The 122,003-nt window shown below is 39.2% G+C and overlaps 2 protein-coding genes and 1 pseudogene across 10 annotated transcripts; 2 read left to right on the forward strand and 1 right to left on the reverse strand.

Moving 5' to 3' along the window:
* Positions 1-859: 859 nt before the first annotated feature.
* Positions 860-16,552, forward strand: SERBP1 (SERPINE1 mRNA binding protein 1). 4 transcript variants are annotated; one of them, XM_025871804.2, is made up of 8 exons: positions 860-1,286; positions 4,951-5,101; positions 5,772-5,912; positions 6,025-6,114; positions 6,691-6,810; positions 9,446-9,623; positions 12,827-13,000; positions 14,334-16,552. In XM_025871804.2, the coding sequence occupies exons 1-8, from the start codon at positions 974-976 to the stop codon at positions 14,388-14,390; spliced, it is 1,224 nt and encodes a 407-aa protein (XP_025727589.1). In that variant the 5' UTR covers positions 860-973; the 3' UTR covers positions 14,391-16,552. The 4 variants fall into 4 exon arrangements, with proteins under 4 accessions (XP_025727589.1, XP_025727591.1, XP_025727590.1 ...); XM_025871806.2 differs by having other exon boundaries at positions 6,736-6,810; XM_025871805.2 differs by having other exon boundaries at positions 6,043-6,114.
* Positions 16,553-26,106: 9,554 nt separating this feature from the next.
* IL12RB2 (interleukin 12 receptor subunit beta 2) lies at positions 26,107-102,308 on the reverse strand. 6 transcript variants are annotated; one of them, XM_025871797.2, is made up of 16 exons: positions 102,197-102,216; positions 90,424-90,535; positions 88,612-88,899; positions 81,903-82,017; positions 80,791-80,975; positions 79,433-79,575; positions 77,976-78,126; positions 67,405-67,484; positions 55,571-55,790; positions 47,733-47,933; positions 43,365-43,463; positions 43,116-43,274; positions 37,642-37,779; positions 34,735-34,825; positions 32,025-32,124; positions 26,107-27,025 (listed from the first exon to the last, which is right to left on the reverse strand). In XM_025871797.2, the coding sequence occupies exons 2-16, from the start codon at positions 90,497-90,499 to the stop codon at positions 26,483-26,485; spliced, it is 2,589 nt and encodes an 862-aa protein (XP_025727582.1). In that variant the 5' UTR covers positions 90,500-90,535; positions 102,197-102,216; the 3' UTR covers positions 26,107-26,482. The 6 variants fall into 6 exon arrangements, with proteins under 6 accessions (XP_025727582.1, XP_025727583.1, XP_025727580.1 ...); XM_025871798.2 differs by lacking the exon at positions 102,197-102,216 and adding an exon at positions 92,403-92,605 and having other exon boundaries at positions 90,424-90,524; XM_025871795.2 differs by lacking the exon at positions 102,197-102,216 and adding an exon at positions 92,403-92,605.
* Positions 41,295-41,800, forward strand: LOC112823956 (transcription initiation factor IIA subunit 2 pseudogene; annotated as a pseudogene).
* Positions 102,309-122,003: the final 19,695 nt, after the last annotated feature.

The raw sequence follows: 122,003 nt of genomic DNA on the forward strand, positions 1-122,003 counted from the left end.
TAATATCAATGCTTTTAGTAACGGCAATTAATTTGCTGACATATTTTCCTCCCCTCACTGCATCTGTCAGCACCCTGCACACTCGGATGCTTTAAAATGTTATTTCTTGAGCACATTTTACTAACACCTAATCCTTAGCTTGCCGGACACTAATGGACAATTGGATTGACTTCCCTAAAGCACCCATCGCAACACCCAGGAAAGGCGCGCAACACTCCCCTGCGATAGTTCAACCTGTCTTTTCGATTAATTCTGCTAACCGAGCTAGTGTCCCCGCGAGAGAAAGCGTATTCCTTCTCACATTAAACAGAAGAGTCTCGATTCATTATTGGCGGTGCAAGAGGGCGACTCCAGCACCTGGGCAGCTAGGGACTTGGAACAGATCGGGACCTGCCTTCGGGAGGCCAGTGGGGTACCTCAGCAACGCTCCAGCCCTGGAAGTTTGCGAGTCCCCACTTGTAAAATCTAGTCACCTTGACCTTCCCGGTGAGGTGGGGAAAGTTAGTCCAGGAATGGAGGCGGGGTGAGTAAAACTGAAGACAGAGAACTTTCGCGAGCGAAATACGCCGTCACGTTTTCCTGTTTTCGGCGTAGCTGAAGACCCAGAGACTTTGAGGGTGGCAAGAGCAGGTGGCAGGACTCCGCCCACCACCGCGCTTCCCCGCCCTCAGCTCGCACGCTCCACTCCCTCCGTGAGGTCCCGCCTCTTAGGCGCGCGCGAAGAGTTGTCACGCCGTGCATTCTGGGAATTGTAGTCTTGGCTCCAGGAGACGCCTCAAGAGAAGCGACTTTGGCCTACATACCCCATAGTGCCGTGCGGCGCTGGCCGCTCCCGGATGTGTGCCTGGCGCCGGAAGAGAAGACGACCCCCCTCTCTCGGCCCGGCCATCTTGTGGGAAGAGCTGAAGCAGGCGCTCTTGGCTCGGCGCGGCCCGCTGCAATCCGTGGAGGAACGCGCCGGCGAGCCACCATCATGCCTGGGCACTTACAGGAAGGCTTCGGCTGCGTGGTCACCAACCGATTCGACCAGTTATTTGACGACGAATCGGACCCCTTTGAGGTGTTGAAGGCAGCAGAGAACAAGAAAAAAGAAGCCGGCGGGGGCGGCGTTGGGGGCCCTGGGGCCAAGAGCGCAGCTCAGGCCGCAGCCCAGACCAACTCCACCGCGGCAGGCAAACAGCTGCGTAAAGAGTCCCAGAAAGACCGCAAGAACCCGCTGCCCCCCAGCGTTGGCGTGGCTGACAAGAAAGAGGAGACGCAGCCGCCCGTGGCGCTTAAGAAAGAAGGTAAAGCTGTGGTAGAAGGTGGGGGAGACCCGGGATGGAGGGAAGGAGCGAGGGTACTTAAGGCTACCACTTGCCTCTGGACTTCCGAGGGTCCGCGGGAGAGTTTGCCTCCGATTTCCTCACGTTTTCACCCCCACGACAAAAGCCAGGTCCCGCGAAGGTGCTGGGAACGTGGTAGCCCCAAGTTGAAACCACCTGCAAGGATCCTGGAGCCACCCCCTTCCCGCCTCAGTTCCTGAGCGGGGGAGCGTGCTCCAGAGATAAGCTGCTCTTCGAGCGTGTTCGCAATCCTGGGAGGCTGTTGCCTTCCCGCCGGATTCCTTGGCGGGCAAGCGCATGGACCGAGGTTCGGGCAGGCTGGCCACTTACTGAAGCTTTTGTAGTTACGGAGTAACAGCTTCTTCCTGCTCAGAGCTCTCCCTCGGCGTGCTGCTTTGAGGTGCGGTTGGCTTCTCTCCTGCCATCTTGTCCCACGATGGCGCGGAGTACCCCCACTGAAAAGCTGGGGGTCGGAGTTTGCACCTGAGGTAGTTCGAGGTTCTGTGGAGTGAGCTACTGTTTCAGGTGCCACATGTGCCTTATTGTCCCTCCTCATTCCTTCAAATATTTAAAGACTAACTTGCTAGAGTGAATTAAGCTTTTGAGAAGCTTACACTGTAGTAAGCAGAAGCGGGAATTCTGAACGAAGACTAGTTATTGCGGGAAATCCTGAGGCTCGTCCTCTCCCGACAACCCCCCCGCCCTGCACTCAGTATTTCATGTGGTGGCCCGGCCTGGGCCTCGTGGTGAATTGAGTGCAGAGGCTGTCACAACTTTTGCCACAGCAGAGCTCTTTTGAGTGTAGCTTTTTCTCCACATGTGCGTGAAGCATGGTCGGGATTCATTGGCGGGTAATAGTTGCTTCCAGGGGTCACTGTAAACTTCACAGGATTGTTTTGAGGCTGATTTTTTGCATTTTCTTACTACTGTTTTGTCTTTTGTGGTGGACGAAAAAGCAGAACAGTTGAGGATAAAAAGTGTACGTGATCAGTAGCAAGTAGGTGTAGGATCCTAAGACTGGATCTTTAAAGTTGCCTTTTTATGTTGAAAGTTGAATTTAGCCTTTACTGCCACGTGCTCCTGAAAGAAGTTGTTTCTCATTAGTTTTCATTGAATTCCGTAGCATTCAACTAATTTTAAAAATCACAGCAATGGTGCTAGGTTTTGGTTTAGGATTTTTTTTTTTTTAAATAAAGAACTTCTGTGATGCTTGGAATGAAGAACCTATGTGGTGAATAAAACAAAAGAGTTCTTGTATTAAAATTACAGGTTGGGGAGAAGCTCAAGGTAGGAGTGTTGGAAAGCCCTGTATACATCGTTTAGACCAAATATCTGTTCAGTCATCTTAAATTTTAAAGCAACCTGTAGCACAGTTGAATAATTATTTAATTTCTGCGTTAAGGAACACAGGCCTGTGTTGTTTATGATTTTTGCTCAGTTTTACCTCCTTGATCTCACTAAATCAAAAAAGTGCATGAAAAAATTGAATCTAATGTATAAATCTGAAGTGTATCAGGTAATTGTGTTTCACCCATTTTTAATGCTCAAAGCATGAAGCCTGGTTTAAACCCCTCAGTTGTTTTGATCATAAAGCCCATATTTGAGGAGGTAAGCTTTTAACTTGGAACCTAGTATTTTAAGTTGCACAGGTGGGGAATTATTTCATAAATTTATAACCAGGACAGAGTTCAACGTTCAGTACTCTTTACTTGGGAGAACTTCCATATTAGCTATCACCATCTTTTTTAGATCAATACATATAGCACTCTTAACCTTAAATTGCATAAAACATAAGCTTATAAATATGGAAAAATGTTGAATGAGAAGGATTTCGTTTTCAGATTCTACTACCTGTCAGTCGGCATTCTGGGCATTGGAGACATATAGACCTGGAAAAAGTCTCCCTACCTCTTGTAGTGGGAAGAATTGCTACCTGATTATGTGTTCTTTGCCTTTGGATATAGGTGCTGGCAAATACTAGACATACCTTAGATATATGTATTTAATATTATAGGAGTTTTGTAGCTTGTCTTTTGTCCATTTGAAGAATTTGAGAACTGACACCACAGAACTTCACTAAGAGTGTAGACCAAGGTGTTTTTTTAATTTTTTTATTCAAAGCCTGGAATCTACTGAAAATCAAGTGAGTTTGCAAGTGCAGGTAACTAGATTAAGAGAAGCTTGAATTTTTAAATGTCAGTCATTGGGTAAATTTATTTAGTAAATTTTTTAGGCTCTGTAAGCATAATGAATATTGGGTGGGGAAGGAAGCCATTGTTCACATTTGGGTGTGTTTGGCTTGGATATCATTATTATAAAGAGTGGTTCCATAGCTCCACCCCAGTATGCTATACCTGTGACAACATTTGTTTTAAGATGCCTTAAGATCTAACATTTGTGGTCTGTCCAGAGAGTTTATGTGGCATGGACCTTAAAATTTCATTTATGAGTTTGATATTTACCATTTGACTTTAGTTACAAGAAAATGAATGTGGGGCGCATCTTGGTGGTGGGTCACTTTCTTAGAATCATTGAATCAATTTAAGATTTTGTTATAAAACCAACTCCTCAGCCTTTTTTTTTTTTTTTTTTTTTTTAACTTTGTCAGAAATTATGGTTTGGGAGTTGGAGCATACCTGAAATTTTCCAGTCATGAATTTATCTACTTATCCTTAAGGCCAGTAATGCATACTGGTTGCCTTTGTGGGCCTCAGACACTAGCAGGAAAAAAGTAATACAGGGGGAAATCAGTAAATGCTTCAGCCATTACTTAGTGCCACAAGTTTCTATTTCTTGAATACTGTTTTTAAAGGGGTGTGTGTGTGTGTGTGTGTGTGTGTGGTTTTTAAAGATTCTTTGGAAACAAAGATACGTGTTAAGGCAAAAAAAAAAAAACTATCCATTTATAATACGACTATTTCCTAGTGGTTGCATAGCAGTATGTTTTTTTTTTTTACTGTGTGTGTGTGGATATGGATGGATGCATATGTGACTACATATACAAAAACTAATTGAGGAAAACTACTTTTTTCTGGTTGTTTGAAACTATGGAGATGTAATCCTCAATGCTCTTTCCCTTTCAGTTTTGTGATTTATAAAACTATCACTCTTTTTACTCTGCTGTAGTTTTATTCTCTCCAGATCATGTAAAATGGTGTGGTCTTCACTGTTTTTTTGAGGGCCCTTATCTGGTGAGTGTGTTGATTTGCTTGGATATTATTAATGAATGGCTACTGGTGTTAATCTTTTTGGTATCTTTAAAGCCAAAATGTAGCATGCCTAAAATTTCTGAAAAGTTAGAATTTTAAATTAAGAGACTGTGGCATTTTGAAAAGAGGAATGATGGCTACCCAGATGACTTTCAAGTCAGTTACAGAGATTCCTTGGGGGAGGCATAATTTGGCAAACTAAATAGAAGTTTGAAACATTTATTGGTCTTTAAATAGGAATTTCTCAGGTACTTTGTTACACTTTATAGAGATGCCCAGTTTTTGCCTTCTTCAGCAAGTGCTAGTTACTAGATTGAAAGAATAGCAACTTTTTTTTTTTTTGGTCTTTCAGTGGTCTGCCAATTTTTTTGTGTTGCAAAAAATAATTTGCTTATGCAGGTTATTTATCATTTCAGGAATAAGACGTGTTGGAAGAAGACCTGATCAACAGCTGCAGGGTGAAGGGAAAATAATTGACAGGAGACCAGAAAGGCGACCACCTCGTGAACGACGATTTGAAAAGCCACTTGAAGAAAAGGGTGAAGGAGGAGAATTTTCAGTTGATAGGCAAGATTTTTTTTTAATCTCTTAATGTTTTGTTAGTTTAAGAGTCATATCTTAATACAAGGCTATAAGTTGGGCATAATTTGCCAGGTAGCAGTGTGGCTGGTTACATTTATCAGAGAAATATGAGTGTATTCATTGTTCTACTATGAACATTTTGGTAACAATTTTTAGTGTTCAGTCTTGGATTTCTGGTAATGAAACACTTCAGTTGAATCGATGGTCAGTTTCTTTTCCTTGGCATCCCTAGATGTTAGCAGGAAAGTTCTGTTGGGTAATTGTTTATAGCAAAACAGATTACTCATTATGCATGTTACATGCCTTTATTCACTCGTTATGCATGTTAGATATGTTTAATTTAGAAGTGTATTGGTAAGGTGTAGTGGTTTTACTGGATTATAATATGAATAATCATGAAAAAGTATAGGCACTAGTAGTAAAGTTTTAGAGAAAGCAAAAATAATTTTCTTGTTTTGGGGGGAGCTTCCTAGTTCTGATTTCTTTTATGTGTTTAGAAGTAGACTGTTTTTGAATTTTCTAAAACGTGTGTTTAATTAGCCATTGAATTATAGCCAGTAAATATGTTTTTACATTTGAGCCTTTGGATGCATTCCTCCCCCCCTTTTTTTCCCTGGAAACCTTGGAAGTATATGATATTTTTTATCTGTTGTAGACCGATTATTGACCGGCCTATCCGAGGCCGTGGTGGTCTTGGAAGAGGTCGAGGAGGCCGTGGACGTGGAATGGGCCGAGGAGATGGATTTGATTCTCGTGGCAAACGTGAATTTGATAGGCATAGTGGAAGTGATAGATCGTAAGTCTTATATAGGTTTTTATTATATTTTTACATGTGAATCTACTTCTTTAATAAAACAAAATTTGAATTTCTAGAATTAAAGAGTATTATGTTAACTCAGTTTTGTTAGTTCTTTTTCACATTACAGTGGCCTGAAGCATGAGGACAAACGTGGAGGTAGCGGATCTCACAACTGGGGAACTGTCAAAGATGAATTAACGTTGGTATTCTGATTTTTAAAAATAAATAATATTTAAATAAGATTTTATGCTTTATTAGAGTTTTATCCATAACTATTAAATTTTACTTGTCCCTAGGACAAGAACAGATGCTCTCATCTCAGAGCTACTTCCTTACAATATCTTGTTGGATATGTTTGAGTACAGCATGTCACATGACCAATTTTTCTATATTTAAATAAATGTGATGTTTTTCTTTTCATATGGCTATGTAACTTTTCCTGAAACCCTACATTTAAGTTACTTGGGGATTCTGATTTTCTGTCTTTAATAGTTCCTATTGTAGCTCTTGACCCTTGTGGTCATTACAAAAATTTGATAGGCTGGTGAAGCTTTGTCTTAAAGCAAGCTACTCTGTCCTGCTACTTTTGGAATAAAGTACTTGAAATATAACTTGGATCAGTATGCATTTTTGAATTATTTTCTCTTGGACGTCTACTAGGAAGTAAATTTAGTAAGAAAAGACTCTTAGAATGTGAAGATTTTAAAATTGTATAAAAAATCCTTAAGCTACATGTAAATGGACCTAGATGATTTTCTTTTTCTTTTTTCCTTAGAGAGTCCCCAAAATACATTCAGAAACAAATATCTTATAATTGCAGTGACTTGGATCAATCAAATGTGACTGAGGAAACACCTGAAGGTGAAGAACATCCAGTTGCAGACACTGAAAATAAGTAAGTGGTTTTATGTACAGTGGTGATGCCACACACAGCATTGGAAGCAATCTGGGTTTCTACCGAGAAAATAACATATAGGTTTAATGCTATTATTTGATGGTTTTTAATAGGCTTATAACCCAATTCCTCAAATAGTATCTATTTAGAAGAGTGTTTTACACATTCGTATATTAGGCTATAATGGTTTAAAAAATGGAAATGGTTATTTTTATTTGAAATTATCATTGTCATCTTTGAAAAGATAAGGAAAATACATTATTTTGCTAATACCTGTTTACCTTAAGAACAAAAATTAACTATTTAACTTGAGAATGGAGAATAGGAATAAGATGTCCTGCATTTTACTTAGCTATATCTTATTTGGTAGAGAAGTTGTAATGAATAATCCTGGTGATGATAGCTGTCCAGAGACACTGAATAGGTGGGAACTGGAAGCTAAAGTTGGGCGTTTCTACAAATTTGACCAAATGGTTGTCAGAAGAGAGAGAATTTAGAACACACAGTTCAAAGTACTTTGGACTCTTACTATATAAATTTTGTTTTGAGACAGTTAAAACTAGAAAATGTGACCATTTTAAAATTAATTTCTCTGAATTTTTCTTTTTCCATTAACATAGAATTGGAACATAGCCTTATTGGCTTATTTTAAAATGTATGAGGAGAGCAAGGGCCAGAATATGTTATTAATTCACTGGCTTTCTTAATCCTTTTCATTTTCAGAGTTTTTAAGTATAAGATTTGGTTTTGAAGTTTTCATTCAAGGATGGAGGAATTATAAATAGACAAGTTAACGCTGGTAGAAATAATTTAATGCCTTCCTTTAGTTTCCATCAACCCAAGCAGAATTTACATGCTGGCCATTTCTTACAGTATTGTGGTTTAAAGTATTAAATTACCAATTATTTAGGGTTTGTAATTCTTAATCAGAGCTTATTTAAATCAGGGAGGGGATGCTTTTCTGCTTTTTCTCCAAGAATTGCTCCTATAGTGAACCACTGTTGGTAATAACATATTCCATAGGTTTGTTGGAAGAAGGAATAACAATTGATTCACTATTAGATAAAAATACATGGTATTAAGTGATATGTTGAACTTGGGGTAATATGAAGTTAGAATTTTGAGTGCTAAACAATGAAATTATGATGGGCAACTGAAATGAACCTTAGAGTAACAGAAGTATTTCACAGTGCCCAACACAACTGTTCCTTTAATAAAAGAGCCTATATTTAAATCACCTTAAGAGTGATTTGGAAAGATTATAACTGTTTATCAGAAGAAATGATGTATTGACAACATATTGCAAACAAATCCTCCTCTCAGGACCCAGGAATGAAATTGGGGATATTTGGGCTAAAGAAGATCAAGATGATGACATCAGAGCAGCCTCTAGTCTTACTCCAGAGTAGGGGGAATCTGAATATAGCATTAAATCTTGCATGTGGAAATATAAATTTAAGAAGCACAGGCTGAACTTTGATTAACTCCCTTAATACATATTCCCAGAACTTTTATTTTGTTTCATTTGATTCTTAAAACAACCTTTGAAGGTAGGTGTTGTGGTTTCATGACGTGGTAAAGGTATGCCAAGTTCTATTCTTGGCTATGTCATGACTTGGGAATAACTAGGACCTTTTTTTGACCCTCCGTTTTCTCATTTGTAAAGTGACAGAGTTGGACTCGATATTGATAGCCAAGATCTCACTAATTAAATGTAAACTTGGTATTGGCAGTTTTAAGATAGGATTTGTCAAACAGTGAGGAGTAGCATGGAGCGGAGATATTTGAGCTCTGAGGCTAACTGAATCACCTGCTATCTTTGGAAGGAAGCAGGTCTCCCAAAATAGCAAACAACTTGTTTGGTGACAATTGCAAGTTGAGATTAGACCAAAATAATGGATTCTTGGGCCCATGCTTTGTTTTTATAAAAAGGGAAAAGGATTGTATATAAGTTACATCCTGAGAATTGTATTTGGAAATAACTAATTTCATATTAAGTATTGAAACTGTGTTTTGTGGAGGGTTCCAATACTAGTGGAACCGCAGTTTCCTGTCCATATACAGGCTGGTTTGAAAATTTGGAGTATATAGGATTTTGGATTTGTGGGAACTTTGCTTTTAAAATTGTTTCGCCATCGAGTGTTGATAAAAGGAACAGTTCTTTCATATTCTAGAATATGAATTTTGGTTGTTCACAGGCATCCTAGATGACTGCCTTTATTTTTGTTACAAGTCCTATATTGTGGGAAATTATGGAAATTAAGTGCTTTAGGAGAAGCTAGGTTAAATATTTTAATCACATAAGGGTATGGTTTTAAAGCAGTATAGCTTTAAGAAATGTGTATTTTGGGTAAAGACAGTTCAAGGTTGTTATTACTAATAGTTGATTTCATAGTTTATGAAGTTGAATTGTATATTTCTCAGTTATCCATGCTTTGACTAATTGAATAAGCACTGAATTCCTAGCCTCCACCAAGTTATGTATTAGCCATTGGGTGACAGAAGACTGGGATCCTCTTGTCCTTGGATAATCTCTTAAAGATTATCAATAAGCCAATATTAACTTCTTCCTTATAATCATAAGTTATGATTTTATCAACCCCTTACCAGCTATAAAACAAATATATTTTCACAGGGAGAACGAAGTTGAAGAAGTAAAGGAAGAGGGTCCAAAAGAAATGACTTTGGATGAGTGGAAAGCTATTCAAAATAAGGACCGGGCAAAAGTAGAATTTAATATCCGAAAACCAAATGAAGGTGCTGATGGGCAGTGGAAGAAGGGATTTGTTCTTCATAAGTCAAAGAGTGAAGAGGTAAAATTAAGTTTTGTGGTGTTTGAAAATGTTCAAATGTGTATTGAATTATATTTATACTTCCTGTTTTAAAATATCACATGGATAATGTTTATAGAAAATGAAAGCTTTACTTACATAGGATTATTTGGGGTAGATAAACTGTTCAGAAAGGAAAATAAACTGCATTACCATGTATTTCAAGAAAGGTAGTCCGTCAGTCCATCCACGGTATATTTAATGTGGTGGTTTTGTTGTTTTTTCTGGAAAGCAGTCAGTTGTGTGTAATACATTACTAGTATTTAAGGTAGGTCTTTTCAAAGTTGTAGTATTTTTTTAAAAATCTTGCCTATGAATCATTTGAAAGATTTGCATTTTCATGTGGTTTAAGCTAAGAGTGGCTTCATCAGTATTCAGTTTTTCAAACTCTGCCTTTGTCATTTGTAAAGATCAAGACTCTTCAATAAATGATGCTATCCTTTCTGAGGACTGATGTCTTACAAGAACCAGCGAATTAATTTACTAATGAAAATATTTGAAAAAGACACGTTGGTGGTTTTTGATTTGGTAACAGTCCCTGGGGCAGGTCGTTAGAGGAATGGCTCACTGCTACATCATTTAGGGCTTGTGCAAGTATGAGATTTTAGTCATAAAGTTAAATTGAAATGTTATTAAGTCAACCTGTAATAAAAAGATTCAATGAGCTATTGCATGTTAATTTTCTTAAATAGCTGTGACACAAACTTGGGACATTTTGAAATAAAATCAAGTTGAAGAGACTTAAATATTATTCTAGGTTTATAGATGGTTTTTTTAAACATTGACTCCATAAAATAATATAAATGGGGACATTGCTTTAAGTGCCAGGTCCTGTAGGAAAAAAATATTTTGCTTCATTTGAATGCTTTTGCTTATTTTTTTGGTAATTCTTTCACATAAAGTTGTGTTGTGTATCTGGGTTAAACAAAGTATTCCTGATTAAAGAAACCATGAAAGTTCATCTTGGGGAGATGGTTAATTTATACTAATGATTAAACTGCTTAGGTTAATACAAAAAAGATGTATTTAGGCACTTTTGACACAATTATCTGTAACTTTTTTGGGGTCTTGACAGAACTGTTTTCTCCAGAACAAGACACATTCACAAGATACTGATATATTTTACATAATTCATTAATTGCCTTGAAGTCTCTATGCATTTTGTAGACATCAGGTTAGGTATCATAGTCTTACAATGAGCTTTTCAGAAATAATTATTATATAATAAGATATATGATTAGAAATTTTTGAAAATTAAAGTGTGAAATTGGTTATGAATAATTTTGAAACCAGGATATTTTTGTTACCAAGCCACTTTTATTTGTTTGGATTCATGTTGCCTTTGTGATGTGTTCACCTGTTTAGATCTGACCTTATTGGCATATATGGTTTTGTCTTTGAATATGTATAGGTCTTCAAGTTTGTTGTATATTTAAGTGCTTTCTCTTTACGTATCCTAATCCTCAAAACAAATAAGTAGTAGTTAGGGAAAATAAAAAACTTTAGAAATGGAAAACTGAATTAAGGTGTTAATTGACAGAGCTGAAGCCAGAGCTCTTATTTCCTGATTATCATTTCACTGCTCTAGGAAAAAAGAAAAAAAAACTTTGCAGATTTATTTGCTGCCTTTAAAGGAATGTTCCCTGAACATCCAGACTTCCTCTATGTTACTGTAGTAAAGCCTTTGAGGTGTTTCAGTAGCATATCAATTAGGTTTTTTTTCTTCTGTGCTCTAGAAACTTAGAAAACGCTTCTAATTAATGAATTGGTATTGTTGCCTTGCAATAGCAAACATTTAAAAATTAAACAATTAGTATATATAATTGATTTTAATTTGCTGGTGGTTTTGTGGATTTACATTTAAACATTAATTTAAAACTGCTGTTTTAAGAAGAACCTTCTGCTGCCTTTAAATTAGGTTGGCCTAGCACTGAGGAATGACAATTAATTTGGATATTAGATGATTAAAGGGTGAAAACGTAAGTACATAAGTACAAAATTTATTGGTACTTTCAGGGATAGTTACTAACAGATGTAGCGTTACAAGATTTAGAAAGAACAAAATCTTTATTCCTTTGGAAAAGGATTATACCGGTATTTAGAAAAACTAAAACATAAAGTAGTGTAAGAAAAGTTATCAACTAGAAGATTTTAAAACTTACTCATCACAAACATACAGGAAGAAATTAGGAATTAAGCAGTGTAAAACTGGGTTTTGTTTTGTTCAGAGTGGGGTGGTGTACGTTATATATAAATACAAAGGAGGATCTGGATTTCACAAACATGTTAACTTTAAGGTTACCAGTCTATAATTAAGGCTTGGATTTATTTGTGCTTGGCTTTTCAAGGTTCTCTGATGTAAAGTTTTGTTTCACTTGAATCTGTAGTTCTCCAATTTATAGGGAAGAACACAGAATAGTTGCATATGAACAGAAAAGCATTCTGAGAAGTTAATATGTGATTTTTTTTCTTTTTCTTTATTTTTTAAAGATTTATTTATTTGACAGAGACACAGCAAGAGAGGGAACACAAGCAGGGAGAGTGGGAGAGGGAGAAGCAGGCTTCCCGTGGAGCAGGGAGCCCGAGTGGGGCTTGATACCAGGACCCTAGGGTTTGTGACCTGAGCGGAAGGCAGACGCTTAACAATTGAGCTATCCAGGCGCCCCTATACAGATTTATTTTCCCAAGTAATACTTGGAAGAGTACAGAGCCAGGGTTTTCTTTATAACTTAAAAAGTGATTCATTATTTATCACCAGTAGAGACCTCACATGCCACCTATCCAAAAGTCTTCATGAGGGGTTCATATTGGAATCTAATCTGAAGGACATATTTAAAATGTACTTACCAGACTTAACTCCCAAAGATTATGATTTGGTAGATTTCAAATGGGGCCCAGCCACTTGAGTTGTTTGATTATATACCTTTAATTAAGACTTGCCAGTATCAACTGTAGCTTATAAAGTTAAAAGTGAAAGGGGTTCTTCCTCTAAGATCACTATAGCTGATCCCCAAGCCTTACATATTAACTGTAGTGGCATTGGCAGTTTTTATTATTTGTTGATAACATTTGTTCACATGAAGTGCAGATTAGATTTTTGGTCTTTTTAAGAGAAAGTTCAATATTTAGAAATTTGCAGTGTTGCTTTCCTATTAATCACTCCATGCCTGCTCTTAAATTTTTAGGCTCATGCTGAAGATTCGGTTATGGACCATCATTTCCGGAAGCCAGCAAATGATATAACGTCTCAGCTGGAGATCAATTTTGGAGACCTTGGCCGCCCAGGACGTGGTGGCAGGGGAGGACGAGGTGGCCGTGGGCGTGGTGGACGTCCAAACCGTGGCAGCAGAACTGACAAGGTAATTTTAAGAATTTTTACTTTTTCAAGTAATTTGAGGACCTCTTTTCAAGTAATCAGCCCTAGCAGTGATTTACAGTCCTTTGAGGGTAGGATTAGAAGGGGAAAAAAGTAGGTATACTTTCAAGAACTTGAATTACATTTTAGGCTGTATTTTTGTTTTAAAGCACTTAACTGAATAGCGCTGCTAGTAAAGTTGTATTATCACTGTTTATTGAGTACTTACTAGGTGCTGGTCATAGTGCTGTGCTAAGTATTTTATGTACTATTACATTTAATTCTTGTTACTACATTGACATCCCCATTTTATAGAGGAGGAAATTTAGGTACAGGGAACCAAGTTAACTCTTGGCTTTGGCTGAGGTCTAGTTCCTTTGCTTAGACTCTTTGCTACTTTTGTAGTTCTCAGTATAGCATTTGTGTCCATAATTGTGTGCTACTAACTGGATGATGATTGGCACTTTTTTCCTTGATTTTTTTTTTCTTTTTTACTACAGTGTGAGAGCTGAGTTCATTTTTGTCCTGCTTTTATAATTTAATGCTTTGTACAATGTGTATGACACAAAACCAGTTCTTAAATATTTTTATAGAAGCCCTGGTAATTGATAAATTTGCACTATGATCTTTTTGATGCCCAAGTATATGCTGTTAATGACTAGATATTATTTAAGTATTAGCAGTAACCTTTGGGTTAGGTTAGTTCATTGTCTCTTGTGGTCTGGGTAGGAAACAATGATGTCCTTCTGAATTCTCAACACCTGATACACAAATTGGGGTCCTACCTGCTTGATTGAGTCTGTCAATGTTTGATTATAGTGGTAGCTTAATACAGATTTTTATAGTTGCTGATGATAATGGGGTGATGATTTCTTTTTCTTCCTCCGAACATCAGGTTTTTTAAAAGGTCAATGTTGTGTATATGGATCTTTCAATATGTTTTTGTTGTTATTCTTTAAGTGTAAATAGCAGTTGGGTCCCTTTCTAGCACTGATGAATGAATCACGTAATAGGTTTCTTAGCTGGCTGAATTTCAAATTGATGCCATTTTTATTTAGCAAGTGAGGAGAATAATAGTAAAAAAGAATCCACATACATATCCCATGTGGATCTATTTATGTGATTTATTAGAAAACTAAACTCATGATGTTATTAAGGAGTAGGTCTTGATAGACTCTCAGGACAAGGCTCATTGCAAATAATTATAGTCCTGTTCTGATCCATAACAGTAAAGCTTTGACACGTTTTTACTTAGTATTTTAGAGTTATGTGTGTAAATGTAGACACTGGCAGTCCAAGATTTGAGAATTGTTAATTTTGATTTGTTTCTTTTTCAGTCAAGTGCTTCTGCTCCTGATGTAGATGACCCTGAGGCATTCCCAGCTCTGGCTTAACTGGATGCCCTAAGACAACCCTGGTTCCTTTGTGGACCCTCCCATCTGAGGTTTTGCATGCTTAAGGATCCCAAACGACTTAAGAATTTAAAAAAAAAAAAAAAAAGACTGTCATTCATACCATTCACACCTAAAGACTGAATTTTATCTGTTTTGAAAATGAACTTCTCTCGCTACACAGAAGTAACAATATGGTAGTCAGTTTTGTATTTAGAAATGTATTGGTAGCAGGGATGTTTTCATAATTTTCAGAGATTATGCATTCTTCATGAATACTTTTGTATTGCTGCTTGCAAATATGCATTTCCAAACTTGAAATATAGGTGTGAACAGTGTGTACCAGTTTAAAGCTTTCACTTCATTTGTGTTTTTTAATTAAGGATTTAGATGTTCTCCCAATTACAAACTGGTTTTAAATATTGGACATGATATCAGTTTTAATACCTGCTTTGCATTTTCACACATGGTCAACTGGGTCATGTAAACTTTGATTTGTCAAATTTTATGCTGTGTGGAATACTAATACTACTTTATGTATTTTAACTTAGTTTTAATATTTTCATTTCTGGGGAAAACCTTTTTTCACTTCTCATGATAGCTGTTATATATGCTAAATCTTTATATACAGAAATATCAGTACTTGAACAAATTCAAAGCACATTGGTTTATTAACCCTTGCTCCTGCATGGTTCATTAGGTTCAAATTTATAATTGACTCACAATTTCAAGTATATTTACTTTTAAAATGTGTGACTTTCCCATTTTAAAAACCAGACCAGACACCTTATTGGTGGAAGTTTAAGCTACTTATTGTTGATACACATCATATCAAGTGAAGTAGTTTTATGGGTGTTGGGTTTTTTTCCCCTCCAAAGGGTGGGTGGAACAAATTGATTTGGCTACTGCGGAATATTTAAACTGTTGTGTAAAATAAGCGCCTGGCCACTCAGTATGATTTGTGTGTATGGAAGGTCCCAAATCAAAATTGATCTTCCATAATCAACAACCCTTTAATCCTTCCTTTTTCTAAAGAAACCAAAGGGCACTGGTTTGTATGGTAAGATGGGGGAGTATGTTAATTTTTGGAATTTGGAAAGCAGACAGCTTTACTTTATAAGGTTGGAACAGCAGCACCGTCCATGAAATATAAACCAAAAATCTTATGTTTCTGAATTTCCTATATTGCTGTTAATTTTGATCGATGACTGTTCCACAGAAAGTGATAAGTATCTTTTACCTCTTCCTCCATTAGAAAATTAGGTTAATGGATTCCTTGAATGGGAGCATCACCACTTACTAAAACATACATGGAGAGAATTATCAACACACAGATTTTCTAGGATCTTTTTTTTTTTTAAATCTTATGCCACATTTATTAGTAAATAGGAAAGGAATTTTCATGTATAGTTTCAAAGATCTTTTTTCACTCAGTATTTTCTACCTGTGTATGGTAATGTCCAGTTTTGAAATATTGAAGATCTTAAATCATAAAATGTCTTCTATTTAGCTGATTCATTCTCCCATATACTTCTGAAAGAGAAATTGTACAGTACAAGAGTTATTCATTTGGGTTAGATTTATTAATCTAGTTACCTGCTAGTTTGACATCTTAGGAATGAGGTAATTGGTTTTTAATGATGGATAAACTTTTGTGCTGGTGTTTTGGATCTTATGATGCTGAGCATGTTCTGCACTGGTGCTAATGTCTAATATAATTTTATATTTACAAACATACCTGCTACCCAGAGGCAAGTATTAATTTAGTCCATATGGACTATTGACCCCTCTTGAGATTGCAACATACACACTCCGAAATCATTGTGGTTAGACTTTCAAGTATCTTAACTTGTTTCCAAACATGTAACATGTTTATATAAACCTTGGTTTTTAGCAACATAGAGAAAACACCTCCTATTAAAAACACTTCACAAGTTCTTAGTGTCAGCTGTTGCTGGCATTCTGTCACTAGAGAATACAGCAATATCTGGTATGTTGCAAGCTTTCAAGATAGCCTGAACTTTAAAAAGTTGGTCCATTAGTTGTATCTGATGGATGTAAATTTGCCTCCTAGTTCACTTTTGTGTCAAGAGCTAAAACTGTGAACCTAACTTTCTCTTACTGGTGGGTAATAACTGAAAATAAAGATTTTATTTTCATGCTCACTTCTTAAAAGTAATGAAAACAATCAAATAGGAGCCCATTTATCGTTATGTGTTTTCTGACCTGTGTGTGCACCCCCAAGATAATGTTCGTATTTCATTTTTCCCCCTTAGATTTAGATTTTATGTGGGGTTTTTGTTAAATCAGGACATTGGATCACATTTGGAAGGGATGAAACCTACTACAATTAGAAAGTTGAATTTTTAACTTACAAAATGAATTTCAAGGACTGACATGGCAGTTGGCATTTCTCTTAGCAAATCACATTTTGAGCCTGAAGGTTAATCATACTGAATGCCACTCTTTTTTAAACCAATGATATAATACTAAAAAAAATCCCTTAATACAGATCTCTAAATAATGGTGGTGGCTGATTTAATGCTTTAGTGAACATTTATCTTGATGCTTTTACAAGGGAATAATGCCAGAGTTGATGGCATTTTCAGCTTGCATTGAAATAATTGGAATCTAGTTTCTTTTTTAGTTAAATAGTTTTTGGAGATCTGTGTGGAATTAGGAAAGATTTTAAAATGTGGAGTAGGTATATATTTAGTTAATTTACTCAGTTTTATTTTAAACATGGAAGCAAGACACATCATTTCCAGGGTTGTAAATATATTTGGGGCTTATTTCTAGATACGGGTTTGGAGGCAGAATATTAAGTACTCATTCTGCTTTTATTCTGCTTTTATTACTTTTCTAAATGCTAGAGGTCATTGCAGTGAAATAGAAAAATTTTATTGTGCCATTAGGGAGTTGCATACAAAGTCTAAATATGTACTGGATATTTAAAACACATCTTTAAGAGCACTAGTACTGTGTGGAAGGAACCAAGTATTAAAAGGTTAAAACAAGTGTGAAGCTGCTGGAACCTGAATGATACAGACTTCAAGGTAAGATTATATCAGGTATATTAATGGCCATCTGTCCCAAATTTGAAGTAACTGGTATGTAAATTTTGGGCTGTCCAGGTACATTTAAGTTGTACTTGCTAAAGAAAGTAAATTAGTACTTAGATTTTAACCTATACGTTTGTAATTTTGAAGTTAACCTGTTTAGCAAGTCTAACGCTGCCACATCTCCAAATTAACTGGAGAAAGCCCAGAGTGTGATTAGTGGTACACTTTACAGAATATTTAGTGACAAGTTGTAAAATGATCTCTCAACAGATTTTCAGACCTAGTTATTAGTGAACTAGTTTATTGATGTGATCTGCAAAATTGTCAAAGTTTTAGCATTAAGATTATATTGACTGGCAGCTTTTAGAAATTTGGGTGGTTTCTTTGCTCAGCCTAGGTTTACCTTGGATGTGTTCTCATTGAAAAATCCCACTTGATTTTTAGGTTAGATAAATAGAGATGTAGGAGGACTAAAGCTTGTTTCAGGCTGAGAGGAATTCACTAAACCAAAGAATCTAAAAAATTTAAAGGATGAGAGGCTTAATTTCAGAAAATGATTAGGATGTAGAGATACATCTTGAAGCCATCAAGATTTTGGCCTCAGGAAGATAGCATTGGAAATGAGTATTGTTTAAGTTCCATATCCAAGCTAGGAGTCCCCAAGCTTCAGCCTTTGGCCTGCTTTTGTACACTAAATGAACTAAGAATACTTCTACATTTTTAAAGGGTTAAAAGCTATTTGTGTAGCCCACAAATCTTAAAAATCTGTCCCTTTGTAGAAAGTATTTCCTGACTCCTGATCTATCATTCCCAGGTCAACATATAATGAGTTCTTTTAAGTGAAGGTTTAGTTCTAGGTACAAATTAAATCATCCTACCCCATGGGAAGTTGTGAAGTTAGAGGTGTATTAAAGCAAGTTACCTCTTCTATAATCAAAATAAGGGCAAGATACCTGGTAGCCTCTAGTAAAGATGGTCATGTTTTAAAAAAGATGATATAACTTGTAACAAGTATCTCCTGAAAACTGGGAGATTATAAATTTGCTGTAAGAGTAAGTAAGCCTAATGCCATGATTAACAGTTTAATGTTTTATGTTCGGTGCTAGTTTTTGTCAGTGCTAAACTCCTAATTGGTTTTTCCCATGAGGTGAGAGTTGGGAACATTTTGTATAGGTGAGAAAACAAACGTCTTTTAATTAACTCCATAGGTTGAGTTTGAGTGTGAATCACTGGCTTCTTGACTGCATTTCTCAGAGCTTACTCAGGAAAATACTCATTTGGGCAGAATTTAGATTTTGTGCCATTGATTACCTCATAAATATGAGTCGATTGTGCATTTCTAAATGGAAAGAAAAGATGAAAAATGACCTATACAGGTCAGGAAATTACCAAATTATGTTTTTGTTTGAGGTGTCAATTATGTAGGTACTTGAATGTTTTAAATTAGTTAACATTGTCCCTTTTGCTGCCTATTTGGCAGGGTGTAATAGTTCCTAGTGTGCTTGTATGTATGCTAAGCTTTGTGCTTGGAAGACCTATAAAAGATAACTGGTGATAACTAGTATCTGATAATTCTGATGGATTTCTTAAGCTTACTTTGGATGACTGATACAGGTGATGAGAGAGTTGCTCTTACCTGATCCTGGCTTTATTTCTTAAATAGCTGCATAAAGTATCACTGGTATGGAAATGTGGAGAGCAAAGGGCTAGTTAATATTCAGGGTTTTGATATTTGGTGAACTGAGTACTGAAAATGGACAGTATTGATTACCCTATATTACCTTCAATTGCAGTTGTAGCTGATCATTTATCTCTTAAAGATTTTAGGACTTAGAGCTGTCTTAATTTGAAGAAATGGCCCTGGTTTTCATCCGCCTAGCATGAAGATTCTTTAAAAAGTGGTCCACCTGAACATGGTTCTTGACATTTGACTGCATAGAGTTTTGTTACCTTGAGCCTAAAATTTATTAGCTGATGGATAATGTCAAAAACTTTGTTTTGGGAACTTGTTGAATTCTTTAACACCTTGGGCGTAATAATCCATAGTGAAATGTTGCTTTGTTTGGCAGCCACACTCAAAGAGTGCTCAGACTGCCAGAGGTAGTTGTGTAAAACAGAGCAAAGAAGATGGTAGTTGTCACCACCCCCCGCCAACTTAAAGTTTCATGGCTGAAAATGTTTAGGCTTTCATTGGTGAATTGAACTAAACAGATACTTTGCTGTCTAGAGAAAGAGTTTGTCTTTTACCTAGAAATTCTGAGTTTCCAGTGAGGCTTCCACACTTTTTTTTTCCAGTAAAGGAAAAACTTTTCCAAATGACAGATAATTTTGTTTCAGCATGATTTTATGTAGTTACCAAGGTTTTTACCTAAGTACTAAAGAGAGAGCTGAAGAGTGCATGAGAAGAATGGATTGGATAAAGGTACTTTTAAGACCTGTTACTGGTCACTAGGAAGGAAATCAGCATAATTTAGCAGATATATTTTATTCATAATGGTATCCCTTGAAGATTGAGTGGCATTTAGTCACTGTATTAACAAAACCCGTAAATCGAAGTTTTTAACAATTAGACACCCCTCCCCCCACACACACATAGACACTTCCTGGGTCATGGTAGAACTCTGGAAGTCATGTTGACTGAAGTAGAGAAGGGCTTTGGATGCTGTGTAATGCTAAGTGAATTAATCTGAGAAGACGTTCCCTTCAGGAGAAAATGGGCAAGATTTATCAAGAGAAAATTGCCAGTATATTGAAGAAATAAGCACCTCCAGTTAAAAGGAGGGCATGGATGTTCCCCTTTTTTTCAGGATCATCAGTGTTGCTACTTAAGAGTTACTAGACTTTAAAAATAACTGCAGATTTTTAGAGGAAAGAAATCTGAATTGATTTGAAGATTGCATCTGTAGCTGGAGAAATGACTTACTGACTTAATTATCCTTGCAAGTTATTTTAGTCTGTTGCAAGCAGGTCCAAAGGTGTTTTGTAAAAACTGTCTTTGCAGCTGCTTTGAAATCTACCCTGCATAGACCAGGAGGGGTAAACTAAAGGGGGTGTATAGGAATGCAAAGTAATCTAGTCATAATGAAGTTGTAGTACAAGTAGGAGAAAACCTTTTTAAAAGTATTTTATGCAGTGTTGTGGAAAGATGGCAAGTGATCTTTTTACTCTCTGTGATGGAATAATGGAAGATTTCTGTTACTAAATGAAATCTTGCGACACCGTATTTTCAACCTTGAGAGTTTTTGTTTGGGAAGGATTGGGCATTGGGGTCTCCAGGCTCCTTGGCTTAGGTGGCACAAGAAGTGTGCCCTCAGCCTAACATAGGCCACATTGTTTGCTATCATTGCTACTTGAGCAGGTGAATTGAGATTTTCTTTTCATAAAGAACAAGTGTCTTATGTTACTGGTTTTCATCTGATTTTGCAAGAATGTTTTTGCAGTTTTTTGAACTAGTAAAAGTATTCTGCTATGGGGCGTTCAGGTCTTTTCAGTGACAATTCAGGGCTTTTGAGAACAGTTTATTCTCTGAGGAACTCCCTAAGTTATTAAGAGTATTTCTTTGGGGTCCTATTATTAACTTATAGGTAGTCAAATGTCTGAAATTGTGACAAGGAAGGGAATTTTGAACCTCACCTCACATTCTTTTGCCTAGGGCAAGGCCAGGGTCTCTTATGGAAGAATTATTTAAATTTGTGGAAATTAAAAAAAGGCATGAATTGACTTTTAAAGGGAACCCATGACAGCACATAAATAAGTTTGTATGTTTCTTAGAAATGTGATTGAAATCTCAGCAGATCCAATTAAGACTAGTTTTGCTGCTATAAATAAATGGCCACTAGCAAAATGTGGAACCAATTACCACAGAATGGAGGAAGGGTATTTATGTTTCAATAATTCATATTCACAACAAAATTAAGTCAAATGCAACCCCAAGAAAGCCTTCATATATGGAAAAAGAAATAGGTAAGTTGGGTGAGGTAATAGCTGTTTTTTAATTAAAGAGAAAACACATTGCTCTGGCTGTTTTTCTATTTAAAAGGTATAATGTACTTAAAGCTTTAAATATTCAATTTATCAATTCCTTAAAATAATGGACTTTACTGGGAGTGTTACTTTCTGTGGCCTACCTGTTCCTTCTATTATAGGATTTTAGATTAGCTGGGTAGATAAATTTCCAAATTCAGGAGTGCCAGATTTTTTCTGGTCATTAAAGCTTTACCGTGGTTTTAGGTAGATTTCTCAAGAACCAATAATCTAGAACTTCAAAAGTACAGAAAAACCATTTTTTGGTTCCCTAGTAAAAATAGGCATCAAAGATTTTTATGGAATTAAAAGTCAACTACAGGCAGAACTCCAGTTGATGTAAATTAGTAGAGCAGTCTTGCATAGGAAGGAATTAGAGTAAAGTTGATGCTCTGAAACAAGACTGCCCAGTATTATGTACTAGTTATGTGACTTAGTTTGTATCTGTTTCCCCAACTCTATAGTCAGCACTGCATTACACCCTTCAAAACTGCATGTACTAAGGACTGTATTATGTGTTATTGATCATTATTCCTGTTAAAATGGGGGATTTGGGAAAAATTAGCTTGTGATATAAACTTTGTATTTCCAAGATCCATCGTTTGAGTTATTACCCTAAAATTTCCAACCCCCACCCTCACCAAGTGTGTCATCTACTTTGCCTTTTTTACTTTTCTGCTATACCCCCTCTGACAGGAGTACTATTGGTCAGTGAAAGTGCCAGACACGGTGGAGGATGAAAGCGGCATGGGCTTAAAGAAAGTGCTCAGCTCAGTAGGGTCTGTCTCTAGATCCACTGTTTCAAGTCTTCGAAAGAAATTGGTAATACTTCATATTTTATTGACTTTATCCAATTATAAAAGTAATGAGTATTCGGTGAAAAGGATGCAAAAAAGTAATTTAAAAACCTATGGCTGGAGATAACACTAGCATTTTGGTGTATATTCTTCCAGGGTTGGTTTTTGTTTTTGTTTTTGCATTGATTTTATAAAAGATGATTCTCTTCAGCCTTTTGTAACTGACCATTTCCATGTCAAATATGTTATACTTTTATAAAGACTATAGTATGCTTTTCAGCAATTCTAAAATCCATTCCAATTTCAGGCATGTTAAAATGGTGGGGGGGATGTCCATCATAGAAATTGATGGAATATTATAGTTTAGGAGTTTTTCCTACTCAGAACATAAAGTAATGGTGCGTCCTAAAACTGGTGGAATCAGATTCCATGAAATTGAGTGTTTCATTATGTGGATTATGCTATAACCACGTCCTTACTGAAGGGCATTTAGGCCCCCTCTCCATTTTAATCTATGCTGTGATCAGTCCTTTATCCAACGGAATTACTTATTCAAATTTTACTGAATATCATTGTCCAACTGCCTCCAGAAAGGAGCCTGCTAATATTCCTGGTTGTGAGCACCAGTTTCTCTGATTAATACTGGCTAATTTTTCCCTTGATTTTGCTAATTTGATAAGTGAAAAATGGTATTTAACTTTCATTTCTTTGATTACAGGTGATTGTTTCTTTCATGTTTCTTGGGCAGTTACATGTGTTGTGAGTTGGTCCAGTCCATTTTCTTTAGTGTTGGCTTTTATCATACTGATCTCTTAAGAGCACCTAAGTTTGTTATTTTGGGCATATATTGCAAATATTTTTATCTAACTTAGTGTATGTGTTTTGCAAAGTTAATTATTAGAGATTCTCATTTAGGCTGTGATGTAAAGATCTGACTCCTTTCCGTTGACAGCCAATTGATTGTGTATCTTTTATTAGTGGAAAGGAGATCTTTCTGATCTCTAGTTACGTTAGAGAAGTGACTTCAGAGTTCACTTACCAGCCTTTCATAGGGTGGATAATATGAACGTCCAGGAGTCCTTCAGATTGGGAAGAGAAAAATGGGGTTTTTTTGGAGGGTTTGAGCTGCGATATTGGAACAGATCACAACTGTATCAGATGAAGGAAAAAGAGGCTAATGGAGAAAAACCAAGAATCAAACATAAGGGATTGACTAGAATAGAATGTGCCTAGCTTGGCATGTCTTTCACTGGCCTGAGGGCCTTGGTGAGTTGCAGCTGTGGGCTATTAATGGAAGCTGAGAAATTAGGACAGAATGGAAGGGAAAAGTCAGTAAAGGGAAAGAACCAGATAACACTAGTTAGACTTTATTGCCAAATAAGACAGGGGCCCAGGAAATAGAATCTCCGGCTTCTGAGAAAGAGGGCCCTTTCAAGAGGCAATTTAAGATATTAGTGGTGGAGATTCCCATGAATCCACTAAGAGTGAATTTGAACTCCATTTGTAGTATCTAGGTCTCAGAGAATAAGGAATTTCATGTGTTTCAATAGAGCAGAGATTTCTGGGTTGACTTTGGGATGTACAGAAGGAGTGAGGATTAAAATCATAGCTAAGTATCCTGAGTAATAAAAACTGGGCATATGAATATTCATGAGCCTCACCTAGTCCTGGTTAGAGGAGGCAACCTGATGTATTTTGACTGCATCCTGCAGGATGAGGGGACTGTGCAAACTACTTGGCAAGGGCAGAAGGTTACCCGTCCTCTGTTCTCCATGAAAAGAGAATCTTTTATCTGGCATAGTGGAGTAGCTAATTCCCAAAGAGGTCTTTAAAATACGAGCTACTGCTACATGTATTATATAGCAATGTTGTTAGTGACAGTAGGTTAGAATGTTGGGAATGAAAAACAAATAGTTGTCCCAATAAAGAGGAAGCAGGCACAGCTAGACTGGCTTCTGGAACAGAAGGAACAAGTGAAAGCCGTGGCAGGTGATGGTTCTTACTTTCTATTGATAGCCTGCTATGAACCAGGCATGGTGCTGGAGAAGCAGATTACCATCATTCCTGCCTTCATGTTATTTACAGTCCAGTAGAGGAAATAAGTGGTATGGGCATCATGCTTAGGGAAGCATTGAGAGGGTGAGACCTCTGTGGTCTTAGAAGGAGCCTTTAGAGGTCAAGGAAGTCTCTCAATTTTTTTTTTTTTTTTACTTTTTAGGAAAACAAATGCAATATCACCTGGAGACAGGAAAGGGTCTAGGGGTAATAAGGAGATCAGAGCTGGGTGTTGGGTCCAAGCGGGGAGGGGATGAATGACTAAGATGGATACCAGGCAATCAAAAGAAAATCAGGGATAGGCAAAGCAGGTATTTCTTTTTTTTTTTTTTTTTAAGATTTTATTTATTTATTTGAGAGAGAGAGAGAGAAACAGCATGAGAGGGGAGAAGGTCAGAGGGAGAAGCAGGCTCCCCGCCGAGCCGGGAGCCCGATGTGGGACTCGATCCCGGGACTCCGGGATCATGACCTGAGCCGAAGGCAGTCGCTTAACCAACTGAGCCACCCAGGCGCCCTATGATTTCAATTTCTAGAGCTCTGAGGGACATCTGGTAAACCAACACTGTCTTGGTGCCAGTGTTTGGGTTGGGGTCAGGGTAGGGGGTAGGCCTGGGGCTTGACAGGGATTTAAGAAGAAGGTTCTTGGACCTTTCATCCTGTTATTTGGGAAGGGCACTAAGCATTTTGAAAGACTTCCCCACCAGCTTTGCAGAAGGGCCTATAGTGAAGGGATAGAGGCAGTGATGGGGTAGGGGAGGGTGATAAGCCAGGGGCCACAGCTTTAAATGAGTAAAACATGTATCATGTTCCAAGTTCTCATGCTGAGAAAAAAAGTATCTTTTAGGCTCAACTTGAGCTGTCTGAGGACCAGCTCAGAGTCTTCCTGAGGAAGGAAAAATAGGATGCCTTGGGGAGAAGGGGATGACACAAGTGTAACCTTAATGATTTGGGTCTTAGACCCTGAGACATCCCTGATCCTGAAGGCAACAGCTGCTGCAACAGAAGGAAGAGGAAACAATGTATCAGCCTTTGGCCCACTACTTTCCAAGATACTGGATTGCAGAGTGGGGAAGCTATTGGCCCAGGGTCTTAACAGCAGCGGCAGGTTTATGGTAACTTTCCACCATCAAGCTGCTCTTGATTCACTGAAAGAGGGTGAAGATAAAATAAAACAATAGGAAAAAGGTACATTTGTGTAGGCTTTCACAAGGACAGTCATGACCATCTTGGGGGGGGCTTTTATATTGGTGTTCACCAGAGTCTTTTATGTCTTCATCTGTAAAACTGGGTTGATCTGTTTTGAAAACTCCCTATAATAATGCTTCCTAGTGTATCCGTCATTCAGATGTGTGCCCTCCAATACAGTAGCCACTAGCCATGTGTGACTAATTACAATTAAAATCCACTTACTCCCTCAGTCCTACTACACACATTCCAGAGTGGTCAGTAGCCATTGTGGTTCATATCTACTGCATTGAACAGTGAAGATATATATAACATTTCTACCTTAGGCCTATTGAATGCTACTGACCTAGGTGTATGACCTGCATGAACAGTCCCCTGGACTATTAGTGATTGCTAGTAAGAGCTTTGGTTTCTACTCTACCCTTTTGCTTTACTGGCCAACAGAGCCAAGAAAGATGCAGGAACCCAGATTGCAGTCTAGGTACACATGGTGTACAGGTGACCGTTGGACAACATGGATTTGAACTGTGTGGGTCTATTTAGGTGGATTTTCTTCAGTGAATACAGTACAGTACTATAAATACATTTTCCATATGATTTTCTTAACATTTTCTCTAGCTTTATTGTAAGAATACGGTATATAATAGATACACAAAATATCAATAAGAGTGGTCATCAGACCCAACAGTTAACTTTCTGGGGAGTAAAAAAAATACATACTGATTTAAGCCTGTGCCCCTAACCCTCACACTGTTCAAGGGTTAACCATAATCCTAAGGCTCTGGAGAAGGCAAGACGAGGTATCTGGGTTAAGGTCAATTCTCAGTTCCCAAGATTGACCCTGAACTGCTCGTCTGTCCTCTAGTTGCAGACCTGATGGCAGCACCCAGAAGTGTTGCCTGCATGAGCAGGAGGCTGGGGAGGTGGGACACATTGGGGACTAGGGACACATTGACTTTCCAAGCTTTACCACTTACAGGATGAGGGAGCTGCACCCCATCTTTAACCGATCCAGAGTCAGCTTCTTATCACAGGAGAAGGTGAGCGGGTGAAGGGAACTTGAAGGGAAAACGGAAAGAGAGATGTGCTGAGTCTCTAGTTCTTCCAGAGGGTCAGTTATAGGAACCTCATGTGAAGGGAGATACTGTATGTTGGAGGGTAAGTATCCCTCATGGGTGGGAAGGTAGTCCACTGGAAGGACTGTCAAGGGGCTGGCTAGGTGTCCTGGCTTTGAGTCAGGACCCCTGCTCCCCAGCATCTTGTACAGATCCACTAGTTGTCCCGTCTCTGCTATAAAAGTTTTTGAAGGTGGTAGGCTTGAGGCACTGTACCCTGTGTCTTCCTCAGAGTTATAGTGACCTTGGACTCCTTGTCCCTTGTCTGGCCATTTGGGGTGATAGGGATGTCTGAAGACTGGGGTCACTTGATGAAGGACTTCGGTGATGACCAGGGTCTCAGGTTCTTCAGGATTGGGCCAGTCTGTCAGGAGCCTGTCCAAGGCCAGCTGCGTCTTCTCCTGAGAAAGGGGAGGAAGAGGCTCATACAGCTATGTTACGTAAGTAGCCCTTGACAACTGACTTCTCCAGGGTTGTGAAAGGCCTCGCAGCCTGCGCTGCCTAGGTGGCACAAGGTGGGACACTGTGGGCCCTTCCTTGACTTTGTGACATGAGTGAAGCAGTTAACATCAGGGAAGAAGACAGGAGCCATGGACTCCTTAACTCCGCAGCCAGTGAGTGACTCACTACCCAGCTCAACCTTCAACCAGACTGTTTCTGATGGGTCCAACTGCACTAGCTATTTCTCTAGGATAGCGGGCACAGTACATTCAAAGGGAAGGCTGGGCTTGCTCCTGTCTATGGGAAGAGGCAGGGAAGACTCAAAAAGTCACACTGGAGCTGAATCTTGAGAGATACTTTCCAAGTAAGGAGGTAATGGGCCAGGAGGATGGGTCTGTTCCGGAACCTGCTAGTTCTTTCTTTTGCCAGGTAAACTGAGGCTTCGGAAATCTGAGGTCATGATTAAGAGATTTTTAAGGGATGCTAATGAGTTTGGGCTTTGATTAAAGGTTCAGGGTAAACTGGAAACTGGAGTAACTTGGGAAAATGTTCATTCTTTTTTCCCCTATGGCTAATTTTGTCTGTTACTTCTCTGCCTTCTCTTTGTCAATATCACATCAGTTACTAGCTCTTCAATGTCCTAATTCTTCCTTTCCCAAATTATGGATTCCTGAGTCCCAAGTCCAAGCACTTTGTTAACATTTTTCTTTCTAGGCTTTATTGGGCTCTACCTACCCCTCAAAACTATCTTTCACACAGACTGCTTGATCTTTCTAAAGCAGAGTTCCAAAGCCTTCATCAACTCGGACTTAATATCTGCAGTGAAGCTTCTAGCCCTTAGTGGGGTAGTCAGGTTCCTGCACCTTCTTCTACCTCCCCATGTGTCCATTCAGAAACTATGTCAGGCACACCATCCTGGTCTTTTTAAAACCATTTTTCTCTGCCACCCCCATGCTGGTGCTTCCACTGCCAGCCACTGCTCTGCTTTTGTTTGCTGCACCATTTCCTGCTTGATGCCCTTCCTCTCTCATGAAGCCCCTCCTGATTGTTCCCTGCACTGGACTCCAACAGCAAAGAAACCACCGTCAGGTTCTTGGCACATGATGTTTTATACTGTCATTTTCTTTTTTTTTTAACATGCCCACAAACCATCTACAAACAGGGATCATTCATGCCTTAAGAGAGGAGGAGGAGGACAAAAGATAGCCTTGGAACGGGGGAAACCCTGAGGACTGGTCCCAACTCTGACACTCTACAGCTTGGGCAAATTCCATCAACCTCTCCAGCCTTTGGTTCCCTCATCTGTCAGATGCCAAGTTGTGTAAGAGTGCTTAGGTCTGGATCGGCCTCTGATGTCCCCTTCTTTCCTTGAGCATGGCATGCATCCAACAAGTGAATGATGGTGCTGTCTCAGGACAGACTTCCGCAAAGGACACTGACAAGCTAGAGGGTAAGTGTGTGTTTCTTTCTTGGGAGTGTGCTCCTTTTCTGATCATTACCCAAAACTGGCTGTAGCACAATGGTCTGGCTTGGTAGATGGCCTTCCGCTCTGGGAAGCAGAGCTGTCAAAGCGCTGTTACCCCAGATGTGGGAGAGACTATACAGGATGCAAAAATGGTTTGTTTTCTTAAGGTGAGGCATTTGCTATGCCTCCTTGAAGGCTTTGACAGTATTGATAGAGCCTGCTCCTCAGAGCTTGTACAAAGCAGGCCCTCTGGCTAACAAGACCTGGAACCACTTTTAGTTCAGGTATCTCATGGACATGGTTTAGTTTCTACAAGCTCAAAATGGAGAACATCCCAGTGATCCCTTTTATGATTTGGCCTTTTCTCTAGAGCTTGAAGACCTGTTATATTTTATCCACATCTTAAAAAGTGGTAAGGGGGATCTAAGACCTAGAAACTCAAAAGAATTCTGAGAATTTTGTTGGAGGTGAAAGACAGAATAGTATGTTTCTAATGTCTGCCTCAGCCTATTACCAGGAGAGCAGTTTGGGTCTTTAACAACAGTCCACCCACTTCAGGGGTCAAGTGAAATGGTGTTCTGAGGCTACCTCAAGGTCATCATCACAGATGCCATGTTTAAGCTAAATTTTATTTTCTAATTTACCGGTTATTTTTGCAAAATACATGTATGCACATAGTTTTGTAAAATAATTTAAAAGTTTAAATAGACTTTGTAATAAAAATTAAGTGACCCTCTTACCTCCAACCCGCTACCCAAAGGCAACCAACATTATCAGTTTCATATGTAGGATTCCAGAAATATCCTGTACACATGCTGCAGTTGTGTGTGTGTGTATATAAAATCTCCTTTTTATACAAATGAGAACCCATTTCAGACAACTGTTACAAACTTTTTTTTTCACCTTCAAATATCTTAGGGATTTTTAGACATTTAGATCTCTCTCTTTTTTTAGTAGTTACTTAATATGGATGTACCCACGTTTAATCTGCTCCCCTGGTGGAAGGCTATATTATGCCCAATTTTTTGGCTTCTATTTATAATGCTACAATGAACATACACTATACAACTCTGGACAAATGGATGGCAATTTCTGTTATCTTTTCCCTGTGTTACTGTCCTAACCCTTGTGTGTCTTTCTTAGCATTTCTTCTAGGTTTTTACAGCCTCCATAGGCCCTGCACACCTCCGTTTCTCCTCATGCCCAAGCAGAGGCAAACAGACCATGATGCCAAAGCTACAAGTTTGGAAGCCAGGTGTCCGGGACTGACCCAGTGATGCTTCCCACCATGCTATTTCAGGCTCTTAGGACATGGGACTGTGGAATCTCAGCACTGGAAGAAATCTTGAAGCTCAGCTGATGCAGCTTCTGGTACTTGAACGCAGTAGCATCCTTATCGAGTGCATGCCCATGGGTCATCACAAGACTGCCACCAAGTGAGAGCCTGGCGTGGGAATACCTTTTCAGTTAGCCTGTTCAGCTCAGAGGTGCTGACTGCTAGAAACACTCCCCTCACCCTATGCTTAAAGATCTTTTAGAGAATATAATATAATGGCAGATAGCACATCCTACTTGTATGTGAATCCAGGATCCACCATTCACTAGCCAACTAGTGTTGGGCAAGTTACTTAGTTCCTCTGTGCCTCAGTTTTCTCATCTGTGAAATGATGATAATAGTACAACCTCATAAAGCTGTCATATGGATTAGATTTTAATGCGTGAAAGAGGTTTTTTTTAAAGTGCCTGGCACAGCAAAGCTATATAGCGGTAGGTATACCTCTGTATCTGTCTATCCATCTATCTGTGGCTGTAGATACACTTCATTTGATCATGCTTAGCTTTATTGCACTTTGCAGATACTGTATTTTTTACAAAGTGAAGGTTTGTGGCAGCCCTGCTTCAAACAAGTCTGCTGGCATCATGTTTCCAACAGCATTTGTTCACTTTGTGTCTCTGTCACATTTTGGTAATTCTTGCAACATTTCAAACTCTTTCATTATTATATTTGTTATGGTGATTTATGATCCATGATTATGACTTGCAGAAAGCACAGATGAGGATTAGCATTTTTTAGTAATAAAATATTTTTAAATTGAGGTATGTATATTGTGTTTTTAGACAATGCACTGCACACTTAATAGACTGCAGTATAGTATAAACGTAACTTTTATGGGAAACCTAAAAATCCATTTGACTTTATTACAATACTCGCTTTATTGCAGTGCTTCAAAACCAAACCAATAAATCTGAGGTATGCCTGTATATATGTATATATAAACATAAATATATTATTTAATAATACAATTATATACTATATTTATAATTATGTATATGACATATAATACATATAATTAAATATATGTCTACATATGTAAAAGCTACTGTTGCTATTATTGTTCTTGCTATTGTAACTTAATGGGGACAAAATCCCTCAATAGTGGAAGATGTCAAGTGTGTCTTCCTGGGAAGAAAGTAAACCACCTTTGCCTTGTATGACTCACGTGCCTTACATGACATCTTAATCCTCACACCAGTTTACATGGAAGATACTGTCAATTCCTGTTTTACACAGGGTGAAACTAGGGCTCAGATCATGAGGCAAGTTGCCCAAGGGCCATCCACCATAGTAAGTGGCAGAGGTGGAGTTTGCACCCAAACTTTATTTCAAAGGCCCTGACAGCAGTGACTTCAGTTCCCACTGAGGCAGACATGGCCGAAAGCTGCTCTCTTCCTGAGCAGGAGCTGGTACCACTGACTTCTGGCCTGAGAAAGGGTGTGGATGAGAGAATGCACTGTGTAACTGCGGAGAAGAATCTTGGAGGAGAATGGCTATAAGGTGTGAGGAAGAGTGTGGGGCTGCCAGGGTCCTGGGCAATGGGAAGACTACTGGCATACCGCCTTCCTCCTCTTTGCTCCCCTGAAATGCAGTCTTGCTCCATATTCAGATGCCTCCAACTCCCAGAACCCCCACCCAAGACCCACCGTGAGCTATTCTCACCTCCTTGGGCTGTGTGGCAGTGCCCTTCTCATCCTTTAGTCTCTGCTCTCCCATCTGCCAGCCGAGCAGCCTCTCCTTTGAAACCTTTTCCTTACACAATGGAATGACTTACTGGCTTCCTGCCAACACCAAAATAGTCTGAGCTCTATTTATCTGTTCTATGCTCAGGACAGGAAATGTCACGGTAAAGCTCCAATTCTCTTAAATTTGGATGAGTCAGGCTAGTGCTCAGCAAATGGCAAAAATACTTGCTTTTTTATGTCTTTTGAAGTTGTTGAGGTGAGGACGGGAATATAAGGCAGAGAGAAGAATGAAAAACTATGGGTCTTTTAGTCTTGGTCATAAGCTTCAGAAAATTCCTGTGTGTGGGAGGGATGACTCAGTAACCTAGCACCGGGGGCTCCACCTGTCCAAGGAACTAAGCACCTTGTAACTAGAGTGGGAAACTTACATCACTGGAATCCAGTCAACTCACCAGTAAGGCTTATAACCTTACCTCCACGATGGAGTATTTCTTGGCCCAGGTGCTGTTCGCTGGGTCTGGAATTTCTTTACTACACCACTGAGGTCTGAGGGCCAAAAGGAGAACAAATACCCTGTAGATAGAACAATGACGTCTGGTTAAGTGTGCCCATGGTGGCATGGAAGCATTGATTCTTAGTGCACTGATTTCATTGTAGAGGTGGTTCAGTATAGGGATATGCAAAGTGAATACAATAAAAACCCTGAAGGAGAAAGATGATGCATCATGCAAGGCTAGACTAGTTTTCTGTGAAGTTTGGATAGATGATAGAGTCATGATGCAGCCATTTGGGGTTTGCTAAATAAACTATGAAACTTTTACTCAATGTAATGTTTAGCTGTCACTCTCCAGCCATGCATTCATTCCACAAACATTGACTAAACCCCTAATGTGTGATGAGCACATGCCATATACTGGGAATGGAATAGCAAGCAAGAAGAATGGTTCTTATCTGTGGGGAGCTTAATATTTAGTTTAATATTAGTGTAGTAACAGGTAAACTATTATGAATAAAGTAAAAAAAAAAACCTTAACAAAACAGTATACAAAGGGCATAAGTAGCTTGAACATAACCATGTTTTAAAAAAATACCTAGAAAAAAAAATAGAGAAATAACCCAAACTCAACAGTAGTTGGATTCTTTTTTTTTTAAAGATATTTATTTATTTATTTGACAGGGAGCACAAGTAGGCAGAGCGGCAGGCAGAGGGAAAGGGAGAAGCAGGCTCCCCACAGAGCAGGGAGCCCGATGGGGGGCTCGATCCCAGGACCCTGGGATCATGACCTGAGCCGAAGGCAGCCACTTAATCAAAACTGAGCCACCCAGGCGCCCCATCAGTAGTTGTATTTGATAATCAGAAGAAATATGGGTCTTTTTTTTTTCTATCATTTCTGGGTTTTTGAAAGTATTTTAAAATGTGTTTATATTTTGTGACATGGAAAGAAAAAGTCCTACAAATATTTCTAATAAATGCATGTGACTTAAATGTTTTATTTTTTAAACATTCAAAACTAATATGAAACATTTTTGAAGAATTGGCTTTAATAAATTAAGCTTTGGTGTTTAATAAGAATGGAAAGCTTCCAGGATGTTTAGCCCTTTGAAGCAAGAGATGTGCCCATGTGACTGGTTTTTCTCCAAACAAGTGTGAGCAGATCATGCAGATGAGGACGGTGCCCAACGGATGGTGGGCCAATAAAGTGGAAGAAAACTGGGTCCCTAATGACTGTGTGGAGCACAACTGCCAGCCAACCTGGATGACTCCCCTCAGGACTGTTCTATGGCAGATAAATAAACTATTTTATTAAAGCCACATATCTGGGGACTTTTTTTTTTAAACAAAAAAGCCTTCACCCTGATAATATTTCCCTGAAGAAGATGAATTGTGATTCTGCTTGACTCTATTGGAATTAAACATTTTCAAAGTCTACCTAAAGAGAGCTCTGCTTTGAAGTATCTATCACACATGGGAGCTTCAGTAAATGTAAAGCTTTTCAGACAAGTTCAATGGCTAGCAGAATGACTTTGAGCTAGTTTTATTTTGACCTCTTAACTTTACACATTAGAAGAAAACTGTTGAATAACATTAAAAAATTCTCTTTACAAAATACTTGTTTAAAAAAATTGTAGAAAATAGTTAAACAGAATTATAGTCACCTGTTATTCTATCCTCTGATATAGCCACCATTAATATTTTGGTGCATATTGTTGGGGTAAAGTGTGTTAATCACTACCCAACACTCCTTTACCCTCTTCCTTAGGAAGAGGACCTTGATTTCCTGGGATGACAATGAGCCCAGATGTAAGACCACAATTTTAAGTCTCCCTTGCCTCACCAAGTTCTGGCCGTTGAGGTGTAACCAAAAGTGTCCTGACTTCTTCATGTAAAGGCTCCTGCATAGGGAAGTGTCGGCACCTTCCTTCCTTCTGCCTGTAAGCTGTAGAATGCAAGCATGACGGCTGTAGTTCCTGCCGTCATCGGACCATGGAGTGAGCTTGAGGATGGAAGCCAAGAGAGGACAGTGGCACGAAAAGACAGAAGGAGCCTAGATCCCTGATGACTACAGAGCTACTACACCAGTCCTTGACCTAAGTATACTTCCTTAACTTGGGTGAGAAAATGTCGCCTAGTTTAAGTCCTATAATTGGCTTTTTATGTTATACAGAGCCAAATTTAATGCTAGCTGATATATCTTGCATATGGGTATGTGTGTGTCTATGTACTTTTAAAAAAGTGAAAGTATGTAATTCTTTGCAACCTTTTTAACATGTAATATTGCAAATATTATACCACTTAATTTTCTTATACCTCTTTAATGGCTATAATATGTCATACAGCATGAGACATAGTATGACGTAGAAACCAATCCCACATCACTGAGCATTTAGGTTGTTTCAAATTGTTCTCCTTTAATGAACAATAATTCAGTGAACATACTTGCCACTAAATATCTGCGGATACTTATAATAGCATAAATTTCTACTTAGGAATCGCTATGTCATAGGTAAGTTTTAAATTTTTTCAAAATGTTTAACATCTACTGTTGTCCAAGAAAGTTGGATAAATTTAGTCTACCAGCAATGTTTGAGAAAGCCCATTTCTTTGACACATAGTGGCAACAGCTATTATCATTAAAAAAAATAAAATAAATTTACTGAAATTGGAAAATGTACCCAACTCACTTTTGCCGGAAGTAACGCACTGAGAAAATGCCCACCATGACGACAGCAACACAAATGCTTGGTGCCACAAACACACTCCAACTGGCTTTACCTGAAAAGTGAGCAAACCCTGTGACTGAATTATCTGCAATGGACATCTAAAAATACTGTTTCGTCAACCCTCTGGCACCTACCCACAGCTACTGGGTAGCTGGGCTCAGGAACAAGGCCAACTTGTTTTTGTCCCTTCAGTTAGGGAAAAGGGGCCCTAAGGGGGCCAGCTCTGTGGTTCTAAGGAAGGGGCTACAGCCCTACAAGGGCTCCTTCCTCTAACAGGGGCGGAAGGAGAAGGGGATATGGTATACAAAGCACTGGCTGTGAACCGGGAGCCCTGAATTCTAGTCCTGGCTTTGCCACTGACTGCTATGTGATGAGGAGACTGATCTATATTCTTGATCTGTAAAACGTGAATGATGACGTCTATCTTGAAGGTTGCTCTGAAGATTAGAGATGGTGCATATAAAGCACATGGTGCTCTTTCCGAACATAAGCAGCCCTTGAGAAATGGTATTACTGATTTTACTAAGCCATTGGAAAAGCCTTCTGTCTAACTAGGGTCTTTAAAATTGTTTTGATTCCTCACTATGAGTATGTATTTTGCTGTGTCAGGATTCTTCATTACGTCATCTGGTTATTGAGTATTAATGCATCAGGCCCTCTTAGGTGCTAGGATGCTGAGTTCACTAGGACATGGGCTCTCCTGCCTTAAGTCACGAATCTAGTCCAGGAGACAGATGTGTAAACATGTAAATAAACCATGATGCCATGGGGTATACAAAAAAAAAAAAAGGCACGTACAAGACAGTGTAGCAGGGATCAGCACGGGAAATGACATCAAGGGCAGCTCAGGATGTTCTCCTAAAGGCACGATGTGAAAAGTGACAGATTTGAAGGATGGAGCCAGCAAAGCAGACAAGTTAGGGAGGCAGACTAGACAGAACCAGGCAAAGGCACGGCAAGAGCAAACAGTGCAGCACTTTCGGGCAACTACAGATAGTCTGGTCTTGCTTTCAAGTATAAATGATAAGCATGTGGCGGAGGATGAAGCTAGATGGGTGAACAGGCGCAGATCATGCAGGGGTTGGGAATGGAGCAATTTGAATTCCGGCTTGAAGGCCCTTGGGGAACCACTGATGGGTGCCACAGGAGGTGGAATATCCCAGCACGGAGCAGGGTGTCTTGCAGAAAGAATCTTCTGATGGGGTGCAGGACAGGTGGAGGTGGGCGCGGGGGGTGGGCAGGAGGGGGAGGATGAGCAGGGAGGGACTAGAGGCCACAGACCTGCCAGCCCTGAGAGAGGTGTGCCACCAGGGCTGAAAGGGGGAGTTGACACAGGCAGCTTTGCTACCCCCCACCCCTGCCCCAGAATCTTCATGATCTGACATTTCTTTAGCATCTGCTGTCCTTCCTGGGCAGATGGGACAAGTCTGGAGTACCACAAGTAGAAAGATGCGGAGTCGTTAATCCAACTAACTGCTCAAAAGTTAGCTTTCATGGGAGTACTAGGAGCTTTCCCAGTGGAGAAGTACCTGGCATAGAACAACAAAGTCCTGAATGATCAACTGGATACCCCATGTTGCAAAGCAAAACAGCTTGTTTCATTCCTGGACCAGATGCAGCCAGGTGCTACCAGAGAGAACAGCACAATTTAGCCCGCGGAGGGAGGCCCATGTTAGCTAGGTCACTTCTTTATATACTCCAATTTAACTGAAGTCACTAAAATCTGAGTTTGAATTGTAGTTCAGCCACTTGCCACTTCTATGACTTTGGGTAATCTTTCTGTACCTTCTGGGCCTTATAAAAAGGCATTCTCATCCCTTATTCCTTTATTCATTTTGAATTGAGTGCCTCCTGGACTGTGGCCAGGTACACTCGTGTAAGGCAGACACTTTACGTGGCTGTGGTCAGGATCAAATGAGTAAAAAAGCATGTGTTATGCAGGTTGAATTGTGTCCTCCCAACCCAAAAATCCCTATGTTGAAGTTCTAACCTCCAATACCTCAGAAAGTGACCGTATTTGGAAATGGGATCATTGCAGAGGTAACTAGTTAAGATAAGGTCAGACGAGAGGAGGGTGGCCCTAATCCAGTATGATCGGTGTCCTTATAAAAAGAGGAAATTTGAACAAAGACCCTCCAAGGAGAATTCCATGTGAAGATGAAGGCAGAGATCTATAAGCCAAGGAACACCACAGATTGCCACTCAACTTGAGGGGAGAAGCAGGGAGCTGATTCTCTCATAGTCCTCAGAAGAAACAACTCTGCTGACACCTTGAACTCAAGACTTCCACCTTCCCCAAGTGCGAGAAAATAAATTTCTATTGTTTAAGCCACTCAGTTTGTGGCACTTTGTTAGAAGAGCCCCAGCAAACAAATACAGTATGCAAAGCACTTAACACAGTGACTGGTGCATAGTAACTATCCGATATGCAATAGCTGCTATTATTATTATTGAGATTATTCTCACTGGTCATTGGAACAGATATTTAGTGAACAAGTGCCATGTGCTGGGCACTGTACTAGACCTTGAAGATAAACAGATACCAGTTCCTACCTATTGGATTCAGAGTTTTGAATAAGGGTCAAATGTAGTGCATTATGAAGGAATTATGGAGGTGCATTGGGGAAGGCTTCCTGGAGGAGGAAACATTTAGGCTGAGTTTTGAAAAATAAGTGGGTACTATCTCCAAGCAGACCATGAAGTGGTAGGGTACTCCAGTTAAAGGAAACAGCAAGTGCAAAGGTGTAGCGGCAAGAACGTAATTAATGAGTTAGAGAAACTCTGATCATCTCTATGCCAAACATAGTGGGAGTGTATGCCCATGTAGGAATCCAGGGTGGACACACCATCTTTAAAATTGTTTCTTACCTTGCAGACAAAATTCCCTCTCATTTCCTGGGGGGCTTTCACCAGCAGCTGTCAGAGCTGTCATCCACAGGACATATGTCACACTGGGCTGCAGGTTGTCTATTGAATGTGAATTTGGGGATACCCTATAGGGAATTTCTGAAAGGAGGATAAAGATAAAACAAGAAAGGCACATATTAAAGGAAATATTTGAATGTGAGGTTTTACTTTTGTTGTTGTTAATGCTCTATTTAATTTGAGCATTGTTGTTTTAAAACAGTCCTAATTCATTAGTACTTAATATTTTAATAGGCCCTAGACACTGTCATTTATGGAGGTCCTACTTCACAGCATACTGAAATAATTAAATATATTTTCTGTGGTAAAATCCTCTGAAAGAACTTTTATCATTCTGATTTTTTTTAAAGATTTTATTTATTCGAGAGACAGAGTGTGCAATGCAGGAGCATGAGGGAGAAGCAGACTCCCCGCTGAGGAGGGAGACCCAGGGGGGGCTCCATCCCAGGGGATCATGACCTGAGCCAAAGGCAGACGCTTAACCAACTGAGCCACCCAGGTGCCCCTATCATTCTGCTTCTGAAATTATTTAGCTGTAGTAACTCCTTTTATTTCCTATGACTATAATGTTTCCAACATTTTTAGGTATCTTTGAGAACTTTTGGGGAGGAAATTAAATACACAAAATGTTTTCAATGGAATTTTTAAGCAAGCTAAGTTTAGCAGTTAATGAAATAGACAACATTAATTTTGATTTTCTGCTTTTTTTTTGGTAGGTTCTGGATACTGGTCTTAATGGGTTTAATACGATGATCTGCTTTGACATAAAATCTAAACGTGGGAGCAATGGTACTTAGATTAGATTTACTTGGCAGTTTAAACCTAGATTATCAGTCCCTTTTGCTCTCAATACTCCTGCAGAGTCTCAGCAGGGAAGATGTTGGGTTTTTTGGGCAATGCCCTGATGTTTTTCTCCTCCTGTAGTACATAGGCAATCTTCTCCAGCGATCTGCCGGGTGTGAGTTTTGGAGTGACTTCTCAAAAGCTGGGGATGCAGGGGCAAGGGGACTACAAGATCAAGGGCAGAACTTTGGCAGGAGTAGCCTGCTGGCTCATTCAGCAGATGTGCCTGTGCTGGTGATCAAAGTGGAAACCAGAACCCAGCACTTTGAGCTGCAACATCAGTTACCAGCTCACAAACCCCAGGGCAGGTCAGACAATGCTCCTGTTTGCTAAATTTATTTCAACAGTCACAAATATTTATTGAGCTTGTGCTCTGGACAAGTCACCAAGTATACAAAAAGCACAGAATCCGCCTCGAAGAGTTCACCATCTAGTGGGGAAAACAGACTTCTTATACTCCCACACCCTTGCTTACTATGGACAACCAGCAAGAAGGAGTCCTCTAATATCAGGGCCACTCCACCCAACGGGGCTGAGGCCTGAGCAGATCACTTAACAGCTGTGACTATCAGAGCAATTTCTATATTCAACATCCTGTTGAGAAAAAAGTACCATGTGGAAAACTGCAAGCCAACTCTAACCTGATGAAATTGCTTGCACAGACTTAAGCAGTATGAATAAACTCAAAAATCTTTTCCCTTATTCCTAAGGGAGGGGATTAAAATATTAATTTTGGAGAGACTTTTGCTGCAGCAAAGCATCAGTGAGCATCAGAGTCAACTATCCCCAATGTGTGGAGGCATTTTCAGCTCTGAAAGTGAAATGAGAGCTCAAAACAGAGGGGAAGGGATTTGAATGGTTTGCTGGGCCAGAGAGGTTTGCATGCACACACACACACACACACACACACACACACACACACACACACACATTTGAAGAACAAAAATAGTAACTCCGTGGAGGGAGCAGTGAGGCGGGTGATGGCACCAGCAGTTTGGCTAGCAGAAGAGGTTGTGTTGAGTAATGGGACAAGGAAGTCATGCCAGAAATACTGGTTCTGCTGCCTGGTCTGGACTGCGATCTCCAGCAGAGATAAAGGGGGGCATTCAATCAGTGGGGGTCTGAAACTTTAGGCTCCCATGGTGGGTGGTGAACCGAGGAGGCACTAGTTTAGGAAGATGGGACAGCTGCCAATCATTTGAAAGTCTGCAGGTAGGAAGGTCAAGTGCCACCAGACAAAACAGCTGCTGTTACTGGAAACTAGTTCTAACCTAACAATCTACATTGGTTTAACAAAGTGTGGGGCAATATTCACTCATGTGTCAGTCAACAAATACTCTTTTTATGAAGCATCTCCTGTATGCCTGGCTGTATTGTAGGTACGTGGAGACAATGGTGAGCCAATTGCCACAGCTTCTTCTTTCACGATGTGTAAGAGTCTGTTGACAAAAGCAGCCCAGTAGTAACAAAGCACAATGTGTGCACTGGTAGAGACATGCGCTCTTGGTGCACACGGCAGTATCGGCACGTTTCCAGAGAATCCTCTGTGCAAGGTACTAAAACGCAGATGCCCCACCCCAGCTGCATCCCTCCTTTCTGCTCAGGCAGGACTACTGCACACCCCATGTGCCCTTCACGCTGCTGCCTGGGGGGCAGCACCGAAACACAGAGGACAGGGCCCCTTCTTCCCTGGCTCTCCATCTTCCTCTTCCGTTTGTGATGCCACTCTCTTGGGCATCTTCTTCCCTCGTCCTTAACCTACTTCCCTCCATTACTCTCTAGAAACTGCACTTGTGGATTTGCCAATGATTTCTGGTTGCCAAACACAATAAGGAGTCGTCAGTCCTTGATTACAGCAGTTATGTCACTTCTGTGGGCTTTTCCATCTCCCTCAGTAGACCGTGAGCTCTCTGAAGATAGGGGACAGGTCTAATTCATCACTGAGTGCTTACTAAACAAAAGGAAAACTTAATTTAAACTGGTGTGAAATAGGACTTTGAATCTGCACCTCCTTTCAACTTTTTTTTTAAAGGTTTTATTTATTTACTTGACAGAGACAGAGAGAGCGAGAGAGGGAACACAAGCAGGGGGAGTGGGAGAGGGAGAGGGAGAAGCAGGCTTCCCGCCGAGCAGGGAGCCCGATGCGGGGCTCGATCCCAGGACCCTGGGATCATGACCTGAGCCGAAGGCAGACGCTTAATGACTGAGCCACCCAGGTGCCCCTCAACTTCTTTTAAAATGCCCTTACAGAGGGGGGTGCCTGGCTGGCTCAGTCCGTGCAGTGTGCAACTCTTGATCTCCAGGTCTTGAGTTGGGTATAGAGATTACTAAAAAAATAAATAAATAAATAAAACTTAAAATGCTCTTACACAGATTTCAGATTCATCAGATTTGTGGTAAAATAGGGTAGAAATTTTCTTCAACATGTGCAAGAGTAGCTTTAAGAACCAACTGATCATGTTGATTGTTAATAGCCATCATGGTTTAAATTCTGCTAAAATGACAATTGGGGGTGGGAGGAAGGAGCACATTTCACATGGAGAATTCCAAATGGCCCACAAAGAGGTCAATGAAGTCATCAGGTTCTGGGGTGCATTTCTGAACTGACCCTGACAGGCCCAGTAGGAAGCAGCTCTGTTCAATGATAGATTCTACTTATCAATGGTGGATTTAGTTAAGTGACTGCTTGCAAGGCCTTATAATAGAATTCTACAGAACTGTTAAAAAAGAATGACGCAGGGCGGGAGGTTTGTGGTCCATGGGGTGCCAGCCGAAAGGTCCTGGGGGAGGTCCTCAGCCCAGCACGATATTTTTAGCCAGGACATAAGCACAAGCCTGAATAAGAAAAACAATTTCTTCCTCCTCAGCCATGGCATATCAGTTATACAGCAATACCACTTTGGGAAACAGTCTCCAGGAGAGCCTTGATGAGCTCATACAGTCTCAACAGATCACCCCCCAACCTGCCCTTCAAGTTCTACTTCAGTTTGATAAAGCTGTAAATTCAGCATTGGCGCAGAGGGTCAGGAACAGAGTCAATTTAAGGGGCTCTCAAAAAACATACAGATTCTGCGATAATGTGTGGACTTTTGTACTGAATGATGTTGAATTCAGAGAGGTGACAGAACTTATTAAAGTGGATAAAGTGAAAATTGTAGCCTGTGATGGTAAAAATACTGGCTCCAATACTACAGAATGAATAGAAAAAAAAATGGCTTTTTTTATGCCATCTTCTGTTATTATTCATCGCTTTTTTGAAGAGAAGCATAGAAGAGACTTTTTTAAAATTTATTCTGGCATTGCAGAAATGACAACACTGTGCTATATATACTATCAGAATTCCAATAGAAAGAAGCTTATAACTCTAGCCTCTTACATTACCTTTTCAGCATGAAGAAACAGAAGTTTTTTTTTAATAACAAACATTGTTGCCTTCCTAAGAACATCCTTGAATAAATTCATTCTAAAACTCAAAAAAAAAAGAATGATGCAAATCCATACGGAATGATGTGGACTGATATATTATTGAGAGGTAAAAGCAAAATGTAGATCAGAATACAGAGGATGATCCCAAATATATGCTTTTATCTGCATTAACTTTTTTTCCGGAAGACCATGTGAAGAACTGCTATAACCTAAGAATGGAGGAAGAGATAATTTCTATTGTATAGCTTTCTGAACTATTTGAATGCTTTTACCAAGTGCAAGTGTTATTTATATAATAAAAATTAACTAGTATTAAGAGTCTTTCAGAAAATCAATACTGAAGATCTTCTAAGGTCAAGAGAAAGGACCATCCTGTACAGTTTCCCAGGTAAGTCACTCTTGCAGGCAGCTCTCTGGCACCCACAACTCAGGGTGGCTTTGCTGCATTCTTCCCGGACCTAACTGCTCTCATGAAGGAATAAAAATATTGCTTCTTTATGATAAATGCTCCTGAAAGAAAGCCAGATGCTTATGAAATAAAAAGAAGGTCAAGCCAGGAAAAAAAAAACACGACTCTGAATAAATCAAAGATTAGAACATCAAATCTGGCAAGTGACTTGGAGCTGCTACATAAATGAGAGATGAAATCATTTGAGATAATGTCCCAGCCAGCATTTAATTGCTTTCGTTTTAAAGTTATAGAATAATTATGGGTCATAAGAAGTGACTTAAACTGTATTGTATTTTACCTATTTTAAGGAGAAAATAATACACTATGATAGTGTTTGCAAATGTGGGGATTCAAAATTTCTTCCAACTCATCCCTTGCAAACCTCAGGGGTCTATATAAGTGCTGTTATTGCTTTCTGAAATGCTGTCTCCCTGTCTGAGCAGTTCCTGAGGGCCTAGTCCATTACCTTTGCTTCTTCAATTTGCTTGGCACATAACATATTCAGTAACTCTGTGTGCATGTGTGTGTTTAGATCTTTTATTTTTCTTCAATTAATTTCACAAATATTTACTGAGCACCTATTATGCACCACCACTTACAGTGCTAGCACCTATGTGTAAGTATGCACATGCACATAGTTATATGTCCCTGACACCTAAATAAGAAAGACCCCACTGCGTTTGTTTCTCACACATACCACAAAGTTGAGGCTGGGTATTGGAGTCCTGTTCCTTCCAGTATATCCTGTAATGGAGGAGGCAGCCCATTTTCTCCTGGGCTGGAATTTCGGTCCATGAAATTAACACGCTCCCTTTTTCCTCTGAGATGGCATTAATGTGGGGGCCACTCCGTGGTGCTGCAAAGTAGAACACAGGAAGCTTTTGTCACCCTCCAAATCCAAACTGTTGAACTAAAGCAAAATTTGGCAAAAGGTCCCAAGACTCACCTTTGGGCTTAGAGTTACCCCGGATGGAGCTGCATCCTCTCTGGTGCCCCGACAGCGCATACACACTGATTTCATAACAGCTGTAGGGTTTTATATTCTCTGAAGGGAAAAGGGAGTTCTTATAACAGGTTTGGCATCACATGTGAGTCACTAAAGGGAGACATTTAAGTGTCTGATATGGATGCATTCAAGGCACTTCTTTGCTCTCCTTACTTTGAAGATAGTTCAAGTAGAGTCTGGACTGAGGGTGAAGGGATGACCTAAGTCACGAAATCTCGGCATCCTGTTTGCCACGTCAGTGGCTTCTGGAAGCCACGGCTCCCACCTCCCAAGTTCACCTCATAGTGAACAGACAGGCCAACCTGAAGTGTCTTTGCAGGGTCACACGATCAAGGAGACAAAAGCTATTCCGCTTTCAGCAAAGATTTAAATATAACCACACAGACTGCATTTGAAACAGAACTCACTTTCAAGGAAAAAAAAAAAAAAAACACATGGACTTCTACAAACAAATCATTTGCTATTTACAGAGAAGTGCGGCTGGTGTTTTGCAGCCACAGAACCTGGACAGCCCTTCCAACTCCGGAGATGTTTATCAGGATCTGCCCCAGGCAGCTGCGACTAACTGGGGCAGCTCAGGGCAATCCAACCTCTCCTGCTAACCTCCTCCCCGTCGCTCCCCGCTGTGCGCCAGTCAGATTTCACCGCTTCACAGCCTGGAGGTTAGGAGGACACCTGGGACCGTGAATGCTCCTTCCTAGCTTTTAAAAGGCCACACTTTGCAATTTTCTGTCAGTCGTGAAGTTGGCTGGCAAGTTGCTCTTTCCTGTCAACTCCTTATTTCCACGAATTTCAGATTCTACTTCCTGTAAAGGAAAGGCCCTTTTCACAGATACTGCCTGTGACCAAACTTTGAATTCCCAAGGAAATTTAAAGGGAAATGAGAGGGAATCCCTACCAGGCAACGATAGGGTCACATGGTCAGAGTAAGGACTCTCTCCCACAGTGTTTAATGCCCTGCCATAGGCAGGTCTGGTCCCCTCCACTGACAACGGATTAGGGTTTAACATTTTATTTTTGAGGAAGAGGAATTTTATATCACAGAATAATTTACTAAATAATGTGTGTTTTATATGAAAATCCATCGTCCCTTAAATATTCCAGCAAGTACCCTACATAAAGCTCAGATGTGCAACCAGTACTGTCAGAAGAGACCACGAGGAGATCCAGACTCACGCTATGGTGAGTTTCCATTTGTATTCATGAACCAAGTGATATGGATAAAAGGGCACAGTCAGCTTAGTCCAGTCATCCAGAGATTCTTCGCGGTGGCATGCAGACCCAGAAGCTGAAAGGGCAACACGGAATATGGAATCATATTTCATTTGGGAGAGGGTTGGGCCTGGCTGCCGTCTCTAGTCCTGGAAGCAGCCAACCAACCACTGTGCCATGAGCAGGTGTGGGAATTCCAGATGAGCTCATTAAGCAAACAGTATCATTGCATTTTGCCATGCAAAACACGAGTTCAGGGCAAAGGCCTTGTAACTGCTGCATAAGAAGCCGTGGGCTTCTTGTGAATAGCCTACCCTTAATGGAGGAGGGAAGAAAGTGTGGCTCTATAACTTAGCTGACATTTCCCTTTGCATGAAGAAGAGAACCCTCACAAGCTTGTTCCCTGGTTCGGACCTTAGGGACTCTTGTTTTATTGGCTAATTCTTACACAAACACACCCTAATCATTAGCTTTCAAAAATTCACCTCAAAACTTCCTTGGCTTTGCTGTCCAGTGCACAACATCCACATTCCTAAGGTTTTTATTTCTTTCTACAGTCTGGCCCCAACTTCCAGCTCATTTCCCACTACTCCTGCGCATACATATATACCTGGCATCCTGGGGCAAAGCCTCTGACGCCATGTTTATATACTACCTCTTTGGTGGATTTTTTGCAGAAAGCTACCTTCACCCATTAAGTATGGGAGAAGACAAACATTAAATGATCAGTAATGAGGAGTGATCACAGAGGAAATACAATGGGAGCATGCAGAAGAGGGACACAAATAGCCTAGGCATTGGGGAAGGCATTTCTAGACACCTACAGATTTCTACATATTTGTAAAAGGAGTGGCTCTATATGGTCAGAATTATTTTTACCCACAAAAGACAGTACTGATGGTCTCCTAGCCTAGGCCCCATAAACCTATCACCCAAGAGCTGGATTATATTCTGGCCTCCAGAATATACTCCAAAACACCCAATGCTGCCCCAGCCAGGTGCTAGAAAAAGACTGGTAAGGATCCAATGGCAAGGAGTCACCTTACTGTCTGGAGAGTGCCATACTGAATTTATAAGTATGAATTACTTAATTTTCTAAGTGTTTATTTCTAGAATGTAACATCAACACTAATAGCTAACCAAGTGTTTTCAAGCAGGGGAACAACTTTAATTCATAGTTATTTTACCCAGTATTATACTGATTTCATTCAAATGAGTATTTCTAAAATGCTTAAAAATATTTTAGTTCCCTAAATATGCAAAACATTCTCTCTTGTCATCTCTTTTCTGGTATTTGGGTAGTACTACAGAATTTCTAAAAGGAAGAAACTATAAGGACCACAGGGTCCAAACTATCCCACAGAGGTCAATCCTAATATAGTTTATAATAAGCATTTACAACTTTGTAGCAGTTTGGAGTTCAGTAAATGCCTTTTCTATCCACTATTTCATTTGATCTGATGGGCATAACAGCCCTAAAGGGAAGTTGGTTCTACTGCAAGAATTCTAGGGACAGGGAATGCATTGCCCTGAGGGCCACTTGATTGTCCTGTTAGAGACTATCACATGTAAGGCAATTTCTGTCTCAAAATTGAGCTGATATCCGGCTTATAATTTCCATGTAGAGGACTTAGTTTTGTTCTTCAGAGCAACAAAGGACACATACTCTTTCTCACATATACATCAAAGCCAGCAACAGCCATCAAATAGCCCACCCACATCTAGAATTCTCTTCTATGGGCTAAATGGTTCCCACATTACTACTACTACTACTACTACTACTACTACTATTATTATTATTATTTTAAAGTAGACTCCACACCCAGCATGGAGCCCAGTGCGGGGCTTGAACTCACAACCCTGAGAGCAAGACCTGAGCTGAGATCAAGAGTCAGATGCTTAATCAACTGGGCCACCCAGGAGCCCTTAAGTGGTTCCCACATTAAAAGTTCCAGACCCCCAATGACTTGTTTGTCTTCCTCTGATGTTCCCTGGGTTATCTAGACAACCCCATCTTTAGGTGTAGTGATTATAACTGAACACAACCCACTAGAAGTCTGAACAGCTAAACTGTAAAAGAGGCCTACAGTTAAGGACTAGCTCACGTATTGTTTGGTGGTGTGCTCTGCTTATTTCATTTGTCTTGTCTCCATAGGCAGGGTGTGTGTATCCTCTTGGGCAGGTGTAGTGATGCCATGGTGTAATAAAAATACTATAGAATTTAGAGTTTGAAAACCTATGAGAATCTTAGCCCTGTCATGTATAATAATAAGAGTGACAGCTAAATTACCAAGTACTTAAAATGCGTGAAGCTCTGTTCACAATGTTTTCTCTACATTAATTCCCAATGAGGTAGGTATTATTATTTTCCTCATTTGACAGAAAAGGAAACTGAGGCAGAGAGAAGTTAAGTAATTTGCCGTAGGTCACACAACCTAGTAAGTGACAGAGCCAGGGCTTAACCCCAGATGGTCCGGCTGCAGAACCTGCACTTTTTACTATGCTGAGCTTATTCCTAAAAGTGACATTGACGAAGTTCTGCCCAGTTGTTTTAATATCTTTTCAGATGCTATCACTTGATAGAAACCACTGACAGATTTGGACTTGAGGACTGAGATGCTGATTATCATATAGATAATTCTGGATTTATTATCACACAAATAATATGCAGCAGAATTGGGAATGAAAGATCTCCGGGTTTCCTCATCTGTACAATGGATATAATTAAACACCTGCTGCACATGATTGTTCTGAGAATGACATAAACTCCTAAGTGAGAGGTGCCCATCACACTGACTGGTTACTACTTAGCTTTCAGCCATGCTTGTGTGGTTCAATGATGCATTTGTCTTATATGGCTCTGTGCCAGGCACACGAATTTTCCATAAATACTAGAGTTTTTGGTCAATCAGTTGGTCTTCTATGACTGTAGTGCTGTATTCTGAGGTGCTGTCTTGAAGGACTCTAAGTCATCACTGTCCCTCTTATTCAGCTGCCTGTAATTGAGGAAGGTTCTGGGTTCTCACCTGTGATTTCTTAAAAAAAAAAAAAGTGAAACTCAGTAGCATTTGAAGAAGAAGGTGAACAATAAAATACCTGAAATCAGAGCAGACACATTGGAGGGGTTACTCCGCAGCCAGTTTAGAGGGGGCTGCGTGCCACCCCTGGGATGGAGCTCCTTCCATTCCACCACATACTCCTGGACAGCAGGTGCAGCTTTCCCAGGAGGCTCCCATGTCACCATAATGTTGTCCACACCCTTCGAGTTTGCAGAGACCTGGCGAGGAGCCAGCAACTCTTTTTGGGGAAAAGGGGGTAAGCACAAAAACAAAATCACAGGTGGATTAAGATATAAAAAACAATTCATCCCAGCAAAGCTTTAGGAAGAACCAATTTCTTGTTAAGAACTTCAGATTTGTTCTTATTAGTGCAAGGATCCTGTGCAGGGATATTTGTAGAATTATTTTCCCCTTCATCTTCCACTTCCGTGTTCCCAAAGTACCTGCTGTAGTGATATATGCATCCTTCTAATCTACCTCTCAGATGTTTATTTAGATATCGATGTATCCTTGAAAGTTAATGTGGCTTTGTGCGTGTGTTCTGTATTTTCATGAAACGTGCTGGAGTAAATTTAATGCTTTTTCTTACTTTTTCCTTCCCACTCAATATTATATTTCTGGAATATGTCCATCCTGCTGCTATATGTAAATCCAGCTCATTCCTTCCAACTGCTACCGCAAACCTCTTTCTGTCCAGTCTCCAAGTGACAATCAGGAGGTTCCTTCCAACTCTTTGCTAACACAAACAAGGATGCAGTGAACATTCTCTGGCATGTCCTCATGTGTGCAAGAGTGTCCCTGGATATATCTTCACAGAGCTGCTCAATTATAGAGCAAATCCACACATTATTTCATTAAACACAGCCAGAGTGATCTCTAAAATAGCTAATCAGTTGACACTCCAACAAGAAAAGCATGAGGATTCTTATTTTCCCACCAACACTTGGCATTCTCTGACTTTCACATTTTTGCCAATCTGGTACATGTAAAGGGGCTAATTTAACTGTGGTTTTATTTTGGTTTTCTGATTTCTTTTTTTTAATAAATCATTTTCCAATTTCTTATGAAGCTGAGCTTTTCTTTATATATTACTAGTAATCTGACTTCTCCCTCTGTAAACTACCTGTTCATATACTTAACTCTCGTGTTTTCTCTTGAGTTTCCTGTCTTTTTTCTGATTTACAGAAATAGGTTTTATATTCTAGCTATCAGTCATTTGTTAGTTTTCAACACTAGAAATATATTCCAGTCTTTCAACTCTCTGATAACTTTATGAAGTATTTATTGCACATATTTACTTTGGTGTAGGTAAATTTATCTCTTTGCTTATGCATTTTGAGTCTTGGTTATGAAATTCTTCCATCCTGGGAGCACAAAGATACTCAACTACATTTCTCCTATTGGCTTTTGGTTTTACCTTCTCCATTTAAGTTTTTAACCCAAATCTAGCTAAAAGCCTTTTTTCTTAAGGGAATAAATTTTTTATATTTTTCCATACTGTGAGTCAATTTTTCCAAATGTGATACCATCCCTAACATATACCAAGTTCCATATATTCATGGGTCTGTGTCTGGGGTCAACTTCTTCGCCAGAACACATTGTTCACATTATTAGGCATTGTGATATCCGATTATTTACTTGGTAAAGTCCCTTCCTCATTTTGCCCTTCATTTTTCAAAGTGGTCCTGGATATTCATGACACTTTATTTTTCCATATAGCTTTAAGAATCAGTTTACTAGAGTCCCCAGAAATTCCAGCTGGTATTTTTTATTGGAATTAAGTTAAATTGTTCCATTCATAAATATGCTGTTTCATTGAAATTATTCAGTTCCTCTTTAAAAGCCCCAGCTCCTCCTTAATGGAGGTAAGGCTTTTATGCATTCTTTGTTACAGGCTAATTCCTAGACACTTTATACTTTGAGTTTGCTGTTTAAATGGCATCTTATTTTCTACCATTTATTATAGCATTAATTTGTGTGTGTTATTCTTATTTCTGGCAAACCTGCTAGAATTTCTAATTGTTCTAATAATTTGTCTATTGCCCTTGTTGAATTTGCCATGTAGTAATCTTATTAGCTGCACACGTAAAATATCTTCTCCTTCCAATCTTTAAATCTCTTTTTCTTTTTTTATCTTGTTGCAAATTTTAAAGAGAATATGCCTACCTATATTTATTAGCATCATATTTGCTGTAGGTTTTTGGTAGAAAGTCTTTAAAAAAATAAAACGTTTTCTTTTTTCCTCATAGTTTTCAAAAAGGTTTATTTTTATAAAATACTGTTTACTAAAAAATTCTTTTTCACCAAATACTTTTCTACATCCATTAAAAACATATCTTTTCTCTCTCTTTTTTTATTATTGTGATGAATTACATTAATACATTTTTCTGATGTTGATCCATCTTTGTATTCTTGGAGTCAATTAGTCATTCTGCACTAATCTGTTTTCCTCTCTCCACCCCCCCCCTGCTAATTTTTTCTTTTTTTTGCAGAGACTTTTCAAAAACAGATTTTTATGTTTTAGAGAAGTGTTAAGTTCGCAGCAGTATGAGTGGAAGGTGCTGAGGCTTTCCGTGTCCTCCCCACCCCCACATGCGCACAGCCTGCCCCGCTGCCGAAGTCCCGCCCCAGCGCCATACACCAGCGTGTTATACGCCACCAAAAGATTTTTTTTTTATAAACATTTTCAAGTATTTTCCCCCTTCATTTAGTTTTTTCTGTTACTGGAAATCCTTTTAAGTAGTTCATAACTTCTCTTTCTATTCTTTCGATGTTAATTTTAAGTTTTCTCATGTTTTGACTTCTTTCCCCGTTTTGGATGCCTTTAGGAAAAGTCTCTCACCCAATCTTCTGCTCACTCATTCAGTCTTCAGATGAGTCCCTTCTGCTATCCAACCCATTGGCTGTGTTCTTGATTTCAAAACTAACTTTCCATACTGAATCTCTTTATTTGGGGCTTCTTTACAACCACCTAATTCTGACTGAGTCATGTTTCTAGCATCCTTTCTAATCTAAGGATACTTGTTATGCTTATTCTAAACTTTCGTTCTTTCTGTTGCATTAGTGAGATTTCCTATGGTACAGGCTGCCTTTCCCAGAACATGTGCCTCTCAGATTTCTCCTGATTTTCTCCTTTGGGATCTTGTGTTTTTTTCTTGGACTGCTCAGCGGCCTTGGCCTTTATCTTTCTATGGGAGGAGAGTGAAAGGTTTCCCCTAGCTTGTGCTTCCCCAGGCAAGTTCAGGTGGGGAGGAGGAGCTGTTCAGAGTGGAAAGCTCCATGCCCGAGAGCCTACAGTGATGCAGCCTGAGCTCTACCTGTCCCTGGGTTCCCCCGAGGTATACCTGGTACCTCCAGACCTACCCATGCCTCTATCGCTGGCACGGCTCTTCACAGGGAATCAAGGCTGTTATTCTCTTTTGTAATTGCCAGGCACATGGGGTGGATGGCAGGAGAAATCTCAAAAGCCAGCCAGCTCACAGGTACTCTTTGCTCTCAGACCCCCTCTACAGTTAGGTATCAGGGCTTCCTTGAAGTCACTCTGTTCTGCTCTCTGGACTTCCCTGCTCCATAGCAGAAATGTCCAAGCAATGATCATACCAGGGCAACCTGAGCAAGAAGAAGGAGTAAAACCAGAAAGTGCTTACCTCAGGGCTCCCCCTTATCACTATTCTCCACTGCACTCAGCCATCCATCCTGTCCTCAGAACTGTGCTTGGTGGTGAGAACCTGTAACCTGTGCATTGGCTATTTTGCCAGGGACTGGAATTCCCCAGTAGGGGTTCCTTATATTCATCTGCCTTGGTATTGGATGTCCTGGCTATGCCACAAGATTTTTTTTTTTTTGAGAATGAAATGCATTCATTTAGTAAATATTTATTGAGCACCTATAGGTTCTAGTTACCCTTTGGCAGGTGATGGGCTAAAATAGCCAAAGAGCCCTTCTGACCACTGCTTCTTTGGAATGAGCTAAGCAAAGCAACTTGGCATTGCCCTGAGTCATCATATTTACCAGGAACGCAGCCTGAATTTGCTTCCCATGTTGTTTGCCAGGGCACATTCTCTCTTTCAGAACTCTGCTAACAACTCACCTTCTTTCTATTACCTTTCAAAATTTTTTCTTTAGCCTCAACCATTCAACTTCCCATCTCCTTTTTCCCTGAGAGCTTCTGAACAGAATTACGCAATTCATAAGGTATTTGGAATACGTGCCCACCTAAGAGACAGGTGGCCTGGTTTTTCAGTCCAGCTCTGCCACTAACTGGATGTATGGTCTTGGCTAAGTTCCTTCACCTCTTGGGGCCTCAGTCTCTGACATCTGTGTGGGTCTCTGTTTACTACTATACTGGCGTCTGACTCTTCCTGTAGTTTCAAGAAGTCTTGAGCACAGGGACTGGTCTGAAATATTAAATGCGTTTTTACTTGTTGACTGCAGGGTTTAGCACACATTCGGTTTTCATTGTAAACCAACAAAATCACTCTAATGATTCTTTATAGGCAATGCTGTGGCAGCTGCTTTTTACAACAAAGTTGTCCCTACTTTCTCAAAGTCAACATAATTCTGCCTGGGGGTGGGGCACATTATTTTTCCTTTCCTAAAAGGAAAGTTATATATGTGAGTGGTGTGAACATATACTGAAAGAGAGGGAGACAAAATCATGGTATGCTATTCCTACAGATCATTCAGAATATGTATGAGACAAGAGCACTCAAGGATGGGATGGTGTAATTTGCCAATGTGTCCTCCATGTCGTTCTGGGATACACAGAGTATTGGGTGGTTAAGATGTGATCTTAGGAGAGACAATAAACCCTTAAGATTTCAAGATTTCCAGGACCAGGACCCTCTTAGTTACAGCTCAACTCAAGGACTGTCCTATCTTACCTCCTCTATATGTTCATCCTTATTAAGCCTCATCCTTATGCAACACCTGGTTTCCATCATCTTCCCACTCCCCATGAACCTCATTCCATTAATTAGCTCCTCTCTCCCCTTTATCTCCAAACTCTTCCCAACCCAATTCTTTTCCTCAACTTCCACATTTGCTCAGATCTCACTTTAAAGCAAACCCTCACGCCCACATACCTCCACTTCCTCAAGTTGGCTCCCACCAACTTGTCTCTCCATCCTCCAGTCACATGGTCTTCCTTCCCTGGCATCCTCTCCAAGCCCATGCGTCATCTTTCCTCTGTTCCTAGAGTTACCTGGGCATCCCTCTAATCTCACACTTATTATACTGCACCACAGTTTCCTTGTTTATGTCTGTCTCTCCCACATGACTGAATATAACTGGAGGACCTCAATAGTATTTTTAACCTATTATTGGATTCTAGCTTCCTTAGGTAGTATATGCTCAGGAAATGACTATTGAATGAATGAAATAGGGGCCAGTTCTAATATAATGAATGTGTCATTTTGAGAAGTTGTTACCAAATATAAATAAAGCACCTGGAACAGATCCAGAAAATTCATGAAGTTTTTAGCTTCAAGACCTGTCTGCAGTGACATTTGAAGAAGTAAGATATTCTGACATACTACATTTTAACAATAGCAGGATACTACTAAATAGTGGTATGAGTTCAATTTCCCCCACAGAATTCACTTTAAAAACTATATATGCAGTATTTACCCACAGAAGAAACATTTTTAAAATGTAAAAAGCAAAAGGGAAGGAAAATCACCCGTAGTCCCATGATGCAGTCGTGACCTCTATTAACATTTCCACATACATTCTACTAGACTTTTTGCCGATGAGTACCAATGTGTACTCATGTAAACACATATTTTAAATGGCATCATCCCATATACACTATTGGAAGCCTACCTTTTTACTTATTATGTGCATCTTTCCTTGCCAATAAAAGCATAGCTATAATGTCACTTTAACCCTAGTGTGGGGTTAAGGCAGGTGAGAGTCATGATATATTCCAGTCCCTTCTCTATTATTTTACACTTAGGGTGTTCATGGTGTTTCACTATTTCAAAATTTTTTCAACAAACATCTTTGTGCTTACACTTTGAAGCACTTATCATTTTCTAATGATAATGTATCATTAGATACATAATGTATCCATTAGAGGATACATCTCTAATGGTAAAATTTTTTGGTCAAAGATACATTAGTATTTAAAGTTACATATGGCCAAACTGTCTTCAGAAAGTTGTACCAATTTATATACCCACCAGCAGGGTACAGCATATCTTTTCCCCACACACTCACCCACATGGGTTAAACTAATTCTACTTACTCTTTCTCAGTCTGATTTGGTTTCTCATGTTTTCTCAAAATTTGCATCTCATTGATTGCTAGTTAGGCTGAACATATTTTCATGTCTTTACTGCTACTTTTCTATTTATTTTTTGAGTTGCCTGTTCATATCCCCAATCTCCTATTTATTTGAAAAAGTAGAAAGATAATCAATCTCTTTTTGCCAAAAATGTGATATATGCTTTTCTTAAACTGTTATTTACATTTTTAAAGCTTCGTTTATGGTGTTTTTAAAATTTTTATTTTACTATGCATAGAGTTTGAGCTTTCTTCCCCCACAGTTAATTCATCTTCTCAGGTTTGTGCCTTAAGTACCTACCCACATAGGCACAGATTACCAGTTGCCTCCCAAACATTCTCTCCTCTTTAGCAAGGGAACACTGCTGCCTGAAATATATTTCTAAGCCTCCTTTGCAGCTGGGTGTGACCAGGTGACCAGTTAGAGTCAGTGACTACAAGTGTGTTGTGTGACCTGGAGCAAAGCTCCTTGAGGGTGAGGCATGGGCCTTCCTCTCTTCCTTCTTTTCCTAGAAGAAAGTAGATAGAGCTCTGGCAGCCATCTTGGTCCTTTTCCATCTTGAGGATGTAAGCCAACTTGGCAGAGGAAACAGAAGGAAGGAGCCTGGAATCTTAATGATGTCACCAGACCTCTGGTACGAACAACCCTTACTCCTAAAAGCAATTCCTAACTCATATACCAACTTCAAGTTACATCAATATTTACTTGTATTTTCTTCTAGTTATTTTTATCTACTCTATCATCTCTATGTTTATGGATATGTGACTGAAAGGATATATATAACTAAGATTTAACAGTGTATATAAAATAACGTTTGGGTAGAAGCTTCTTTCAAGGGATGACTGCTAGACTCATATGTAGATAAAATTGTTCAACTGAATTTTAAGAAAGGATTTAATTATAGTTTTATTAGGCATTTTTGGAAAAGTTAGGCCAGTGATCTGGACATTGAGAAATAGCACTCATATCCACTTTATTGACTAATCACAGGCTTTTATCTTAAGAAATGAGTTTTCAGAGCATGCAACTATAAAATACGTATAGTTGGGAGATTTCAATGTAGATAATTGGATAAATATCTAAATTTGTGTAATAAAGAGCTGTAGTATAGAAAAATTTTACTGCAGTTTCATTACAGCCAGAATTTCATTTTAATACTATTGGTTTTAAAATATGTTTTGACTGTAAGTGTAGAATGTTTTCGCTAGAATTTGACAACATATACTATTCTTGCACCCAGAAAAATTAGCCAGATATTAGTGTTCAATTTAATGTAACTAACATTTCCTTAACTAACATTTGTTAAGTACCTGCTATGTATTAGTCTCTGTATTTAATCTCACAATGACCTACAAGACAGATAATATAATCCCTACTTTACAGAGGGGGAAATTGAAGCTCAGAGGTGTTACTTCACTTGTCCAAGGCCATTCATAGGCTAAGTGCAAAAGAGCCTCTGAAGGCTGTTGGCTCCAAAGTCTAAACTCCTGTGCTACTCATGCCAGGCCCTGGGCTGAGCCTGTGGGAGATAAGAGATAAGTAAGACACAGTTTCCCATAGGCGATATTGAAGGAAAAGTTAGTACTTACCTGCCCCACACAGGTCCGTTATGTTAATACGAGTGGGCAGGGAACTGCCTTTTGAGTTAGCTGCAGACACAGTCACAACCCAATTCCCAGTTCTGGGAATGACCCAGGTCCAGGAGGTGTGTTCTGTGATGTTCTGTAGTGTGACTTTCCCCCCTGCCACCTCCTGCAAGGTCACGTGATAATGGAGGATTTTTCCTCTTGCCTCAGATATACTCATATTCTGCAACGAAACACATCCACTTACTTGTGTACTCCCAGACAAGGTCGCCGGACGCTCTGTGGCTGGACCTGATGGCTCCCCAAGCAGGAGGAGACATATGAGTGACCTTTTTATTTACATCTTCTCATCTCCTCCACTGCATATTTTTATGCCTCCACCCAAGCCCACCATTTAGGGAAAAAAAATTCAGTTGACATTTTTCAAAGCTAATTCTTAAAAACACAATTGATTTTCCTTTCTTGCTTCAAAATGAAACTTCCTAACAGTAGAAACCTCAATTATATCCAATGGAACAAGAGTGGAATCTGAACTCAGATGATATGGGTTTCTGTTCCATCTCTACCAATCACTACTAGCTGTGTGACCTAGAGCAGGACACTCAACCCCTCTGAATCTCCATTTCTCATTCTGTGAAACACACACACACACACACACACACACACACACACACACGCACTTTTCATATAGAAAGTATAATGCTGCTCATTAAGTCAAAAATGAGATTTTCAAGAGCTAAACTCATAAAATTCACACTTAGTTAGCTGGATTAGCCATCTGTGCTAGAAAAGTAAGACACTGTTTATAAATGTGTGACTAATGAGTTTTGGAATTGCAAAAATTCCAATTGAGATCATTTGGGAGCAATCCCAGAAAGTAAGCAGAAAACTAATTATTTGTATTGTAACCCTGTTTGGATAAGAACCATGGGAAACAGAAGCAATGAAAATGGAGAGCGGCCAAGGGCAGCCCTGGCAGTGCCTGTCCTTGCCTAGTGCAGGGAGAGGAAGATTAGCTCGCCAGACTTAAGCATGATGATTTTCTTTCTTTTTTTTTTTTAATAAATATTTTATTTATTTATTTATCAGAGAGAAAGAGAGAGAGAGAGCACAAGCAGGGGGAGCAGCAGAGGGAGAGGGAAAAGCAGGCTCTCCGCTGAGTAGGGAGCCCGATGTGGGACTCAATCCTGGGACCCTGGGATCACGACTTGAGCTGAAAGCAGACACTTAACTGACTGAGCCACCCAGGCACCCCAAGTGTGTTGGTTTTCTTGGCAAGTCTATTCCTTCTATGGGTTTAGGTGCTGAAAGACACACATTAGGACTGGCAAATGCCCCTTTCTCTGATTCCCTACCCCTTAAACAATCTTCTAATAATTTGGTTTCCTGTGTATTTATCTGTCAGGAGAGACTGGGGTAACATGAACATCTGGTTCACTTAAAATTTGTATTTTTCACTTTAAGTGAATAAATTGGCCTTCTGATGATAATTTGGCTTCTGAAATAATTAGCATGCTGAGAGAGAATGTTCCTATCTGCTGACTCAAGCCTTCTGGGTAGCCCAACAGCTGCATTCCCCACTGTAAATTAAACCATGAACATCTAGCTTTTTATATTTCAGTTTCTGGGAACTTGATTAATGCAGGTCCTATCCCAGCTGCCCTTCTGGATCCTCAAAGTCCAGGACTATATCTTAAACCATGGTCAATGCACCAGGGGAATGCCATGTTGCTGAGGGCTCTTTTGGGTGCACATTCAGTCTTTCCCTGGAAGACATCTTTGTGTTCTGGCAGGAACCAAGAAAGTTAGCATTTTAATTGTCCAGCACAGTCAATCTCACAGACCTATTGTGTGGATTAAAGTAAATGTCTGCTTTTGAAATTGTGGTGTCCTAAACTGTTATTAATGCCCTTTGTCACAGGAGAAAAACAGGATAAATTAAAGCAAAAACAGGTGGGGAAGACCATTCCCTCAGCTCTTTCTCAATGCATCCTTCTCTGTCTCCTCTGTAGGTCCAGAGATAGGACTATTATTTCACCCCCACACCATGCACCCTCTCCTTAAGGTACTCCTCAAGAGTTAACTGAGCTCACTAAGCTCCCCATTCTTGCCAGGAACCCAAGGGGCTTCAGTCTTACTCTGACAACTGAGGAACCAGAGCCCTAATTGAAAAAAAAAACAAAAAACAAAAACATTGCAAATCAGTCCTTATTACCTTCCTCTCATTCTCCTTCATAGACACCTCAGTAATCCCCATCAGTCTTATGACAGAGCATTGGAAGAAGGGGAAATGTCAAGTCATCTTGGATCTGATGAACAGCCTCGTGACGGCTGTGGAAATCTAGCTGATTTCCACACACCACACACTACAGTGATCTAGTAAGAGAGGTGGATCTGAAAGATGAGTAAATGTTCCTAGAGGGTAGTGAACGGCCTGGACCCAAACCCTTGCATTTTCTTCTCCACATCTCATATTTTAGACTTGAAAATATCATTGAGAAGATAAAGGTAGAATTAAGGTAGTTAGAGAAATAAATATGGTATCCCATGAGTTACGCTTGTATAAAATGTCAAGCTCAAGTTTTGGGATAAAGGTTAACATCTCTCAGGCAATTGGCCTCCTTCACCAATTTGAAAATGGGCCTAACTTGTCTGATATGGTCCATGGAACAAAAAACCCAATCAGCCAACAGGAAAGCAGGTATTTATCCAGCTGAGTGTAGTTTCCTGAAGCAACTGAAAACAGTTTAATTTGGTTAAAAAAAAAATAGCACATAAAGTTTGCAAATAATGCATGTTAATCCATCACCTCTGGATTATATTGGCCCTAATGTAATGGAATATCATCACAGAACTACAGAACCAGGAAGGATTCTATAGCTTAACAGTTAATTCAACATTTCATTTTATCAATAGGGAAATAAGTCCAGGACAAGAAATGACTTGCTTAAGGCCACTCAAGGAACAGATGGAGGAGCTGAGAGTGGAACCCAGGGCTCCTGACTGTTAGACTAGCGATCCCTCTGCTCTGACATGCTGCTCCTTACGTTGTCACCACAGAGCACTATGTTTCATATTTAGAATCCCTAGTCACCCTTCTGGCCCAAAGTTGGAAAGCAGTTTGTCTAACTGGGAGGTTGTGGTACATGCTGATGTGGAGCATCACCAGCAGACATCAGGCAGCAATTTTGGGAAAGTGGAGATCCAGAATTCTTTTTTCCCAGAGTCAACAGGCCTTAGGTCAAAAGGAGACTAGCTGTGAACCCAGAACTGCCACCTGAGGAGCCAGCTGAGTCTTTCCAGATGAACTTACTTTTACTCTGATGTTTATATATTTGGGTGGGTGATCGGGAGAAGCTATCATTTATTGGGCCATACCATTAGTCAGAAGCTTTATATCTACTGTCACATTTAGTCCTCATATTTCCCTGTCCTGAGGTTAAGAAACTGACTAAAGTAGTTGCCACAGAAAAGTAAGGTGAGATTTTAGTGCGCCCCCTGGTGGGCATGAGAGAGGAAGGAGATGTCCCGAATGTGTCTGGTGTCCCCGGTACTTCTTGTACCTTTATGGGCAGTGCTCAAAGGGGTGTCAAGCCAGTGTTCCTGTCATTGTCACCCTCTCCTATTGGTAAGGGTGTGCTAAACAGGAAAAGCTGTTTTATGGCTTTCTTCAGTTTTCTTTCTGCTCTGTGTGTGAGAAATGATCTAAACTTAGTAAACTTAGCTTTTTTGACTTAGGTTTGTCTGAGAAGCAAGGAGTGAGCAGCTCCCTTATAAAACTATTATGAGAGTTCTGTTGGCTGAAAAGGCTTTCAGCATCAAAAATAATATGGTGAATATAGGACATGATAGGACAAAATCTGGTTCATGTCAAAATGCAAGGCCTCTGTGTTTGTTTGTTTTTTTAATGTTTTTAAGTAATCTCTACATCCAACATGGGGCTCAAACTCACAACCCTGAGATCAAGAATCGCATGCTCCACTGACTGAGCCAGACTGGCACCCCTGTTTTGTTTTTAAGTATACGGGAGGAAGGGTATTTCTGTGAATTGATAAATCATTTCTTCTTAGGACTTGAAGAAAAAAAACTACTGTACTTGTCATAAAGTGATATTTTATTCTGAAATTTCCCTGATCCAAACAAACAAACAAACAAACAAACAAAAATCTGTCAGAGCTAAGCCTACATCAAAGAAGAGAGTCTGTAATCAAGACCTCTTAGAAATCTGGGGAATTCTAAACATCAGTTTTGTCTATGAAGACTTTCTGGGGGGTGAGGTTGGTTTTTCTTATTAAGGCAGATCCTTCACTTTCCTGCTCCACCACACAGCAGCCATGTGACCTTGAGCAAATTATTTTACCTCTCTAAGGCTCAATTTACTTATCTATAAAATGAGGATAATTCTATGTACAGCTTAAGCTTACTGGAGGATGCAATGCGTTGAGGGAAGCAAACGGTTTCAAAGAGTGCTTGGCACATAGCAGATGTCAGCCACCTGGCGAGTTCCCTGCTCTCAGTTACTCTAATTATAAAAATCATCATAATTGGCACTTTTCCCATTGTAGTTATATGACTCTTCCACCAATCAATGGAAACCCAGGCCTTCTTGACTTGGCTCCCACCACGGCTCTGTATGAAAGCCTTACCAATGTCATACAGTTGATTACAAAGTACATATAATTTGTGGGTTTAAGCCTGGCTAACTTGATCTCAGGACTCATGACTGCTTTCAGCAACCCCAGTCCAAACTGAAGGAGCAATTCAAAAGACAACCTGATCTGCAAGTTTTAAAAAATCACTGTATTGAAGTGATCTATCTGTGGATCTGTCTTCCCACTAGCCTGTCAGCCCATCTTTGCATCCTTGGCATCCTGTACCATGTTTGCCTTCTAGTGACTTAGCAAACACTTTTCATGATTCTCTCATTGATCTTCGCAACCACCTCATGTGGTATATACTACTACTAAAAGCACTTAACTTGTAAGGAAAGGAAGGCACAGAGAGGATAAGCACCTTGCTGAAGAACACACAGACGTAAGTGGTGAAGCCTCCCCTTGAACCCAGGTGGCACAGCCCTACCTAGAGGATGAACTCTTAACTGCTGTCATGTTAGCGCTCAGTAGATAGCCCTAGGTGTTTCGTTACCTGAACTTATGAAATTGATACTAATACCTCACGCTAGTTAACCTGACCTAGTGATTTCTACCTTATTTTGCAGCAGAAAAACAGCAAAATAATAGAAACTTTGTCAGAGCAAAATTTGAACTCCCCTTCCATCTCTGTTTTCCATCTTCTGTTAATTCTCTGCTTCCCAATTTCTTATCTTCGTCATTGACCACATTCTGTCACCCAAATGAAATTCCCTCCATAACAGCTGCTAGTATGATATGTATGACTAGTAAGCAAGGCAAAACAACCTGTTCTTTCAAAAAATACCTTCAGAAATGCTGTGCCAGCCTGCTGGGAAAGGAAGGGAGACAGAGTTGAATATTACAACAAAACTATCAAAATCTTTTTGCTGCTTTTGCATTTAAATATCGATTCTGAGATTGGATGCCTCCTCTAATTATATAAATGCCTCAGGCTCCCGACAACCAATCTTCCCTGTGGATTTATGACAGACCTTCATTCTACATCAATATAAATCAGATTACAAATAATACTTTCCTACATTTACTGGATTTCTTTCATATAAGGAGGCCAAAGAACACATCCCCTCCAGGCAATGTGATATGGATTGGAATATTCCTCATACAACACAGAGAGATACAGGGAGAAAGAGACAAAGGAAATGTACCAACGAGGCTGCCTCTGGCCACAGCAGCGATTCTGAGGCTCCACTGTGAGCTGGTGTATGGGGCTTGTTACTTTCTCTTTCTTCTCACCTTCTGTGGTTTGAGGGTAGCTGTTTATCCAAATGAGTTACTTCATTTAGCAAGTGAGTAAAACCCACCAAATCCTTCCCCTACTTTTGGAACCGAGTTTGCCTAACTCTCTTCTCTACTGCTTGTGAAGGGCCCTGTTCATTACAGGACGGAGCCACTGGCCTCACACGGCCACAGAGCTCTTGAAGCGTGACTGAGATGTGCTGCTCTCTGGAGCGGGAGCTCTTAGCCACTGCACCCACGGGCACTTGGTAGGCACGCCAGTTTTCAAAGACTTAGTTGGATAAGGAGAATGTAAAATAGCTAATCAATAATTTTTAAATATGTTGAAGTGATAATATTCCATACATACTTGGGCTAAGTAAAATATATTGTTAAAATTAATTCCACCTTTTAATTTTTTAAATGTGGCTACAAGAAAATTTTAAATGATACATGTGGCTCTCATTTGCAGCTTGCTTTATATTTCTATGGGATGGTGCTTCGCTACAGTTATCCTATGGGATGGTGTTTTGCTACAGTTATATTTCTATGGGATGGTCCTTTGCTACAGATATTCCAATCCATATCACATTGCCTAGAGGGGATGTGTTCTTTGGCCTCCTCATATGAAAGAAATCCAGTAAATGTAGGAAAGTATTATTTGTAATCTGATTTATATTGATGTAGAATGAAGGTCTATCATAAATCCACAGAGAAGATTGGTTGTTGGGAGCCTGAGGCCTTTATATAATTAGAGGAGGCATCCTTTACATCCTACCAAATGTCCTCTCACCCTTGTCCCAGCTAATGTGTTCTTCTGGGGTCGGTTACCTTGCAAGAGGTCTTCAGCAACTGCCTCACCCATTCCCCTGCTCTACTGGCTGACCCTGATCATCATCCCCTCAGCTGAATCTTTTTTTTTTTTAAGATTTTATTTACCTATTCATGAGAGACAGACAGAGAGATGCAGAGGCAGAGGGAGAAGCAGGCTCCCCGTGGAGCAGGGAGTCCAATGCAGGACTCGATCCCAGGACCCTGGGATCATGACCTGAGCCGAAGGCAGACGCTTAACTGACTGAGCCACCCAGGTGTCCCTACCCCCGGCTGAATCCTGAACTCCTCCTTTACACCTGAGTGCTCTCATCATCCCCATTTCTGTCCTTCTGCTGGTCTGTGAGCTCAAGCACCTGAGGACGGCATTTCTCTTATTCACTTCCACATCCCTGGCATGCAACAGTGTCCAGTACTAAAGAGAGGCTTTCATATGTTTATTTGAGTGAGTGGATGATAAATAAAGTGAAGTTGGCTTCATTTATAAACACATTTTTCTCTTCCAAATCCATGGCCTCAACCACAATTTCAGAAAGTTTATGACCTGCCATGATTAAGAAATTAACAGAGGAAACCGGAAAGGTTAACGTGGTTTAAACCCATTGTCATATATTTTCCTATATTATCTATCTATCTACCTACCTACCTACCTGTCTATCTATCTACAAGGCGATTTTCTTTTTAAAGAATACATGTTATGTTCACTGGAAGAAAGGTGTATTGGAATCATGGATTGAAATGCTTAATCAAAGCAAACAATATGAAACTTGGGGAATCTGAGGGAGAGGAGTCCTGTGAAGGACTCTGACATGACACTGGGGCTATTTCTGACAGAGCAACACTTTCTACTTGTCCTTGCATTTATTGTTTTAACAATACCTAGGTATTTTTGTTTTATTTCATAGATTAAGTTGTACTTTCTGGCTTCAATATAGAAGAAATTCTTGACTAAAAAATAGCTATGGCAAAAAAAAAGTATAAGATCATTTTGAGGAAATAGAACTTTCAGAAGAAACCTTTTAGGAGAAACGCAGAGTAAATAGGTAAGAACCAAAACAACAAAGCAAAGGTCTCCTTTACCCTCAACACACTCCCACACTCACATTCATATACACACATGTTCACATACACATCCACACTCATACTCACAGACACTCCCTCCACACACTCATACTCACTCACTGCCATAAGTCTGAATGTTTGTGTGTCCCCAAGATTCACGTATATGTTGGAATCCTAATGCCCAGTGTGGTGGTATTAGGAGGTAAGTCCTCTGGGAGGTGATTAGGTCATGAAGGCGGAGGCTTCATGAATGGGATTAGTGTCCTTATTAAAGAGAACCCACAGGAGCGCCTGGGTGGCTCAGGTCATGATCGCAGGGTCCTGGGATTGAGCCCCGCATCGGGCTCCCTGCCTGGTGGGAAGCCTGCTTCTCCCTCTCCCACTCCCCCTGCTTGTGTTCCATCTCTTGCTGTCTCTCTCTGTCAAATAAATAAATAAAATCTTAAAAGAAAAAAAAAAAGAGAGAACCCACAGAGCTCACTAGCCCCTTCTTTTTTTTTTTTTTAAGACTTTATTTATTTATTTCAGAGAGAGAGAGCACAAGCATGAGCAGGGGGAAGGGCAGAGGGAGAAGCAGACTCCTTGCTCACTGAGCAGGGAGCCTGATGTGGGGCTCGATCCCAGGACCCTGGGATCATGACCTGAGCCGAAGGCAGATGCTTAACCCACCGAGCCACCCAGACACCCCTCACTAGCCCCTTCTGCCATGTGAGGATACAATGAGAAGTCTGCAACCCAGAAGAGGCCCCTCATCTGACCATGATGACACCTGATCTTGGACTTCCAGCCTCCATAATTGTGAGGAATAGATTTCTGTTGTTTATAAGCCACCTAGTCTATGGTATTTCGTTATAACACCCACATGGACTAAGACACTCACCTACATGCACCCACGCTGACACATATACTAGTACATACATACCTACACTCACACCCCACACACATATAAAAAACTCACACCCATTGCCACACACACATTCACACTTACCCTTTGCACTCACACACAACTACAACACACATGCACACATATCACTCACTTAGATGCACACTCACACATACTCACACTCACCTACATTCATACTTCACTCCCTCACACATGGGCTATACCCATTCAGCACCAAGTTGTTCTCTTCTGATGTAAACATCCTACAAAAATGAAAGGTCATCTCACATTTCCCCAGTTGCAAGAGAAACATGTTCTTACTTTGTTCATAGACTAATGGGGTTTTACCTGGGGCTTCCTTTGGTGATAAGACCTGAAATCCCCCTCTCTGCAGTGGCAGGGTGTCCCTCTCATTAGGTTTCCCAGTAGTGATCAAAGTGAAAAAAAAAAAAAAGCCACCACACACATACGTCTTTGCTTCCTTTCCCCAGTGAGGTCTGATTTGGGCCCCACCACAAGGCACCTGATCTGGCTGCAGCGTTTCCTTCTAGTCTGTCATTTAGACAAGTCCCTGTGTCATGGCACCATCCCATCAAATTCCCAAGCCTGCCTGAGAGTAGTATAAGGAATCTGCAATTGGATGAGTAGGACAGGAGGAGTTCTAGACAGAAGGGGCAGTGACTTCTGCCCAGGAAAGTCTCCCAGCGGCAAGCACCACGGTACCGGAAATCCTCTCTTTGGAATCACTTCATCTCCCTAGACCTGTTTCTGTGTTTATAACGTGAGTGGCGGGACTGCACACTGCTTACATTCCCTCTGGGCCTCGGACTCCGTAGTTCTGTGGTCTGAAGCAGGCCTGCTCATCTCAGTAACTCTGGTCAGTCTTTTACTCCCACTCCCAGGTAAGTGGCCTACTGGGGGCCCCTGAAGAAGCCCAGGATTTTGCAGAAAAGGACTTGATCCTGTAATGGTCCTGCAAAACTGAGGACTAGATCCAACATTCCTTAAGGAGTCTCTCAGACTGGATAGTCACTGAAGGTTTTGAAGGTGCCTGTCTTGATCACCATCGGGTGCCAAGTTGTAGAAGTTTCTAATATTTACATTTTTGGCTTCTTAGTCAAGCCAGTTCCAGTCCAGTACCCACAATTCTGGCTCCACAAAAGGGGAAAATTTTTTAAAAGTTTTGTTTATTTATTTTAGAGAGAGTGAGAGGGAGAATGCGCACATGAGTTGGGGGAGGGGCAGGGGTACAAGGAGAGAGAATCCTCAAGCAGACTCCCCACTGACCATGGAGCCCAGGGCAGGGCTTGATCCCAGGACCTGAGCTGAAATCAAGAGTCAGCTGCTTAACAGATTGAGCCACCCAGAACCCCCAAAAGGGAAAATCTTCTAACAATAAGAGATGCCCACCACAGCATGGACTGCTTAGAAAGTGGAATTCTACCTGTCCCAGATGGTCCCAACAGAGGTATCTGTCTGTCCTGGCTGGAGTGGGAGCAATGTTTATGACAGCAAGGGTGGACTAGAAGAGAATCGAAGTCTTCTTGAATTCCAAGACCTCACTTTAAAATTTAGGCTTTTTAAGGATTAGGGGCAAGATTAAAATGAGAAGCAGAGAAGAATTTGCATATGCACATTGGATGAGCCTTACCTGTGGCTAAAGTATGTTTATTGGAACTAAAACAGTATATCTTTTCAGATCACTGTTGAGGACATTTGGGGAGAAGGAATCTTTATGGAAGGAGGAATTTTGTTTTTAACCAGTTGCTTACTTGTGAAAATGAAAACCAACAGCCAAGAACTGAGCTGGTTTCTTCTATAATATTCACAAATTATGGCTGCTCTAAATGTCTTGCGTTAAGAGTTGTCTTGCTCTTAAACATGGCTTTATTTTAAAATAAATTTTAAGCTGCAGTTCTAGTTTCAAAGTGAAGAGCTTGATTATGACTCACCAAGCTATTTATAGTAGTCTCATACCAGACATTTTGTGTGCGTGTGAGAGAGAAAGGAAAAGAGGGAGAAAGAGCTCATTTCTTGCCTGGCTCATTTCTTAAAACTGAAGAAGATTGCAATTATCAAAATCTATCATGCTAACCCCATCAGAGGACTTTATATTCATTTCTCTGACTACTCAGGGTTTCGTGCTCATCAGCTTCAAAATTCCAAAACTGTTGATTTACCCTTAACTGGAAGAGGTGTAGTGAGAGGGATGCAGGCTTGGGGGAAATAAAGAGAAGTAGAGCTCACCTGAAAACCTCTTATGAGCATCCAATCAGGAGCTCAATTCAAATAGTATTTTCTTTTCATAAAGATGAGTCATGATGTAGCAGAAAGAGATCTGGATGGGGTTTCGGTCTCAATTCTGCACTTAGTAGCTGGGTAACTGTAGGAAGAACATCCTCTCTCTCAGTTTTTCCATTTGTTAAGTAGGGATACCTGGTACCTACCTCACAGGGTTTTTAAAGGATTACGTGAAATGACTGCCCCAGATTTCAGCACTTTGTGAAACTCTCACATCCTGTAATAACATTAGGCCTCCCTGTTTTCTGGAAGGTTGTTCAAATCACTACTGTTTTACTATGATTCCTGAGGAAGAGCTGCTTTCCGTTCCTGTTCACACTATTTTCTACTATTGCTTGAGTTCTTGAGGTAGAGCAGCCTTCTTTCCACCCTCTCCCTTTTTGGTGACCATAGAAAATATATTCCTGAATACCCATATCCACATACTTCCCATCTTTAATTTCCCAAAAAAGTGCATAAGTAAGGTGACACGGTCACTGCTGGGGATGTTGTCTGCAGGGGAGATAGGGTGACTGGGAGAGGCAAGAGTCAGAAGAAATGTTGGAGTGGAGTCAGAGGGTGGACATGCCTGGGCAGGGGAAGGGATGCAAGAGGATGAAGAAACGATGCGGTGTGTGGAGGAGAGAACTCAGCCAGAGCTCTCACCCTTATCTGGCAAAAGTTAATGACACTGAGTCAAGGCTCCTGAGGATATCATGGGGAAAATGAGCTCCAACTAAGTCTCTGAAGCCTCGTATAAAGCCATTACAGAAATAAAACTTATTTTTTGGCCTTGAAACATTGTTCAAATATATAATTCTTTTTGTGTAACAATTATATCTCAATAAAAACAAAGTAAGACAAAAAACAAATATATAATTCTCTTGAATTTTACATTGACACTGAAAACTTACCTTCCAGAAAAGAGAAATATGTTGTCTACTGTAGTCAATGTGCTGTTTCATGTACCAGACATCCAATGTTCCTGTAGGCTCTGTTTTGAAGGGGAAAAAACATATTTTTTATACACACACACACACACACATCCACAGATGCACAATATAAAACCTTTCAAAGGCAATTACTTATTTAATAAATAACTCTGGGAGAGTAGGATTATAAGACAATTTCAATTTTCTTTGTGCCCCAGTATTGCTTTCCTTTTGTTAAACAATGAACATGTATATCATTGGCCATAGAAAACACAAGGTTACCTTAAAAACAAATTTCAAAAAATAATGGTAAGGAAATTAGATTCCTAATTTACTCTTAAAATATGTATTGATAAAATAACTCAAAGAAAGTATGTGTGGTTCTTTTTTGTTGGACTGCAGAAAGAATTCTAAGCAGAAAAATAAAACCATAAATCATAAGGAACATATTTTTTTGATCCTGTAAAAATGAAAAATACAAATGATAAACTTGTTCACTTCCATTCCTGAAATTACATGTTGTGGCATAATTATTTGGTTTATGATCATTAGGCAATGATCTACTTGAAAGGAAGGCCTATCTCATTCATCTTAATATCCGTCACACCTGTGTGATGCTTAGAATGTAATAGGCTCCCAATAACTCTTTTTTAGGTGATGAATGAGCAAATGGACAATCCAGGCAATATTAGCTACCTGATGCTAAAACGCAGGCTGAAGTGATAGAAGGAATAACCACCAATCCATAAGATTATGGTCAAATGTGACCTAATTTAATTTGAAAAAGTCAATCAAACAGATTAGAAAAGAAACTGAATAACAAACTCCTGTGTCTATAAGAGAGAGAATGTGTGCGCGCATGTGAGTGAAATAGTTTTATTTCTCCCATTATCAGATTTGTCTTGATTTATAGTCAGGGGTGGAATCCACAGAAGGAGCCCCAGAAAACAGTCTTCAGCTGCACCAGTCTAACTTGTTTAGCAATGACACTTAGAGTGTATTGAGATGAAGCTACACAGGGGTTCCTTCTCGAGTGGCAAGTTCCATTTAACCAAACGGAAGTTTCCAGAACATTAAGTCCCACCAGGAAAACAGAGGACAAGCAGCCAGGGAGAGGAGAAGAGAAAGAGGGAAAGGTAGGGAGCACATGCACCTGCACATAATCTGGGCAGGTCCTGTGGGGGCCCACTCACAGTTACCTCCCATGTCCTCCTCACCCCCATGATGTACGCAGCTCTAGTGCAGTGGTTAAAGTGTGAGCTCCAGAGCTAGACTACCTATGGGCAATTCCCAGCTCTGCGATCTTGAATAAATGTTAACCACGTCCTAAAGCCAGTTTCTTCATCCGTTGAATGAATGTCGTAGTTCTATACGTCACATGGGGCTGTTGTGAGAATTAAATGAATAGAAGAATCCTGACCCGTGGTAAGCACTAAGTAAATTTAGCTGTTGCTGTTTTGGAAAATGAAGTTCTGAGAGCTAAAGGAGCTTGTTCAAGGTCCCAGAACTAGTAAGTGAAGCCAGGTTTTGAACACTGGTCTGTTTCATTGCATAGCCCAAGCTCTTTGCTCTGCATCCTGCAGTTACCTGGCTCTGAGAAGGATTACAATTTCTCTACAATACTTCCACCCCCAACAGGTACTCTTTCATGTTTTACTCTCTTCCTCTGTCACTTCCTTTTCCTGCCTCTCTCACCCTCTTCCCTTTCTGTTTTTTTCTAAATATTCACTTATTTTCTTCCCCTCTCTTCCCACTAGTGGTAACTTCTACCCTTGCAATGAGGACCTAAAGATAAGAAATGCTTACCTAAGACATTCTGAAAATGCTCTCCATCCTTCAGGATTATGAACAGAGACCCAGAAATCAAGCCTAGGACTTTTTTTCTACTAGTCCAGATGCAAAAAGGAAAAAAGCACAGGCAACAGAAGGAAAGGGGACCTGACAGTTATCAACCACCTACTATGTTCCAGGAAATATTTGGACACTTTATATACTGTACATTATCTTATTTAATCCTCACACAGTGCAGGGGGTGCGTGTAGCTACACCTGTTTTAGAGCCAAAGACAAGGAGCCTCACAAAGGTTAAATGATCTACAGAACACTTGGGGCTGATAAATGACAAAGCCAGGAGCTGAGCCCAGGTTTCACTGTTTCCAAGGACCCTGCTCTTCCATTACAGTTCACTACATTGAGCAAAGACTTGAGCAAACTAGGTAATCCAGACATTGACTACATAATCAGGATTTGGAAACTTGGGTGTGCTCAATGTCAAAGCCAGATGACTCGTTAGTGCTAATGTCTCCAGTTAATTACATATTGGTAAGAAATTTCAAGGAACACTCATTGCCTCATTAAAGGTCTTCAACCTACCAGATTACTACAGAGCTAAGAATTGAATTCTAGAATCACAGTCTCTTCAAAGGAAAAATTGCAAGTGAAACTGAAATTTTAATGGTGCCCACCTGCTGTGTTAGCCTCTATGGGAGAGAAATCATTAGTTGAATCTGTGTGTTTCAAAGTGTAAAATTTCATAACCGGGGGTGCTAAACCACTGCTGCTTAAAGCAAATAAGAGTTGATATTAAAGAGAATCTTTGACATTCAACTGAAACAAAATCTCTTGAAGTTCTAACCTCAGTGTTATCTAACAAAGGCAGATGAAACTATTATAGGCAGGCCAGAAAAGGAAAGTCAAAGGCCAATGTCCAAGTGATTACAAAACAAATGGGCACAAATTATTAAAAATACAAATATTGAGAAATGAAGGGTCTCCTGAGATGAAACTACCTCCTATACAATAAATGGGGAAACTATAGGGTTGCATAGAATCACCAGCATGAAAAAAAAAGCAAAGATCCTAAATTAAGTAGGAGATTGGCCTAAATGACCTTGAGGGTGCTTTCAACTCTAAAATCCCAAGATTCTGGGTTTCTATGAAACAGTATGTGTGGCAAATAAATCAGAGTCAAGCCTTGTGCTTCTGAGATGAGCATCCATATCTAAAGCTAAGGCAAGTGCAGGAACGTGGACAAGAGCAACTGAATCGCAGGTGGAAAGCAATCCCTCGACAGAGGTTTTCACACAGTGAGGAGGAGTATAAAAATTTCCAAGAACAGTGGAAATGGAGAATTTACCACAAAGAGAATATGGAAAAGACATTATCTTGGGAGAATTTAACACAAAGAGAATATGGAAAAGGCATTATCTTGGGAGGTTTCAGGTAGTGGACTAAATGCAGCACACGAGAAGTTTTTGGTCCAAGTCATGCTCCCGGCAGGGCAAGGCAGAAATAAGTTATTCGCTGCCCTGGTTCCTTGATGTGCACTTTCTGGGGATGACACATTTATCTAAAATCTAGTTTTAAACAATTAGATTCAAACAGATCTTACAAGTATCTACTTGATTAAACAAGTTTTACTTTCAGATGTTATCACCTACTATGCCTGCATGGGAAGTCCTATACAGAATCCCTCATTCCTCTTCCTTCTTGATTAATGATGTTTAACACTTGGTTCACTCTCTCTTTTCACCTCTGTCACCTCTTTTACTAGTTGTGAAGGGCCACCATTCACAGGTTGTTCCTTCCCAGTAGCTGGTGCCATCATTCCTTCCACCTGCCCACTTCTAATGGTATGTTTCTCTCAGCTGATGCTTTTGTTTCATACTTCACTGAGCAAAAGGAAGTAATCAGGCAGGGATTCCCTCATCTTTCCACCATGGAAACCTCCAAACTTCACCATCAATTCCCTGACATAGCACCCCTACTTCCATCAAAGTTCAACCCCTTAACCTGAGTGCTGGATCCCATCCTCTCTTGCTTTATCAAGGACCTCTCCCCCACTTCTCTTGTATCATTAATTTCTCCCTCTCTGCTGGGACCTTATCATTACCTTGAAAATACACTATATTTTCTCTGATCCTAAAAACAAAACCAGGCAAAGCATTTCCTGATACCTCATCCTGCTCCAGCTATTGCCCTGTATCTCTGCTCTCCTTTATAGAACTCCCTGAAGAGCTGTGAATTGTCTTTAGTCCCTCACCTCACACTTGCTCTCAACCTACAGCACCTGAGATTGTCTCCCCATCATTCTACTGACACTGCCTCTGGTTGGCAGTGAATCTGTGTTGCCAAATCTAATAGTTACTTCTTTGTTCTTATGTCATTGGACTTCTCAGCAGCATTTGACATAGTTGGGCACTTTCTCCTTTTTTTTCTTAGAAACATAAACTTTCAACATTTTTTAAAAAGATTTATTTATTTATTTGAGAGAGAGAGTGTGTGCCAGGGGAGGAGCAGAGAGAGAGGGAGAGAGTCCCAAGCAGACTCTCCGCTGACTGTGCAGCACAATGTAGGGCTCAATCTCATGACCCTGAGACCATGACCATGAGATCATGACCTGAGCTGAAATCAAGCATTGGATGCTTAACTGAGCCACCCAGGCACCCCAAGCTTCTTTTAACATTTTTAACATCCAGGTCACAAGCGGAGACCTTGTTTCTTGATAGAAGCAGGGAGGTTTCATCCATACTAAACTAATGGAGGCATTGTGCCAGATTGCTGATGGGAAACAAAGCAAGTTGCATTACACTATATAATTTTGATTAAGCTCAGAAACAAGCAAAACTAATTATTGTTTAGAGATACACACATTTCTGAAAGCTATGAGAAAAGTACTGATAAATGTACAGGATAATAGTTACCTCTGGGGAGGCATGACAGAGGTAGGAATATATTGGTAATTTTATAGTATTTAAGTTGAATGGTAGGTTAATAACTGTTCATTTTGTTGTTAGCCTTTGTAAGGAGAAAGTAGATTAAACTAGGATAATCATAGTGGCAACAGAAGGAACGAACAGATTTTGAATATGTTTACAAGAGTCAAGTGCTGATAAAGGGGAATGGGGGAAAAGGAGAATTTTTTTAAAGGAGAATTTAAGAATAATTTCTTGATTTTTGACTTCAGGAACTAGGAAGATGGTGGTGTTGTTTACTGAAATAGAAAATATTAAAACTGAAGTATTTTAGAAACATTTTGTTTTGAAGAAAAAAAGTTTTGTCTAGGCTATGTGGGGTTCAGAATGTCTGTTGATATCTAGGTGAGATATGGAATAAGCTATTAGAGCACAAATCTGAAGTTTTGGAGGGAGTCCAAGACTGAAACTATCTATCTATCTATCTATCTATCTATCTAATCTTCTATCATCTGTCTAGTTTTAGAGACATGGGACTGGAAAAAATCACCTGGGAAAAGAAGGAAGCCATAAGGATTGATACTGAGAAGACAAAAATGACCAGCAAGAGACCAAGAAGAACTGGTCAATAAAGCAGAATAAAATCCAGGAAAATGAGATTTCACAGAATTCAAAAGAATCTAGTACTTCAAGGAGAAACTAGCTCCCTTCTCCTACTGCAATGACCTTGGAAGCCATATGTTTCAGGTGAGGGAAGGCCACAAGAATCCCTTAGAACTTTGCATTTCTTCTTGGTGTCGTATCTTCCAGGAATCTTTCCCTAATATTCCAAAATAGACCATATGCCCTTGAGTCTGAGTATCTGACTAGTTATCACTGTATCCCAGCACCTGGCACAGTTCCTGATACACAAACATTTTCCTTAAAGATCATCCAGAGAAGCATGTATTTTTCATTGGTTTCTGTTTGGAAGCCTACAGGGAAAGCATTTCTTCCTTTGGGATAATCACCATCTTATCAAATAATTGAGCCCAGACATTGATTTCTTCCAGGATAGGTATTGAGTTTAGAGAGACCAAAAGAAGAAAGGAGGGCAGGGGCTGTCATTAGATCCAAAACATAACATTTTCCTTCTAATGAAAATGTTTGCATGTAAGTTTCTTTCATAAGCTAAGAACCTTTCATTCTCATTTTCTCAAGCCTTAGGCAGAAAGACACAAATATGATATATTCAAGTTTAGCTAGTTTAGGAGTCAGCAAATTATGGCCTGTGGGCCAAATCTGCTCCCTGTTTTGGTACAGCCTGTGGATTAACCATGGTTTTTACTTTTTTTTGTTTTGTTTTGTTTTTACATTTTTAAATGGTTGCAAACAAATAGAAGAATAATTTTTGTGACATATGAAAATTATATAAAATTCAAATTTCAGTGTCCATAAATAAGGTTTATTGGAACATAGCTTTGTCTACATATTTATGTACTGTCAATGGCTGCTTATACACTGTCATGTCAAATTTTAGTACTTGTGACAGAGATATGGTCTGCAAAGCATACAATATTTACTGTCTGGACATTTACAGAAAATGTTTGCTGACCCCTAAGCTAGACTGTTATGAAGTGCTTGCTAACCAAAATAATAACTTCTAGTATTTAATTGGCCTTCTCAGAGCCAGGTAACTGAGGGGTGCAGAGCAAAGAGCTTGGGTTATGCAATGAACAGACCAGTGTTTGAAATCTGGCTTCTCTGTTTATTAATTCTGGAACCTTGAACAAGCTCCTTTCCAAATGAAGAAAACAACAGCTAAATTTACTGTATGCTTACCAGGAGTCAGGGCTCTTCTCTTCATTTAAATCAACCCATCTTGGCAATATTTCAGAATTACAAATAAATGAACGAATTGCCTGGTATCTCAACTTGAGAAGGGGTGGTTGCAACTGGTAACCCTACATTCTCTCCTCTTGGGGGTCTCTCACCAATCACCCATGCCATCACCTATGCTGGGAAAGGGCTACTCCCTTACTGCTCTGGCATGAGTTTGAGCATGTAGCGTTTCCTTTATTAACTGTCCATAGTAGACTATAAATTATAAAACATATAAACAAGACTTTAGAAAATGGTGAATGAGCAGACAGAAAACCTAACTGATTCTACAGCTCTAAGGAATGGCCTGTTCATCTTTATCTTGGAGTCTCCTCCTGGGTGTTCTGAGTGGTGAGGGAATCACCTTCCCCCAACACCTGCATGTATTCTCAGGCATGTCTGGAGGCCATGCAGCCCAAACTCAAGAATGTTTTTCCACTACAGTCAAAATATGGTTGCTCAGTTCCCGGTATCAGGCCTGCTTTTGACAGATACCGACTGAGGGACTGTCCTCCTCAAGAGAGGAAAGCAAGTTCTTTCCTCCTACTCCTTACTTAGTGGCCACTTAAAAAGTGTTTTACATGGAGGACCATGTCAGGAGTTGAATTTAATGACATAGGAAAGGGCCATAACGGAGTAAATAAAGCCCTCATTCTCTGCTGACATGATCTAAATAACTGTGCCCAATCCACCAGAAGATAACATTGCTCTCAGTTTTGAGCAGCAAAGGCTGCAAAGAGCTCTCTTGTAAGGTCATTCACAGTTTTGAAAACTAAAAAAAAAAAAAAAAAAAAAAAAAGAAAGAAAAAATTTTAAAAAAGCTTACTAGTAATTTTTTTAAATGCCAAGTTACATTTGAGTACACAGTCAAAGGTTGAAAAGGAAGAAGTGCTAAAAAAAATTCACACCTTTTAGGTGACATCAGTTGGCGTTTCATAAAGAAACTGATGACAGAAACAGCGGTAAGGGGTGAAAACCATGCCGCTCAGAGTAAGAGGGAAGAGGCTTTGCATCAACCCACAGAAAGATCAAGCACAGACAAGGGAAATGCAGACACTGAAAGAAAGCCAGCAGAGCTTGGTAAACGTGGTATCTCAGAGGATGGGTTTCTTCACAAATGCCTGTTACTCTGAACGAGCCAGTTCCTTGGTTCAATTCATAACTGTCCACGAGTTCAGAACCATAACAAGCTGCTGTACTCATTGTTATGATAGTGGTTTATTTTAAGGGATATGGGAAATTCACTGTCCTACCTTGAAGTGTTTTTAATTCAACAGATAGACACTGAAAACAAACAAAGAAAAAAAACCCTTTTCATACATCTCCAAACAGGTCATTATTAAATGTCAGTAAGAATGACAAGAATTCACAAGCCCAGAATTCCCCTGGTTTACAGTTAAGCCTAAGGTGATAGAACTTAAAAGCTTCTCAGCCTATTTACTACCTTGGCCTTGGACATAAAATATGGCCCATTTTCAAAAATTTTATCTGTAGGGCATATAAACAAAGTCTAATTCATGAGGTATTTAAAAAAATATATTACTTTGACTATGTGTAATAAAAGAATAAAAAGAGTAAGCTCTGGATTATAAAAATGACAAACATTTAAATGGAGAGCAAGTGTCTCAACATTAAGATATTTGTATCATAAAATGAGAGGGAATAAATTATAATTTGTTGGATGGATTTATGTTAAAATATTTTTTAAAATACAGAAATGCAATTAATATAAGAAGAAAGGAAGAATACACAATTATTCTACAATTTATATATGAGGCATTTTATCTTATCAGTAGACCCTTTGGGTCCTTGAAAGTCACTGGGGTATCACTGATAAGTGTCATCAACTCTCAAAGGCCATTAGCAGCTCACAGAAAATGTATGTAACTTATATCATGAGACTAACTTACAGGCACACATATCCATAAATTTTACAAATAAGCACTTAGACTTTCTCAAATTAATACTTCAAAATCTCCACATAATAAAGTAATGAATTATATGACAGTAATTTTTCTTCTGAGCCAGATTTATAGATTGAGAGAAGTCATATAGTATGTCACTAAATGAGTACCTTTAAAAACTTATATAAGGAACTTCTCAAATTCAACACTCAAAAAACAAATAACCCAGTCAAAAAATGGGCAGAAGACATGAACAGACACTTATCCAAAGAAGACATAGAAAAGGCCAACAGACACATGAAAAAATGCTCAACATCACTAGCCATCAGGGAAATACAAATCAAAACCACAATGAGATAACACCTTACACCAATTAGAATGGCAAAAATTAACAAAACAGGAAACAACAAATGTTGGCGAGGATGTGGAGAAAGGGGAGCCCTCTTACACTGTTCATGGGAATGTAAGCTGATACAACCACTCTGGAAAAAAATATGGACGTTCCTCAAGATGTTAAGAACAGAGCTACCCTATGACCCAGAGATTGCACTGCTAGGTATTTACCCCAAAGATACAGATGTAGTGAGAAGAAGGGGCACATGCACCCCAATGTTCATAGCAGCAATGCCCACAATAGCCAAACTGTGGAAGGAGCCAAGAAGCCCTTCGACAGATGAATGGATAAAGAAGATGTGGTACATATATACAACGGAATATTATTCAGCCATCAGAAATGAAGAATAGCCACCATTTGCATCAACATGGATGGAACTGGAGGGGATTATGCTAAGTGAAGTAAGTCAAGCAGAGAAAGACAATTATCATATGGTTTCACTCATATGTGGAACATAAACAATAGCACAAAGGGCCATAGGGGAAGGGAGGGAAATCTGTAGGGGGAGAAATCAGAGAGGGAGATGAACCATGAGAGACTATGGAACCCAGGAAACAAACTGAGGGTTTCAGTGGGGACGGGGTTGGGGGGGTAACAGGGTGATGGGTATTAAGGAGAGCACGTGTTGTGATGAGCACTGGGTGTCATGTGTAACTGATGAATCGTTGAACACTACATCAAAAACTGATGATGTACTATACAGTGGCTAACTGAACATAATAAAAAAAAACAGAAAAAACTAATATTCAGATGGCTACTTCCTGTGTATCCAAAGATTTGCTAATATTGACATAAAGCTCATACAGGTAATTTTGCTCCAATAAAATGTTTGATTACACCTTCGTAAGTTGTCTTCCCTATAATTGCCAAAAAGAAAATCCCATCAGACTGAGAATTATATTTGATATCCTTTCCATAGCTATGGGCAGTCTGGTGGCCCCCATTTGAGCAGTGAGTACCAAAGGCATGATGAAGGGCAGTGCCATAATATTTGGAGGAGAGAAGATTGCTGGATGTTAAACTTTATTTAAAATGTTATGTCTCCACAAACCATGAGAGACTATGAACTCTGAGAAACAAACTGAGGGTTTTAGAGGGGAGGGGGGTGGGGGGATGGGTTAGCCTGGTGATGGGTATTAAGGAGGGCACGTATTGAATGGAGCACTGGGTGTTATACGCAAACAATGAATCATGGAACACTACATCAAAAACTAATGATGAAAAAAAAATGTTATGTCTCCAGAGTCTACCTTCTTTCAAGCTTTTAATTTTCATAGAATCCAAAAGGTAAAATGTATCAAGTTTTAACTTTTATAAAGGAATGAAATTACCGGTTATGGTTTTGTGGAATGAGAGAGTTCCTGAGATAAGAAGTGAAATAGAAATAGAGTTATAACCAAACATTACTGAAGCTTCAGCTTGTAACCAACATGACAACATGTGGCAAGAAAGAGGAGGACTTACCGAATGTTAAAAATTTCCTAGCAATATAAACATATAGCCCTGGATAGTTACAGTACTTAAGCTAATGTCAAAATTAAGTTGTTAGTTAATGTACTCATTTACTTGTTAGTTAATGCATTAAATTAACTTGTTGGTTTAGTACCAGTACTTAGAGATCCTATTCCAAGGAAATCCTTGTATCTTCCTCTCCCCCTCCTGTCTCTCCTCCCTCTCCTTCCACTCTCTTTAAAACACATACCTTCTTCTGGGGTTTGTGTTCTCAACGGTTCACTCCAATCACTCCAACTACCTTTATATAGATGTAGCTTAGCGGAAATCTGAAATTCATACTCTGTAAATGGTTTCAGATCCAGCAAATCATGTCTTCCTTTGGTATTTGTAGCACTGACCTTGAATCAGACAAAATTTTTTTAAAGGGATCTATTTAAAATTAAATGAAAGAATTTTGACACACATAGGTAAGAAACTTGAGTAGATAACCTTTTCTATTTTTTTAGATCTGTCATTCATTGAGAAGACAATGACAGGGTTATTGAATACAAATGATGTTAATCTGAATTAGCTTCTCAATAAAAACAAACTCTGGGGTCTAAGAACCCATCTATAAGGCCCCAAGGGGGATCCTGAAACAAGCTGAAAAATACCAATTCTCAGAAAAGTCTTGGAGAATTTTCTAGAGATTGTTTTTTATTTGGTCACAATTATAATGTGATAAATGTTTCTTTTAAAAAGATTTTATGTATTTGAGAGAGAAAGAGAGAGCAAGATAGAGCAAGCAAGAGCAGGGAGAGAAGCAGAGGGAGAGGGACAGAGAGACTCCCTGCGGAGCAGAGATCAGAGTTCTAGATCCCAGGACCCTGAGATCATGACCTGAGCTGAAGGCAGATGCTTAACGGACTGAACCACCCAGGTTTTAACACAGACATAGAACTGGCTTCAGAAAGAAAACTTTAATTATATTAAAAAATTAATTACTATATTTCTCCTGAGTTTCAGCTATATGTGGAACTTACCTTCTGTTATTTTTATGTCATTATATTTTACAAAAATACCAGGAGGAATTATAATCTTACAATTTAATTGTTAAAAAAATTAATGTCTAATATTAGATCAAAGTATGGGTCTTTATCTTTGGAATATTCAATTCCATATAGGTCTCTATGGACATTTCCTAATATTCCTCTTTCTAATATGTTAAAAAAAATACTAAAAAGTAATACAGAGGGAGTTGTAGCATAACAAGGTGAAGTGAGTCCTTTACGAGAAATAAATCACAGAAAATTAATATTGGTTTACAGAAGCCTGTGGCTAAAAAAATTTCAGAATCAAGGACGCCTGGGTGACTCAGTCCTTTGGGCGTCTGCCTTCGGCTCAGATCATTATCCCAGGGTCCTGGGATGGAGCCCCGCCTCAGGCTCCTTGCTCCGCGGGGAGCCTGCTTCTCCCTCTGCCTCTGCCTCTACCTCCATCCCCCGCACTCCGGCCTGCTTGTTCGCACTCTCTCTTTCTCAGATATAAATAAAATCTTATTTCTTAACAAACAGAGTTGTATATGACTATCTGATCTATCTCAAGTGTGTACTTTAGGGCTAAATATTCTTAAACCCCGTATTTTGCTGGCATGAAAAGACAGAGATCTCTGCAGTGATATTAAGAGCCCCTCCCTGATTTTCCCTTTTACTCTAAAACCATTACCATTTTCCAGGCCCCACTGCTGTTGGGCCGATATCTGAGTCGATTAAGCAGCACCAGTCCCTCATCGTTCCACTGAAGGATACATCTGCTCACAGAAGCGTTTACACATTTGATTCTGACGTCCCATGGAGGAAGAGGCCTCACTGGTAATCAGGACAAACAAAAAAGTGTGATTCAGGCTCTACAATTGGAAATAACCTTTGACATGAGCTAGAAAGAACTGAACAAAACTCATTTCTAAGATACATGACCACCAGAGCTGGTGAAATATACAAGAGAGAAACCCCTGGTTTTTCAGAGAAGAAAAAGTTTGATTCACTACAAAATCATTAAAATAATTTTCCTTAATCTACCCTTATTTTTACCAAATAAACTACCTCCGACATAAGTGACAGTGTCGACTGCATTTAATCCAATGTATCAAGAAAACCAACATGCCAAACCTGAGAGTTCCAACGGCTGAGAAGGCAGAGGTGGCTAGTGGTGATCAGCTCTCAGAAAGGGAAGAAACATTGGTAGGAAAAGGTCATATGGAAGGGACAGAGGAACAGAGAACACAGGAATAGAGTAAGAGGGGAAAGAAGGGGCCTTACAGAGGAAGAGTCAATGGGAAGAAATGAAAGGTAAATGGGGAGAAGGATGACAGGAAAATGTACAGTAAATGCCTACGTCAAGACTCATGGCAGCATGTGTGCGAAGAGGTGCTATGGGAAGAGAGAAGAGACATGCACAGTGGAAGGCCAGAACTCAAGGGAGGCCAGAAGCCCAGTCCTATTTTGGATGGTCAGAACTTGAGGATGCTTGAGAGTGGCCTCTGATTCAACTGGGCTAATTATATTTGCTCAGAAACGTGCTGCGATTGGCTCACTCCAGCTCCTAAGGTGATGAGACGAATGGAAGTAGGTATTCTCAGGGTAAGATGCATTTGTAACTTGATACATTTTATCGATAGTTGGTACCTCTGCTCTGGCCCAGCAGGCCCACAGGTAGCCTATCTCAGAACAATGGAGTAACCATGGGGTAAAAAGACACCTCTGCCAAGAAGTGCCTACTCTGAGCTTCATGAATAACCTTGCAGGACCCTCTCCTCAGTCGAATGGTATCACTGGCAGCTGGTGCCTCCATACTACTGGTCTCTTTTTTCTCCAACACAGAGAATAATGTTGAATATTCCATTTTGTACGACCATCTCTATAAAGTTCTAGGATCATGCACCCTTCTACTTGCATCAAAGTAATATCTATCCTTTGTGATACTGTCCCTTTTGAAACAATCACATATAGGACATTCGAGTGATTTTTAAAATAATGTTCATATACCAATGAATGATACCTACAAAAAGGTGAAATAAAATGTACCTATGTCCAAGAATGTAAACGTGGATGGAAATGAAGAAGCAGTTCCAAGGCTATTGATAGCAGTAACCTTGGCTGTGTAGCTGGATTCAGGCAATTCAGGGGTCAGGTTGACTCCAAGGTCCAAATGGTCACAATAATGACCATTACATTGCTTCTGCCAAGTTAAATTTTTTGGTCCATTTAACCTATAAATAAAAGACAGTCGTGTTTAGCAAGATACTTTATGAGCTACTGGCTCCTTCTAGTACAAAGGAATAGAATATTCAAGTATTTAAAATTCTAGACATTTTGTTAAGGTCAGTCTTATTACTAGGGGATACATTATAGGAATATTTGTATTCTATGGTCCTAAATAGGACCATATTTTTTCCCCTCTCCCCTTTTTTGGTAGGATTGAGACTTTTCGATGTTCATGTAGATAAGTAACCATACCTACACCACCTAAATTCCCAAAACACTGGCTGGCATCCTGGCTCCTCAAGGCAGATATAATTGTTATACAAAGGATCCATGGCCGTGTAGACATTTTCTGCACAGAAGTGCCAGCTTCTGGTACAGACTGGAACCCTGGGCTCCACTTCCTTTCCCCCATTTCCTGCTCACTTAGGCATAGGGCAAACCAGCTGGATCTTTGGATGGGATTATGGGATCAACTCCAGAGAACAGACTCTCCCAGACTCTCCTTTGTGTGGACTTTCAGGTCAGGCAAAGGTGCTTTAAAAAGAAACTCCTCCAAAGCTAATGGAAAGCTACCACAAGGATGAGTCTATTTATATGTTATGACCCCAAGAGTCTGCAACGGCAAAACAGGGAAGGGATATAATGCAGCCAGTTTAATCCTATTAGAGCAGGGAGAAACATCCATAACATGGACCTCGGATGCTCTGAGAACTCCGAGTTAGATCTCAGATTCAAGACCTTAGTTCTCACACTTTAGATGAACCAGTTTTAACTGATGAACCCTAGACATTTTTTTTTTAAGTACCTAATTAGGTTACCTAGAGGTGTCTATTGCTTCTTCTCTCTGGCAAAAATAAAACTATTAGATATTTCTAAATGTAGTCTAAGATAACACCTACAAAACACTTGCAAAAATACAGTCTCTCACTCACTGTAAAGTATATGCAGTATATAGATGGGTGTCACGTCCTCTGTCCCAGGTGCAGGTCACAGTCCCACGTTCTCCCTTCTGTATACAAGATAAGTTTTGAGGCTGTTCTGGAACAACTTTAAAAACAAAGTGCAAAGCCTCATATTGTAAACAGCACATAGTTGATATCTCAATCACATTGTTATTATTTGACAATAAGATAACAATACTTTCCCTATGTCTAGATTCCACCAAATTCAAATTTGCTTCTAGGGCATGAACGTTTTCTAATAATAATAGTGAATACGGATCAAACATTACATGCCAAGTCCTATGCGTTATATGAGGTTTTTCTCAATTAGACATCACAGCAGCTCTATCAAGTATTTATTGTTATCATCCTCAATTTATCAAAGAGGAAACTAAGACTTAGAGGTTAACTATCTTGTCCCAAATTACAAAACTGTGAAGTGGCAGACTAGGAGTAGCAGACTTGAGTCTGAGCTTTTTACCACCACATTCCCCCACTCTCCCCGACAGGTGAACATTCAGTGCTAGGTCTGTACCAAAAAAAAAAAAACCTGCAATTGATGGAATAAATAACTTTTTTTTTTTTTTGTCCTTAGCAAACACCACAGACCTGGGCACAATAATTGCCCCCTGTGTGATAGTGGACAGGTTAACTTGTCAGAAGTTCAGTTTCTTCATCTATAAAATGGGTATATTAATATGTAGCTCATATAGTTTTGTTTAATGGAATAATAAACTTTTTTCCTAAAAGAACAGACTCTTTCATATATATATGAAATATGTATATCTTATATTGAATACATATGAGCTATATATACACATACACACACACACACACATATATATATATATATATATATATACACATGCACATACACACACTCTGCATATACTATATACAGTTCCCTGGGAAAGGGTGCCAGGAAGGAAATATTTTGAGCATGGTTAAATGTATATATACACTGTATATATCTGTATACATAACTACTTATGATCCACTTAGAGACTACTACATTAACTTCTCATTTTCTGTACAACTTTTTGTTTATTCTGGAGCCAGTAAAAAAATTGTCCCGTTCCTCCATTAGTTTTCTTATTCCTAATATAATTCCAAACTCTCAAGCCAATTATCTGAACCACTGTTCAACATATTCAAATGCTGTTTCAATTGCCTGAAGACCTCTTTCTAGGGTCCCTGGGAACTATCCAACAAGACAGGTTTGCCTCTGTGCCTGGTACACAGCTGTTATTCTGATATTGCCAGTCCTTAGTATAATGGAAATTCCTTCATTTTCCAGTGTTTGACCTCTTGTTTCTTAAATCCAATTCCTTCTTCTCCCCTGATTTAATTTTTTGTGATGGTGGGGTACATCCTCCAGTAATTCCTGGGAAAGGGTACAGGGAGGAAATATTTTGAGCACGATTAAAAATGTCTTTACTCTACCCTCACACTCGACTGATACTTTGGCTGAGTATTGAATTCTAAGTTGAAAAGAATTTTCATCCAGGATTTTGGAGGCAATGCTCTGTTGTCTTCTACATTCTAGGGTGCTGTTAAGAAGCCTAAAGCCAGGGATGCCTGGGTGGCTCAGTCGGTTGAGCATCTGCTTTTGGCTCAGGTCATGATCCTGGATCCTGGGATTCAGTCCCACATCGGGAAGGGCTCCTTCCTCAGTGGGGAGCCTGCTTCTCCCTCTGCTCTGTCTGCCGCTCACCCTGCTTGTGCTCTTTCTTTCTGACAAATAAATAAATAAAATCTTAAAAAAAAAAGAAGCCTGAAGCCATTTTGATTCTTGAACCACTGTTTTTAATTTTCAGAAGATTGTAGAATCTTTTCTTTGTCCCCACTTTTCTGAATTTTCACAAAGATATGCTTAAGGAGGGTCTATTCTCTTCTGGTTTCTCAGAGTTCATATATTCTGAGAACTTATATCCTTCAGTTTGGGGAATAGTCTTGAATTATTTCTCCATCGATTCTCCTATTTTTTCCTTTCTAAAAATCCCTAGTTTTTATAGGTTGGATTTTCCTCTAATTTTATACCTTATCTTCTATATTTTTAAGCTCTTGGTCTTTCTGTTCTACTCTCAAGGAAAAACCTCCTCAGTGTATACATCCACCCTCCTATTAAGTTTTTCATTTGTTTATCTTTGGGGGCAATGTTTTCTCTGAGTATTTCCTTTCCACACTGCATCCTATTTTTATTCTATATGCACTAGTTTCTTGTAATTCTCTGAGGATATCAAGGATAGTTTTTGTTTTTTAACATTTCTTCTCCCTGAATACACTCTATTTCTTCCACTTTGCTTATATGCTTTGTTGCATACATTTGTTCTGGTTTCTATCTTTCATAGTAGACATTTTCCCCAGATCGTTATATTTTTACTCATGTATAGGAGTGAGGCACTAAATTACAGATTGGAGCTCTGCATGTGTGTCAGCTGAGGGGTGTTTGCTGACTCTGGGTTTTACTCCAAGGTGATCTGGCGAGGCTTCCTTGGGAACCTATGTTGTAAATAATTTTAGGTATTTCCTCTTGGACTTATCAGATTTCCCAGAAAAGGATATTCTAACTTGAGTGGAGGAGGGTATAGGGCTGAAGGGAGCTGTATGCAAATGTTCCTTTAATCCCCTTTGTTTTCCAGCATGGTACTACCAATCTCAGCTGAACTGGCTGGAGCTAGTTTAGTGACCCTTTAATGCCAAGCCTCCAGTCTTATGCCAGAGTAGCAGAGCTGTGAACGTCTAGCTACATGGAATTGGGAAAGAGATCTGAGAATCTGTTTTTCAAATAGATTTTTCAATCAAACCTCTCATTTTTAGTCCCATTCTTACCCTCACTCCCAGAAGGACATGGTATCACCAATTTCTGAGTCTTTCTGGGGCGGGAGATTCTGCATTCACTCACGTTGCATCAAGATGTTTCTCACTGCTGGCTAAGCCAATTATCACTGATCTACCTGTTTTCCAGCTTCCAAAAGTTTGTTGATATGTCTCCCCTCCTATCCCTTTTGTCCTTTAGGGTTTGTGCCTCTAGAAAATTTTCTTTACTGCATCTTGGCTTAATTTCAGGGGGATCAATGTAAATATATGTGTTCAAACCACCATCATTACCTTAACCCTTCATAGGTAATGATGACCAAATGAGATATAAAGCATGTGGCACCTTTAAGTAATGAAACAATTCTTACTCGTACCTTTACTCCTAAAAGTTTGCAGAGACTCTCATTTTAAAGAGCACAGCTTTTACTGAAAAATCAAGTCAACTTTCCCAACATGAGGTCCCCACACCATGAAATCAAGGTGTCTACTTCAGCCCAGGACTTGGTTTTGGCAGAAACTATCTGTCCCAGGGCAATTCAGATCTCATTCTCTTCAATACAAGTGTACGATAGCTGACACCCCCCCAATAAAGGACAGAAATCAAAGCCTCTGAAAATTAAAATAGCTTGCAATATAATAAGTTTCTATGAGCATTATGGTTGTTACCATTTTTGTTTTTTTTAGGGAGAGATTGCAACAGGGTGAGGGGCAAAGGTGAGGGCAAGAGAGACTCCCAAGGAGGCTCCACATGGAGTCCGACGTGGGGCTCAATCCCACAACCCCGAGATCATGACTCAAGCTGAAATCAAGATTCAGAGCCAACTGACTGAGCCACCCAGGCGTCCCACGGTTGTTAATGTATTTAAAAGCCCTACTTACTATGGGAAATTAAATGTCTTAGAAAAACAGCTTTCAGAAATATCAACAGTCAAGCATATATTGAAAACAACCAAGCAAGGATCCATTGTCTTTCATTTATTACCTTGATTTTCTAAGTAGTTTGTAGATCAACCCTGCAAGGTTAAGCTAGAGCACTGACTGCTTAGCAACCACACAACTTGAACGAATTCTTGGTAGTAGAACCACCCAAACCCAAGGAGAGGCTGGGAAGAAAAGGTTAAATTACCCATTCCCAGTTCTGAAAAACCAGCCAACTTTATGACCACATTCTCAGGATATACAATGACACTACAAAAAAGGATATCACTTACCACAAAAAAGAAAAGACGCTGTTTACTCCCTCACTAGATAAGGTTAAGCTTACCATACTAGGTGAAACCAAAATTCTTTTCTTGGAATGATTAGCCATACTCAGAAAAAGCTGTTGCTTCCAGTCAGTCCTTCACCTCAAAGGTGCTAAACTTACTCAAAGAGCAGCCACTGATGGTGTGGTTACCACTTGAGCACACTGGACAAGCAACATTCCAGCAGTACCACCTAACTAAGCTGCACTATGACAGATCCTCTTAACCATCTCTCTAGGTCTTCTGAGGCTGTAAACTGTCACAAATGCATCTGTATAGTCTGGATGAAAAAAAAATTACGTAGACTCCATGCCCAGTGCAGAGCCCAATGCGGGGCTTAAACTCACGACCCTGAGTTCAAGACCTGAGCCGATATCAAGAGTCAATGCTTAACCGAGTGAGCCACCCAGGCACACCACTGGATGGAAAACTTCAAAAATGGAAAGGGGTTGCAGCACTCTAACACATCTGAGCAAAGTGGGAAATGGACTGGATGGCTAAGGACGTGTGCAAGAATACTGACCTCCAAGGCTACTGTTAGCCTAATAAATATGAAGAAAAACATCAGCAGCAACTGACATCATAGGCCTGGGAACATCTAATATAAATACGTAATATTGGTCTACTAAGACAGCGAGTTACCTGGGTGAAACATTCAGGTGTTCTGAGGACGAAAGAGGTGAGGACCAATGGTGTTTTTTTAGAGAAATTTTCATTTGTCTATCACTTTCTTGTACTTTCTTTTAAGGGAAATGGACTCGTATCTACCATGCTGCACACAGGAAGAAGAGTCAAGCCAGCTGAAACCTCCACCCTAGAGCTTATCACCTCAGTGCCTTCTCTGTGCCTGGTACTAGATTAAACACTTTGCATACCAGGTATCATCTAATCACTACAACCATCTCATGAAGTAGGTGTTAATATCTTGATAACACAGACAAAGAAACTGGAGCTCAGAGAATTGAAACTGCCTATCAGTATACTGTTAGTGACAGGGCTGGGCTTCAAAGCCCATGCTCCTTTTAGGACACCACAGGCAGTCGGAGCTGAGAGTACATGACCGGTAAGTGGTGTGAATAGGAGGCCACAAATGGGAAGAAGAGGCCTGGACCTGGTTTATGTCTCCTTAGCCTCCAATGATTCATTTGGCTGTGTGCTTGGTGTTCTGCTTGGTGCTTCTGGTGGCTCTCCAGGAAGATTGCTTGGCCCCAACCATATCCTTAGAGGTTACAGAAAAGTGGTTTCCATTTTTCCTGAAAAGAGTTTCATTGAGCTCTGTTTCACTGTCTTCATGTCAGGGGCTCTGTCCTTGCATCTTAGTCAGCCAGCCTGCAATCCTCCTACTCTCCCCATCCCTCTTAGTGTCCACTCCAGACTTCTCTGGAACCATGGAGGCACAGTTTCCTGGGATGACTCAGAGCCCATGCATACTCACTGGCTTGCCTGGCTGGGCCTTCAAGGCTAAGGCTGCAGGTTGCAGTCTACAAACTTTAGGCAGGTATACTCCTGGCTCACCTGGGGCACTGTGGCTCATGCTATAGATGCCAACTCTGATGTCTTAGTTCTTACTCCCAGCAGCTTCCTGGAGGGACCAGCAGTGTAAGCCAGCATGTAAGGGAGTTGATACCCTATGGGTAAATTTTCACCAATGACAGTTAAGTTCTTCTCTTTCCCTGTCATTGTATTCCCATATGTTTTTTCTGGGAATGTCCCTAGTGGCCAAGCAACCAGCTGTATTTTCTGTTGGTGCTGTGGCCAGCTCAGTAATTTGACCTCCTTGTGTTTGCTTTGGTCCTTTCCTGGCTCATTCCCTCACTCTTGCTTCCTTGAGACTATATATGTCAACTCTCCTGACAAAGCATGAGCCTATCAGTTCCGGCTCATGGAGATTTCTAGAAAACCCAGAAAAGAGTGTGACAACAGTTCTCCTTTAACCTCCGCTAAGTATGATAACCAGTGGTCAGGAATGAATGTGGATATAAGGACTATTAAGTTAGGGAAAGGAGAATTGCTCAGCCTTGGGTAGTCAACCTGGGCTTCCTAAGTCAAAAACAGTATCTCTTCTTTTTAGGAGGTTGTAACTTTGAACAAATTCTCATAAATCAAGAAGGCATGAAGATTCAGCTACAGAGATTCTCTTTCCTGCCACTGGAGTCCAAGGACAACAGGTCCTTAGTCTTTTTTTTTTTTTTTAAGATTTTATTTATTTATTTGAGAGAGAGAGAATGAGAGATAGAGAGCACAAGAGGGAAGAGGGTCAGAGGGAGAAGCCGACTCCCTGCTGAGCAGGGAGCCCGATGTGGGACTCAATCCTGGGACTCCAGGATCATGACCTGAGCTGAAGGCAGTCGCTTAACCAATTGAGCCACCCAGGCACCCAACAGGTCCTTAGTCTTAATGGGCAAAATAACTGGTGGGGAGGGAGGGTTGGGAGAGAGAGAGAGAACACTACTACATGAGATCCAAATTCTATTGCTTTCTGGATTTCTAATATTGAGGTACTCATATTGCTATCAAGATAAAATAGATCCATGTGGCAGGAAAAGATGGAACACTGCCCTATATTCGGATTTCTGTCTAACACATGACAAACCAAAAGATGACTAGTTTTTAAGAATTCAGAATGGAATGCTCACCACCAACTGAGATCTCTGCCCCACATATTCGTAATTCCTTGTTTTTGCTACAGGCCAGTTTGCAGAGAAACACTGTTGTACCCAGAGGAAGACCTGTGACTTGAGAACTGAGGAAGTGACCATGCAGAAAATTGATTCTTCTGTTAAACTTGTAAAGGATTAACATGTTAAAACCGGGATATTGTGAGCAGCCTTGTTCGGGCTTCAAAGAGCATGAAATATTGACAGCTGATCCAAGTGAAATTACATGGGAAGGCTCCACAGTCACATCTCCTCTCCTGCATGCATCTGCAATAAGACACAAGTCAGCACATAAGAAACCCATTTCAAAATGGTGGGTTTGTGTGATTCTCAAGAGCAGGGTAAAATTAATCCCATCAAATCATGGAAATAGAAATACCCCACATTGCTCTGGCTGTATTGGTGATGCACAATGAGAACAGAAGGCAACCACATTAAAGTCTAACTTTATTTTAATTAAAAGATGCATTGTTCTCAAAACAGTAAGACTAAAAGTGCTGAGAAAATAGGGTTGGAACAGAGGACCAGGAAAAACCAATCTCTCTTATATGCAAATTATTCACCAGATTACTGGAAAATACTTCCCACAGTAGATTACATTTGCTTCCATCCTCATTTCTGATTTATAAGGCTTGCTTACTTCAATACTCAGAGCAAAAAGCTAAACAAACAAACAAACCAAAAAAATGACCGTTTAAAAGGCTATTACAAACTCTAAGGGGTAGATTCAGGAATAATACTTTCTCTTGCTATAGTGGTATAAAGTATGTATAACCTATAACATTATTTTATAACAAAAGAAAATATTCAGTGGCTCTGGTATGTTTGTGGTTGGCATCAAGGATGAAAACTAGGTCCTCCATGCCACACTTTGGTATTCCTTCAAGATGCAAGACACTGGGCTAGATAAACCATAACCCAGTACAGCTAATATGACATTACATGAATGTATTCTTATTTTAAAAGAGTGTGTTTACTTATTTATTTATTTATTGCCAGATCCCATATTGAACTCATTAAAAGAGAGGTCATTCTTACTTTCTAGAAGTTTTTGTGTAAATAAGTATGACAACTATTCAGAAATGAACAGTTTTTGGTGGTCCTGCCAATGAAAGAATCTCAGAATTATAGATTTGCCCTGAATTTTCAGATGTGATGGAAAGCCTCCACTGAAAGTCTTTTTTTTTTTGTAATTGTAAGATTGCTTTAACTACCCTAAACATGAATTTATAAAAAAGTTATTTAAATCAAATAAAGGAAATACTAAAAATTCATTTTAAATAAAATATTCTTTTTTTATTTTCAGAACTAAAACTAAGTCTCTCTCTCTTTTTCTCCCCTCCCATCCTACTTATATGTCTGTTCTCTGCTTCTTTGGTTTTCATTGGTTGTAATGAGCTAGAAAGTAAAAAAGTAAGCTCCCAATAAAGAAAAGGCAAGGAAAATGTCAGCCACTATTTTTTTTTTAGCATAGTTGAATTCACCCATGCATACCCTCTGTTAAAATGCACTATCATATCTCATTTTAGTAAAATTCACAATGCCAGCTTTGTGGTTACCGAGCCACTTTTTAAAGAGAAATTATATGATTGGACTCATATATTAATCAGCATAAATTAAATAAAATGCATATTAGCTATAGATATGGAACCAGACTTACCCATTTAAAATGAGAGAAGATAGACTACAAAAGACCAACTACCAGAACAATTCTCACAAATACATATTTCATCTGTAACTGAGAGTTTAAACCACAAATCCTTCTAAGATTCAATTATAGAAATATCTTACCTATGTTTGCTTTAACCAACAACAACACAATGATAAAAATAAGTGCCAATGAGCACCCTCCAACTGTATGTGCCATGAACAGTCAACTCTGGAATACACCTCTGTAATTTTCCTTGCAAAAGAAGACAAATTCATTCATGTTAAATACATTCAGAAGATACCAGAACCAACATCATTCTCAGAAGGACTTAAAATGCTCCTTTAACTTCTCTATATTGTTAAGATTTTTTTAAGCAGTATACTTTTAAAACTAGTAAATTAAAAATCTTAGCCACCTCTAACCCCCATTCACTTAAGCTCGTTGGCATTGGCAAAGGGTGGGAGAAGAGACATTGGAGTCCTTTAGAACTGGGCTTAAGAACTTTGAGACTGTGGGGCACCTGGGTGGCTCAGTCGGTTACAGTTAAGCATCTGACTCTAGATTTTGGCTCAGGTCATGGTCTTAGGGTTGTGAGACTGAGCCCCACACTGGGCTCCGTGCTGGGTGTGAAGCATACTTAAGATTCTCTCTCTTCCTCTCTCTCTGCCCCCCCCCACCAAATGATAATAAAATAAAAATAATAAAAAAAAAACTTTGAGGCTGTGGGCAAGTTACTTAACCTTCTGAGCTTCAGTAGCACACAAAAATCTTTTTCTTCCAAACAGGGCTGCATTATCATAGTCAAACATAGTGGTGTTAAATCCCAAGACAGATGAGAATTTCTGAACTATTCATGTGCTTTTAGAAGTAATGGGAAATTAAAAAGTGGCTTATACCCCTCTCCTGGAACTTAGTAAAAGACTGATCTCTTTGGTCATAAGAAAGGGAGTTGTTGGAGTCTTCTACAGAAGTTCAATTTTACTTGTTTGTTTGCTTGTTTATTCATTACTTGTTTATTTTACTACATATTTCTATCTTGAATGTTTCAGAAAATGCAAACTGGTGATTTCTGATTGTTTCCCAATTTAAATCTAAGAAATGGTTCTACGAGTCATTAGGAAATTCTATTAAAGGTGGGCCCAAAATCCATAAAGTAGCTGGAAAGTTCTGTGATGTTAGGCCACTGGGAACCAGAAAATGCAAATGTTCACCTCTTACTCCCATACCTAGAGATATGCCAGAACATATTGGCCATTTTCAAAAAAACTCACTTATTCATTCAATAGTCCACCTTTCATGTGCCAAGCACATTGTTAAGTGCTAGCGATACAACAGTACTGCTCTAATGGGTATATAGAAATGTGCCCACTTGCTCCTTTGACTTTTCTACCTCTAGCCTAGCCATCAATCAGGAAAGCTCCAAAAAATTTAGCACCTTTTCAATAGTCTTTGCTGGTTGCTCTTTCTTCTCCTGAATTTCAACTGTGGGAGGACCTCTGCTCACTCAAGACATTTTTTTCTCTATTTCTACTCCCTTCCCCGGGGATCTCATCTGGTCACCTGGCTCTAGAAATTATTTGTATGCGAATGACTCTCAGGTGCATATCTTCAACTCAGACATCTCTCAGTGCTCCAATCTGTCTCCTTGCATCACCTCTTGGACCTCTAATAAAATGCTCAATATTAACATGATCAGTTGGAATCCTTGGTCTCCTTTCCTCAAATTGGTTCTTTCCCTAGCCTTTTTGATTTCAGCAAATAACTGAAGTTTCTCAAAAACCTAGAAGCCATCCTTGATTTCACCCTCTTTCTCATCCCCTACAACCAAACCATCACTAAGTCCTGTCAATTTTACCTCCAAAATATATCACAGATCAGTCTGCTTCTCTCCATTCCTACTGTCCTCACTCTAGTCCAAAAGACTGTCATCTCTCCCCGAGGTGACTTCAGTAGGCCCTCAGTGTGTCTCTCCAATCCATCCTTACCCCTTTCTAAGTCATTTTCACATAGGGACTACCTTTTAGAAGTATAAATAAGATTACATTACCTGTTTCATACCACCACTACTTAAAACCCTCAATACGTCCATTGCTGTTAGAATAAAATCAGAAGTCCTTACCGCACATGATCTTTCAGGCACCGCATGGCCTCACTTCTCCTGTCTTGCCACCATCATTTGCTCAAATTTTTCTAGCCTTGCTCACTCCTCTCCATTTGCACTGGCTTTCAGATTATTCCATGAATAAGACATGTCTTTTGCTGCCCAGAGACTCTGCATTTTCCATTTCCTCTGCTAGAATCCTCTTCCTCTGTTTCTTTGCAGCTGGCTGACTTACACTGTTCAGATCTCAGATCATGTGTCACTTCCTCAGAGAGCTCCTCCCTGACCACCTAGCCAAAGTGGTCTTGCCCAGCTACTTTCTACTCATCACCTTATTTATTGTCTTCATGGTACAGTCTGTAACTACTCTGTTTATTTACTTGACTACTTGTCTATCTATCTTTGTGCTAGAATAAGCCACCATGAGAGCAGGAACACTGGCTGTCTTGCTCACTGCTGTATGTCAGCACTAGGAAAGAGTACTTAATAAATGTTTATTAAAAGAAAGAAAAAAGGGAGGAAGGGGGAAGGAAGATGAGCTATAAAAAACTCCCTATAAACATCCCTGTGGTAGGCAGAATAATGGCCCACCAAAGATGTCCATGCCCTAAGTACCTGTGAATATATTACATTACGTGACAAAGGGACTTTGGAGATGCCATTATAGCGAAGGATCTGAAATGGGGAGGTTATTCTATATTATCCAAATGGGCCCAATCTAATCAAGTGAGTCCTTAAAAGTGAGTGAGGGAGAAAAAAGGTCTGTCAGAGAGCTGTGATATGAGAAGGCCTGGATCTTCCACTGTTAGCTTTGAAGATGGAGGAAAGGGGCCATGAGCTAAGGAATGTGGTGGCCTCTAAAATCTGAGGGTGGCTCTCAGTTTACAGAAAATATAAAATGTATTTTTTTTTTTAGATTTTATTTATTTATTTGACAGAGAGAACACAAGCAGGGAGAGAGGGCAGGCAGAGGGAGAAGCAGGCTTCCTGCTGAGCAGAGAGCCCGACATGGGCCTCGATCCTAGGACCCTGAGATCATCACCTAAGCCAAAGGCAGACACTTAACGGACTGAGCCACCCAGGCGCCCCTAAAATGTACTTCTTATGGGTCTTGGTTAAAAATGTTTGAGAAACACTGATCTAAATTGAAATCTGAGTTTCCCTTCGTCTAAACCACACAGTCCAAGGTCATGGCATACAATGGCCTCCGTCGGCTAATTCCTGCCTTTATTACCAAGCACATCTACCTCTACTCTCTGCTGGCATTCTACTGTCTACTAACACTGAGCTGCATTGTTTCCCTGCACATCTCATGCCAATGCATGCTTCTGTATCTTTGCCAATTCTATTCTCTTACTTTTCCACTGTTCTTAGAATGGCTATATTCATCCATCCCAACCCAGTTCAGAAACCTTTTATTCAGCCATTCATTCAACAAATATGTACTAAGCAGTTGCTATGTGTCAGGGGCTAGGGATAGAGTAGACAGGATTTCAGCACTCATGGAACCAACATTCTAGAGTAGGGAGACAAAAAACAAAGAAATAAATAACAAATAAATTCAGACAATGATAAAAGAAAAACATAAGAGGAGCTAAGGGGAGAGAAGCCTAGGGAGGAGAGAAGTTGGTCAATGAAGGCATTTCTAGGAAGTGAAGCTTGAGCTGAGATTGGCAGGCGACAAATGAAGACTCAGGATAAAGCCTAGAGGCAGAGGAATAAGTTAGCTATTAGTGAAGCACAGAAAAAGGTCAGGGTGGCAGGGAAAGTGACTGTGATCAGAGAATGGTAGGACATGAAATGGAGAAGAATCCAGGAGCCAGATCTACCATGGACTTGTTTGCCATGGAAAGAAGCCTGGATTTTACTCTCAAATCTATAGGAAATCACTGATGTTTAATTAAAGGTTTTATTTATTAATTTAACTGAGTTTTAATTGAGGGTGTTACAAGATATGAATTATATTAAATATACACAGGCAAAGGCAAAAAACAAAAAAGTTAGTCTTGGCTTCATGTACGGGGACAGAGTGGAAGCAAGCAGACCAGTTAGGAAGCAATCGCAGGTACCCAGTAAGAAATGATGATGTGGACCACACTTACAGTAGTAGAGAAGGAAAGAAGTCGTTAAATCTTAGGAAGCCTTACCTATGTCTTTAGGTCAGACTGAAGCCTCCTATATAGCATCCTGGCCTCCTCATATCTTAGCACCTGCCATATTAAGTAGAACTACTTTATTAGTTATCTGTCTGTCTCTTTCATTTGCTTACAAACTCCTCATGAGCAGAGGCCACAATATATGGCACATAGTGGGCATGTGCTGAACTGAACAAAACTTAAATGGATTTTTTGTGTTCATCTATTAATGTAATAACATTACAATTACATTAAATCCGATTCTGCCACATTGTGGTTGACATCATTAATAATAAGTTTTTCTTTATTACCACTACCTTAGTTGCTTCATTAAAATTTGTAATAGTCTAGCATAAAGGAAATTATGAATTGAACTAGAAGATAACTGAATCATGAAGGAACAGTTACATAGGGACTAATAAGTTTCTGCTTCCTGACTACAAGGGGTATCTACAGGGTATCTTTCAATATGCACTGCAATTTATGGAGCTATGATAGTCTCCAAATAAGTAAAATATTTAATATCAAAATATTTGATTAGTTAAGAATTTTTAAATGTATAAATATGAAATATGTAAATACAAAATACATATGAAATATGTATATAAGAAATATATATGAAATATGCATATATATGAAACACACCCCTATATACCTATATATGAAATAAGCAAAATAGAGGCTAAAGTTCAGTTTATACAGTACATTTATCCAAATATGAGCTTGCTCATTCTCTTTGAATACCCAGTAAAATACTTTCTCCTTTTATAAGAAACTCAGAACCTCAAAGACCTTCAAGTAAATGAGATCTCTTCCAATAAAATGAAACCTCCTATCAACTGTAAACATCTTTCAGACAGCCTGCCTAGAGGGTTGATATTAAAACTACAACTCTATCTTGAATCAGAAAATCAAAGAGTATGCTATGTCACTGACTCATCATTCAAATTGTGACAGTTTCCAGATAGTGAAAACAATGTCTCAGTGAGGAGGACAAGGACCAGCCAGAAATATAGCGACTGGCAGGAAGGCAGGGCCATCTATTACCACCTCAGTGAGTCTCTTTCCCCACTGCTCCAGGAAGAAGCACAAAAATATGCACTACCTCAAAATCATATTTTACTAGGCTAGGTAAAACCCTTACCACAGGTGATAATTTCATGTAGGCAGGAGCATGTTCTACTTCCACATTACTTTTCTTTTGTAGCACCATGTTAAGTTCAAGGGACAGCATGGTATTATGGAAAAGAAAAAGGCTAGTGAATCTCAGTCCCACTGTGTGGTATTAACAGTAAAAGTGCCATTTCTTACAGTGGGTACAGTAATATGGATCTAGACAGAGTTATTGGGAAGATTAATCTGATAGTGTCATGGACCCATGAGAATACCTAGAATGAAGTAGGCACTCCATTGAGGCTAGCTCCCATTTTCTTTTCTGGGTCCTGCTTTTGCATTTCTTTTTTAAATCACTTATGACTTTCACCGTACTGGAATTATATGTTTTGTTAAACTACGTAAAAAAAATTCGTATGTTAGTCTATCTTTATTCTTAACCCTACCTATCAAATACTTTAATAAGTCAGAGGAGGAAGGAACCTCAAAGGTTAGCTATTAATTGCCATGGTCCTGCTGCTTTCTTCCCCTCCCAACAGCTGACTTTTGAGTCCGAGCCACTGTAGAACAACCAAGTGATTGTTCTAGATGTGCATCGAGGCTGGCTGTCTTACAAATGAATGCCCTTGGGGCGCCTGGGTGGCTCAGTCGTTAAGTGTCTCCCTTTGGCTCAGGTCATGATCCCAGGGTCCTGGGATCGAGCCCCCCATCGGGCTCCCTGCTCAGCGGGAAGCCTGCTTCTCCCTCTCCCACTCCCCCTGCTTATGTTCCTGTTCTTGCTATCTCTCTCTCTGTCAAATAAATAAATAAAATCTTTTTTAAAAAAACAAATGAATGCCCTTAATAACCCAGTTCACTCAGTGAGGCAGAGTACAAAATCCTTCCCTTCTGCTGGCATCGCTAGTTACAGACATGTCTTACTGGTGGCAGCTCAGTATGAAGACAACACTTTGGAGGCCATCTCTTCTACCTTCCCCATTTTACAGATAGATAAACCGAGGCTTAGAGAAAAGAGGGGACTTGCCAAAGGTCATTAATAGCAGAATCCAGATCAGAACATAGGTTTCCTGATTTCTAACCCAACATTACCTCTAGCATGTGAGACTGCTCCTGATCAGTAGCAACAATAGCAGCATAACATTAAAAACAGTGCTAATGCTAACTCTACCATTAATACTAACGCTATAGTTTGTTGATCTCTTATGATATTCCAGGCACAATGCAGTTTACATACAATCTTTATGTTACCCACTAGTAAAGCAATTATGATGCCTGATACTTTAATCTTCAGAAGCTTGAATCATTATTTCTTTTCTTTTCTTTTTGCTGAGATTATATGATTTATTATAGAGCACAGAACCACCTTCAAATAAGAGGTAAGAGACTTAGAAAATATCATACTGGAGTCAAAGAAAGACTGTATTCTTACTGAATATACAGTAGCTTCGCATCATGGATATATAACAGAATATGGTTATGGAAAGGAACAGTTCTACCAAAAAGTGGCATTTTGATGATTAAGGGCAACCTGGTAAATTGTTCAAAACCTATTCTGCCAAAAAATTCTAATGTTAAAACTTGTGGCTCCTTATAAATTTACCCTGAAATGAAGCCATTAGTCAACAAATACCACTCATAATCAGTTTAACTACTCATTTTTTTAAATTTAAATTCAATTAATTAACATATAGTGTATTATTAGTTTCAGAGGTAGAGTTCAGTGTGAATCATTATTTCTGATACCCTCCTCCCTCTCTGAAAAGAGGATGAAACAAACACAAAAACTGTATATACGAAATATGTAACCACCTCTAATGATCTATTCCACTATGAGGATGGAAAAGGATAATCCTATCCACCAAGTAGGTAACTTGCAACTTAGCCATTGGAGCCAACCTTCTTCTCCATGACTTTTCATGAGCTAAGTCATGAAAAAGAACAGTCTCCTGACTGAAGCATTATTTCCTTTTTTCTTCTGAGTCTACCATTTGGTGAAAAATCTCACAAGCCATAACATGGACAAATGCTGGCCTGTCAGGCCCTGATCATCAAATCAGCCTCTTCATGATGTCATGTTAGGTGGTATGACAGGCAAGGAAAGTAACATCACCTCAACCCTTTCTGCTTTTTCTTCTTTCTCCACAATAATCCCAATACCTTTTACATGAGTGAAGCTGGACAGGACAGACACCTGTTTTTCTTTCATACACACCTGCTGAGGCTCTCTTGAATTTTCTTTCATCTCACTGGTAAGCATTTGTAGCCCTAAATTTACCTATACATAGGAACATTCTTTTCTTGCGTGAAATCATGAGACTTCTGAAATTTTGGTCCTTTTTTTAAAAATTTTTGTTGGAGGGTTTTCTCCTTTCCCTCTTAATAACCTCTTCATTATTTTTCTTTTTCTTAAAGATTTTATTTATTTATTTATTTGACAGAGAGAGATAGCGAGAGCAGGAACACAAGCAGAGGGAGTGGGAGAGGGAGAAGCAGGCTTCCCGCAGAGCAGGGAGCCCAGTGCGGGGCTCGATCCCAGGACCCTGGGATCATGACCTGAGCCAAAGGCAGATGCTTAATGACTGAGCCACCCAGGTGCCCTATTTTTCTTTTTCTTTCTTTCTTTTTTTAAAGTAGGCTCCATGCCCAGTGCAGAGCCCAATTTGGGGCTTGAACTCTTGACCCTGAGATCAAGACCTGGAACCAAGATCAAAAGTCAGACATTCGACCAACTGAGCCATCCAGGTGCCCTACTTTATCATTTTTCATTAGAAAAGTTCCCTTACACTTTTACCCCTTCTTTTATATTTTTCTGAAATGTTCTGTCAGTTCTAGTTGCCTTTATTTCCATTTCAGATATATCACACTGAACATAACAGACAGGCTCTTGAAATGTTGTATGTAAACAAATTACATTTAAAATGTATGAGGGAATCATATCCCATCCCAACCCTCAAATCATTTGTAGTGTGAACTGTCTTGTAAACTGAACAACATTCCCACAAGACAACTACAAAAAAAGAAATAAAGAAAGGAGAAACAAGACATGGATGGAGTTTTGAAGAAACTAGTTACTTTCAAATCAACTGGTGTTGTTTTGTTTCCTTTTTTCTTTCTTGAATTAGCTCCAAAAGCCAACAATTTTCGTAGCACTTGTTCAATTAAGTTCTAACAATCCAACCTTCTTTATTTTCACTCTCTGCATTCTTCTAGAGCTATAAATAAAACAAGCCATTTACTTTTGGGAAGGATGATGTACTGGAAAGAGCACAGTGTCTGGGGCCTGAGGAACTGGGTGCCATCCTGGTTCCTCCACTTGTATCTGTGTCACCATCACAAGTAACTTCACACTTCAAAGCCTCTTTTCCTTGTTTGAAAAATGGCCATTTACCTTTATTGAGAAAATTAAATCTCTTTCACTTAAATTTTCTTCCTTGGTTTACTGGAAGAGTCTCCCTCCATCTTGAAGTCTCAATTTGAGGACAGTGGCATGAGGTGGGAGGTTTATCTTTGGATCTTGCATATTATGAAATCCTGGCAAGTTTTGCTTCACCTTGTAGCATCAATCACCTGGTGGTTTCATAAAGTGCTACGAGGCATCAAAAATATTTTTTTAAATATTTTATTTATTTATTTATTTATTTATTTATTTAAGAGAGACAATGAGATAGAGAGAGTACATGAGAGGTGGGAGGTTCAGAGGGAGAAGCAGACTCCCTGCTCAGCAGGGAGCCCGATGCGGGACTCAATCCCCGGACTCCAGGATCATGACCTGAGCTGAAGGCAGTCACTTAACCAACTGAGCCACCCAGGCACCCAGGCATCAAAAATATTAAAGCACACTACAATTACTTTGTTTTTGGGAATTTTCTACGAATTTCACAACTGAAGATAATTGGAGGCATACTGACAGGGCGTGGTGTGAGCTAAGACTATTGATCAAGACTATTGATCATCATCCCACAATTTTCCTCAAGCTTTCTTATATAAATGAAGAATTCAGCTGAAGTCTCTATACAAACAACCCCATGTCTCAACATCTCTGCCTGATGTTGTACTCAATGTTTACCTCTTCCTCTGCATACCACTGTAAAGAGATGTAAATTAAGATTCTAATCTTAATGATCTTTTATAGGCATTTACTTAGCAATTTATCACAATCCAGAGCATATAATTGAGTTGTTAATATTTGGTCATCTGCTACACAAAGTACCTACTGGTATCTCAATTCTCTAAGTGGGGAAATCTGCACGTTGACCAAGATAATACAGAAAAACCAGAAGCAAATTCAGAATTAGATAAATTAGAACCACCTTCCATACTTGAGTTTCCTGTCATGGAAAATGAGAATAAAAATAGCACCTCCCTCACAGGATTATTGTGAAGGTTAAATAAGAAGCTCTTATTACAGTGCCTGGTACATAGCAAGAGCTCAATAAATATTATTATCTGCTATTATTATTATAAGAAAATGGATAATATCATTTACTTTTCAAGGACAGCCTTGCTTTTTGACCTCTCTCTTTGCCTATTTTTCTGGTTCATCACTGAAGATTAATTTGATTAAAACTAGATCCCATACCTCCTTTATAATAGGTGAATTTATGCCACCTATCATCCTTGACATAGTGTTCTCATAATTATTGTCTTCCCAAATAGTTTTAACATCTTGAGGACAGGAACTGCATCTTACATTTCTTTATATTCACTACAGTGACCAGTACAATGTCTTGAACATAATAGCTATTCAATACATATTTGTATTAAAAAAAAATCATTGTTACCATTAGCAAAGAGCACCATGATTCCAAGAGCAAAGGGCACCAGACAAGCCTTCTTTGGGATTTGGCTTGCTTTTTTATGTTGGTCTGCACAAATTTACATGTAGAAGTTGAGAGCAGTGCTGAGTGTTATTACAAAGATGACAGATAACCAGAAAACAAAGCATTACTATACCATAGTAATACAAAAATAAGTCCATGCTTGAGAAATGATGTGCAGCCATCTACTGAGAGGATTCTTCTCCCATAAAAATCTTACATATGCTTTAGAATTTTTTCGCCCTAGAACTCATTCTAACACAGGATTCAGAGCTTGCCAAAATTTGGGAATTGACCATCCCATGTAATCATCATGACATTCAAGAAACAAGACACATCAAAAAGGAATGTTGCAGACTCTTACAGAGCCTTTCATGCCTAACAAAGTGCTGGTAGGGCGCCTGGGTGGCTCAATTGGTTAAGCGACTGCCTTCGGCTCAGGTCATGATCCTGGAGTCCCGGAATCAAGTCCTGCACAGGGCTCCCTGCTCAGCGGGGAGTCTGCTTCTTTCTCTGACCCTCCCCCCTCTCATGCTCTCTATCTCATTCTCTCTCTCAAATAAATAAATAAAATCTTTAAAAAAAAAAAGTGCTGGTAATGATTGAGGATTTTGCATTACTGGGGGGAAGAGAGTGTCAGCTCTTAGCCACTAAAGTCCCTTCATTGAACAGAGAAATAGTACCATTTCTAGTTAATGGGAAATGAGAATATAATGTTTGTTTGTCCAAGTGGAAGTGGATATAATGTTATGAGCCAGAGGTGCAAAGGCAAGAAGCACAGAGTTTGGAGCCAGAAACCTGTAACTTACTATCTCTGTGAAAGCTAGAAAGTTTCCATATCTGTAAAATGAGAATACTAATAACAACTTCACCGGCTTTTTAAAGAATTATATAGGATGAACAATATATATCCAAAGCCTGGGTACATAGTAGGGGTTCAACAAAGACTTTTATTCACACAGGATATACATGTAAGGGATTATAACAATTATCCAGAGTTAAGGGATAAAGACTAATTTTGTCCTGTTCTCTAGACATACCTGGGAAAAGTCTTTTTGTAGGCTTCTGGGTTACTAAAATGCTTAAGATGTCCATCTAATCTAATGCAGATACTAATCTCTTAGAATGCTTGTATTTAGTGCCCCTTAACCAAGCGAGAAGGACCTTCCGAAAGACATTTCACAGATGAGAAAATTGAGTCTGGCCAGTGGCTAGCCAGTTGGCTTGCCCCAGAACATTCCTATAGTAACTAACTGGCCAGGTAGGGACTCTGGGTCTGTCTACAGAGGCCACAGGAAAGTGCTGCCTATAATGGGACAGTACACTCCCCCTATGAGACTAAGACTCCTCAATAACCTAGTCAGAGAAGGCCTATTTTCTAGCCCAAGTCACGCCTGAGGGCCTGGACCAAGACTGGACCCTGACTAGAGCCCTCAGCCCATTCCCAGACGCCAGCCCTCCCTGCGCCACGCAGCCACCATTCTGCGTCCTGCCCCAGGGAGCACCTGGGAGGCTCAGTATGAGCGCCCTCTCCCCTCCAATCGGCCGAACGCCAACCTGTGCACGTGAAGGTGCACATCAGCACCCAGAGAGTGAGCACCTCGATGAGGAGTGCCCCCCGCCGCCCTCCGGGCCAAGCCTCCCGGGAAAAGCGAGGCACAGAAGCTCCAGGCATTTAGACACCCCGCTAGGTCCGTGTCCCGAAGTCCCCGATGCCCCCACCCCACTCGAGCCACTGGTCACTCACCGCGCGTCGCGGGTCTGCAAGGGGCGGCTCAGGCCGGCGCCAACGCGGCGCTCCCGGCGCACGTGTCGCGCTAGTCCCCGGCGCTGCAAGCTTCCCGCCGCCAGCGCGCGCCCTCCGGCCGCCGTGTCCGCGGCGCGCGGCTGGTAGCCCCAGAGGCTGGGCGCGGCGGCGGCAGGGCTCGCGGATGTGGTGGCGCGCAGGGAACGCGGCCGCAAGCTTCAGCTGCCGGACGCCCGGCCCCGCCCGCGCCTGCGGTTTCCACGCCGCGTTCCCAGCCGGCCGGGGCCGGGTCCTGCCACTGGTGGGCTCCCAGTGTCGCCTTGAGCAAGGTAATTATCGCTCCGCACCTTCCTTCCCCCTACACAAAATGCGGACAGTAAAGCGTTCGCATACGATTGAGCGAGGACTGACTGAATTGGTACGGTGAATTATGTGCATGGTATGACAAGCACGACAAAACCATGTCCTCGACTTGCACAGCCACAGAGGAGTCACTTTGTAGACGCTTACTAGAGTGAATGAAGAAGTGAACATTTAATAGATGGCATGACACCAACCCTAAATGGTCCCACGTTCGATGTGTTGTAATGGGGTTCTGAGGGAAAAGGGAACGCTGCGCAGAAGGCAGAGGGGATGACAACAGTGCTCTTCACTTATGACAATATTTATTGAATCCAGGAATTCATCAACTATACGACATACCATTTTTTTGTGTACCGGTAAGAAATAACTGTCACATAAACTATGACACATGGGTTCTTATCACTTAATATACTTTCGATTAAAATGTTATTGAAATGTCCCTTTCAGACTTATTTAGAAATATATGTTTATTTTCTAACACACTTGTTCATTCATAAAAGGAAATAGAATAAATTGGTTAAAATATTCTTCAGATGCATTCACATTGAGTCCAACACTCCTGATCCCTTTTTTTGTTTCACCCAGCATCATCCTCAGTGACCTAGAGTTTTAATAAGGCAGCATTTCTTAAAAGTGTCCCACTATTGTGTCTGGAGTATTCTTCCAACCCACTAAAACCAACCCAAGTTTGCTAAGCATCTGCAGAGCCAACCGCATCCCCATACTGTTTGGGCAGGAGGCATAAGACTCCCAACTTTGGGTTATGTTAAATACAAAAAAATGTGCAGTTTAGAATCAACAATGTACACTAGACTGCTTTTATGAGATGGTGATGTATTGTAGTTTACACACTTCGGCAGTTTGTCTACGTAAATAATTTGATAAAAATTAAAACTTTAAGTTGTAGAATCTTAACATTACTGTGTAGTGAGATGGTGAACAATTGTGAAAATCATTTGCAAGAAAGACAGTTATCTTAGTTAAAACTGAGTTAGTTTTTATGCTATTTATCTTTTTCACCAAAAAAAGGCAAATATTCTAAATTTACTGAACTTTTCTGTAATGTTATGCATCTCTCAGCAGTATGTTACCGAATAGATATTTCTGAAAAAAATCAGTTCCTTCAAGGTAAAGATAACATTTTAATACTGAGTGAGAAGGTACTATGAAGAGAACATTTGAAAACAAATATTTCAAAATGTTACCATTATTGGGTGTGCTGGGGGTGGGTTGGTAAAATTATGTTTGTCACCTACAAAAATAAGTGCTTAAAAAACCCTGGAAACAATTTGCTATCCTATTTCAATGTTTCAGTTGAGTAGTTCAGCAAATTTTAAACCCATATGTTAGAAAAATAGGAAAATGCAGCAGCTTCTGAAGGACAAATCAATAGCAGAGATAATAAAATTATGGTAACCAAATGTTAAATAATAAGCTTGTACAATTCATGGATTGGCTTATTTTTTCAATTTTTTTTAGTAAAAAGAAAGGCTTTTATTTAGTTAATAAATTATTCCAAAATGTATTTTACTCTTTATCTCATTTTAAAGTTTATATTTTGTGTATATTTTATTACATATAGTAAACATATTTGCAATACATATTTATTTATGTATATATAAAATTTATAAGGAAGCAAAAAACAGCTAAACGTATATTGGCAATATATTCTCAATCCCTTTTTTGCTTAAGGAGTGCACAATCTAGGGGTGCCTGGGTGGTTCAGTCTGTTAAGCCTCTGTCTTTGGCTCAGGTCATGATTCTGGGGTCCTGGGATTGAGCCTCGTGTTGGGCTCCTTGCTCAGTGGGAAGCCTTCTCCCTCTCCCTCTGCCTGCCACTCCCCCTGTTTGTCCTCTCTCTCTCTCTGTCAAATAAATAAATAAAATCTTTTTTTTTAAAGGAGTACACAATCTAAAACATTCTAATTGCAGCATGTTATAAAATTGCTAAGTCAGATACAGGATGGTGTTCCAAATGCACCTGAGCCATTTTCTTCAAGAGAATAGATGAAGGTATTGGAGAAAGGACTTGAATCTGATTGTTAAGCAAACAAAACAAATTATAAGAATACAATAAGATGCAGGCAAAATGTTGGCCTTTGTTATTCTCTTCTTTTCCCTAGATGCAAATAAACAAGATGACCAGTCTTACATAAATATTATTAGAGAAGTTATCATCTAAGTCCATCAGTATATCATCCAATTAGGGTTAAATACCGAGGGAAGACATGTGCTAATAGTTTCCGATAACAGCAGTTCTCATCCTTCATGCTCCCTCCCTGTGTTGTAAGCTCCATTAGTGCAAGGACCACATCTGTCTTGCTTGTTCTTTTATCTTCAGCACCTCACACAATGAGTGGCACATGACAGGTGCTCAACAAACTTTTATTGAGCTGAATTGACTTGTTCCAGAGAGATCTCACTCTCTTTGGTCAATCAAACTTATAGGTGGTGTTGAATCTTCAAAACTTTCAAGTTAAAGGAAAAGTAGTTGGAAAATTATAGGTAGTTTTTCTTAACAAGACAGTGACCCTTCCATATAGAATCTAACCATCCTTTTTTTTTTTTTAACTGTTCTTTATTTGATAGACTATAGAGACCTTTATATTTTCTTCCTTTCTCTTCCTTTTCCTTCTCCTCTTTCTTTTAATATTTGGGAGTTTCCCTAGTAGATGCATGTTTGTTATGAGGGGCTACTTGTGTAGTTAGAAAAAAAATCTTGCTTCTGTGTTTCTGAGAATAAGCCTAAGTAGTGGAGAAAACCTAATGAAGCAAGAGCCTAACATACAAACCAAAATATTCACCTAATATGATTATTAAGTCTACGGGTATGAAATGGCCTTCTGTAAAGCTATAGCTACATGATTGTACTTGCAAATCAGAAGCTCAATTAAGTGAATAACCACAGTGACAATGACAAAGACTTTTCTAGGAAATACTAGTTCAGTTTCCATTTCTGGTACTTTTCCATTCCTTTACATATCTATTTTGTTTCATTGTTGATACCAAAAGTTCTAAAAATACTTAACTCACACAGTGCTATGACAATTGTGTGTCATTTGTCAGAATAAGTACTAAGAGATGGTTGGAGCAGAGTGATTTAGGGCATCAGACAAATGCTGGCACCAGTTAAACTTGATAAGAAAGTTTTGACACATATTTTAACCTTTTACTTTAATAAGGAGATCAGAATCTAAGATTAATTACTTACCCTTACTGCTTCACTTTGCAAAAGTTTCATTTCTAAAAGTTTTCACTTATTCATCTGTCTAAAATGTTACACTTATAGGACACCAATATAGCTCCTAAACATATTTGTAGTATCATATGTTGAAAGGCTTAAATAAAATACTGTAGTGCAAGATTCTTAGATTATTAGTAATCTCCATCTAAGAGTAATCTTAAAATGCAGAGTTGTAACTTTTCTACAACTGACATTTAGCAAGCACAGATGTTGTTTACAGATGAACAAACCACATGGAAAATGCCATGTCTTGGATAAGAGTAATGTATATTCAAGAGGTTTCAGGTTGCCATAGGCCTTATTAAATGAAAATAAAGGTTAAGGAGTAAAGTGAGACATGAGGCAAATTTAAAACACTGACAACCACAGGGTCCCACACAATATAAACTTTATTCACAGTCTGGCTCTGCTATTCTCAGTCGCTAAATCTAAGAGACGCAGGAATTATAAGATTCACAGATTCCATAATATAATGGCTTGTAACCCTGTCATCAGAGGCAGAACTTCAGTGGCCCAAGAGAAAGTGTTTTCTAGATTCTTATAAAGATGAGAGTGTTTCACATAAATGACAAATTTTTCACAAATATTTCTGCACAAAACCACACATATTTTCCTTTAGTTAGTTAGTTAGTTATATAACTCCTCAATGAAAGCCTAACAAAGAACACTCTGGAACATGGATGCTCGGTGAGCATTAACATTCTATTCTGTATTTCATTACTTGAGTCTCCAAATATGCCTTTGTGCCATGCTTCCCATATATAGAAAATAGTCCATGATTTCCTAAGTGAGACAACCAAAATCCTGTCCTGTCACTGCATCCAGCTCAGAGCCAAGCTCTGTGGGAAGTGAGCAGCCGTGCCTGCCTAGTGGGACATGACTCCTCTGATTGTAATCCAAAAACACATGTTACCTGTACCCCACACGCCTCCCACAACGTAAAGTGCTGGAACAGGAACAGAGAATGCTCCCCTTTGGAAAGAAAAAACATGCAAGATGCCAGAAGTCACTGGTCTGATCTGCTGGGCGATCTGTTAGGGTTTTTGATTTTGGCCTATAGGATCTCTGTTAAAACTGAGACAGGAAGAATCTCAAGTGTCCTTTTCTGCAAGTCAAGCACAATAGGGTAATACCAAATTTTAATAATTTGTCCTCTCCCCTCCAATCTCTTCTCCAAAAGTAATAGTTTTGTGAGACTCTTTCCACATTTTTTTCATGCCTTTATAGGTGTATAAAAGCATGATGTGCTTTTTCCCCCTACATTCAAACAAAAATTGAGCCATGCTATTATTCATGTATCTATCTATCCATCTATCTTTGTTCATTTTTCTTTACCAACATGGCATAAACTTCATTCCATAACATACATAATTAATCTAATTCTGTTTTCAATAGCTACAATTTTCCATGCTGTGTATGTACTAAAATTTAGTTAACTATTCTCTTATTTATAGGTTTTCAGGATTTGTTTGTGTTTTACTTTTCTCCCAAACAAAAATATAATATATTCACCAAAATAAAAATATTTTATACATATACAGGTATATGGAACTTTTACATGTTTGTGATAGAATAGATTCTGTTTGTAATAGAATCTCACATATGGTTTGTTGCACCAAAGAGTATGAGCTTTTTCACTTTAATGGATTATGCCAGATTTTTATCCAAATTGTAGTAATCCACACTCCTACTAGCATACAACATTATCACTAACAGTGAATGATATCTATCTTCTGTAATTTTTATCAATTTAACAGATGAGAAATGGTATCTCATTATTTTAAATTGTATACTCTTCACTACAAACATCTTTTTATATGCTGATAGTTTTTACAAATATGTATTATCAATTTATCTCAGTGTATCTTCAAATAGCATATAATTTAATAACTTTATAATATACTTCTATCTTCATACCTTCTGTGCTATTTCACTGTACATTTTACTTTCATATATAATACAAACCCACAATACATTGTTATTACTTTTGTTTTAACTATTTATCTTTTAAAAAGAAATTTAAAAATAGAAAACAAAAGTTTTTTTCCCACATATCTATGATTACCAGCACCCTTCATTCCTTTGTATAGATCAAAGTTTCCATGAAGTATCGTTTCAGTTCTAAAGAAATTCCTTTAACATTTCCTATAGTGCAGATATGTTAGTGACAAATTTTCTCAGTTTTAGTTGGTCTAAAAATATTTTTATTTCACCTTCATTTCTGAAGAAATTTTTTTAAAGATTTTTAAAATTTATTTATTTGACAGAGAGAGATACAGCAAGAGAGGGAACACAAGCAGGGGGAGTGGGCGAGGGAGAAACAGGCTCCCCGCTGAGCAGGGAGCTCAATGCAGTGCTCGATCCCAGATCCCAGAACCCTGGGATCATGACCTGAGCCGAAGGCAGACACTTAGTGCCTAAGCCACCCAGGCGCCCCAGAAATTTTTTAGTGTATTTATAATGACAGGTTTCTTCTCCCTAGCACATTAAAGATATTATTCCACAGTCTTCTGGCTTGCATTGTTTCTGATGAGAAGTAAGTGGAACTCTCATCTTGTTCTGTTGTATGTAATGTCTTTCTTTCTCTCAACCCCTTCAAGATCTTCTTAACACTGATTTTCGGTATTATATTTTGATGTGCTCCTGTGTGGTTTCCTTGGTGTTTATTCTGCTTAGTGTTTGTTGAGCTTGTTAGATCTGTGTGTGTGTGTGTGGGGGGGGTTGTTTGTTTGGTTAGTATTTTTAGTTTTTGCTGATTTAGAAAATTTTTCTGACATTATTTCTTCAAATATTTCTTCTGTCCCTGCTCCTAGATTCCAATTACATAATTTTTGAGTGCTTTACAGTTTACACTGAAATTTGTTCTTTTTTTTCCAACTTTTTTCCCCTCTCTTCTCTTTAGTTTGGATAGTTTCTATTGCTATGTCTTCAAGTTTATTACTCTTTTATCTTCAGTGTCAAATCTGTTAAATGCATCCAATTAGTTTCACATAAGGTATTAAAATATTTATCAGCTCTACAAGTTCCATTTGATTGTTTTTTATAGCTTCCAAATCTCTTATTATTTAAATCCTTGATTACATTTATAATAGTTGTGTAAAGTTCTTGTCTTCTATTTCTATCACTTCTGCTATTTCTAGGTTTATTTCTATTGTCTGATTTTTCTCCTACTTATGAGTTACATTAATTGTGCTTCTTTGCCCATTTAATATTTTAGTTTACCGAAACCTAGAGATTGTAAAAGTTGTGTGATCTACAAAGGCTAAAATATTTACTATCTGGTCCTTTTTGGAAAACATTTGGTGACCCTGCCCTAGATGTATAGAATTGTATTGAGTATAATTGTTAGTATATGAAGTACACAGCATGCAATTGTCTTTTAAAGTCCTACTCTCCCCTTTTATTACAATTAATACATCAGCACCCCCCCTTTTTTTTGGTCAAGATTCAAGAATACAAAAGAGTGAAAGACAATATGAACAATCCCTTTGTTCCCCACCCCAATCACAAACTCAACAACTGTCAACCTTTGGTTTAGGGAGATTTGAGTTCTCTCATCATCTCCATCAGTCCTTCTACACCATACTTTGAGAATGACACTTTCTGTTTTTTCGATTTATGCAAAGTTTTAAACACAACTTTGACCTGGGTCTAATGTTAACAGTTTCTAATCTCTATACCACCTTCTACTCATTGTATTATCAAAGATACACCTTTATTTTTATGAGTGTATTTGGGACCATAGACTATGTATTGTTCCTTTATTAGCATTATTCATCTTGGAGCTCTTTCCATGTCAAGGTATATAAGTCTACCTCACACTTTTCTTAAGCAATTTCATTACATCTATAGTACAAATAAGCCACAATTCATGAACTATTTCCATTCTAATGGACCTTTTATTTGTGGTTTTCTATTATTACACATGATATTGCAAGAAACACTATATAGCTTACATATATGTTTATGAACATATGTGGCTATTTCATAGGATTTTGGAAATAGAATTTCAGCATCAAGGAAAGTGCATGTTTATAATTTTTTATTCAGATATAATTGACATATAACATTATATTCATTTTAGATGTATAAGATAATGCTTAAATATATGCATATATTGCAAAATGATCACAACAGTAAGTCTAGTTAATATCCATCACCACATATATTTACAAATTTGTTTTTATTGTGATGAGAACTTTTAGGATTCACTATCTTAGCAACATTCAAATATACAATATAGTATTATTAGCTATAGTCAACATGCTGTACATTATATACCCAGGACATATTTATTTTATAACTGGAAGTTTGTACCTTTGACCCCCTTCATCCATTTCACCCACCACCCAGTCCCTGCCTCTGGCAACCATCAATCTAGATGTTCTCTGTAGCTATGAGTTCAGTATTTGTTGGTTTTTTAGATTTCACATATAAGTGAGATCATAGAGTATTTGTCTTTCTGTCTGATTTATTTCACTTAGCATAATGCCCTCAAGGTCCATCCATGTTGTTGCAAGTGGCTTAATAATATTCTGGGATATATGTGTGTACCACAACTTCTTTATCCATTTATCCATCAATGGACATTTAATTTGCTTCCGTATCTTGGCTATTCTGTATCTTGGCTATTCTAAATAATGCTGCAGTGAACATGGGGGTGCAGATATCTTTTTGAGTTAGTGTCTTTGTTTCCTTCAGGTAAGTACCCAGAAGTAAAATTGCTGGATCATGTGTTAGTTCTACTTTTAATTTTTTGAGGAAACTCTATACTATTTTCCACAGTATAAAAATTTACACCCCTACCAACAGTGCACAGGGGTTCCCTTTTCTCCAATTCTCACCAACACTTGTTATTTCTTGTCTTTTTGATAATAGCCATTCTAATAGGTGTATAAGGTGATATCTAATTATGGGTTTGACTTGAATTTACCTGATGATTAGTGATGTTGAGCACCTTTTCATGTGCCTATTGGCTATCTCTATCCTCTTTGGAAATTGTCTATTCAGATCTTCTGCCAATTTTTAATCAGATTATGGGTTTTTGCTACTGAGTTGTATAAGTTCTTTATATATTTTGGATGTTAACCCGTTATAAGCTATATGACTTTCAAATATTTTCTCCCATTCAGTATGTTGCCTTTTCATTATTTTGAGGATTTCCTTTGTAGAAGCCTTTTAGTTTGATGTGGTCCCATTTACTTATTTTTGCTTTTGTTGCCTTTGCTTTTGGTGTCAAATCCAAGAAATCATTGCCAAGACTGATATCAAGGAAATTGCTACTTATGTTTTCTTGTAGGAATTTTATGATTTCAGGTCTCATGTCCAAGTTTTTAATCCATTTTGAGTTAATTTTTGTGCATGTAGTAAGATAATGGTCTTGTTTCTTTTTTTTTTTTTGCATGTGGCTGTCCATTTATGTTTGATTACTATAACTTTGTAATATAGTTTGAAATTAGGAAGTGTGATATCTCCAGCTTTGTTCTTTCTCAAAATTGCTTTGCTATTTGGTGTCTTTTGTGGTTCCATACAAATTTAAGAATTTTAGGATTATTTGTTCTATTACTGTGAAAAATGCCATTGGAATTTTGTTAGGGATTGCATATGGACATTTTAACAATATTAATTCTTCCAATCCATGTGCATAGAATATCTTTACACTTATTTATGTCCTCTTTAATTTTTTTCATCAATGTCATAATTTTCAATGTACGGGTCTTTTACTTCTTTGGTTAAATTTACTCCTAGGTATTTTATTCTTTTTGATGCAACTGTAAATGGGACCGTTTTCTTAGAGTCTCTTAGTGTATAGAAACCTAACTGAATTTTGTATATTGATTTTGTATCTTGCAAATTTACTGAATTCATTAATTATTTCCAACAGTTTTGTGGTGGAGTCCTTAGGGTTTTATGTATATAATATATCTGCAAGTAGTGACAGTTTTACTTCTTTCCAATCTGGATGTCTTTTGTTTCTTTTTCTTGTGTAATTGCTCTGGCTCGGACTCCTGGTACTATGCTGAAAAAAAGTGGTGATTCCTGTTGCGTTCCTGATCTTAAAGGATAGCTTCCAGCTTTTCATCATTGAGTATGATTTTAGTTGTGGGCTTGTCATATATTGCCTTTATTATGTTGAGGTATGTTCCCTCTATACTCATTTTGTTGAGAGGTTTTTTTTTTATCATGAATGGATCTTGAATTTTGTCAGATGTTTTCCCTGAATTTATTGAGATAGATCATATGATTTTTATCCTTCATTTGTTAATGTGGTGTATTACATTTGTAAATGTTGAACCATCCTTGTATCCCTGGAATAAATCCAACTTGATTATGTCTATGATCCTTTTAATGTATTGTTGAATTTGGTTTGCTAGTATTTTGAGGATTTTTACATTTATGTTTATCAGGGATATGAGCTTGTTATTTTCTTTTCTTATAGTGGCCTTGTCTGATTTTGGTATCAGGGTAATGCTAGACTCATAGAATGAGTTTGGCAGTGTTGCTTCCTCTTCTGTTTTCTGGAAGACTTTGAAGACTGCCATTAGTTCTTTAAATATTTGTTAAAATTCACCAGCAAAGCCAGCTGGTCCTGGACTTTTCTTTGTTGGCAGGTTTTTGATTACTGATGCACTCTCCTTACAAGTAATCAGTCTGTTCAGATTTTCTATTTGTTCATGATTCAGTATTGGGAGGTTGAATGTTTCTAGGAATTTATCCATTTTTTTAAAGTTGTCTAGTTTTTGGCATATAATTGGTCATAGTACTGTCTCATGATCCTTTGTATTTCCTTTGTATCAGCTGTAACCTCTACTCTTTCATTCTGATTTTGTTTGCGTCCTCTTTTTTTGATGAGACTGGTTCATATCCCCTTTTAACTTTTTGTTTTGTCTTTTTTTTAAAGATTTTATTTATTCATTTGAGAGAGAGCATAAGTGGGTGGGAGGGCCAAGGGAGAGAGAGAAGGAGACTCCCTGCTGAGCATGGAGCCTGATGTGGGGCTCAATCCCAGTACTCTGGGATCATGACCTGGGTTGAAGGCAGACGCTTAACCGACTGAGCCACCCAGGTGCCCCTGTTTTGTTGTCTTTTTTCCTCTCTTCTCCTCCATTTCAGTTCTGTTCTCCCTCCCACCCATTGATGTTCTCATTTACATAATGTCTTTGCAATCCATATTCCTGCTGCTTATTTATATACATATGAATCTGTGATAAATATGTAATACTTTTATATTTTAAAATTTAAATGAATGGTATTATTTTATAAATTTATTTTTAATTTTATCCTTAAACATCTTTAAAGAGAATTTTATTCCTCTTTAAACATGTTTTAAAGAGAAATATAATTATGATCAATCCATGTTGTTACAAGTAGCTCTCATTCATTGTTTCAGCTTGCTGCATGGTATTCCATCAAAAGCATAACCCACATTTCCCCAACCATACTCATACTAATGGGTTTCTAGGTTGCCTCCAACTCCTTGCTACCCCAATTAATACCCTGATGAATAAACATCCTTGTGTATGTCTTTTGTACCATGCATGTGGATGTTTCTCTGAGGTGTATACCCAGAGATAGAAGTGCTGAGTCATAAGTGATGAACACACTTCAATTGCACTAAGTCCTACAATATTGCTCTCCAAAATTGGCTGTAGCAGTTGCCATTCACATGAGTGATACATGAGGATATCTGTTTCTTCTCATCCTTTTCAGGATTTATATTATTCAATTGGATTACTTTCCTATTGCTTTGCAACAAATTACTACAAGCTTGGTGGCTTAAAACAACACAAATTTTTACAGCTCTGGAGGTCAGAAATCCAAAATGGGTCTTACTGAGCTAAAACCGATGTGTTGGCAGGGCTGCATTCTTTTCTGGAGACTCTACGGGGAATCCATTTTCTTGCCTTTCCCAGCTTCTACAGTCTACTTGCTTTCCTTGGCTCATGGGCTCCCTTCCATCTTTAAAGAAAGCAATGGCTGGTCAAGCGTTTTTCACATTGTATCACTCTGACACTCCCTCTTACGCTTTCCTCTTTCACATTTAAGGACCCTTTGATTACATTGGGCCTGCCTGGATAATCACCCCCTCTCAAGGTCAACTCATTAACAACTTTAATTCCACCTGCAGCCTTAATTCTCTTTTGCCATTAACCCAATCTAGTCACAGGTTCTGAGGATTAGAATGTAGATTTTTTGTGTGTGGGGAGGGCATTTTTCTGCCTACCACAGCACCTTTCTAATTTTCACGTCTGTAAAGCATCTCAATGTAGCTAAAATGTACAAAAAACTATAAATTGGTAAGGGAAAAAAATGAATAGAAAACTATTGGATATAAGTAGACAATTCACAGAAGAAAATAACTGAAAGGCAAATAAATATATGGAGAGATGCTCAGCTTCACACTTAATAATAGCAATGCAAATTAAAACTATGAGACCATTTTTTGTAACAATTTGAATACATTCAGATGTAGTTCATGTACCATATAATTTAGTCATTTAAAGTGTATAATTCAGTGGTTTTAGTATATTTACAGAGTTGTGCAACCATCACCACAATCAATGTTATCTTCACCCCCAAAAGAAACACTGTAATCTTTAGCTATTCCCTCCAACCCCTCTAATCCTCCTGACCCTGAGCAACCACTTATCTACTGTCTATATCTCTGGATTTGCCTATTTTGGACATTTCATGTAAATGGAATCAAATGTGGTCTTTTGTGTTTGGCCTTTTACTTAGCATAATGTTTTTAAAATTCATCTGTGTTGTAGCATGTAGTATTTCTTTACTCCTTTTTATGGTTGAATAGTATTATTCTCTTGTATTGATATACTACATTTTGTTTATCCATTGATCAGCTGATGGACATTCTGTTTGTTTATGTCTTTTGGTGGAATGATGCTGCTATGAGCATTCATATACAGATTTTTGTGTGGATACATGTTTTCATTTTTCTTGGGTATATTCCTAGGGATAAAAGTGCTGGATCAAAGAGTAACTCTATGTTTAAATTTTTGAGAAACTGCCAAAATGTTTTCTAAGGTGGCTGCATCATTTAAAATTTCTACCATCAGCAGTGTATGACGGTTCTTGGCCAGAATTTACTATCTGCCTGTTTGATTATAGCCTAGATCCTAGTGTTTATGAAGTGGTATCTCTTTATGGTTGTTGCCATTTGCATGAGACCATTTTCACCTGTCATATTGACAAAGATAAAATTTTTTAAAAAACACTGAGGTAGAGAATATATGGGGAGAAAAAAAGCACTGGCCTACATTGCTGGTGGGAATGTGAATTAGTGCAACTTCTGTGGAGGTCTAATTGGCTTTGATAAATTAGCCAATTTGATAAATTGGCTAATTTATCAAAATTTTAAATGCACATACCCTTTGAACAATTCCTCTTTTAGCAATTTGAACTTGAGATATTCTTACACATGAAATTGTGGAAAACAATTTAGGAAAACAATTTAGAGATTTTCACAACAACATTGTTTGGACCAATTTTCATTTATATGGAATGGATTGTGTAAATGGAATACAATGGTACACTTCAAAAGAATGAGGCAATTTCATAGGTCTGGATATGAAATTATTCCCAGATATATTGATAAGTGAAGAAAAGTGGGGTGCCAAGCATTCTACTGTGCTGTCATTTTGCAAAAAAATAGGAAAAATTTGCCTGTGTATGCCTGGGATATCTCTGCAAGAATGCATAAGAAACTAAGAGTGGTTGCCCCTGGAGAAGGGAATTGAGTGGCTAGGGAAGGGTGGGAGGGAGTTTTTAGATAATATTTCATCCTTTCTGTTTTTTAAAATTTCAAATTATATGTATGCTATGGTTATTTTATAGATAATTTTTACTTAAAATTTTCTACATAAAGGTCTGGTATTACTTATTATACTGATTCCAAATTACTTTATCGTTTCTTGCTATTATAAATGAAATCTTTTGGCTGTGTTTTCCAATTGGATATTGCTGGGATCAAGGGACATTAGTGATTTATTTGTGCTGATCTTGTTTTAATAAAGTATTATAATAACCTTTTATCATAGTTTATCTTATTAGCTATCATAGTTTATCGTGTTGGGTTTTTTTTTTTTTACAGTTTATCACCTAAAAATAATGAAACCTTTTGTCTCTTCACTTCTAATTCTTCTACTTATTTGTTTTCATTGTCTTAGTTTGTTGGTTTGGTAGAAGTTTCCTTGTCCTATTTTCACTAACAGGACAGCCTGTCTTTCACAGGATTATTCAGGCTTTCCATCAAGCACAGGTCTGAGGCTGTCTGCTTATTCTCCTCAGAGGTAGTAAAACTCTAGTCCCAAAGGTCTTATAGGTATCTCTACCCTGTGAGCTATTCAGTTTTAGCCCTTACTTGATTTACTTTTGGCCTCACTTCATTTCTCACCAGTGGGGTTGTGCTTTCCTGCTTTTGGCTTGGCTCTGTATTTTACTTTATTTTATTTTATTTTATTTTATTTTATTTTATTTTATTTTATTTTATTACTTTACTTTACTTTATTTTATTTTATTTTATTTTATTTTATTTTATTTTATTTTATTTTATTTTCCTTCAGAGAGAAAGAGAGGGGGCATTTGTGGGTGAGTGGGGGTGTTGGGGCAGGAGTGGGCGTGGCACAGAAAGGGAGAGAGAGGATCCTAAGCAGGCTCCCTGCTGAGCATGGAGCCTGTCGCAGGGCTCAATCCCACAACCCTGAGATCATGACCTGAGCTGAAATCAAGAGCCAGACATTTAACCAACTGAGCCACCCAGATGCCCCTTGGTTCTGTATTTTAAACAATTAAAAAATATATTTAGAATTTCTGTGTGCTTGGAGTTAGAGACAGCTTCTTGTATCAGCTGCTATATTCTTATCTGGAAGTCTTATCTGGATGGAATGTTTGTGTTTCCCCACCCCAGATTCATATGTGGAAGCTTTAATCCCCAGTGTGATCATATTTGGAGGTGGGGCCTATGAAAAGTAATTAGGTTTGGATGAGGCTGTTGCGGTGGAGCTTCCAGGATGGGATTGGTACCTTTTAAAGGGTTGAAGAGACCAAGCTCTCTCACACTGTGATGAAACCAAGAAAAAGACTCTTTTACTAGCATCTGACTATGCTGGTACCCTGATATCAAACTTCTCGCCTTAAAATTGTGAGAAATAAATGTTGTTTAAGCCACCCGGTCTTTGATATACTTGTTATAGCAGCCCAAATTAAGACAACCACCCCATTTTAATAGCCATTACTTTAACCTATTTCTTTTCCCAGTCGCTCAAATGTAGGTAAATTTGACAGAATTTTTTTTTTTTTTTACCCTCTTTGGTTCTCTCCATATGCTTCCCTTGGTGTGTTAGTATTCTACTGTTGCATCACAAATTGCCACCGATGTAACAGTTTAAAACAATAGATATTTATTGCCTTACAGTTGTGGTGAATGAGTAGTCTAGGTACAGCTCAGCTGGGCTTTCTGCTCAAGGGTTCACAGGCTGCAGCCAAAGGGTTGACCAGGGCTGTGGTATAATCTGAGTCTTCCAAGTTTACAGAGTTGTTGGTGGAATTCATTTCCACGCAGCTGTAGAACTCATGCTTCTCCAAGGCCAGCAGGAGAGAATTTTTTTGAACTCAGGAAGCTTCTGAGTTTGAACTCTGAAGCTTCAGACCCTCCTTGAAAGGGCTTATCTAATTAGGTTAGGTCTATCCAAAATAATCTCCCTTTTGGTTAACTCAAAGTTAACTGATTTTGGACCTTAATTACAACTGCAAAATATTTTCACACTTGCCATATAAGGTAACATAACTATAGGAATGATAACCTATCACCTCTACCATGTTTTATTGGTTAGAAACAGGTCACAGGCCCCAGACAAGGAAAGAGGATTACACAAAAGTGTGAATACAAGGGAGCAGGAACCTTGGGGCCATTGTAGAACTCTGCCTGTCACACTTGGTCATCTCATAACTAGGTATGTGAAATTCATTCCTCAGCAGGAATGACTCTCAAATCTGTATCTCAATTTCAGTTTCTTTTCTAATAATTATTTAAATTATCTAATGAGCATCCCTGCCTCTGCAGCCCATTAGCATTTTAAACTCAACACAGTAAACCTTGATATTCAAGATGAAGGAACATCTGCTAATTCTCTCATAAAGAAATGCTTGTGTGGATTCATAATTTAAATTAGCCTTTAAAGTAATGATTTTCTCTTGCATATACCCATTCCACAAGCTGATCTTTTTCACTTCGTTGGGGAAGGTGTATGAACAAGTTTTATTTGCAAGATGCTCAGCTGGGCTAACTTCTGAGTGACTTGCTGTTATATAGCAGTGCCTCAGGATTCAAATATGCTTCAGCATTCCTAGAAATTACACACGCTCCCCAAGGGTCTCCCCAAGGGTGTCAAAACCATGCACACTCTAAGGTCTTCTGTTTTCTCAAAACCCAACTTCCCTCTACTCCTCTAAACTAGCTATTTTTCAAGTTCTTTGTAGGTTGGTTAATTGTGTCACCATCCTCCAAAACATCTAATCTCACAACTTTAAAGTAGTGGTATGTGAACTTGAGTGGGCAATGTTTAGGAAGGGAATCTCCTGATTTAATGTGCAAAAAGGTTTGTGAATGAGCATATGTGCATTTTTTTTTAAGGTATGAATGCTCTTAGCTTTTTTCAGATTTTCAGAGGTTCCTAACTGAATAAAATTGACCTACAATTAATTTTGTTTGTTCTTTCTCCTTCTTAACTTTTGCTTGATTGTCAAATCCTTTTAACCTTGCCACCTTGATATTCTTAGTATTTCTATCAATACTAGCAGCATCCTAATTCAGGTCTTCATTGTCTTTGTATTTTTTTAAAAGATTTATTTATTTACTTGAAAGAGAGAATGAGTGGGAGGGGCAGAGGGAGAAGGGGAGAGAATTTTAGGAAGGCTCTGAGCTCAGTGCAGAGCCCGATGTGGGGCTTGATCTCACGACCCTGAGATCACAGCCTGAGCTGAAACCAAAAGTCTCTGCTTAAATGACTTTGCCACCCAAGTGCCCCCATTGTCTTTGTATTTTACTCCTAATTACTCTTTTGCCAATTTAGTCTTCCCAAAGCCTATATTTGAACATTTGTTTAGCCATGCAACCATTCTTTTGGTTTACAGTGCCAATGGCTGAGAACACCAAGATATGTAGACATTTCATGTCCTCAGTCTTTTCACATTTTGGTGAAGAAAACAGATATATTTTTAAAAGACCCCACAACATATGTGCAAGAGTAAGTTTTAGAATGTATGCATTGCTATGGGAATAATCAGAAGAGTATCTAACTCATTTTGAAGGGATCAAAAATGGAATTGCACAGGTTGTAATACTTGAGGTGGGTCTGGAAGGATGAATAGGAATTTTGCAGGCCCAAGGAGTGTGGAGAGACAATCCACAGAGATGGACTAGTACAGTTAGAATAAGGAGTTAAAGTGCAGGTTGAGCTTGAAAGTTTTGAGTAATTTCTGTGAAATAAGATTCGGGCGGTAGAGTGCTGGGAAATGAGCTGAAATATAAGGTGAGTCAGATTGGGAAGATACTCATTTGTCCTTTGTGAGGACCCATGAAAGATTCAGCCATCCATTCCATTAGTAATCATTTGTTAAATGCCTAGTATAGGTTGAAGATTATGATAAACCCACAGGAAAGAGATAAGAGACACATGTTGAAATTTGCTTGGATAGTAAACTTAAATGTTTCCACACATACACACAAAGATAAATATGTGAGATGGTATATGTATTAATTAAGTTGATGGTGGGAGGATCCTTTTACAATGCATATTTATATCAAATCATCATGTTGTATACTTTAAATATCTTATAATTTTATTTCTCAATTATACCTCAGTAAAGCTGAGGGAAAAAAAAGAGACCAATAAATAAGTAATCATAATAACTTCTGATAAATTCTATGAAAGTGGCCATCTTGTGAAATGGGGGAGACAGATCCCAGTGTTTTGCACATGAAAAGCACTCATCAAAGATAATTGAATGATTACATGGACAAGAGACTGTCAGGCTGATAAGATGGGAAGGGTCTTTCAGGGAGAGGATGAAGGAAGGGTATGTTATGTTTAGGGAAGGATAATTATCCTGAAGTATATAGATAGCTAAAGATAAATAGAGAGGAGAATGACTTGGAGGAAGGAAAGAATGAGTACTCTGCCAGTGGGCAAGAGACTTTTAGGAACATACTCTTAAGACTTGACCAGGAGATCATGGAATGTCAGAAAAGAATGAGTTTAAGATGGCTTGGGAGATTAAGAAACCTGAGGAGCATCAGGTCTGGCTAAGAGGATAATGAGTTCAGCTTTGGACATGATGAGTTTGAGACAGTTTGGGGGTATGATGGGGAATGTTTAGTAGGCAGCTGGCTATATAAGCCTGAAACTTTAAAGAGAGATCTAGCTAAGATTTAAGATGTTAAAGTCATCATTATGAAGGTGGTAACTGAAAACATGAAAGTATATGAGATCATCCAGGGAGATTTTATAAAGTTCTTGGGACCCTTAGGAACACCAGCCTTTAAAGGATGTGGAAATGTGGGATACCTGGGTGGCTGAGTTGGTTAATTGTCTGACTCTCGATTTCAGCTCAGGTCATGATCTCGGGGATCTGGGATCCAGCCCAGCATTGGGCTCTGTGCTCACCCAGGAGTCTGCTTGAGGATCCTTTCCCTCTCTTCTGCCCCTCCCCCTGCTCTCTCTCTCTCTCTAAAATACATAAATATATTTTTTTTAAAGTGAAAGACGTGAAAATATGAGATAGACAAGAAGCAGTGAGAGGTAGGGGCAGAGAATGAGGCCATGGAAACGGAAGGAGTGAGCTTAAGAAGGGAAGAAACAGTCCAAAATGCTAAGTTCTGTTTCAAAGGAATACCTTTAGTCATTAAATTCATTTGTAAAAGATTAATTGGGAACTTAGTCTGTGTTAGGTTCTAAACATTAAGAATAGAAGTAGTTGTAAACATTAAGAATAGAAACCCAAAGTTTGGCAGCTTACATTCTAATAGAGTGAGTATATACATAAGGAAACATGTGTGATGAAGTATTTAAGGTGCTTGATCAAAATTTCCATAAGGTACAAAAAGAGCACCAATGCAAGCAAAACCAATTCTACCTGTGGAAGGCAGGGGGAAAGGAAAGGATTCACGCAGAAGGTGACATAAATGAAAGTTTCAATTGGATTTGGCATCAAGGAAGTCAGTTATCTGCATAAGAGGAATTTTTTAGATTTTAGGTAAGGGAAAAAGTCAAATTGTAGTTGGTGAGGAGTAAATGAGTATTAATCAAAAAATGTAAGTTTTTCTTTCAATAAATTTGGTTCTGAAAAGAAAGAAGAAATTTGAGATTCTGTCTCCTTCTCTCCCAACTTCTCTCTATTGCTTCAGCTTCTGGGAACTTCTATCTGTATGTATTAATCATGTTTTTCATTTTCTATATTTTACAGTGCTTTGATTTTTGGGGCCTGAGGATCCAAGGAGAGACTGACCCTCCCAGAACTTACTGATTCCTGAGATAGTAAACAATTTGCCTAAAAACACTCCTTTCATGTACAAACCAACTGTCTTTGTCAGCTCAGGCGGCTATAACAAAATACCACAGCCTGGATGGCTTAAAAAACAGACATCTCTTTCTTTTTTTTTTTCTTAGTTTTTTATTGTTATGTTAATCACCATACATTACATCATTCGTTTTTGATGTAGTGTTCCATGATTCATTGTTTGTGCATAACACCCAGTGCTCCACACAGAACGTGCCCTCTTTAATACCCATCACCAGGCTAACCCATCCCCCTACCTCCTCCCCTCTAGAACCCTCAGTTTGTTTTTCAGAGTCCATCGTCTCTCATGGTTCGTCTCCCCCTCCGACTTACTCCCCTTCATTCTTCCCCTCCTGCTATCTTCTTCTTTTTTTTTTCTTAACATATGTTGCATTATTTGTTTCAGAAGTACAGATCTGTAATTCAACAGTCTTGCACAATTCACAGCGCTCACCATAGCACATACCCTCCCCAGTGTCTATCACCCAGCCACCCCATCCCTCCCACCCCCCACCACTCCAGCAACCCTCAGTTTGTTTCCTGAGGTTAAAAATTCCTCATATCAGCGAGATCATACGATACATGTCTTTCTCTGATTGACTTATTTCACTCAGCATAACACCCTTC

The sequence above is a fragment of the Callorhinus ursinus genome, unplaced genomic scaffold (assembly GCF_003265705.2).
Source record: "Callorhinus ursinus isolate GAN/ISIS: 27379988/994484 unplaced genomic scaffold, GSC_fseal_2.0 scaffold9, whole genome shotgun sequence".
NCBI lineage: Eukaryota > Metazoa > Chordata > Mammalia > Carnivora > Otariidae > Callorhinus > Callorhinus ursinus.

Bases quoted from the DNA above. Each gene is read 5' to 3' on its own strand.
- SERBP1 (XM_025871804.2), top strand. From the start codon at position 974: ATGCCTGGGCACTTACAGGAAGGCTTCGGCTGCGTGGTCACCAACCGA. The intron at 5,913-6,024 runs GTAAGTCTTATA...CAGTTTTGTTAG, and splicing joins CATAGTGGAAGTGATAGATC to TTCTTTTTCACATTACAGTG. The intron at 6,811-9,445 runs GTAAGTGGTTTT...ATATTTTCACAG, and splicing joins GTTGCAGACACTGAAAATAA to GGAGAACGAAGTTGAAGAAG.
- IL12RB2 (XM_025871797.2), bottom strand. From the start codon at position 90,499: ATGGCACATACAGTTGGAGGGTGCTCATTGGCACTTATTTTTATCATT. The intron at 47,934-55,570 runs GTAAGTACTAAC...TTCCCCAAAAAG, and splicing joins AACGGACCTGTGTGGGGCAG to AGTTGCTGGCTCCTCGCCAG. The intron at 37,780-43,115 runs GTATGTGTGAGA...TCCTCCTTTCAG, and splicing joins TACCCAGCCTCAACTTTGTG to AAATTCCCTATAGGGTATCC.